At 41.5% G+C, this 144179-nt stretch overlaps 2 protein-coding genes across 3 annotated transcripts; both read left to right on the forward strand.

Moving 5' to 3' along the window:
• Positions 1–17461: 17461 nt before the first annotated feature.
• On the forward strand, positions 17462–31578 carry CHST10 (carbohydrate sulfotransferase 10). 2 transcript variants are annotated; one of them, XM_060187451.1, is made up of 7 exons: positions 17462–17775; positions 19849–19918; positions 23161–23292; positions 24214–24305; positions 24916–25156; positions 27210–27315; positions 29432–31578. In XM_060187451.1, exons 3-7 carry the CDS (start codon positions 23181–23183, stop codon positions 29859–29861), a joined length of 981 nt encoding a protein of 326 aa, XP_060043434.1. In that variant the 5' UTR covers positions 17462–17775; positions 19849–19918; positions 23161–23180; the 3' UTR covers positions 29862–31578. The 2 variants fall into 2 exon arrangements, with proteins under 2 accessions (XP_060043434.1, XP_060043433.1); XM_060187450.1 differs by having other exon boundaries at positions 17464–17775; positions 29324–31578.
• Positions 31579–44405: 12827 nt separating this feature from the next.
• Positions 44406–77748, forward strand: LONRF2 (LON peptidase N-terminal domain and ring finger 2). The gene is made up of 12 exons (XM_016187577.2): positions 44406–45397; positions 56431–56549; positions 59911–60033; positions 62126–62287; positions 63574–63775; positions 64120–64219; positions 64472–64586; positions 66012–66133; positions 67198–67356; positions 69113–69275; positions 70859–71008; positions 77142–77748. Exons 1-12 carry the CDS (start codon positions 44734–44736, stop codon positions 77334–77336), a joined length of 2274 nt encoding a protein of 757 aa, XP_016043063.2. The 5' UTR covers positions 44406–44733; the 3' UTR covers positions 77337–77748.
• Positions 77749–144179: the final 66431 nt, after the last annotated feature.

Raw genomic sequence — 144179 nt, forward strand, 5'->3', positions numbered from 1 at the left:
AACTAGGATTATGACAGTGTTCTTCTACTTGCTGAATGCCACTTTTTTTTTTTTTGCCTCCAGGGTTATCACTTGGGCTCGGTGCCAGTACTACAAATCTACTGCTCCTGGAGGCTATTTTTCCCATTTTGTTGCCCTTGTTGTGGTTGTTATTATTATTGTTGTTGTTTTAGTTGCTGTTGTTGGATAGGACAGAGGGAAACTGAGAGAGTAGGGGAAGACAGAGAGGAGGAGAGAAAGACAGACACCTGCAGACCTGCTTCACTGTCTGTGAAGTGACCCCCTGCAGGTAGGGAGCTGGGGGCTTGAACCAGGATCCTTATGCTGGTCTTTGCGCTTCACGCCATGTACCCTTACCCCACTGCGCTATACCACCCAGCTCCCCTAAATGCCACATTTCCATAGGTCTCTTCCTTGGATTAATTTCATCTTTTTAGAGAAAAATACATTTAAAAATACACTTACCTATCTTATTTATTGTTTATTTCCCCAACTAGAATATAAGTTCCATTAGAGCAAGTAGTTTTGTGCACGTTGATCATTATTGTCTGTCTAGCACCTGGCATGCTCTTAATTAATACACTTCTGAATAGATACCTAGTAGGGCTGTAACTAAGTACTCATTAGCCCCTTTTCTAGCTAATTCTGATTCTACATAGAGACCAGATACAAAGAAATTTGGAGTTTCAAAATACTCTGCCACTCAACAAAGACAGGTCCTGAAGTGAGTGCAGCCTGGAATTTTCATAGCTATGACCAAAGAATGTGAGCTCAGACCTACATGGAGGCAGAGGTTAGGCTCCTGTGCTGAATAGGACTTCAGATGAGATCGATGGGGTTTACAGTTAATGATATATATATTTCCCATATTTGGGAGCTACTCTCTGCCCTGATCCAGCTTGCTAGTCTCATTTCCAATTCTGACACCATCTCCCCTAAAAAGATTCTAATGGTGGGGGCAGGCTGGGCGGTGGAGCACCCTGTTAAGTGCACATAGTATGAAGCGCAAGAATCTGGGTTCAAGCCGCTGGCTCCCCTCTTGCAGGGGGGCCGCCTCAAAAACAGTTATGCAAAATCTGCAGGTGTCAACCTTTCTCCCCCCCCCCAGTTTCTCTATTCTATCCAAACAAAACAAAGCAAAACAACAACAACAACAAAAATCTAAGCAAAACAACAACAACAACAATAAAATCTGGCAGCCGGGAGCATTGAATTCATAGTGCAGGCACCTAGCCCCAGCAATAACTCTGGAGGGAGGGAGTGAGGGAGGGAGAGAGAGAGAGAGAGAGAGAGAGAGAGAGAGAGAGAAAGAGAGATTGATTTTCTAATGGGAAATTCTAAAATTTTGAAATGATCAGTGTTTCTGACCACAATTACTGTCACCACTTCCTTCCTTGCACCATATGGTGAGTTACCCAGAAATGGGTAACAGATAGTCACTACTGACTTTGCTCCCCACCTCTGATTCCTACAAACATCATAGATTCTCAGATGTTAGTGAAAGGATGCATGTGTTAGATAAGCACTTTGGACAGCGCCCTTAACACAAGATCACTGGCACCTCTGCTTCATTCTGTTCTTGTCTCCTGGGAGTCCACAGGAAAGGCTGTGAAAATATTTCTTTTTTAAGAAAAATTTTACTATCTTTATTTACCGGATAGAGACAGTCAGAAATCAAGAGGGAAGGGGGTGGGAGAGAGCGAGAGACAGAGAGACACCTGCAGCCCTTCTTCACCACTTACAAAGGTTTCCCCCCTGTAGGTGGGGATCGGGGGCTCGAACCTGGGTCCTTGTGCATTATAACATGTGCGCTCAATCTGGTGCGTCACCACCTGGCCCCATGAAAATATTTCTTTCTCTTATGTACTGTCGCTTCTCTCCGACTGTTCCTCAGTCCTTAGTCTTTAGGACTATGATTTCAGTTTTGCTTTCTTTCTTTTTGCCACCTCAGAATTTTGGGAGTCCAAGTGACCAAGGTATTGGAGTTGTCCCCAAACATATCTTTCAGTTTAGAGATACATTCTTGAAAAGTCTTGGGTCAGGCGCTGTCTACAGACAGTTTCACTGAGGGAATGTTATCTCCTTTAATAAAATACTAACATCTAGCTCAATTAACTAACTCTTTTAAAGGTCAGGGGGAAATGAAGGTTAATGAAGAAGGAGGAGAGGTAATAAAATGTGGCTCCTTTCAGAACCCCCTTAAAGATCAAGTTCTGTCTCAGTCTTCTTCAGAGTTCAGGATAGATGGGTCTGATGAAGAGAACCCCTTACCTGAGCTGGGAAGCTGTAGTCTGCAGAAGCTTTAGGTGGTCAAGATGAAAGGGAATTTTGGGGTAAGATATTTTATTCTAAGTCTGATTTCTCTTAACTGACTTCTGAGGTGTGCAGCTAGAACAGGGCTAGAGTGTTTCCCAAACTACTACAGGCAGAAGCAACCCTCTACCCTAAATCTTATTTGCCCAGTGGAAAAGATGACTATATTTACAGTGCCCTAGCCCACTGACTGAGCACCAATGAGCTTTGCTCAGGAAGGTATTTGCTTTCTCACAAATGTCATGCTGGGTCTTTATTTTTAGGATAATATCTCTCTGGAGTAGGCATTGTCAATAGTCATTTTTTTCAACCCAGAGATAAAAATAAAAAGTGAAGAATCATAACTGTTACTCTATAGTGGTTGGAAAAACATTTCTGATTGAAGAAAAGCTTATTCTCTTTTAAATCAAAGAACTGAATAAATGTATAAAATCTTGCATGATGAAATGTTGTTTCCTAAAAAGCTAATTATTTATTTATTTTTACCATTAACATAGGTTATTTTATAGTCTTGATACATCTGAGAAGAACAAAATTTGGAACCTTGTATATAATATTATGAGAAACTAAATGTCTAGTTAGAGATAAATTTTTATATATTTATTTTTAATTTTTTTAATTATCTTTATTTATTGGACAAAGTCAGAAATTGAGAGGGAAAGGGGTAATAGAGAGATAGAGAGACACCTGCAGCACTGCTTCACCACTTGAAAAGCTTTCCTTCGCAGGTGGGGGCTAGGGCCTCAAATCCAGGTCCTTGCACATTGTTACATGTGTTCAACCAGCTATGCTACCACCCAGCACCAGAGATAATTTTTTTTTAATTTATTTAAAAAAGGAGACATTAACAAAACTATAGAATAGGAGGGGTACAACTCCACACAATTCCCACCACCAGATCTCTGTATCCCATCCCCTCCCCTGATAGCTTTTCCATTCTCTATCCCTCTGGGAGTACAGACCAAGGTCATTGTGGGTTGCAGAAGTTGGAAGGTCTGGCTTCTGTAATTGCTTCCCCGCTGAACATGGGTGTTGACTGGTCAATCCACACTTTCAGCCTGCCTCTCTCTTTCTCTAGTAGGGTGGGTCTCTGGGGAAGCAGAGCTCCAGGACACATTGGTGGGGTCATCTGTCCAGGGAAATCTGGTTGGCATCATGTTGGCATCTGGAACCTGGTGGCTGAAAAGAGAGTTAACATACAAAGCCAAACAAATTGTTGGACCATTGTGGACCTGAAGGCTGGAATAGTGCAGATGAAGTGTTGGGGGGGGGGTACTCACTGCAGACTCTTGTGTGCTTCTGCTTTCAGGTATATATTTTGCCCTAGTTTATGGATACGTGTGAACATATGCTCTATCTTATGGGACCTGGTCTATATCTAGGTTTTGGGACTTTGTTAGGAAGGGAACCACCTGGAATGGAATTAGAGAATACTATGAAAGGAACGGTCTCACCCGAGTAATGATGCTGAAGGGTTGTCATTCCACACCTGAAGTCTCTGGACACAGTCTGAAGTGAAGCATTCTAGGGTGGCACTCGTTGCATTGATTAGGTTGCGATCAGTGGATGCAATATTATTTGATATGAATTGAGAGAAGCATGCAGGAAAGTGCGCCCTACCCTAAGGTTTCAGGACTGGGGGAAATATAGGCTCTATAGTGGAAATGTGAGGTTCCTGCTGTCTTAGGGTTCAAGAAGACAATGGATAGTTATTGTTATCATCACATTATTTGGTAATTGGGTTAACTTTGAAAGGTCCCTTTTTTAGGGTTTGTTGTATAATGCCCAGCATCTTGTATATAGCTATGCCACCAGTTGCTTCTGTTCTGCCTGGTCTAGGCTTTTGAGAGAGTCAACATATCAAAGGCTCAGCCTATGTACAAAAAAGACTCAGCTTTAAAAAGTTTGAGACATACAATCAATTTTTCCCCTCTCATATTCATTAAATAGTGATTTATATGACTACAAATTAATAGGAGTGTACATAAATATCAATGCAGTGAGTACCACCTCAGCATGCTTCATTTCAGACTGTGTCCAGAGACTTCAGGTGTGGAATGACAACCCTTCAGCTTCATTACTCAGGTGAGACCTTTCCTTTCATAATATTCTCTAATTCCATTCCAGGTGGTTCACTTCCTAACAAAGTCCCAAAACCTAGATATATACCAGGTCCTGTGAGATAGAGCATATGTTCACAAGTATGTAGGACTATGTAAAAGCTTAGTAGAGCTTAGGGGAGCTCTCCCATCCCTGGATGGAGGTCTGGAAAGACACCCCACTTGTTGGCCTCTCCCATATAGGGATGAGCTAAGAGGGAAAAGTCTTCCATGACTTTTTTTAGTTTCCTATTGTTAGTCTCTCAAGCCCACAGAAAGCCTACAAGCGTCTCACACTTAGTTTCTCCTGCTAGCAGGCCAAATGGCTGCCTGCTTGAGGGTTCACTCAAAGTTCGCTATAGTCATTCAAAGTTCACACGTTCACTATAAGTTCACCTTTTGATCATATAGGAGAACACACTCTATCATACACCCTTACCAGTACCTTGGCAGTAGACCCCCACATCTGTTTCCTTTCCTTTGATATCTATGACTTACATCAAGCCTTGCCTCTTTCTGTTTGATCTCATTCTACTGGTTTAGCCACTATGTTTTTCTTAATACCTTTGGATAATTAAGATGCCCGCATGGAAAACAATTGCCTTGACCTTTTGCTATCACATTAATTCTTGTCATTCCTACCCCTCCCCACTATAGGGGTAAGCTGACCTTTAAGAAACCTGCCGCTGAAAAGTAATAAAAACAAAACAAACAAACAAACAGTACCCATCCTCCTGAAGCTTAAAGGTAGTAGGGAATGCAGAAAGAGTACATAGCGGGTGGAAGAGATAGCTTACCCAGGAGGGTACCTACTTTGTGGATTGCATTCTAGTCCCTGAGCTCCATGGCGCCAGGGCAATCTTCAGAGTTGTGGTATCGTTCCCTCACCTTCAAAATCCTCTGTTCCATTCCACTGATCTTCTTTGCCTTCCAGTGGATCAAAAAATGACTACCACAATGTAACTACCACTGCTATTTTATTGTACATTTTTGACATTAGCAAAGCATTGCTGTCTTCCCCCCTCCAAAAATATAATGATTCTCAAATATTTTCTTTCCCAAATTAATTTTTTAAAGAATTTAATTATTTATTCATGAGAAAGATAGGAGGAGAGAAAGAACCAGCCATCACTCTGGTACATGTGCACTGGGGATCGAACTCAGACCTCATGCTTGAGAGTCTAGTGCCATAGCCACTATGCCACCTCCCAGACCACCCAAATTAATTCAAGAATCAGTTTTTAAACTCCATGGAAAGAATTTTGGACATTTAATAAAGACTGCATAAAAAATGTGAAGTTCAGTGTTTCCATAGTTGGTGAACAGATCCATTACTACAAACAGCTGCCCATCCTCAAGAAAGGGTTCCTCTGAATGTAGTCCCCATCTCACATACTTCAGAAACAAGTGGGGCTTGTGTGGAAAATGCAGGTTTGTGGGATCCATCCAGTCTCCCTGCGTCAGAAACACTGATTATGTGACCCAGGAATCTGTACTTTAAATTCCTTTCAGGGAATTCTTCTGCAATTTGAGTTTGAAAGCGTTATCTACAAAATCAGAGACCCCAGGCTTAGCATCTCAGTTCAAGCAGAAGTAATTTCTCTTGTTCTTCCTTCACAGCTCATGATCAGCCCATTTTGGACTCTTTCTGCCTTCTGCCTCTAACCAGCATTATCCTGAGCTCTCCATATGCCATCACTTTGGAGATGCACAGGACATGCAAAGGTATTTTTATATTGGTTCTGAGAAAACATGAAGATAAGCCTTATGCCATGAATAAATAAATAATAGTGATCTCCCTAGAAGCTATGTGGAAAATCTTGGGTGATCCAGGTCACAGCCAGGCTCCAAACACAGCAGCTGGCATGCATATGTGTACAGCCATCTGTATGTATAAAAATATCATGTGTGCACCTTGCTGAAGCAGCCCTGGGGATGGGAAGTTTCAGGAAGGCTTTGATGACTAGAATGTGTCATTTGGAGAAGCAGTATGCAAACAACATCTGAACATTGCTGGCTGCTCTGCTCTGAGGGCATCTGGCCTTTTCATTTTACAACCTGCTATTCTCACAACTTTTATCTCTCTATTAGTCAGATGTCACAAACTCGTTATTTTTCCATCCAAGGGGTATACTTTAAGAGCACTGTAGCAGTGCTCTTCACTGAGATTCTGCAGGGCTATTACTCATCATGACACCACAGGAACATGCTTTCCAGAAGGCACCAAAGCATATATCCCACTATCAAGGAACCAATCTGTTCATAGGAAATAAAGCCTAATTGTGACAGAGTATTTATTCTCCCACATCTTATGTTAGCAGTTTTCTAATTGGATAGCTTGCTGACCAATTCACCACTGGATCAGTTCCGTGCTGTGAAAAGACAACAAAATTCTTGAAAGTACAATTACCGAACTACTAATACCTGACACCAACATATTTATCAAGACACGTTTATCCACATCTTTAAGCCCATGTTAAATCTGTACTAAAAGATTTGGAGATGTGTGGTGAATATTTTTAGAAATTCAATGTGTTGGGGCCTAAGAAGTGATAGGCCTGGTTAAGCACACATTTTACCATGTACAAGGATCTGGGTTTGAGCCCTCATTCCCCACCTGCAGGTGGGAAACTTTACCAGCAGTAAAGCAAGTAGTGCAGGTGTCTGTCTTTCTCTCTCCCTCTCTGTCTCAACCTCTCATATTCTCTCTGTTCTACCAGTTAAAGAAATTTAAAATGGGAAAAAATGGGCACCAGGAGCTGTGGATTCATGATGCAGGCAATGAGCCCCAGTGATAATCCTGGTAGCAATTTTTTAAAAATTCAATGTGTTATTTGGAGGAAAATTGGAATTTTATATTTCTTTCACTTCAGCTTTGAAACATAAAGATTTTTCACAATTGGAATTCACAAATTAAAGTCAAGGTAACCAACATCTAGTGCCATCAGCTTTACATAGGTTATTCTATTGATTATTTTATTCATAAACTGAGTGTCTTTTAAGGGTCATTAGTGCTGAAGATGCTGCCAACTATCAAGAAATTTTACTTGAAAACTGGAGTTGGGACAGTGGTGTTGCCTCATGGTATTGAAACTTCAAGGACACCCAGTTAATAAAGGAATGGAAGATATGCATTATACCAAAGTCTTTTTGTAAGCTCACACAGTCATCCTTAAGTGTTATGATTCCCCAAGACCTCTCAACATTATAGTCATACTAAAAGTAAGCCGTCTTGATTCTGCAGCCTCTGGCACCTTTCTTTCCTCCCAGGGCTGCTGAGACCACAAAATATTCAAATACACGTCCATGAAAATGAAGGGAATGGGAGTTGGGCGGTAGCACAGCGGGTTAAGCGCAAGGACTGGCTTAAGGATCCCGGTTCCAGCCCCCGGTTCCCCACCTGCAGGGGAGTCGCCTCACAAGAGGTAAAGTAGGTCTGCAGGTGTTTATCTTTCTCTCCCCCTCTCTGTCTTCCCCTCCTTTCTCCATTTCTCTCTGTCCTATCCAACACCAACGACATCAATAACAACAATAGTAATTACAACAATAAAACAACAAGGGCAACAAAAGAGAATAAATAAATGAATATTTTAAAAGTTAAAAAAGTAAAGAAAATGAAGGGAATTTCAAAAGAGCTGTTGCCTGGCATGCATTCCCTTAATGTCCAATGAGCCTTTGTACTGGTTGCTGAAATACTCCCAAATAGATGACAGAAAAGTGACCTAAACTAAGTCTTCACCAGTCTTCATGCCTGTAGCCAGCTCTTGTGGTCTGGACTAGCTGAGCTTTCTATATGAAAAAAAAATAGGTGTTTGTTTCTTCACATCATATAAAAATAATTCCTGCTTAGTTAGATATCTAAATGTGAATTTCAATTAAAAAAACAATGAAGCATACAATAATATTTTATTATGTGTGTGTAGGAGAGAGAATGATTTTAACTCCAGCAGAAAAATGTTGATATTTATCACTGTAAAATATTAAATTAAAAAAAGAATTTGTTTATTTATTTCATAAGAGAGATCTTAGCACCCCTCTGACATAACAGTGCTGGAGGATGAGCCTAGGGTTATGTACATTTAATAAACCTTCTGTTCTATCACCAAGCCTTTTCCCTAGCCACTATAAGTTTCAACGTGGCAAAATATGCTGTAGTGTAAGTTTAAAGACATTATAGAACATTTATAACAGAACAAATAAGGATCTTCTATCAGATACAAATGAATGTATATGTTGTGAGTTAGTATTATATACTGTGCTGGGCAGATTTAAGCATACATGAGGGCTCTTGATGGCACTTTGTCTTGATAATCATCCTATAGTTATAAAGTAATCCTCCTAAAACTTTTTTTTGGAGGCCAGGTGGTGATGCACCTGGTTAAGTGCATGTATTGCTTGCTGTGCACAAGGATCCAGGTTTGAGTCCCTGGTCCCCACCTGTAGGGGGAAAACTTCATGAGTAGTGAAGCAGGATTTCGGGTGTCTGTCTCTCTCTTTTCCCCTTTCAGCTTCTCTCTGTTCTATCAAATAAAAATAAAGTTTAAACAATTTTTTTTGTTTTGTTTTATGGATGAGTAGACAAAGAAGTAATATAACTTGCTCAATGTTAGTTACATGGTTGTTATGTCTGGACCAGGATTCAGCCAGATAAGAGTAAGCAACTCAGAGAAAAAAGCCTAATGACCAACAGAGAAGTGCATATTAAAACAATCAGATACTATCTCACACATATCAGATAGAGGGGCCAGGGGAATACAACAATATTAAGTGTGGCAAAGAGGTGGTACAAGTAAAACAGTGAAATCCTTTTGGAAGAAATATGGAAATATCAAGGACAATGAAAAAGTTGGCTCTGCTATAACTCAACCTACCACATGCAGGAATAAAAGCTAGAGAAACACATATACAAAGATATTCATTGGCATTCACTTTTTTTTCTTGTTAATTGACTCTGTGTTTAAATAATTTTTAAAATAATTTTATTAGTGATTTAATGATGATTAACAAGATTGTAAGATGACAAGAATACAATTCCATACAGTTCCCACCACCGAAGTTCCATGTCCCTCCATTAGAAGCTTCCCTATTCTATATTCCTCTGGGAATGTGAACCAAAATTCTTTATGGGGTGCAGAAGGTGGAAGTTCTGACTTCTGTAATTGCTTCTCCAATGGATATGGATGGGCATTAGCAGGCTTATCCATACCTCCAGCTTGTTTCTATCTTTTCCTATTGGGGTAGGGTTCTGGAGAGGAGGTGTCCCAAGACACATTGGTGAGGTCAGGCTATATATAACAAGATGTCCCAACCTTAGTGTCATAGTGATGTCAGAACAAATCAGAAGAGAGAGCCTGGGCTTTAATCTCTATTGGGTGGTAACAAAGTCCCTCACTGGTATTGTAAATGTTCATACAAAGGGCATGAACTTCCACTCAGGCAAAAATGTGATATATTTGTGAGGTTTTGTAGATGTCAGTTATCAGGTTGATTAAGTTCTAGCCCACTCCTAGTTTGTATTTATTGTGAAGGGGAGTTGTATTTTGGTAATTTTTTTCTGTTTTTTTTTTTTAAATATGGTTCCACTTTCTATATATATATATATGTGTGTGTGTGTGTATATATATATATATATATATTCCCTTTTGTTGTCCTTGTTGCTTTATTGTTGTAGTTATTACTGATGTCATTCATTGTTGGATAGGACAGAGAGAAATGGAGAGAGGAGGGGAAGATAGAGTGGGGAAGAGAAAGATAGACACCTGCAGACCTGCTTCACCGCCTGTGAAGCAACTCCCCTGCAGGTGGGGAGCCGGGGGCTCAAACTGGGATTCTTACACAGGTCCTTGCGCTTTGCGCACTGCGCTTAAACCGGTGGGCTACCACCCAACTCCATTTTTTTCTGTGTTTAAGGAGTCAAATGGCTTGTCCTTTTTGTTGATAAGGTACATTATATTAGCTGACTTCTAGATGATGAAGAAACATTGCATTCCTGGGAGACATATCACCTAATAATGATGTATAATCATTTTTATGTTTCTAGATTTACTTCATTTGTATATTATTCAGGGTTTTTATATCTATCATCATATAAGATATTTATCTGTTGTTTTCTTGTGGTTTATTTATTTATTTTTCAGTGATACTATTGGCCTCATAGAATGGGCTGCAATGAATTCCTCCCTCTTCTGCTTTTCGGAATAGTTTGTGAAAGGTAGATCACCTGATTGAATTTTAACAGTGGGCTCAAATTGTTAATAGATTTCTAATAATGATTTTTTCTTTGAAATATTAAATCACCTATAATCTTAGACCTGGGAGGACAGAAACAACTGGTGGCGTCACTTTATAAGATACAGCTATATGTAGATAGTTTTAAAGGATGTAAATTATGGTACGGTCTTATATGATACAGCAAATCCTAAATTTGATTATAACAATAACTATCTGTTGCCTTCTTAAACTCTAAGACAACAGGAACCTTTCTCTTTTTCTATAAAACCCATATTTCTCCCAGTCCTGGAACCTTGAGGTGGGGCTCACTTTCCTGCATCCTTCTCTCAATTCATACCAATTGATACTGCATCTGCTGATCTCAACCTAAGCAGTGCAACCAGTACCACCTCGGTATGTTTCACCTACACCTATTACTAGTTCTGAGGCGGATCACTTTTGTCATTCTGAGAGAGGGAGAGAGAGAGGAAAGAGAGGGAGAGGGAGAGGGGGAGGAAGAGGAGAGAGAGCAACAAAGGATGCCATAGCATCTCTCCTGAAGTGTTAGAACTTGAACCTAGGCTGTGACACGACAAAGCAGACACTAAACCTGATAAGCTATCTCACCTCCTCCACATTTATTTTCTTTTTTTTTAAATATTTTTTTTGTAATTTTTATTTTATTTATCTTCCCTTTTTGTTGCCCTTGTTGTCTTTTTATTGTTGTTGTAGTTATTGTTGTTGTAGTTGATGTCATCGTTATTGGATGAGAGAGAAATGGAGAGAGGAGGGGAAGACAGAGAGGAGGAGAGAAAGACAGACACCTGCAGATCTGCTTCACCACCTGTGAAGCAACTCCCCTGCAGGTGGGGAGCTGGGGGCTCGAACCGGGATCCTCATGCCGGTCCTTGCGCTTAGCGCCACCTGCACTTAGGCTCCCCATTTATTTTCTTTTGAAAATTTTGTTCATTTGTTAGAGACAGAAATTGAAAGGAGGAGAGAGAGATCTGCAGCTCTGTTTAACTGCTTGAGAAGCTTCCTCCTTGCATGTGGGGACAATGGCCTTGAACTGGGGCTCTTACATATGGTAATATGTGCACTCAATCAGGTGCACCACCACCCAGCCCTCTCAAAATTCATTTTATACATAGATTTTAAAAGTGAATTCACTTGGGCTTGATCTTTACCTTATAGAATGTTTAGAATCATTAACTCTCATAGGTGTTGATATGCTCAGATTTTCTTTTTCTGTTTTTAGTTGATTTAAGTGGTTTGTATCTCACTAGAAGCTTGTCCATTACATTATCTAATTTACTGGTATATAATTTTCCATTATATTCACTTATAACATTTTTTACTCCTATGAGTTTAGTAAAAGCATCCATTCTTTCATTCCTGCTTTTTATAATTTGAGTCCTCCCTCTCTTTCTTCTTGGTCAGTCCAGAATAGGGTGTATTAACCTTAGTAATATTTGCAGGACTTAGAGGGAGCTCAGTGGTTGAGCCTAAGACAGTTTTCAAAGGGTCCATGTTTCACCCCTGGCATCATATGCCATAGTTAATTTAATCAGTGTCTCTCTCATAAAGGTAAACTCCTTTTTTTTTTTGGTCTTCTGAAGATGCTCCCAGGAGGTTCGTTTGACCTTCCCTAGATTCCTAGGGGCCAGGAAATATAAAGGTCAACTCTTTTAAAAATTAAAAGAAGATGATCTTTTCAGATAACTTTGGGTATCTCTTTTTTTAATTTCATTATTGGGGAATTAATGTTTTACATTGGACAGTGAATATAGTTTGTACATGCATAACATTCCCCAGTTTTCCACGTAACAGTACAACCCCCACTAGGTCATCTGTCATCCTTTTTGAACCTGTATTCTTCCTCCCACCCACCCCAGTCTTTTACTTTGGTGCAATACACCAATTCCAGTTCAGATTCTACATGTGTTTTCTCTTCTGATCTTCTTTTTCAACTTCTGCCTGAGAGTGAGATCATCCCATATTCATCCTTCTGTTTCTGACTTATTTCACTTAACATGAATTTTTCAAGGTCCATCCAAGATTGGCTGAAAATCGTGAAGTCACCATTTTTTACAGCTGAGTAGTATTCCATTGTGTATATAGACCACAACTTGCTCAGCCACTCATCTGTTGTTGGACACCTGGATTGCTTCCAGGTTTTGGCTATTACAAATTGTGTTGCTATGAACATGGGTATACGGAAATCTTTTTGGATGGGTGTGTTTGGTTCCTTAGAATATATTCCCAGGAGAGGAATTGCAGGATCATAGGTAGGTCCATTTCTAGCCTTCTGAGAGTTCTCCAGACTGTTCTCCACAGAGGTTAGGCCAATTTACATTCCCACCAGCAGTGTAGGAGGAGGGTTCCTTTGACCCCACAACCTCTCCAGCATTTTCTGTTGCTACCTTTTCTGATGTATGACATTCTCACAGGAGTGAAGTGGTATCTCACTGTTGTCTTTTGCCGGGCTAGCTTCACTGGTGAGAGACAGACAATGTGGAAGCGTTTTCTCCTGAGTTTCCTGGTCAATTTTCTGTTCCCAGGTATGAGCACAGGGCCTCCCCTCTGCTGCTCCAGCCTCTGAGGGCAGTAGCAGTGGAGACTCACAGTTGCATTTGGTGAGCCTTAGAGGAGTCCTTCCCTCCCTTCAGCTGTCTTTGTTGGTAAAACAGACTGGAGGTGGTGCCTCAACTGGTAAACTGCCAGACTGTTAGCAGCCACTTAATCTCTCCCTAGGCTCCTCTCTGTCCAGGAGCCACAAGTATTTGCACTCACAGGTGATTTGGTGGGTTCCTAAAGTCATTCTAGTCCTGCCTTGTTGTGGTCCCTGGTATTTCTCTTTTATATCCTGTGAGTACCCATTCATTGGGGAAACTGACGATCCTTCCTAGCTGACTGAATCCACATGGATCCCAGTCACTTTCAAAGCCAGCAACAAGCAGCTCCTGACAGCTTTCAACCTGACACTGTTGACTGGCTACGGAAGAAGGGCAAACGCTAGAAGAAGACCCAAACTCAGAAAGTGAAGATTCTTTAAAGATTAGTACAATGTGGCAGGGGAGATAGCATAATGGTTATGCAAAAAGACTTTCATGCCTGAAGCTCCAAATACCCAGGCTTAATCCCCACAGCACCATAAACCAGAGCTGAGCGGTGCTCTGGTCTTGGTCTCCCTCTCTCTTTCTCAAAACAACAACAACAAATAAATACATTTTTAAAAAGATTACTACAATGTGTTATCCAGACCTTATTGATGAACTTCTCACACTTTGTGACATGAAAATTCACCAGCCTGGGGTTTTTTCAATATTGCAAACATTTTTTGATTCTCCAAACCCTTACAGAATGTCTCACAATTACATTTTTTTCTAATGCTAACTACTTAGAATTAAAGGGTTCCCACTTCAGTTGCTAGTCACAAACACTGAGTTCCCAGATCACCCACATCTATCTGCTTTGGTTATAAATTGGGGGACCCCATGATCCTATGCTCCTAGATGATGATAGAAAAACTTATGAAAATTGTCTGCTGTTCCCAATTTATTTTTTTTAATATTTATTTTATTTATTTATTCCCTTTTGTTGCCCTTGTTGTTTTATTGTTGTAGTTATTATTGTTGTTGTCATTGTTGGATAGGACAGAGAGAAATGGAGAGAGGAGGGGAAGACAGAGAGGAGGAGAGAAAGATAGACACCTGCAGACCTGCTTCACCGCTTGTGAAGCGACTCCCCTGCAGGTGGGAATCCTGGGTTCGAACCGGGAGCCTTATGCCAGTCCTTGTGCTTTGCGCCACCTGCGCTTAACCCATTCCGCTACAGCCCGACTCCCCCCAATTAATTTTAAAGCAACTCAGGAGTAGCCAGATGGACGAGATACATATAGTAAATAAGTTAAGGAGGCGGCGCGGGTAAATGCAGGGCCTTCGTGCACCACTCTCTGAGTACCTCAGTGTGCTTAAAAAGAGAAAACTTTCTTTAAAAAAATTTTTTTTTAATTATCTTTATTTATTGGATAGAGACAGCCAGAAATGGAAACAGAAGGAGTGATAGAGAGGAGGAAAGACAGAGAGACACCTACAACACTGCTTCACCACTCACAAATATTATCAGTTGTTTTATGTGAAGGGACAGGCTCAGTTAATTTATTCTGAAAGTAATACCTGCCAAATTCCCAAGTCTATGAACCTACAGTTTTCCAAGTCTTCTTTCAAGTAAAAATGGTGTTTATAAAGAAAAAGCAGATGTTATGAATTTTAAACCGTCTCCCATAAGCTTTGTCTCCATACAGCCATCAGAGTTGATTATGTAGCAGGAGTACATATACTTGCAAACTGTCACTGACATTTGCTGTTTATGTGTTTGTTTTTATTGCAAGTGCTTATTGAAAAGAAGCATAATAGAGTTGACCCTTGAGTAACACAGATTTATTTTTTTGCCTCCAGGGTTATCACTGGGGCTCAATGCTCAGTGGAATCCACTGCTCTTGGAGGCCATTTTGTTTCCCTTGTTGTTATTGCTGTCGTTGTTGTTGGGTAGGGCAGAGAGAAATGGAAAGAGGAGGGGAAGACAGAGGGGAGAGAAAGATAGACACCTGCAGACTTGCTTCACCACTTGTAAAGTGACCGCCCTGCAGGTAGGGAGCCGGGGTTTGAACTGGGATTATTGGTACTGGAGCTTGTGCTTCGCAGCTTCCCGCTGAGCTACTGCCCAGGCCCCAAGTAACACAGTCTTAAAGTACTCCAGGAGTCCACTTATGTAGACTTCTCAAGAAATACAGTTAGCTCTCTGTATCTGTGGGGTCCTCTTACACAGATTTAATCCATTGCAGGTGTTAGATGGTTTAAATCCATGGAAGCTGAACCCTCAGATACAGAGAACTTTGGATAATGGATGTGAGTGTCTACAGCAAGAAGGTCCTGAAATCAAACCCCGTGGATACCCAGGAACAACTGTAATCAAATTTTGGTGGAAGCAGTGTTATTTGGGGGTTTTCAAATATACAGGATATCTGTGCCCACAGTCCACTGTGTTGTTTAAGGGTCAACTGGAATTTGGTTTTGTTACACTGCTTAGATTCATGCTAAGTGCCATAAATTTTATCCATCTTTTGCACTATCAAAGCAAATGTCTAAACAACGAAGATGACAAATAATGCCTATTGTCGTGAAAAGTTTTAAAAGTACCTTGGGATCCTCCAGAGATTCACAGAGCATACTTTAAGAACTGTTATAAACCTCATTAAAGATTAAATACTAATATTTTTGTGAAGATTATGTATTTAAATACAAAGAGGAGCTAAAATAATTTGATATAATAAAGGCTGGGAGATAGTGTAATGATCATACAAAAGACTTTCAGGTCCCAGGTTCAATTTTCAGCACCACCATAAACCAAAATAGCACTGCTCTGGTAAAAAACAAAGCAAAAACATTAAAATAAAGTGAGAAAGTTAGTGATGGCAACTTTTGGAATTAACTTTTTGAAAAAAAATTAAAAGTACTCATTTACCTTAACTGTCAATGTGTTAAGTCTCTGGAGAAAAAAAAAATCTCTTAATTTTTGAATAATATCCTAGGAATGCAATAGGTAATATATAATAATAATGAAAGTGGTTAATATTATTGCAGTATTTACTACTGGTCAAAGAGCTGTGATATATGCCTTAAATGTATTATCTCCATTACTCTTTATAATACCTAAATAATCTCACCAATTTATAAATGAAGAGGGGCACAAAGATATAAAAGAACTTGAAGAGTATATGTAGCATGCTATAACTGGTGAACCCACTAGGTATAATTCCCAGAGCTTGGGCCTTTATGCCCTGCATGCGACTCTATGTTATATGTAAGTTCCAAATTTCCTTGTACTTCTTATGTGGATATGCATATATGTATGCATGTTTCTGTGTGGGTGTATGTCCATTCAAATCGTCAGAAAGAAAGGAAATGTCTCAATTATAATTTCTTGTCAGAGGCTCAGTAAACATCTCAAAGAGACTAAAAGACTAAGCAAACTGTCTTGCCATCTTAAAACAATGTGTTAGTAATCCTGTTAAAAATTAAATTCAGAAAAGATGTGCTCTATTTGCATTATAGTTAACTTATCAAGGAGAAAAACCAAGAGTGAAAGAAAAAGAAAACCTAGTCCCTTAAAATCTTGGCAAAGGCAAGCATAGTGGTTATGCAAAGGTTCCAAAGCCTCAGGTTCAATCCAGGGCACCATCATACGCCGGAGCTGAGCAGTGCTCTGATACAACCAACAAACCTTGAAAAAAAAGAGAGAAAGAAAGAAAGAAAGAAAGAAAGAAAGAAAGAAAGAAAGAAAATCCATGCACAAGTGTAGTGTGTGTACATATCTATTTCACTGCGTTGCTAAACGTAGATCATAGTGAACAAATATTCAGGTTAGATCATAACTAAATGGTTTACATCTTTCAAGGCAATAAAACAGTTGGGGTTGACTTCTCTACTAGGCTTTAAAATCCTAAAGCCTAATCACTTCTGGAGATTAAGAAATTACAGCTCCAAAGGGATGGAGACTGCTCTGCCCCTTTTCAACTGTTACATTCCTGACAGCGGAGAGGGGAGAGGAGAGAGAGAGAGTGTGTGTTTCTGTAAAGAATAGAGTGTTGCTGCCATAGACTGGAAGGTATATAAAATGCAAGTGATTTTTGTCTTTCCTTCAGATTTCTTCTAGTTGTTTTCGCTTTTTTTAAAGTTTCGTTTGTTTTTTCGTTTTCAAACACCACACCTATTTTCTGGGTGGAGTTTGGTATGGACCACCTCTCTGCCTTTTTCTGGGGAGTAATTCATCTTCCAGGGGAGGAGGCTACGCGGACACGCGCGACCTACGGAAGAGTCGCGGCTGCGCCTCCCAGCCCCTCCCCTCGCCCGGCGGGGACGCGCCCGGCGGGGACGCGCGCGGGTCGGCCCGCGCCGCGCGTGGCGGCCTCGCTACCCCCCTCCCGGAGAAGGAGTCGCGCGGCCTCTTCCTTCCGGCTCCGGCGCGCCACCGCCGCCACATCCCGGGCCCGCGGGCCGCGGCGCCAAGCCCTGGGGCGGGGCCGGCCTCCGCGCGCGTGGTCCAGGGCTGGCGCGGCTGTAGGACCCAGCTGGCTCGCACTGCACGGAGGGTGAGCTCGGGGGCGGGCGGACGGGGAAAGTGGGCTTCTCCCACCTGGGACGCAGAGCCTGGCTGCACCCGCAGAGCACGGAGACACGGGCGAACACGCTGTTGTCCGCGAGCTGCTCGCCCCTGGCTAGGGCGGCTTGGGGACCTTTATCGCATTCATTATGCAATAAGGCGGCGTCCTCACTAAGGGATGCAGTGCAGGGTACCGGAGGATCTGTCATTTATGTCTTTTATCCATAACTCAGAATTTGCATTTGTGAGAAAGAAAATGAACCTCTTGGGTTTAAGGAGCATGGAGAGAGAGAGAAAGAGAGAACATGGATAAATGAAGGGGAGAGAGAGAGGGAGAGGGAGGGAGGGAGAGAGGGAGAGGGAGAGAGAGGAAGAAAGAGAGAAAGAGCACGCACAGGGAAGATAGAATATATGCAACCTCTGCTAAGTGCACCCTCCAGCCCATCTCCAGTGGGTGGGGTGCAAGCAGGAGTTGAAACACAGCCTTCCTGACAGATAAGCTGCCCACCCTGTTCACCCTGGGTTCAGCCTGCAATTTGGATAACCTGAGAGGACTGTCATAGTTGGACGTGGCAGAAGATTAGCCAGGTTTTCCAAAAAGCTGTTGGTTTTGTTTTCCAAGTCTGCCTAAGGTAGTGTAGTTAACCAAAGCCCCTGGCAGTATCAGTGGCAGGACTGTCATAAGGGTTGTTATTTTTCTGTCTGAAAGTCTCAAAGTCTGGGGCTTCAGGCCATAGAATGTTGGGTATTCGTCAGTTTTAACTGCCAGGGTGAGAAATCCTTTTCGGCTGCTTTAAAATTAGGTTGCTTAGTTTAAATATTGTCCAGCTCATTTCCAACACTTATTTATTCACTCTTTCTAGTGACAGGATTAAAAAGAAAAAACAAAGAGAGAAACGGTCTTCTCCCTTATTCCTATTCTATTTAGGACACAGTCTATCTTAGACAACAGTTAGAGTTTCAAGATGGAAAGAAAAAAAAAATCTGTTTGCTCTTGGCCCTGAAGAATAGAGTCTCAAACAAACACCTACCAGAAAAAAAATTTTTTTCTTGCTTGGAATGAAAATCAGAATGCATATGAAAAAATCATATGAAAATGAGAAAAGAATCAGTAAATATTTCGGACAATTTGTAATTTTTTTCAGATCAGATTTCAAGTGTTTGAAGAAAAGGTGTGGGAGTGCCAGAAATGCAAACAGGAGAGAAGTGAACAAAGGGCTTGGGAGAGTGCAGAAACTAGAGACTTTTTTTTAGGAGTAGAGGGAAACACAACTAGATTACAACATGCATCCTAGGCAACTTGGGCTATATTGTGTATTAAGTAAGTTGTATGTTTATTTGCTAACTATATCTATGTTCTCTCTAATCCCACAAGTCTGGGTTGTTTCCAATTATTCATTCATGATTTCACATCTGACTAAAAATTTTCAGGTTGATAAAACTAGGAGAAACACAAAATTCAGAAAACATCTTGCATTGGAAGATTTAATCATTTTATATGACGGAGTGCTATATCTTATAACAGGCATAGTAGGCTGGAACTCCAGTGGCAGTCAGCACGCGGTACTTAAGGCATAGTAGGATTTGATCACTTCTGCTACAAAAACATTTATTTTTCATGCTAAGTTACAGGGAAAGGTCTTTTAAACAGTTCTGTTTATTTACCTAGAAATCGAAATATGTGATTTGGGAGGTTGCATGGTGGTTAGAGTACCTGACTTGTAAATATGAGGTCCTGAGCTCTGTAGCCACCGTCACATATGCTAAAGTAATGCTCTGGTTCTTTCTTTCTTCCTCTCGTTTACAAATACATCTTTTAAAAGGAAAGAAATCCAAATATTATCTACCTATTACACCAAATATTATACCATACCTGTTGTATAAAATATAGTTGAATAGTTACAGTGGTTAACTGTTTCCCATATATAAACCAAGTTGTGCTCAAGAAGCTGATCTTACAATTGTTTTTAATTCCCCAAAGGGTACAGTGCTCCTGGAAATGTTCCAAATGGTCTTAATAGCTTTTAATATTGGTTGTTGCTTTTTTAATTTCCCTGTACAGTGACAAGAGAAACCAGGAACCTCAGCAAAGCAAAAAACTGGAAGGAAATGTGGGCCTCAGACCTCAGAAGGTATGGGAAGGGGAACGTAAGCTTACTAGTTATGAGGTACATTGTTTGGTACTCAGAACGCCTCATTTCTTGATTGTATGAAGATTTGGGGAACGTTAGAACTCCTAAGTAGGAGAATGTACATATGAACATTTTTTAAGTGGAATCGCAGCACGCTCTCAAGCTAGGGATTAGATGAGTCATTACTTGTCAAGAGCACTGCCTGGTAGGCATTAAGTTTCATATAGGTGTTTGCTATTTCGTATCATTCTTCTGAGAATATATCAGATAGTTTAACTAGACAGTTAGGACTGGTTTTCATTTTGATAACTGAAGGTGGTCATTCATTCTTAGATGGCAAATGATAACAGAAAAAAGGAAGTTAGATTGAGAGAAACTCTTTCTATGAATTTAAAAATCAGACTGTAATAGGACTATATAATTCATATGCAGTATTTTTTTTTTTTGCCTCCAGGGTTATCACTGGGGCTCAGTGCCTGCACTATGAATCCACTGCTCCTGAAGGCTGTTTTTTCCCTTTTGTTGCCCTGATTGTTTATCATTGTTGTTGTTATTGCTGTTGTTGTTGTTCCATAGGATAGAAATAAATTGAGAGAGAAGGGGAAGAGGGGGAGAGAAAGACACCTGAAGATCTGCTTCACTGTTTGTGAAGCGACCTCCCCTACAGGTGGGGAGCTGGGGGCTTGAACCAGGATCCTTACGCTGGTCTTTGCACTTCATGCCATGTGTGCTTAACCCACTGCTCTACTGCCAAGCCCTGATATGCAGTATTTTACTGGGGTTATAAACTAATAACTTGGTTGACTAGACAGTACATTTTAGTTAAAAAATACACCACAGTTAACTATAGAATGTTCCCCATTGTTCTAGCCTTCTGTCACCAATTTTCCCTTCTCCCTGGTCCTGCCCCCAGGATTACCAGTTCCTTGTGCATTACCAGATTTTAAAATGTTTCCTTTAGTGCTTGTGTAGATTTTGAAAGTATACTTTAAAATCTGACCATCAGGCACAGTTCCCTTTCTCTGGGGTGCATGAGTAATAGAGCCAGAGATCTGGTCATCTGGTCTGCTTCCTACCCACTTCAGAGATGGGGTCTCTTTACTGTGTTGGGGATATTGGAGATTCACGATGCATGTAATCTGAAAGAGAATCATGCTGCAGTTAGTTGGACACACTGCTCTAGAAAAGCCCAGCCTAGAGTATGTATGGATTGACCTGTCAACACCCATGTTCAGTAGGGAAGCAATTACAGAAGCCAGACCTTCCACCTTCTGCATCCCACAATGACCTTGGTCTGTACTCCCAGAGGGTTAAAGAATAGGAAAGCTATCAAGGGAGGGGATGGGATAGGGAGTTCTGGGAATTGTGTGGAGTTGTACCCCTCTTACCCTATGGTTTAGTCAATGTTTCCTTTTCCTTTTTATAAATAATAATAAAAAAAATCTTCTGTTCACCCTCAAAAAAAAAAAATGAAGAAGGAAAAGCCCAGCCTAGCAAATAATGTGTATCTCAGAGGTGTTTCTTCTGTTATTTTAGATACCTAGATGGCATTGTGGTGAAGTGCTTACTTGGGTTTGCTTGTGCCAGATGAGAATACTCTATGCTCTCCCTATGAAAATGAACTTCAAACTGGGGAATAGCCTATGAACTGTTGTGTTTTTTATCTTTGGTCATAATGCCTAAAATCCAGATACTATTACCCCTGTACTCATGTCAAACTCTCCCATTGCTTACAGGAGGAAAACCAGACTTCTGTTATAATTCTAAAAGGTTGTTGAACCACACCTGCTTTGACTTATCTTTCTCCATGGTGCCCTGAAAACTCCAGCTCTAGGGCTCTAGGGCTCTAGGCCTTTAGTTTCCCAAGGTCCCTGGCTTGCTCCTAGCTCCCAGTGGTTCTTGAACCGGAGCTCTGCTTATTCTTAGGTAATCATTCCACCCCTGACTTCTTATCCAGCTCATGCCTCCTTGTAATGAGCTTGTTCTCTTTAGGTGGTATGGTTTGGTCTGAAGAAGCGCAATGTTAAAGGTGAAATACACCTCTCTTATCTTTTTCTCCAAGAATTAACTGAATTGCCTTGTTCGCTATAACAGCTAGAGACCTTGTCATTTGTGGGCAGTGATGGCATGAAACACCCACTTCCAAGGCTCTTTAGAGGTCCATGTAGGAAGTGAATGGAGGTGGAGAGGCTTGACATTCATTTCTGTAATTTTATGCAAGTCTCTAGATGTGATTACCACTTCCCTCTGGGAATTTGCCTGCAACAAAGACTAGAACCTCCTTCTGCCCACTTGCTTCCAGGCCTGGCTGTTGCTGGAGATCAAGAACATTTTATTGTTGTGTTGTTCATTTGTTTGGCAGGGGGCATTGTTTTTGCAGTGCCAGGTCCTCACATATGCACTATTTCACTACTCCAGGCTACCTTCTTACTCAAATAAAGAAAGCAGAAGGAAGGGAGTCCGGCTGTAGCACAGTGGGTTAAGCATAGATGGCAAAAAGCTCAAGAACTGGCGGAAGGATCCTGGTTGGAGCCGGTGGCTCCCCACCTGCAGGGGGGTCGCTTCACAAGCGGTGAAGCAGGTCTGCAGGTATCTTTCTCTCCCCCTCTCTGTCTTCCCCCTCCTCTCTCTATTTCTCTCTGTACTAACAACGATGACATCAACAACTACAACAATAAAACAAGGGCAACAAAAGGAAATAAATATTAAAAAAAAAACAAGGACAACAAAATGGAAAAAAATGGCCTTCAGGAACAGTGGGTTCATAGTGCAGGCACTGAACCCCAGTGATAACCCTGGAGGCAAAAAAAAAACAAGAAAAAAAAAACAAGGAAGAGAGTCCACAGCCCCAGAGCTTCCTCCAGTGTGGTAACGCTCCTACATGCTGCTGGGATTCAAATGCATGGAGGCCCAGGGATATGCTTTGATATTATTCTGGCAAGGAAAAACAAAAAAGAGTCAAGGGACAGTCTGCAAAAGTAAAATCTTATAATGCATTTCAAAACCAGATAGAAATGGGCTGTTTTCACCTAGGAAAGTTGTTAACAAATGATCAGATCAACAATATCACTAATTGAAAATAAGATGTGCAGTTAAATAGTGATTCAAATATTTATTGTATTTTTTTAGAATAAAAAAATTGTATTGATCCTATGAACTGAAATCACCTGTGCTTTCTCTTGTCCCCATATTTTAATTAATTAATGTGTAAGCAACAGGAGCCTTTCACTTGTGTTTTCCAGCAGGAACCACTGAAAGATTGATGTTTGACAACATGCACCACCAGTGGCTTCTGCTGGCCGCATGCTTCTGGGTGATTTTCATGTTTATGGTGGCTAGCAAATTCATCACATTGACCTTCAAAGACCCTGACGGTAGGTAGTCTTCCTCATGGAAAGGGTCTTAGCTTATCCAAATCTTGGTGTGATATTGTTACTGGGCACTAACACAGATGACCTCAGTCACAGAATCAAAGCACTGTGTTGTCAGAAGTGCCCTTAGGGAGTCAGGTGGTAGCACAGCGGGTTAAGCGCACAAGGTGCAAAGTGCAAGGGCCCGTGTAAGGATCCCGCCCCGGCTCCCCACAGGCAGTGAAGCAGGTCTGCAGGTGTCTACCTTCCTCTCTCCCTCTCTGTCTTCCCCATCTCTCTCCATTTCTCTCTCCTATCCAACAATGACGACATCAGTAACAACAACAACAATAATAACTACAACAACAATAAAACAACAAGGGCAACAAAAGGAAAAAAAAAGTAGCCTCAGAAAGTTCATGTCACAATGGTCAATTGAGGAGGCAGATAGGATGGCAGAGTCTTCCCCAGAAACAGGAAGGACAGGCTTTCTTCATTTTTTTTTAAGTGACTTCTTTCTAGTAATGCCACAGGTCAAGACTTTCCTGGAGAGTCAGTCTCTCTCTCTTTCTTTCTCTCTTTCTCTCTCCCTCTCCCTATCCCCCCCTCTCTTCCTTCCTTCCTTTCCTTCTTTCCTTCCCTTCTCTCTCTCTCTCCCTCCCTCTCTCTTCCTCTCCCTTCCTTCCTTTCCTCTTTTCCTTCCTTCCTTCCCTCCCTCCCTCCCTCCTTTCTTTCTTTCTTTCTTTCTTTCTTTCTTTCTTTCTTTCTTTCTTTCTTTCTTTCCTCAAGCATTTGTTGAGGATTCTCCTCCAGCAAGTCTCTTTTATATTTTGTCAAATATCACATGGTATACTTGAGTGGGCCTGTTTCTCATGTCTTCATTTTGCCACATTGATCTTTGCACCTGCTGCCCCACAGAAGACATTCTAATCTCTCTGTCTCTAGTGTACAGCGCCAGACAGGATTTTCTGTTCATGACGGCCATGCCAGATGAAGAGAAACTGCCTGAGGAGAAGCGTTTTTCCGAGGAACTAAAGGTGGGCAAGTAAGATAGAGGGCACTGTCCTCTGAGGAGCAGGGCTGCCTCTTTCTCTTCTTGCCAGTATTGTCTTCTCTCTGGCTTAGTGGGTCCTCTGGGCAACTAGCCTCCTGTCTCTCTCTTTGCTTTCATCACCTAGTTTCCACTTACCATCAATTGTGCTTCAAGTGGCTACTTTTATTACTTCTGCTTATCTTTTTAATTTATAGTTGAGGGATACACTAGTACCACTTGTTTCATGTTCTTCTCTGTGCTGCACACATCATGGGTATTATGTAAAAGTTGATTGGGTTGAAATGCTGATCTTTTGAGAATGAACCTTGCTAGGGGAATTGAGGCTATTTGCAAGGTCAGAAGGAAACCAGAGTTAGCTGGTGTTTCTCTGAACTGTGGTCTAGCAAATTCTTGAGACCTGAATCCAAAGCCCCTGACTGTGAGTCAGAACTCTAGAGCACTGCTGTCTCTGTGAGAGCAGCCCTATGGTTCTGCTTTCTATGTTAATGTCAGGCATTAGGACAGGGAGCAGCAGGACCTCCTGAGTGATGCCTGTCAGGACTCTCTCTTGTGTTCTACTAATGAAATTCTTATGTCTGTTTTTGTCTCATTATTTACAGCCAACTGGGAAAATGCTTTCAGACAGCCAGCTTGTTCAACCTCTTGTCTATTTAGAGCGCCTGGAACTTATCAGAAATGTCTGCAGGGATGAAACCCTAAAGAATCTCTCTCACACTGCAGTCTCCAAGTTTGTCCTGGACCGAATATTTGTCTGTGACAAGCACAAGATTCTTTTTTGTCAGACTCCCAAAGTGGGCAACACCCAGTGGAAGAAAGTGCTGATTGTGTTAAATGGTATGTGTAACTCCCCCCAAGATGTTGGTCAGTGGACATCTCTGTGAATCTGGACAGGGAAGACAGATGAGGACACAGAGCAGGCTAAGAATGGCTGATGAGCCATCTATCAGTTCTCTGTTGTTTTTCCTGTTAGTATTTGCTTTGAAAATTGGTGAGGTTCAGGTGGATACTGATTGTTTCCAAAGGTGTTCAGCTAAGGTCAGGCTAGCTCTGCATGGGGGAATCCCTATCTCAGGAGACCCACCCACCCATGTTGATCCTGTTCTTTTCCTTCATATTCATTGTGTTGTTTCTTAGTAGTCACGAGCAGTGACCAGTTAAATCAGAATTCTGTGGGGGCCAGGTGGTGGCTCACCTGATTTAAGTACACACATTACAGTGCACAAGGACGCAAATTCAAGCCCCTGGTCCCCACCTGCAGGGGGAAAGCTTCATGAGTGGTGAAGCAGGGCTGCAGGTGTCTCTGTCTCTTTCCCTCTCTACCTCCCCGCCCCTCTAAATTTCTCTCTGTCTCTATGCAATAACAAATTTAAAAAAACCTCAGAACTCTGCACTCATTGAACCACCAGGAATCTGCCTTCAGAGCTGACCTCTCTGTAGTGAGAAGCATCCATACCCAGTGCTGAGAGGAAACTGTCAGGTGGACGTAGGGTTCTTCAAGCTTAGATGAAGTCACATGGGTAGACAGAGCATCCATATTGAAAGGATCAGTTTATTTTAGGTAATCTGATGTTTATTTGAGAATAAGTCACTGAAAAGTGACCTCATAGACTACATAATTTGATTACTCACTACTCTTCAGACATCATGTTTGTTTATTTAAATTCTAGCTAACCAAAATTTATTCCATTAAATCCAGCTTCAGAAGGAACAGATCCAGTTGAATGTAGTTGATTCCCTCATTCAGGGTGGTCTGACCAAATCCACAGAGCTGGTTCTTCTGTTTTCTCTATGAGACCCCATGTTCATCCTGCTCACTTTACAGTCCTCTGCAGCAGTCACCGTTAGTGCTACCGTGTTCAAGATAGGAATGAGTATAACAGATACGGCTGTCTCCACAGTTTAGATGACCCAAAAAGAGACAGTCTCTACCAGACTTTGAGTTTAATATAGTAATATTTAGCACAAAGATGGATGGAAAGATTTGTAATGTCTTAGCTGCAGCCTTCTCAGTTGATGATACTTTATTTCCTTTCACTAAAGAAGAGAAAAGAGTAAAAGCCCTGCTCAATTCACCATCCCTGTGATGGATCCCCAGGTTCCATATAGCCCTGCCTTCTCCTGAAATACTCTTTGCCCTCTTCTGCTCCATCTCTAATTCTGTCACGTTGCTCCCCCAAGATGAACGAGGTTTTTCTAGCACCAAGTGCCTTTGCCTCTTGCCAGCCTGGGGTTGCGGTAAGGTTACCGAGGGAGCACAGTAAGCCTAGGGAAGTGGTGCCAGAATGCTTGCCTAGCTTGTGAGAACAAAATAGTATTGTTGGCTTTAGGCTGCAGTGATTACCCCTTATATGTGTGTGTGTGTACAGATAGATAGGTAGATAGATAGATAGATAGATAGATAGATAGACAGACAGACAGACAGACAGGGAAATTGACAGAGAAGTGAGAGAGAGCAAGAGGAAAAAGACCTGCAGTATTGCTTCACCACTCGTGAAACTTCCCTCCTGTAAGTGAGGACCACAAGTTCAAACCCAGGTCCTTGTGCATAGGAATGTGTGCACTGTAGTGAGTATGTCACTGCCCAGACCCACAGTTGTCTTTGAAAATGTCAGATTTAGTCAGCATTGGTGCATTGCCAGGTTGATGTTGCCTGCACTTCTATTCCCCCCCCCCACCTGCCTGTTTCTTGTAGTTGTTCTGTGGATTGCCAGGAACTTTGCTTTACACTCTCTTCCTGCTAACAGAAGCAGATGAGATTTAAAGACCTAACTTGGCCTTTGGGAGTACCTCATAGAGAACATGGATTCCAAGTTAAGAGATGAAGCATGTTTCTTTTGTGGTAGCACTGAGGTGGCTGATATGGCTTTCTCCTTTCTTTACTTGCCAGGAGCTTTCTCTTCCGTTGAAGAAATCCCTGAAAATGTGGTCCATGACCATGAGAAGAATGGCCTCCCTCGACTCTCTTCCTTCAGCGATGCAGAAATTCAGAAGCGGTAGGAGCAGGTTCCTCAGAGGGAAAGGGCACTGTAATAAAATCTAGGCTCAGTTAGGCTCAGATCTAGACTAGGCTCAGATCTAGACTGCTTTGAAGCAGTCTTAAGTTGGAGTCTGTCAGTTTGCATTGTGAGAAGCGATTGAATATATTCCCAGCATTCAGTACATTTAAATTCACAAATTTTATGAAAATTTCAGAATGTTTTCACTATTCTTTAGCCTCACACAACTCATTAGAATGAAGGTTACTTAATTTTCTTAATAGGAATGATTAATTTTTGGTTTGCTTGAGTTTGATTAAGTTTCAGAAGATCTTTACTGAGTATGGCCTGTATTTCACCTCTGGCTATGGTAGTGTGGAGGATTGAACCTGAGACCTTAGAGCCTCAGGCATGAGAGTCTTTCTGCATAACCATTATGCTATCTGTCCTACCGTTATGGCCTGTATTTCATAAGAAAAGGGATTAGGCTGCAGGAAATTACACTTTTCATCTTTTCCCATAGTGTTATACCTCTTCTTTGGTTTCTGGCCCCTGGGGGTGATTGTGTGGCCTAGGAGAAACAGACTTTACAAGGGTAGAGACTGGCATTTTAAAATTTACTTAACTAGTCAGTTGAAAAGATCTCTTTATTAACTGTGACAAGGCTCTGCAAACAGTTTCCTTGGATAAAACACATAAGCATCAAATAAATGCCAAGGCACCAACTGAATGTCAAAATCAGCTTCTTGCCTTTCATTGCCCTGGTTATTCAGTTCTCACAAATTTTACAAAACCTTAGAATGTACATATTGAATGCCAGCTCATAAATCCTTCTCAATAAAGATTGGCTTCTTGCCTGCCTTCCCTTCCCTTCCCTCCCCACCCCTCCCCTCCCCCCATGCCCCTCCCCCTCCCCTCCCCCCATACCCCTCCCCCTCCCTTCCCTTTCTTCCCTTCCTTTTCTTCCCTTCCTTTTCTTCCCTTCCTTTTCTTCCCTTCCTTTTCTTCCCTTCCTTTTCTTCCCTTCCTTTTCTTCCCTTCCCTTCCCTTCCCTTCCCTTCCCTTCCCTTCCCTTCCCTTCCCTTCCCTTCCCTTCCCTTCCCTTCCCTTCCCTTCCTTCTTATAGAGAGGGAGATAGGTAGAGGGCTTGAAAGAAATCATGGTACTGAAGGTTCTCTCAGTGCTCAAATTCACACACATGACAAAGCAGCACACTATCCAAATGAGCTATTTTGCTGGTGCAAGACTGGCCTGTTAACTCTTTAAGCACTTCGCTCTTGGGGCTTTTCTGTGATAAATGAGTTAAGACAGAACGCTGAGAACAGCCTCCGACTTGGAGGAAGCACACACTATTACCACAGTGCCATCTTGTTTCGTCATCATCATTATTAACTACAGGCCCTTCACATAGGCACCACTCCTGGCCGCTCATTGAGGTGCTTTCCTGTCAGCTGCTGCCTCAAGCTTTGCTATCTCACTCTCTCTCTGTCTGTCTGTCTCTCTCCCTCCCTCCTCCCGTTTCTCTTATGACTCCACCCTTTTATTTTTTCCTTCCCCTAAAAATGTTGAATTGAATTTTAAAAGCTATTTTCCTAAAACAATTTTCTCTGACTTCAGCTTCTGCTAACTCATTCAGAGTTCCTACACTTATAATGTTCATAAGCAAAAATTTTAAGGTTCTTGGAGTTTTGAAATATCCAAGTAAAACAAAACAGAGATTAAGTAGTTGTCTTTCAGTGACTTCTTAGGTTTGTGATCCTTGGACAGTTATGGTTTCCAAGCCTCCATTTCCTTACCAGTAAAATGGTTTGTGACAGGATCACCTTTCAAAGGCCGTTGAATGGATTTAAATAAGAGCTGCATGTAGTGCACCCATCATAGGGCTCAGCCTGAGTGAGGAGTTAGGAAATGAATTCTTGAACTGCTACAGGCTGCTGCTCTAGATGCTATTCTTCCCAGCCTCACAATTGTTAATACCAACAACATCAGGTTAACCTCTTCTTTGTTTTTGTTTCCCCCCCCCCAGCCTGAAAACATACTTCAAGTTTTTTATTGTAAGAGATCCTTTTGAAAGACTGATCTCTGCCTTTAAGGATAAGTTTGTTCACAATCCACGCTTTGAACCTTGGTATAGGCATGAAATCGCCCCTGGAATCATCAGGAAATATAGGAGGAACCGGACAGAGACCAGGGGCATTCAGTTTGAAGATTTTGTGCGCTATCTGGGTGATCCAAACCGCAGATGGCTGGACCTTCAGTTTGGGGACCACATCATCCACTGGGTGACATATGTAGAACTGTGTGCACCCTGTGAGATAAAGTACAGTGTTATTGGGCACCATGAAACCCTGGAGGATGATGCCCCTTACATCTTAAAAGAAGCTGGTATAGACCACCTAGTGTCATACCCGATCATCCCCCCAGGTATTACAGTCTATAATAAAACCAAGGTAAAACACTACTTTCTGGGCATCAATAAACGAGACATCCGTCGACTCTATGCACGTTTTGAAGGGGACTTTAAGCTCTTTGGTTATCAGAGACCAGACTTTTTGCTAAATTAATGTGTAGGACTGTGGATTAGAAAAATCTTTGCTAGACTGGAGGCTGAACAGGTGGATCTGAGTACAGAAATAACAGTACATCACACTCCTTCTGAAGACTTTTTGCACTGTCCCATGACCTGTGCATGCTTCGACCATTGAAGCTGGACTCTGACCATCACAATGTATTTTGGACATCAGCTACAGTGAGGATCCTTGCCCCTACCAATGATAGAAGACCTTTGCCCACCTTATAAGGAGAAAAGACTAAACATAAGCAGTCTGACAGACTGATCAGAATAATTATATGACATTGTGAATCATTTATCTCAGTTTCAAAGAGGCAAACACACATACATCTCCTATGGATGTTGGGATGGCCCTGGCTGTCATCAGTGGACTGTAGGCATAGGACACAGCACTTGTGAGAGAGATGGTGAAGTCAATGGCCTGCAAAAGTCATGGGATAATGCAGGAGCATATCTGAGTAATAACACTTCCAACTTTCATCTTGGCGCTGCTATAATCACAGAGGCAAACCATTCCTTCCATGACTGTTTTGATGTGAAATTCAGGGATGACCCAAGGACACTTTTCAGTGGTTCATGTTTTCAGAATACACACTCATATACTGCTAGTCCTATTTCTGACTCTCTGCCTACCAAGTGGTATTCTCATTCAGCTAAAATACGATTTTGGAAAAAGGAGATGTAATCTGGGGAATTGAAGGCATTTTATATTCTTTCCACTTAAGGAATATGGTGGAGGAGGGGTTAAAAGAATATGGTATGGGGGAAAGCAGAGCTGGTTGAGTCCTGTAGTTGATTGAGTCCATCCTGATTATTGCCCACCTTGGTCTTTGTCACATCTGGATAGATACCAGGGTTTTTTCTGCCTTCCTGTTCCACGGCCTTCTTCTGAAGCTGAAGACAAACAGGGACTACATGCCAGCATTTCAGATTCAATGTGTTCTACATATTTCAACTTCTTTCATCTCAGCCAATTATTCATCACTAGATCCATTTCTGATAATGCAATCATCCTGGAATAAATGGCTATAAGACTGATAAGTTCACCAGCAATAAAATCCTGGGCTGAGGCAACCTCCAGTAACATCTTCCAGGGATTGAGGAACAAGCCACAGCTACTATTTCAGATGCCAATCACCAATGAGGGCCATTAAGATATGGGACAGCTTTCCCATGAAAAGTCCCAAGTGCCCAGATCTGCACAGTGCCCAAGAGCCTGCCTTCGCCAGGCAGTCATTACCTTCCCTTTCTCAAATAGCTTCCTGTAAATGTGAAAGTAAAATAAAATAAAACATGTGCCAAACCTGACTTATGCTACAATTACAGGGGAAACTGCTCATACACATGGTCCCTGACTCCTGGGGACAGTGATGAGAAGTATAGGCCTGTTGGGATGGCTGCTGGTGACAGAACTGTAGAAGGGAAAGCAAGACTCAAATGTTGCTGACAGTGATACTGATGCAGGCAGTTAATGTGATAGCCCTTTCACCCGTAGCTTACATGCAAAGAATGTAATGCTTGAACAGTTTTTCTATGAAACTTTAGCAAGGTGTTAATGACAATCATTTCATACCTATGAAGTTAATTTGTTTTCTCTTTACTATTTGAGGTATAACTGTGAATAATGTGTATGAATTTAAAGCTTTAATGTTTTTAATTTAAAATTTTTGTCTCATAAATTAAAGTTTAATCACTTAAGTATCCCCTGCCAGCAATGATATATGTTTTCCTCAGTTTTAGGGAAATCTTCAGCTATTATTCTTTCAAATAAGAAGTTTGTTTGTTGAATTTTTTTATTTTTTATTTTTATCCCATGGTGTAAATTAAGTTTGGAGAATTCATACTATTTATGAATTACTGCCAGTATCAACTCAACTTTCATTATTTGCTTTATTCCTTTATTTCTCCCTATAATGCTCCACCAATTCAGTTTATTCTATTCCATTTGCTCTTATTCTGTACTTTCTGTAAAGATGTTGCCTGAAATCCCCCTGTTGGGTAAGTTTCCAAAACTACCTTTGTTCTTACCTTCCTTACTCTTAGAATCCAAGATCTGAATATTACTCTTCATCTGCAACTGGAGGTAACTCAAAAGTTCTGACTACTTCAGGCTCTGTTTACAGACTCAAGGCATCATTGTGTCATCCCATATTGAGTAAGTCCAGAGCATGGTGATCAAGGATTGCCATCTTGGAAGGTAACTGCAAAACCTACAGATACAGACACTCTAGGAAATAAATACTTTGTGTAGTCCAGCAGAGGGAGGCAAAGATGGCCTCCTCCAAACTACCTCAGCAAACCCTTGCTCTACCCCTCAGTCTAACAGTTTACAAGTACCAAATGATAAGCAGGATTCAAGATGAGAATCTGTTTACCTGTTCTTGCATTCAGAGCAAAGCTGCACCAAAACATGCACAGAAAAATACCTTAATCAACCTAGAAGTATAAACTGCAATAAGGGACAAAAGAATAGTAATCTGTTGGTTGGGATACAGAGAAATGCCCTTGCCAATAAATAATCCAAGGAGGAACAAGAGGCTACAATCAGAAAGATGCCTAAAATATGGAACTTTGCTCTGGTGAACCGGGGAACAGGTTGTACCAAACCCTTGGCATGCCAATCTTTGTATAATTTTACTGCTAAAAGGAGACAAGAAGCCAGCCTATGGAGCAAGTAGAGAACCTGGACAATCATCTTCCAGATGACCTCTGCAACCTTGCTGAGAATAGCACTGATGGGAACTATATTCAGTGTACATCATGGTAGACTCTGAGGGGAAATTCCAATAAGAGAGCTCAACCAGACTAGCCAAAAGAAACTAAACTAGTTGTGTGCTGTCAGTAACAGGCCTGTTCTTCACCAATCCACATCTGATGCTAGTAAGCAAGTGAAACTCTTATAGTAAGAAAGCACCCTTCACCCCCCCCACACACACACCCATGCCCTCTGACTTTAAAAGCTAGCAAGAAGACCACTCTGCATGCTGTTTCCCTTAATGGTTTACAACCTACCCACCTACATCCTGCCAACCCTCTCTGTGTGCTCTGTCACCACCTGGAACTGAGAACCCAGGCTCCTTTTAGACTGGAACTCTTGCCCACTGCTGCTTATTCATTCCTAGGCATTCTTAACCTTGAACAGCCCTGATCATCACTCAGACTTGCTCTAGCAGAGACCTTCCAGACCAAGTCTTCACTGAGCACCAAACATAATGAATGATAAGACAGAGAAAATCACCCACACTGATGAATAATAAATAAAAACGAAAAACACCCAAACGCCACATGTACATGTAAATTTCCTAAAGACTTTAATATTCCTAAGGATGCTCACTGAAATAAGATCAGAAGAAAACTTCAACCATGCCAGAGAAAGTATGAGAAAAGTTCTAAAGGAAATCATAGGACAGAATGCAGTAGCTGGAAAAGAAAACTACAAAGAGGAGGCTTAACAGAAGAAAAAAAGTAAAAATATGGTAAGTTAGCTGGAGGATGAAGGGAAACATCAAAAATGACAAGCAAAGAGTAAAAAGGACTAAAAGAAGTAATATAATAATATAAAATAATAGGTGGCATTATGAGGAATAACATTCACATAGGTATTCTAGATAAGGAGAGAGGCACAGATTTGGTTGTTGTTAGTTTGAGGAGCTGTGACCTCATGCATATTTCACTGTTCCCATGACAGCTTCTTCATTCAGATAGAGAGGGAGAGTTGCTACAACACTGGAGATTCCTCAGGTACCGTGGTGTAAAGAGGTGGTCAAAGCTGGTTTGAAGAACCACAACAGCTCAGAAGGAATATGCCAGTAGCTGTGGCTTGGGTGATGAGCAGGAATTGGTCTGGTGACCGACCATCTTTTGACGTTGAAGGGCCAAGTCTCTCCATTGTCCAGGTTCAAAATGGAAACCCCAATTTGGTGCCACAGCCTAGTTTTTTCTTTCCTAGGAAGAGGCACTACTAGTCATCACCTAAGTTCACGTGCCACAGAGAAAAGAGTTAAGCCTCTGTCTCATTGTCTTGAGCCTTTAAAATAGTGTATATAAGTCTGCCACTTATAATTTGTAAGGAAAATTGTGTCTCTTGTCGGAGATCCACTATTTCTCACCCAAGAATTAGAGGGTTTTTTTTTCCCCTATCCTGCTTTACAGGTAGAAGAGTAATTCAATTTATATTGTTAATTCTGTTAATATTATAAATGGAGAGTTAGGCAGAATTATCTATTGAAGGAATTTCAGTTAGTCCAGATGGTTTCATCTCTCTCTAATGCTATCATTAATTAATTACAGTTGTTAACATGACAAAAGTTAATATTGACTACTCACTTTAATGTCTGTACTTGACATAACTCCAGAATATTTTCAGTCATTCCAATAATTCTGTAAGGTAAATATTACTACTATACCCATTTTCCTATGGATGTAAGGTAGGAAGAAATTCAGCAAATTGTGCAAGATCATAGTCAGAAATGACGGAACAAGAGAATTTGTGTCTATTAGCACAAGATTTATGGCTGCCTTTATACTTCAACTATCTGCCTCCAAGCCCTTCCAGTCATTATGTCCTGGTATTATTTCCTATGGTCTGCATTAACAGGAAGGAGCCACTTGGCCCATCCCTTCCTTTATAGCCTCACAGCAGATCTGTCTTGCTACATCCAGAAATTTTCAAGTTTCAAGCTTTTCATGAAGGATGTTCAGCATGACAGTATTGTATGCTCCTCACTTTATGAGCTATTTTTTACTAAATGTTTTGTGAATACACATATCAAAGCACTAGCCTCCTGCTCTGCCCTAAATAGCATTTAGGAAATGTCTTTAATAAGTAATTTTCACAAGACATCATAATCTGAAACTCACTTGATGGGATTAGTATCCTTATAAGAAGATGCTTATAAAACTCTACTCCTCTCCTTCCCACTCCGTGCTCTCATATAGCTAGAAAGCCAAACTTGCTGGCATAGTGATCTTGATCTAAGCTCCAGAACTGTGAGAAATAAATTCCTATAGGTTAATCCACCTACTATATAATGGTTTATGACAGTCTGAGCTGCTATAAGGGATAGTAGTGTCCTTTATCCTGACAAGAATGCACAAACCTAATTGCTAAATCAGGGAACTTGCAGTTTAAAGGTTCAGTACACATCTCAAGGTGGTCAGTTACTGTAATAGCAAAGTTCACTAAGGATAGCATGACCTGTAAATATCAGGTGGTACATTTCTTGTGAGCACACCAGCAAAAATGTATTAAAAATGAAAATCTAAAGAAATTAACATCGGGTAGGGGTAGATGGTTATGCAAAGAGACTTTCATGCCTGAGGCTCCGAAGTCCCAGGTTCTATCCCCCACATCACCAGAGCTGATCAGTGCTCTGGTAAAAAAAAAAAAAAAAAGAAATGAACGTGAACACTAAGTCATGCCAACCTTACTCTTCAATTTTAGACCTTGTTAGTTTGTTTCATCATCCTACTTAAGACAAGAATAATCAAACAAAATGTTCTCCTTCTGTGTTTACTATGAATATTGCATGCTATATTACAATATTTGTTCAAAATACATTTTTATGAACTTCCAGAGGTGTGATCATGATAGAGCAGCCACCTCATGCCTCACCTAACAACCAGAAAACACAACAAGAACACGTGAAACCTCATCAGATCACAGCTGGGATTTCTGGAAGAAATCTAGACTAAAGGCAAGTGCAAACCTCTGGCTAGTGAGTAGAAAAGCTAAGAGGGGGGTGCTGGGCGGTAGCACAGCAGGTTAAGCACACATGGCGCAAAGCTCAAGGACCGGCTTAAGGATCCTGGTTTGAGCCCCCAGCTCCCCACCTGCAGGGGGGGTCACTTCACAAGCGGTGAAGCAGGTCTGCAGGTGTCTTTCTCTCCCTCTCTCTGTCACCCCATCCTTTCTCTATTTCTCTCTCTCCTATCCAACAGTGGCATCAATGACAACAACAATAATAATAACAATAAACAACAGGAGCAATAAAAGGGAAAAAAATAACCTCTAGGAGCAGTGGATTTGTGCTGCAGGCACCGAGCTCCAGCAATAACCCTGAAGGCAAAAAAAAAAAAAAAAAAAAAAAGCTAAGAGGGACAGACAACACGGGGCTTCAGATTCAGTGTTTGCCTCCTGCCAGTGCTATCTTGACAGCTGTGCAGGAGGGTTTAGGGACATGTAGAGACTGAAGCTCTTAATCCCTAACCTCAAGGGAACATTCTCTGGGGACCCAGGTGCTGAACTAGTCACAAGGATTCATTTTTGTGACAGAAAAGAAAGCTAGTCAACAACTGGCGGTGGCTGCAGGAGTTAAGTATTAACAAAACAAAACAAAACAAAAAACATGACCACAAATATGCAGGCCAAGAAAGTGACTGCTCTGCTGAGCATGAGCAGCAAAAGGGCTCTTATACTGCAGGTCCTCCAAAGACAGGATGCTGGGTGGAACATTTCTAGTAGACCCTATAACTACCAAGTGTTACTACACAGCAACACCAGGTTTTATATTTGGTCAGCACCCCCCCACCACCACCACAGTGAATGAGCATACCTTTTAGTCAGCATCCTCCCTGCCATTTCTTAGCTCTCTTTTCTTTGATGATAATTAGAAAATTCTAGTAAATTTCAATATATCAGTGTGACTTAGGGGCCAGGCAGTAGCACAGTGGGTTAAGCGTATATGGCACAAAGCACACGGACCACAGTAAGGATCCCGGTTTGAGTCCTGGGCTCCCCACCTGCAGGGGTGTCTCTTCATGAGCAGTGAAGCAAAAAAAAAAAAAACATATATATGTATATATATACATATATATATTATCAGTGTGACTTTGATTTGCATTACCACTATGATTAGTGACCAAGTCCTTTGCCTAACTTAACCTTGGGGTTTTGTTTGTTTATTTGACTATTTATTATGTGTTGTTTTATGCTTTGTATATTGACCACTTACCAGAAGTGTGATGTACAGTATTGTCCCCTTTCCACAGGGTGACACTTTGTAATATCTGTTGAGCCTCTTTATGCATTTATTTCTATTTTCTTTCTGGCTTCTTGATGATTACATTATTGTGCATTTTCAGGCATTCTTTTTTTCTATCAATGATAAGTCAATGATAAATTTATCATATATGATGCTAATATGCAAAATCAAATTGGTGAAATTGATAATATAAGTAATTTTACCATTATCAGTTTGAGTTTTGTGGATTATTTAAAAAAGTAAGATTCAAGAGAGAGGCAGACTGGGAGTATGGACTGACCAGTCAACGGCCATGTTCAGTGGGGAAGCAATTACAGAAGCCAGACCTTCCACCTTCTGCAACCCACAATGACCCTGGGTCCATGCTCCTAGAGGGATAGAGAATGGGAAAGCTATCAGGGGAGGGGGTGGGATATGGAGATTTGGTGGTGGGAATTGTGTGGAGTTGTACCCCTCCTACCCTATGGTTTTGTTAATTTATCCTTTCTTAAATAAATAATAAAAAAAACCCAAAAAGTAAGATTCATTATGGATTCAAAATATCAGTGGGGTACATACATATGGTGGGGTCAAATCATTGATCTACAGAAATTCAGTTTTATCTATGATCATATCACCCTGAACACACCTGATCTCAGCAATTCAGTTTTGATTCAGGTTTTGGGGAACATGCATTTCCTTAAAAGGCTCTGTACCTTCATACCTAGTGGATTCCATTTATGAAGTACAGGGATTTATTCAGACTTGCTTGCAAGCTATAGGACATGGAAGTCACAGTGGTTCTGATAATTCTGCTGTTAGCAGACACCAAGACATCCACTAAACTCCTGCTTTTTGCAGGGAAGATGGTTGTTTTCTCTCTCAATGAATAACCAAATAGGAAAATAGAGACTGTGTTAGGTGAATAAGATCCAACTTGACTCCCAATTTCATTATCTCCCCCTCCTCTACTTTAAGGTCAACATAGAGAGATTTCCATTTTCCACTGTTTTTGTTCTCCCTAAAGATTAAGAACAGAAACAGCTTCCATTCAGGCTACAATTCAAAAACTAAAAGGTGAAGTTGCCAACCTCTCATTGCTAAGAGTGACCAGGTGAATTTCACGTCAATGACATATGCTGTGTGGCATTAGGGAGACTGCTCAGACATGTAAATGGCTGAGCTGGCAGTCTGGCAGTACTATCTGCCCTCCTATTATCCTATCTACTGTCTGGGGTGTAGACATGGTGGCTGGTCCAGGCTGGAGGTAGATAGCCATCCTGGACCATAGACAACCCAGATGACAGAAGCCTTATGCAAAGATGCTACAGCATACATATCTGTGAGCTGTAATATTGGTAATATCTGATTAATTTTTACTACCTGTGTCTAGGTTTCTTTACATGAAACAACTTTCTACTTTTTTCTCGCTAAAACTTGGGGTATGTAGATTTTGTGGAATAATCTTAACTGTAACTGAAGAAAGAGTTTGCTTCTGGTACCACTGTGTGACCTTAGAGAAACGGGCTCCTTCTCAAGATACAGTCTTTTATGCAATGTGACAGCAGCATGGGTAGGGATGGTTTAAGTGATCCTGGTATTCATGTTTTTGCCATGCTGATGGCCTTGAAATTTTCAGTGGGAATGGGGTAGATGGGATAGATGGGTAGATTCTGGATGAAGAGCAGTGAGTTATTCTTCATGAACAGACTCATGGAATGTTGTCCACATATGAACATATCTGGCATGTCAGACACATGCAAGCAGATTCACATCTCCACAGCTATCTTAGGACCCCACATGACCTCTTTTTTGTCTTTCAGGTCTTGAGATCTGATATGTGGTGGTGGTTCCTACCTCCATTTGCTGGGCAAACACTGGAGGTGGCACTTGCAGTGTGATTTTGGTACCCCCTGTCCTGCCAGCTGGAGCCTAGACCCTTCTCAGCTAGCTAGCCTGTCATGTCCCCAGAGAACTGCCAGCTTCAACCTGAGGGACAAATGACTATGCATTCATTTCATCTTTTCTTACAGAAGAATAGTATTTTGCTGTGTATATATATACCACACCTCCCCTAATCACTCATCTATCCTTGGATATTTAGGTTGTCTCCAGATCTTGGCTGTTACAAGTAGCACTACTATGAACATAAACATGTAGATCTCTTCAGATACTTGCTTTTTTGGTGAGGTATATCTTTAGTTCTTTAGAGATTATGTTTTAAATTTTTTTATATTTATTTATTTATTCCCTTTTGTTGTCCTTGTTGTTTTATTGTTGTAGTTATTATTGATGTCATTGTTGTTGGATAGGACAGAGAGAAATGAAGAGAGGAGGGGAAGACAGAGAGGGGGAATGAAAGACCGCCTGTGAAGCGACTCCCCTGCAGGTGGGGAGCCAGGGGCTCAAACCGGGAAGAGATTATGTTTTAATAGCATCCTCAGTTTCCATTTACATGACTCCTAGATTTCTGGAACTTAATTTGATGTTCTATTTTCTGCACTTCAGGGGGAAAAAAAGTTCTTATTTTCTTATTGGTGGGAATGTGAATTAATGCATTCACAGTAGAATTTTCCACAAGAGTAGGAAATGCTTTTCAAATTCTTTTGTTACCAAAAAGTAATGAAAAATTTCTCTCTCTAAAATCTGGCTTCTCCAACTCCTGTTTTTCAGTCATGTGCCCAGTATTTCCCTACTCAATTTGGATTTGCTACTGACAGTTGTAGCACTGTTTTTCTGAGGAGTTTTTTTTTTTGTTTGTTTGTTTTTTAACCAGAGCAGCTGTGGCTTATGGTGGTGTGAGGGATTGAACCTGGGACTTGAGAGCCTCAGGCATGAAAGTCTCTTTGCATAACTATTATGCTATACCCCCACCCTAAGGGAGGTTTTCTTAAAAGTATAAGTCATTATATGATTCTCCCACCCATATCACACCCATACAGGAATTTGTAGAGACCTCTCCCATTTTGCCAGTTCTCTATATAAAGCTTTCCATACAAGTTGGAGTCCATTGTTAGACTTGGGACTTGAGAGCCTCAGGCATGAAAGTCTCTTTGCATAACTATTATGCTATACCCCCACCCTAAGGGAGGTTTTCTTAAAAGTATAAGTCATTATATGATTCTCCCACCCATATCACACCCATACAGGAATTTGTAGAGACCTCTCCCATTTTGCCAGTTCTCTATATAAAGCTTTCCATACAAGTTGGAGTCCATTGTTAGACTTCTTTCTCCTGTACATATTGCATACTAAACAAGGAATCTGTAAGTATCTATTGTTGGCATGGGATTTGATCTACTTATTTATGTGTTGAACTGTGTCTTCTTGTATCTTGCCACTTAGTTTTATTGAAGATGTGGCTTATGAGTTTTTCTTTTGCTGTCCTGTTTTTTATTATTCATTCTTGGGTGAGAATTTAAAGGAAAGCTAGAAAATTATGATGCCATCATGATTTTTGCCCCAGTTAGAAATATTCCCTTACATCCCCCCTCCCACTTCAAATCATGTTACTCCTAAACTTCATCTTGAGTTGAAGTTCTTGACACTCAGATTCAAACTTTAAATTCTAGCTTTAGCCCTTCAGGCATGCTGTTTAGTCTTCCTAGAGTCTGAACATGTTCTGTCCAAGTGGATAGTCTTGATTTGCTCCACATGCTAAAGAATTCACTTACCTGTGGATACCTTCTGTGACAGTGGTTATGCTGTTTGAATCCAGCTACCCTTCCAACTTCTCTCCAAGTCATATGAACAATTAACCATTAGAGATGATGTTGTTTGTACTCCCCCTTATCTTATAGACACAAAAACAAATAATTAAACTATTGAAAATATTCATAGTTCAGAGATTTTTTTTTTCTGCTACAAAAATATTTACTAACTTACTTGTTACCTGTGACCTCTGGCAGGTATCACTTCTGTGCTATTTTTTACTGAGCCTACGCAGAGCTGCAGAATTACCATGAATACAGTGTGCATGGCAGTCACTTCTAGAGACTTCTAATTCTAGTCATTTTTCTTTCTTTTTAAAAAAATTTTATTTATTCATGAGATGTCATAGGAGAGAGAGAGAGATGAAGAATCAGACATCAGTCTGTTACACAGCTGCCGAGAATTGAACTCAGGACCTCATGCTTGAGAATCCAAAGCCTTATCCACTGCACCACTTCCTGGACCACCTAGTCCTTTTTTCTAAAACACACCAATACTGCTCTTAGCCTTCACAACAAATAAACTGACCTTTTATATGACTTCAGTTGTGGTTATCCACTGTGTTCCTTACATCCTGTCCTCTTGTCTTAAATAGAAGGCAATTCCAAATGCATTTTAGTTTCTCTCCTCCTGTTTGTATTGTCTGTCCTTTATTTGCTGCCCTGTATTTGTTATTTTTTCCTTTGCATATCTTCCCTAACCATCTTTTGACAATGAAATGAAAGACTGAGGTGAGGAAAACTAATGTAAAACCATAAACGAGAATTCAGAATTGCTCACCAACATCTGTGAGCGGATCAGCATGTTTTTCCCTGAGGCCTTGCATAAAATCTTTTCACAGTATCTTCAGCATGACTTATACGGATTTGAGTGCTTTTGCCACCCACTTGTTTAGTCATGGTATTTATTAAATTGCAAGTCTGTATGCTTCAGTACATCTTATATTGACTATCCAGTGAGAAGAGGCTTTTAATGTTTTATTAAAGCCTCTTTCATTTGTTGCCTACTCTCACGGTCTCCCACTGCTTCTGTACATGTACTGCATGGCTGAATGTTCATTTGGTTCAGCCCGTAGGTTTATTAAATCTGCTCCCATTTTGTAGTCAAAATTTCTCTTCATTATTTTATTTTCCTCTTTTTTTTTTTTTTTTGCTTCTTGCCAAGGTCTCATGCATATCTGATTTCACTATTTGTGGAAAATCTCAGTGGACATTTTTTCCCCCTTTCAACTTCAGATAAAGACAGGGAGAAAGAGAAGGAGAGACACCACCATTCACAGAACTTCCACTGGTGCTGTACATAGTGTTCCTATATGGTACTGAGTGCTCAAGCCTGGGTCTTGCCATGGTCAAGTGTGTGCTCTAGTGGGTGAGCTGCCTACCATCTAATCATGTGTAACCTCTTTTCTTCTATCTTATCCTCTCTCCATTCTGACTCACTTTAGGCTAAAAGTAATAAATGTACATTCCTTATCTATATACTTGATTTTTTCTGGTAGTTGTTATATATCAGCATATCCTGATATGATTTAATATGGTCATGCTAGCTGTAAGATAGAATTGAAAAGAGACGATCTCACCCTGGCCCTGGCTAGTCTAGGAGAAGGCTAGGTCTACATATTAAGCAGATTTACAGAAAACATGTAAATACATAGAGAAAACTAAGAAAGCTTCAAGTTTTTCAAAATAATCTAGGAGAAGCAATTTTCACTTTTGTCTTGGATCATTCTAGCATGCACAAGAGCTGGGATGGATCCCTAGTCTTGGGCCCAAGTAATAGAACTCCACTCAAAGACCTGATAATAGCTCCTTCTAAAGGCTTAATGAGTCCAAAGGTGAGTGGGGGCTCACCTACAGCCTGGTGAAGGGAATGGAGCCCTTTATTCGTAGGTGCAGCCAACACCAAGCCCTATGAAAACCAACATCATCTTGGGTTGAGGAATGAAGGAGTTAACAATAAGATGTACATTGACTCAGGTGCAGGATAGGGTAGATGCTCCCAGTCATGCCCACAATACTCCTTTGAGATACATATTTATGAGCCTTAATTTATTGGGAATGGCTAGTAACAAGTTTTGAGATAGTTAAATTTTTAAGGCAGAATCAGGATTCAAATTCAGGTCTTCTAATTCCTTAACCTCTTTTCTTAATTCCCTTTGTGATCACATCTTCTTGCCCATCCTCTGTGATAGTAAGGGGGTAAATAAGTAAACAGGATATAAATGCCATTTTTCTATTTTAGTTTTCACCACAGCATAGCTCAGCTAGTGGTACCAGGGACTGAGCCTGGGATCTAAAAGTCTCATTCATGAAAGCCTTTTGTGTAACTGTTTTGTGATCTCCCTTGTCCTAAGTGTTACTTATTTTAACTTGCTGTGTCTTCATTTTGGTTGGAAATTTATCCCCCTTTGGTATAAACTCTTGGTTATTTTAGTCTTGTTTATGTACAACCGAATGTATGTTTCTGTCCTGAAATTAGAAATTAGCAGGAAACCAGGTATGGTTCCTATTTAATATATCTTTAGATTTCACTTAGGTTAGTTATGTGGGTTGTCCCATGAACTATTATTGACTGCCCATCAGGGAGACAGAAGCTCAGGCTTCAAAAGCAAGTCAATACTGCCTCCTCCATCCAAGTGATAATTGTATTCTCTTTGACTCCTTTAATCTGGCTGTTGTTCATATAGTCTCCTTTTTATGCCTGACAAGATGCTGTCTCTGGATGCTCAGAGATGTCTCTAACAGCTCTCCACTGTTCTATGAAGAATCTGGCTTGTTTTGGAACTGTGCTTCATTTTGACATCAAACATGGGTCTGGTTAAAACTCATATTGCAATTCAACAGTTCTGAGGTAGGACTCTAGTTATCTCCTTTCTAATCTGCTCCTAGTGATGTTACTGCTGCTGGTTGGCAGACAGCCCTTTGAGAAGGTCTGAGAGTGGAGCCATGTTCTCCTGCCTGTTTACAGAACAGGCTACTCCCAATGATCAGGTGACCACATATAGATAGACACATGTTGAAAACAAGACCAAGGCAGCCGTTGGTTATCCATGAACAAATTAAAGATGGCAGCAGGAATCCAGATCTGAGGAGCCTATCTCCCCAGCAGGTTCCCTTAATTTGATTGAAAATTAGGGAGCAGTTAATTAGAATAGATTCCCTACTGTTACAGTCCAGAAGAAGAAAGGCCCAGGTTTGTCACTCTCTGCGGAAGATGAACAAAGAGCAATTGCCAGCTATGTCCTCTAGCCAAGAAGGACAGAATTTACCAGGACCTGCTGAACCTCTACAATAGTGAACCCACAACATGTGTCCCCCAAAGCACTCATCAAAGTGATCCTTGCAGGTGGACTTGTGAGGGTCCCCATCATGACAAAACAGGAGTTTCTACAATTTGACCCTAGGGTGCTCACCCACAGTTCTGACCAGACTCGACAGAGGGATCAGGTTAGCAGATGCTGCTGTAGGTGGTGAGTAATTTGACTGGCTTCTCTTAATTGGGAACATCTCTTTTTTGGTCTAAAATTAGAGCTTTGAAATGTCTGCCTAAAAATCGGCATTCTGTCAAGAGAAGGTTTTTGGTGAGATCAGTCAGTGCCTGCTTCGACCTTTCTGGTCATTTAAGACGATTTCCTAAATCAATGCCAGGGATGCGTGACGTGCTGGGTTACTTTTCCTCGGTTCCCTTTATAACCACAGTCACAAGCCACAGGGATGCAGGGAAAGGTTGGGTGCTGGAGCCTTCTGGATATCCTTCTGGCCGCTGACACCTGTTTCCAGGCCTGTTGGGGAGCGCGCGAGCGCGCGTGCACTGCGCGTGGCCGCCCCGGGGCGAGCAGGGAGGGTCTGCGGGGACGCGCCTCTGGAAGCCCGGTCTCTGCGCCCCACGGGCGGCGAGGGCTCCGCGCGCAACCGGGGCGAGGCGGGTGCGGCGCGTGGGCAGGTGCTGGGGCCGCGCTTGCTGGACCTGCGCCGCCTGCGTGCGGGTGCGGTCGTGGCCTTCCCGCCCTGCCGCCGGGAACACTGCCCGCGCCCGCGCCCTCCCCCTTCCCTCGCCGCCGCGGCTCCGTGCGCGCCGCCCCCAAACGCGCGTGGCTCCGGGCGAGCGAGGGCGGCGGCACCCGCCTCCAGGCCTCGCAGCGGCGCGGCTCCTTCGCTCTTCCAGCGCCCGTGGCGTCGCAGCCCCGCGATCATGAGCCCCGAGCCAGTCCCGCCGCCGCCGCCGCCTCAATGCCCGGGCGGCGAGTGCGGGGAGCCTCTGGCCCAGCGCTTGGAGACGGGGGACGAGGCCTTCCGCGCGGGCGACTACGAGGCGGCGGCCGAGCTCTTCCGCTCCGTGCTGGCCGGCCTGGCGCAGCCTGAGCGGGGATTGTGCCTGCGGCTGGGGGACGCACTGGCCCGCGCCGGCCGGCTCCCCGAGGCCCTGGGCGCGTTCCGCGGCGCCGCTCGCCTGGGGCCCCTGCGGCCCGAGGAGCTGGCGGAGCTGGCGGCCGGCCTGGCGCGCGCGCTGGGCCAAAGCGAGGGGCGCCTGGCGGCCGGGAAGCCTAGCCGCGCCCCCGAAGCTCCGGGCGAGGCCCGTGTGGCGCCCCGCGACCTGCTGGGCTGCCCGCGCTGCCGGCGGCTGCTGCACAAGCCGGTGACACTGCCTTGCGGGCTCACGGTGTGCAAACGCTGCGTGGAGCCGGGCCCCACCCGGCCCCAGTTGCGGCGCGTCAACGTGGTGCTGAGCGGCCTGCTGGAGAAGTGCTTCCCGGCCGAGTGCAGGGCGCGCAGGCTGGGCGGCCAGGCGCGGAGTCTGCAGCGCCAGCAGCAGCCCGAGGCCGCGCTGCTCAGGTGCGACCAGGCCCTGGACGAGGGTAAGTGGCTGTGGGGACGGTCCCAGCACACCTGTCGAGCGGCACGGTGAGGCTTGGGGAGCTTTGTTCAGGCGTGTGTCTGTGCATGTATGTGTGCGTATGTGTGCTGGAGGGGGGATGCTTTCTAACGGTTTTAAGATGAAGACGCGACATGGCTGGTATGGAGGCCAGGTGCCCCCCACTGCTGTCTGTTCCAGGGCCCCGTATGTAGCCTTCCTGCGCAGCTCTAAAAGGCCACTGCTGTTTTTCAGTCCCTCCCATCTCTTTAGGAGTGGGAGGATGATACACTATTCTACTGTCATGTAGGGCATTGCGAACATGTAACACTTTAAGATAGCAGAAAAGAGTGCTCTGTAATGCTTTAAGGTTTTTTTTTTTTTTTTGTAGCTGTAGAATCCAGGAAGCACCCTACCCCCATACACACAAACACACCCCTACACCATACCAATCTCCTTTTGCTGCACTATCAAATATGATTATGGTAATTAGCTTGTTAGATAGTTGTGCTAATTAGTAACATTTTTTTATTATTATTTAACTAAAGCCTGTGACCACCACCAAGGCCTCTCTTTTCTTTTTTGGGGGGTTCCCTCCTCAACCCCCACCTGATAATTTGTAATTTAAAGGAAGATCTGACTGAATGAGAATGCTCTGTTGTGGGTGGAGAAATGTTATGTGTGGAGGGTGACTTGTTTTCTGAACTGAATGGCTTTGAAAAGGGGACATAAATTATTTAAATCACTGATTAAGAACACTTGATCTTCTGTGAATAAAAATTCATCTTATATGCTCTAGTCGTCTTGTATTCCATTCTGAATTTAAGATTAAGGTTTTTTTTTTTTTTGAAGGCACACCTATATCTAAACTGGAGTATTCTTTAATAGAACAGTTAAATTGCCTTATGTAACAGATACTCTGTACCACGATTGCACTTAGGATATCCATATTTTAAATGGCTTTGTATTTTTGAGTTTCCAACTCATGTTTACATATCTGTGGTGCAGAAATGTTTATAATATATGTAGTTTAATTTTTCTTGTAGCCATTTTTTAAAACTGATAAAATTTAAACAATATTAACCCTGTATATCTTAAATAATATTATTTCAACATACCTTCAGTGAAAAAAATTAAGCTTTTAAAACTAGGTCTTTGTAATCTATCCTGTGAGGTTGTTTTTTTTTTTTTTTTTTTTTTGTCACCAGCATTATTCCTACGTGACCCCACTGCTTCTCTGCTTCTGGTGGCTTGTATGTGTGTGTATGTATATATATGTTATGAGACACTATTTCACATATATTATGAGAAATGGGGAGAAACAGATGGGGAGACACAAAGAGAAATGGAGACACACAGCACTGCTTCACCACTTGTGAAGCTTCCCCCCCCACCCCTCGCAGGTGGGGACTAGGGGCTTGAATCCAGGTCCTCCAGTGTAACAGCAGAGCATAACAGGTATACTCTGCTAGGTGAGCCACTCCCTGGCTTTAATTGGGATGTTAATGGTTTACAATACAAATGTTGGCATATGGTCCAGTTTCTCACCTCATCATGACAGGTGTCTGCAAAACACTCTCACTCCCAATTTAGGTCCTTTTCCATCATCTTGCAGTAGGACCTGAAAGCCTCCACGCCCCACACTCTAGCCCTCTCCCTGCCCTCCTTCCCCAGAGTCCTTTGCTTTTGTATAATACACAAAACCCATCCAAGTTTTACTTTGTGTTTCCCCTTTCTGCTCTTGTTTCTTAAATTGTGTGAGATCATACCATATACATTCTTCTCTTCTGGCTTATCTCACCATGATTCCTTCAAGTTCCATTCAAGATGGGGTGAAGAAGGTGAAATGGACCTACCCTATGGCCTCACAGTTCCTCTCCTGGGGATGTAGTCTAAGGAAGCAAACACCCATCCAAAGAGATCTGTGTATACCTATATTCATAGCAGCATAATTTGTAATAGTAGCCCAAATTTAAAAGCAACCTATGTGTCCAACAACAGACGAGTGGCTAAGAAACTTGTAGTACATATACATAATGGAATACTACTCCGCTATTAAAAATGATGGGTAAGACTTTTTTAAAAAATACCTTTTATTTATTTATTGGATAGAGAGAGCCAGAAATCACAAAGGAAGGGAGTTGGAGAGAGGGAGAAAAACACAGAGACACCTCCAACACTACTTCACCACCCGTGAAGCTTGCCCCCTGCAGGTGGGGAGTGGGAGTTCGAACCCAGTTCCTTGCACATTGTAACATGTGAGCTCAATCAGGTGTGCCACAACCTGGCCCCTAGATAAGAAATTTTTCAACTAATTTTTGCAATTCATTCAGTCCAGCCCTATTGGGAACTTAAATTTTCATCAGAATATTCCCTCTATACATAGATTTCATAATATTTAGAGTTGAACAAGTAGGTTTCCATAATAAAGTTGTTAAATATTAAAGTTTTCCAGTAGATGAAGAATATCAGTGTCTAAACTGAAACTTCTTTTCGTTGATGTTGTGTTCTGGGCTTCACTGCTTTAAGCCAACTTAAAAAAATTGATTAGTGATCTGCAAAATTACAAGACAACAGGGATATAATTCCACACCATTCCTGCTACTAGAGCCCTATACCCCATCCTCCTCAGTCAGAAACTACCATAGTTCTCCCAGATCATAGATAATCATTTTTATTCACTTCCATATCCCTACATTAACTTCCTTTCTAAGTCACACCTACACCTATTATTACTTCCAAGTGTCCTTCCTTTTTCCCCTCTTCCTTCTCAGATAAAAGCAACAGTGCCTGACTTCCTCTAGTGTTTTCCAGATTCTTTTTCTTCTCAGTGATGCTATAAAAACAAAAATTTCTGGTGACAAACGTTCTGGATCCCTGTGGAATTTGGGTTTGGAGTCTTTTGTTCATCATCCCCCTAATGTTTTCCCCCTTTGGAAGTATGGACCAAAATCCTTTTTGGCATGTAGAAGAAAGTGTTCTGCTTATATATTTGCTTCTTTGCTGCAATGGATGTTGGCAGGTTGAGCCATAACTCCTAGTCAGTCGAACTTTTTCAGATAGAAAGACAGACATCACAGCACCAAAGTCCACCGCAGTGCTGTGAGGACCAGAGTCCAAACTTGGATCACATGCATGGTATAGCAGGTGTGCTGCCAGGTGAGTTATCTTGCAGGCCCTGAAATTTCTATTAGTTAAAATTTAAAAAGGTCCCAGCAACTGGGAGAAGATATTTGCACATTATGTATCTGTATAAAGCTCATATAAGGAAATTATACATGTCGACAACAAAATCCAATACAATGTGGGCAGAAAAACCTGCATAGACAGTTTTCTAAAGAAGATAAAATCTGACCCACAGATGTTTGAAAAAAGAATGCTTCACTTAACATTAGAAAATGCAAATTAAGATCACATTGAGATCTCCCTCAAACCTGTGAGAATGGCCTACATCAGCAAAACAGAACATGGTAAATGTTGGAGGGGATGTGGAGAAAAAGGAACTGTTTGGCATGCAAACTGGAGCAGCCGCTATGGAAAACAGTATGGGATGCCATTAAATAAAGATGGAAATACCTTATGATCCAGTAGTAACACTCTTAGGCATATAGTCAAAGGATATGAGAACACTAATTCAAAGGAATATGTATTCCTATATGCATTCTTCACAATACCTAAGAAGTGGGAGTAACTTAAAGGCCAATCAGTGTACGTCTACATAAAGAAGCTATGGTATATTTACTCAATGGAATACTACTCTGGAATTTAAAAAGATGATATTGTATGTTTTGGGGAAAAATGGATGGAACTGTAGGTGATTGTGTTTAGTGATGTAAGTAAAGAGGAAGAAGACAATTACTGGATGGTTCCTCTCAGTAGAATATAGAGAACTGAGACTTTCAGAAGAAGTGAACTTTCAAAGAGGAGGAGAGGAGGAGTAACAAAAAATGTCTCTAGGACTGTCTGAGAGCTATGTTAGTTGAGTGGGCATAAGTCTGGTGGTGAGTGCAGTGTGAAAATATACCCCTGTAATCTTATCATCTTATAAACAACTACTAAATCAATAATAGAACAAAGTTAACAATTCAGTGTCCTTGTTATACTTGTCTCTTTCCATATGCCCACTAGCCACATGAAGCTGCTGCCTTACATAACAGTATAGAGAACTTAAAAAATAAATAATTACTGGAAATGTAGGCCATCATAACATCAGCTGTTGGAGAAGATGTAGAAACTGATTATATGCTGTTGATGGGACTACAAATTATACCCCCTGGGAAGCTGTTTATAAAAATGTGTATTGTGACCAAGCTGTGTTAAAGAAGTTTATACATATGTGCATTGAAGAGAATATATACAAGTATATGTTAGCATTAGAGAAACCCCTGAAGTAGAAACATCTCAAATGTACAATAAGCTCAGAATAAATGAATAAATATAATATGGTGTCTTTATGGATTATTGTGCATATGAATACTATTGCAGAACAACCAAATAGTTATACACTATAATGTGAATGGGTCATGAACATAATATTACATGGAAGGGGCCACTTAAAATATATGATTGTATTTATAAGTCCAACCAGGAAAAATTACCATAGCATATTAGAAATATGGGCTGTGCTTACTTGTGGAGAAGGAAAAAAATAGAATGCCTATGGTAAATATAAGAGAGGTCTATTAAAGGAATCCATTAACACTAAACTAGCCATCCGGGAAATATTAAAGGTGCTTATATAAGAGGCAAGTACAAATTGCTCTCTCCTGTGGAGTAAATAAACAAAGGAATGAGTCAAATAAAGATAAGGTTTTGTCCTGAGACTGCAAAACTGAGTTTCCCCAAGGGGATGAGGAAGAGTGAAGTGCAGGCATCTACCAGGTCCAGTTGACTTTGGTGGAGGGATATTGGTGATTGGTAGTAGGTGAGGTGTGGTAACTCATTTTGAAGAGTTGAAAGATTATACTTTTAAGACATTTATAGTCTTATAAATCAAGACTACCTCAAAAACAAAGTTAACACAAATCAAAGGCGGAATAAACCCTAGATTGAACATATATCATGATAAGAACACCAAGAACATAGAAAATGGCCAAGCCACAGAGAAAAAAAAAAAGTACAAAGCAGATAAGAGAAATGCAGATCACAGACAAAAGATAAAAAATCTATGAGATTTGAATCCCAGGAGAAGAAATAGAGAGAAGGGGCAAGAGTAATATTTTAAGAAAAAAAAAAGATAGACTTTTCCAAATTTGACAGACTTTTTTACTCACTGAATTGAGAAATGCAGTAAAGCCAATGTGTACAACTCAAGCTCTCAGACAACAAACAAAGCATATCTAAGTATATTGTAGTCACATTATTGTAAATCAAGGAGGCAAAGGAATATAAAAGTAGCTAACTCAGTAGAGCAGTCATCATACTATGAACAAATCCCAAGGTTGAAGTCCTATCACCACATGGGAACACCATGATACTGGTAGTGGTGTATGCTCTACAAGTAGTAGAGTGGTGGTGGAGTGTCTTATGCTTCTTCCCCCCCTCTCCTCCCCTCTCCCTTCTCTTTTTGAAATGTAGGAAAAGAATGAATTTTTATTAAAATGTTGGTCTGAGAGCAGTGGAATCCTACATGCATCAGGCCCTAGCAACCAAAAAAAAAAAAAAAAAAAAGGCTTCGAGGAGACTGAGACTGTGAGACTAGACATATTAGAAGCTGCCAGGTGGTGGTACACTGGGTAAAAGGTGCACTTGTTGCCATGTGCAAGGACTGGAGTTCAAGCCTCCAGTTTCATAAGCAATTTAAAATTCTGCAGACTTTGCTTTATAGCAATTTTAATAATCTATGAGAATTATTATTTTTTGTATTAACAGGGCATACAACCTAATTATCATTGCTTTCAAGTCATTCAACTCTTTTACAATAATATTTGTACTATTCTGCATTTCTTATTATTGCCCACTGATTTGACATGTATTAAAGTAGTAACTATAGTTTCCAGCTGAGCAGTGGCCCTGGGTCACAATTGGAGGACAGTATTTTACCAATCCTGAACATGACCATAGGGAGTAAATAACCTCTCTTCTTCACTAAGCCTTTATTAGGCTTTCTTCCCTTGATTCTTTCCCACACAAAGGGTAACTGGTAGACGAGATATATATATATATATATATATATATATATATATATAGCGACGGATTGGGTCCCAAGCTGGGCTTCTGTTTGTGGAAGAAGGGCACAGCACCAAGCGGGCGACCTGCTTCCTTCCCTCTTGGGGGCGGGGCTAAGGGAAGCCCCATACCTAGTTTAAATCCCTGTTTATATATATATATATCTGTTTATATATATATATATATATATATAAAAATATATATATATTTATATATATATATATTTATATATATATATAAAAAATCCCTGTTTATATATATATTTATATATATATATAAATATATATATATATTTATATATATATATATTTATATATATATAAATCCCTGTTTAGATATATATATATCTCGTCTACCAGTTGGATATATATCCAACAGATGAATGTTTTTAGCTAATTTTGGTGACAGGGAACAATAACTTTGAACTTTAAGGAAGAGATCCTTCTGAGAGACTTTCTGTTTAGTGAATCTGTATTATTAAATGAAATACTAAATTATTGATAGAATCTTAAGAATTTTTGTTTTCTTCTTCTTATGTAAGTATTAGAACCATAGTGTCAAATTTACTGCTTGGCATGCTAAGACTAAAATATTTACTGTTTGGCTGGGGGTATGAGTCGACCTGTCAACACCCATGTACAGTGGAGAAGCAATTACAGAAGCCAGACCTTCCACCTTCTGCACCCCATAAAGATCTTTGGTCCATACTTCTAGAGGGAAAAAGAATAGGAAAGCTTTCAATGGAGGGTAGGGGATACAGGACTCTGGTGTTGGGAATTGCACCCCTTTATACTGTAATCTTGTCAATCATTATTAAATTACAAATGAAAATAAAATATTTATGTTTGACTTTTTACAGAAAAAAGTTTCTGACTCTTGCTTTTTAAAAAAATGAGTCAGTTTCTACTGTTTGACTCATTTCTTTCCTGCTTCCTGACTTCTACCCTGGTCAGCTCTTTTCTGTATTACACACATACACACACATGTGTGCATTTATAGTCAGTGCTTTTTAATTATGTTTTTTGTATAAGCATGTGTCCTCATTTTCCTATGTATATAAACTTAGAGGTCATATAATAGCTTTCAAAAATACCAGGTTTGAGAAAGTTCAAGTATTTATTTGTTGTCTTTTTTTTTTGTCTACTTTAATAGTTTTAGTAGCTAAAGATGACCTGTTCTTTTTTAAAAATTTTATTTATTTTTTATTTATAAAAAATAAACATTGACTAAACCATAGGATAAGAAGGGTACAACTTCACACAATTCCCACCACCAGAACTGTGTTTCCCATTCCTTCCCTGGTAGCTTTATTCTTTAACGCTCTGGGAGTATGGACCCAAGGTCATTGTGGGATGCAGAAGGTTGAAGGTCTGCCTTCTGTAATCGCTTCCTGGTTGAACATGGGCGTTGACAGGTCGATCCATACTCCCAGCCTGTCTTTCTCTTTCCCTAGTGGGGAAGGACTCTGGGGAAGCGGAGATCCAGGACTCATTGGTGGGGTTGTCTGTCCAGGGAAGTCTGGTTGGCATCATGCTAGCATCTGGAACCTGGTGTTTGTAAAGAGAGTTAACATACAAAGCCAAACAAATTGTTGACCAATCATGGACCTAAAGGCTGGAATAGTGCAGATGAAGAGTTGGGGGGTGCTCCATTTTGTAGATAGCTAGTAGGCATATTTTAGTTATATTCCAAAGGGCCTGTGGCTATACTATTGTTTTTTTGTTTGTTTTGTTTTTTCTGAGCTTGAAATCTGATATGCAAGTGGATCTTAATTATTGTCTGGGGAGGTGGTGTCATGGCTGACAGAAGGACCAGAAAGCTGGATCAGGGAAGAGAGTGGCTCCCAAATATAGGAAAGGGGTATAAATATTGTTGACTGTAAACCCCATCAATTTGATGTGATCTGGGGCCCATATTCAGATAGGAGCCTGTGTGACCTCTGAATCCCTGTAGATCTGAGCTCACATTTTGTGGTCATAAGTAGGAACATTCCAAGCTGCCCCAATATTAGGACCCATCTTCCTCAGGTGTAGCATAGTGTATGTTGTCCAGCTTCCCTTTGGAGGATGGAACATTCTCTACCATTATTGATCCAAGTTGAGGGCAGGGTCCTGTGGGGGCCCACAAAGGGGTCTGTTGTGTTGTTCTTTCTAGGAATGACCGGTAACAATGGAGAGAGGGATTTATTCGAGGTCTAGGCCCATCATGTCTGTTTGGGAATCTCAGGACTCCCCGAATAGGGCCCCTGCTGATGGGGTGGCATCGTTAAAGTATGCCAGTCTCTTGCCCTTATTCAACTTTTGCAGTCCTTGTTTTGATGAGGTTAGCTGTGGAGTGAGTGAGAGAACTGTAATAGGAAGTAGGTGAGGAGGGTATCTAAGTCTAAGTAGACACTATTTCATTATGAACTTTATACTGACTCACTATAGATTATTGTGTGTTTTTGCTTTCAGGTATATATTTTGCCCTAATTTAAGGATACATGTGAACATATGGTCTATCTTATGGAACCTGGTCTATATCTAGGTTTTGGGACTTTGTTAGGAAGTAAACTTCCTGGAATGGAATTTGAGAATACTATGAAAGGAAAGGTTTTACCTGAGTAATGAGGGTGAAGGGCCTCATTACTCATTCCATGCCTGATGTCTCTGGACATAGTCTGAAGTGAAGCTTGCTGAGTGGGTGCTCATTGCGTTGATTAGGTTGGGATCGGTGGATGCGATTTCATTTGGTATGAATTGAAGGAAGCATGGAGGAAAGTGATTCCCACCCTAGAGGTTCCAGAACTGGGGGAAATATAGGCTCTAAAGAGAAAGTGGGAGGTTCCTGCTGTCTTAGCATTTAAGAAGACAATAAATAGTTATTGCTATAATCACATTATTTGGCAATTGGGTTAACTTTGAAATATCCCTTTGTTAGAATTTGCTGTATCATACACAACATCACTATAATTTATGTCCTCTGACATTATTTGTATATAGCTGTGCCACTGATTGCTTCTGTTCTCCCTGGTCTAAGCTTTTTTTTTTTTTTAAATAATTTATTTCTTTATTGGGGAATTAATGTTTTACATTCAACAGTAAATACAATAGTTTGTACATGCATAACATTCCCCAGATTCCCATTTAACAATACAGCCCCCACTATGTCATTCATCATCTTTCATGGACCTGTATTCTCCCCAGCCACCCACCCACCCCAGAGTCTTTTACTTTGGTGTAATACTCCAATTTCATTTCAGGTTCGACTTGTGTTTTCTTTTCTAATCTTGTTTTTCAACTTCGGGCTGAGAGTGAGATCATCCCATATTCATCCTTCTGTTTCTGACTTATTTCACTCAACATGATTTTTTCAAGGTCCATCCAAGATCGGCTGAAAACAGTGAAGTCACCATTTTTTACAGCTGAGTAGTATTCCATTGTGTATATATACCACAACTTGCTCAGCCACTCATCTGTTGTTGGACACCTGGGTTGCTTCCAGGTTTTGGCTATTACAAATTGTGCTGCCAAGAACATATGTGTACTGTTGTATGCTTTACATTGGGTAGTTCTCCCCCGCCAAGAGAATTGCATCAGTCCTGTTAATTTCGCGGGCCCGCTTGGCCCCGCCCCGGAGGAACCCCGCCAGAGTTCCTGAGTTCGAGAGTAAGGGAGAGGGTTCCTGAGTTCGAGAGTAAAAGAAAGAGTGCTTGCGCCGCCGCAAAGAGACAGCAGAGTTCTGTTTGGTGATTAGTTTGTCTTAGTTTATGAATCGTTGTTCCTGAATAAAGAAATACAGCTTCCCTGCCCAGCTGTTGTCTCCTCGTCTCTGTTACCCGCCCGAGAAGCTAGCCCGGCAAGAGCCTTCCGAAATTTTAACAACTGTACACAGATCTTTTTGGATGGATGTGTTGGGTTCCTTAGGATATATCCCCAGGAGAGGAATTGCAGGGTCATAGGGTAGGTCCATTTCTAGCCTTCTGAGAGTTCTCCAGACTGTTCTCCACAGAGGTTGGACCAATTTACATTCCCACCAGCAGTGCAGGAGGGTTCCTTTGACCCCACACCCTCTCCAGCATTTGCTGCTGTTCCCTTTTCTGATGTATGACATTCTCACAGGAGTGAAGTGATATCTCATTGTTGTCTTGATTTGCATTTCTCTGACAATCAGAGACTTGGAGCATTTTAAGAGAGTCAGCATACCAAAAGACTCAGCCTATGTATTAAAAAGACTCAGCCTGTGATATAAAAGGTTTGAGATATTCAATCAATTTCCCCCCCATATTAATTAAATAGTGATTTATATGACTAAAAATTGATAGGAGTGTACATAAACACCATTTCCACCACCAAAAGACTGTGTCCCATCCCACCCCTTCCTCCCCACTCCCACCCTATGAAGCTGAACATCCACCCTCATTCTCAACCCAGGGTTTTTACTTTGGTGCCCTACTCCAAATTCAGTCAAATCCTGCTTTGAGTTTACCTTTATGTTATTCTTTCTCAACTTCTGTTTATGAGTGAGATCATCCCATACTTATCTTTATCTTTCTGACTTAGCTCACTTAACATAATTCCTTCTAGCTCCATGCAAGATGGGTCAGAGAAGGTGGGTTCATTGTTCTTAATAGCTGCGTAGTATTCCATTGTGTATATATACCACAGCTTTCTCGCCACTCATCTGTTGTTGGGCTTATTTATTTATTGATGAGAAAGATAGGAGGAGAGAGAGAGAACCAGACGTCACTGGTGTGCTGCCGGGGATTGAACTCAGAACATCATGCTTGAGAGTCCAGTACTTTTATCTATTGCACCACCTCCTGGACCACAGATGACTTGTTCTTATATTCAGTATTTTCTGTGTTTCCCTGTCGCTCATGTCTTTCAGCTCCTGGTGATTATTCATTATTGCTGCTGCGAGCAGAATTATACTTAACCATGAAGAACTATGACCAAGCTCTACAGGATGTCACTATAGTTTGTCAGAACGAACCTCTCCTTACTAAGGTATTATACTGATTTATTTTAGCCATAATAAATGTAAGTTTATGGGATTTTCTTTTAGATTTAATAAAAGTATTTTATTTTAATGACAGAGAAAGGTCAGAGTACTGCTCAGCTCTGAATTACTGTGAGGCTGGGGGTTGAATGGGATTTTCTTTGTAAAAGTTAGATAACTGTGACTTGTTATTGTGCAGACCTTTAAAAGTATAGCAAATTATAGTAAAGGTACACTTTGTAATAAGCTATCTCTAAGTTTACAAACCAAGTCTACAACTGTATCTAGATAAGAAACAAAAATGTAGATGATTTTTAGTAGATATTTCACCAAATAGAATACCTTATACACCAGAAAAGCGCACATACACAAAGGGAACAAAACAGACCAAATAATACCTGACATGTAAAGAAACAGGAAGTTGTGACTTGTACTGTCCCATAAAAATTGTCTGAGTGGATGCAAAGGTTTCATTTGGGAGGGGAAAAAAACTATAAAGTAGTTATTACATAGAACTGAATTTATGTTTAAATAACTGTAAGAAAATTTAGAGTCTTTGAATTAACTGATAATCTCAACAGTGAAATTAAAAATATTAAAGGGGATTCTAAAAATAAAAAGAAACTCTAGATCTTAAAAATACAAATTTTGACATAGAAAACTTGTAGAGGGTACTGGGAAATAGTTCACCTGGTAGAATTCACACTTTGCCATTCTCAAGGACCTACATTTCAGCCCTCAGCCACTTCATAGGAGCACCTTCATGGGGAGGCTTTGTAAGCAATGTAGCAGTACTGTTTTGCCTCTTCTTTCTGTGTCTCTCCTCTCTATCTCCCCCTCTGTCTAAAAAAAGAGTCTGCTGGAAATGGTGTAGCCATGCAGGTATAGAGTCCCAATTATAATCTTGATGATAGAAATGTAAAAACAAAAAATAAATAGAATTTTTTCAATTGTTAGATGGGGCTAGGAGATAGTTGAGCACACAGTTACCATGTGAGAGGACCTAGGTTCAGGCCTCTGGCTACCACACAGGAGTACCTGCCCACAGGAAGCTTCACAAGCAGTAGAATAGTCCTGTGCTATTTCTTGTCCTCACCTTAAATAAGTGTCAGGAGTGGTAGAACTGTGTAGGAGCAGAATCTGGTGGAAAACAAAAATATCAAAAATGCTAACTAAGGTTAGTAAGTGTTGCATATGCTAGTGAAATTGAGGATAGATAAAAAGAGATTACTTGGGGTCAGGCAGTAGCACACCAGGATAAGCACAGATGGTGTGAAGTGTGAGGATCTGCCCAAGGATCCCGGTTTGAGCCCCTGGATCCCCACTTCGGGGGGGGGTCACTTCATAAGCAGTGAAGTAGGTCTGCAGGTACCTATCTTTCTCTCCCTATCTCTGTCTCACTTCCTCTCTATATTTCTGTCTGTCCTATCCAACAACAACAATAGCAAAATGGAAAAATAATGGCCACCAGGAGCAGTGGATTTATAGTGCAGGCACTGAGCCCCAGAAATAACCCTGGAGGCAAAAAAAAATTACTTAGTTCAAAAATAGATAAATAATAAGAAGAAAGATTAAAGTATAAAGATTCCTAACAACTGTGGCACAGTATAAAGTAGCATAATATATGTATATTTGGAGTCCCACAAGAAGTAGTTTGAAAAATGGTAGAAAAATTGATGTCATGGTCAAAAGCTTTCCAAACTTAATGGACACATGAATTACATATCTGAGAAGTTCAGCTTAATGCAAGCTTAGTATCTACAGAGAAGTGCAATCTAAACCCAACATAATGAGACTGCTTCTCTGTAAAATAAAGATAAGATATTCTTGGAAACAGGATAAAAATGACATAGAAACAATGCTATAAAAAGCAATAAAATTTATAAATGATTTTATAGTCATTCAGCATTGAACAACATATTCAAAATGCTGAAAGAAAAAAGTTTTCACCCAAGAATGCTTTATCCAGAGAAAATGTCCTTTAAAATGAAATTGAAGTAAAGGCATTCCCAGAAAATTAAAATGGAAATGGTTGCCAGAAGATATGCACTATAAAAAAAAAAAGACAGGAGTGGTGAGGAACTGTATTCCTAATGAAAAAGGAAGGAAGGAAGGCAGACAGGCAGGCAGACACAGCAAACTGGGAGATGTTATAGATGTATCAACAACTGTATTTATTGTAAACCATTAGTCCCTCTAGTAAAACAGAGGAGGAAAGGAAGAGGGAGAGAGAGAGAGAGAGAGAGAAAAAAAAAAAGAGAAGCTACTAAAAAAATGGATCCACATTGTATTTTGTTTATTTCTGCTTTGGTACTTCAAATATTGTTATGGGTTTTTTTTTTTTGTTTGTTTGTTTTGCCTCCAGGATTATCCCTGGGGTTTAGTGCCTGCACTATGCTATGAATCCACTGCTCCTATGGTCATTTTTAATTTTTTTTTGAATAGGACAGAGAGGAATTGAGAGGGGAGGGAAAGACAGAGAGGGAGAAAGATAGACAACTGCAGACCTGCTTCAAAGCCTGTGAATTACCGCCCCTCCCCCGGTGTGCAGGTAGGGAGCCAGGGGCTCAAACTGGGATCCTTGTGCAGATCCTTTTGCTTTGTACTATGTGCACTTAACCCAGTGCACCAAACCCAAACCCCTGTTGTGTTTTTTTTTTTTTTTTTTTATGTTTGGCCTTTAAACAATGAGTTTGAGTTACACAGACCTACTTACACCAGTGTATTTTTGTAAGCAGTCTTCATAAACATTAAAACATTGATAATAAAGTACGCATAGTATTTTCCTTATGATTCTAAGCATCATTTATTATGATAACGTACCCAATATATATGTAATGTGAAAAACATCAACAGATTGACTGCTTTTGTAAGCAGGGAGGCCTCTGGGCAGCAGTAGGCTATTAGTATACTTTGATGGAGCCCAAAGTTATATATGAATTACTGACAGTGTGTGGCATGTCAGCACCCCTAACCACTGTATTAAGTCAACTGGATTAATTCCTGGTCAAGTTTACATCTCTTAAAAGACTGTATACACATTGAAGAGAGGATTATGGTAGTAATCTGTGATTACTAAGTGAATTTAAAGTTTATAGTTAGCCAGTATTCTCTCAGTGTGTCCTTTGAGACTACTTTGAGCTTGAATTTTATCTGTGTTGACTCCTGTGTTCTGATGACATATTGTATTTTTAAGACATTGAAATTAGTTCAGTTTCCAGGGTAGCGCTAGAGACATCCTTACAGGCTTTTGTTTAGTATATGTACCGTGGACATACATGATTCTAATGATGTTTGAGTACTATTGTTTGCAAGTATATAATCATGCTTTTCAATTACTTAATAAAAAAAATCTCTTGATTAATCTAGGGGCACCATGTGAAAGCTCAGGCTCTTTCTGGTTTGGGAAGAAGTAAGGAGGTGTTGAAGGAATTTCTCTACTGCCTCGCTTTAAATCCTGAATGTAACTCAGTGAAGAAAGAAGCACAGAAGGTGTGATCTCCTTTAATTCAGGGACTTTTCTTTAAACCTTACTTACAAGCCTTGTGATTTTGCTGAGTAACTTCTACATATAAAAGAAACAAATAGAATTCTGAATATTTATAGCAGTGTGGTTAAAAACAATAGTAAGCCATCCAAAAATGGGCAGAGGATATGAACACAACACTCACTACAGAAGAGATCCAAAAGGCTAACAAACACATGAAAAATTGCTCTAGGTCAGTGATTGTCAGAGAAATGCAAATAAAGATAACATTGAGATACCACCTCCCCCCCGGTGAGAATGGCATACATCAAAAAGGAATAGCAGCAACAAATGCTGGTGAGGTTATGGGAACAAAGGAACCCCTTTGCACTGCTGGTGGGAATGTAAATTGGTCCAACCTCTGTGGAGAGCAGTCTGGAGAACTCTCACAAGGCTAGACATGGACCTTCCGTATGATCCAGTAATTCCTCTCCTAGGGATATACCCCAAGGACTCCATAACACCCAGCCAAAAAGATATGTGTACACCTATGTTAATAGCACACAATTCATAATAGCTAAAACCTGGAAGCAACCCAGGTGCCCAACACCAGATGAGTGGCTGAGAAAGCTGTGGTATATATACACAATGGAATACTACGCAGCTATTAAGAACAATGAACCCACCTTCTCTGACTCATCTTGGATGGAGCTAGAAGAAATTATGTTAAGTGAGCTAAGTCAGAAAGATAAAGATGAGTATGGGATGATCCCACTCATAAACAGACGTTGAGAAAGAAGAACAGAGGGAAACTCAAAGCAGGATTTGACTGAATTTGGAGTAGGGCATCAAGTAAAAACCCTGGGTTGAAGGTGAGGGTGGATGTTAAGCTGCACAGGGTGGGGGTGGGGGCAATGGGATGGGACACAGTCTTTTGGTGGTGGGAATGGTATTTATGTACACTAAAGAAAATAAAATTAAAACAGTAGTAGGGATAGTGATTTGGTTAATGATAAGATGCATACATTTGTTAGCTTTCATGTGTAGATGAAAGCTGAATGTTACCTGAGATAGCACAAACAGCTCAATTCTGTTGAAATGGTGATAGAATCAGGTGAAGCTAGACTCAGAGAAGGGGAAAGACAGCACAGCACCAAAACTCCCTCCCATTGTGGTGGGGGCCAGGCTTGAATCTGGGTCAAACTGTCCCTGTGAGCTACTTTACAGTCTCCTACTTTGCTATCTTATTCATAAGACTTTCAGGGGTTATTTATTTATTTTTTTAGCAAATGTGTAAGCATTAGACAGAAAAAAAAAGTCTAATGCAGGGCCGAGTGGGGCACACCTAGCAGATTGCACACATTACCATGCTCAAGGACCCAGATTCAAGCCCCAGCCCCATGAACAGTGAAGCAGTGCTGCAGATCTCTCTCTTCCTCCCTCTCTCCCCTTTCCCACTCAGTTTCTCTCTCTCCATAAAAATAAATTCACTGGGGGTCAGGCGGTAGGTAACGCAGTGGGTTAAATGCACATGGTGCGAAGCACAAGGACTGATTTAAGGATACCGGTTTAAACCCCTGAGCCCCCACCTGCAGGGGTTTGCTTCACAAGTGGTAAAGCAGATCTGCAGGTATCTATCTTTTTCTCCCCCATCTTCCCTCCTGTCTCAATTTCTCTCTATCCTATACAACAACAACAACATCAGTGTCAATAATAACAATAATGACAACAAGAGCAACAAAAGGGGAAAAATGGCCTCCAGCAGCAGTGGATTTGTAGTGTGGGCACAGAGCCCCAGAAATATTCCTGGACGCAAAATAAATAAATAAATAAATAAATAATAAAAATAACTAAATTCACTAAGTTAGAAAAGAAAGTATAATGTATATTTTGTAACTGGTAAGATGGAAAGGGACTGGAAGTTAAAAATGCTTAAAACATTGCTTATGGCTTCAGATGTTTGAATTTCAAAATACTGGCAATTGGAATTTGGTAACTATTCTGTTAAATAGTTTATTCCTGTCTGATTTCATGGTTTCTTCCGAATCTTTAAGGCACAATATGTATTTTTTTTCCCAAAAGTGCTCTAAAATATATTTTTTCTTGGCAATTTCATAGGTAATGTGTGAAGTGCTTTTTCTAGCTTCAGAAAATATGCATCAAAACTTAACATCTCCCATCCAAAGCAGTGTGCTGAAAACCAAATTACAGGCTCAGTGTCAAAGCCACGTAAACACCCAGCCTTCTTTGGAAGAAGACAGTGATGCAGGCTGTTCTAAGGTATGAAGTGCATGTGCTTATGAATATCATCTTGGTTTTTTTTCAGTAATATCTTGACTAAGCTTTATGCAACTCCTTCAAGTTGATTTATTTTATTTTATTTATTTATATTTTTACCAGAGCACTGATCAGTTCTGGCTTATGGTCGTGCTAGGGATTGAACCTGGGACTTTGGAGACTCAGGCATGAGAGTCTCTTTGCATAACCAGTATATTTCCCTGTCCGGCAGCGATACTTTTAAAAGAAGTTGGTGAAAGTAATGATGATGGTTGAGGGCTGTAAGAAACATATAGCACATCTTCAAATAACCCCTGCACACCAGGAGACTTGAAATTACTTTTATTTGTAGAAAAGAAAGCAGAGAGGAATGATTTGAGTATATGAAGATTGGTGTTCCATGCCAGTGAGATAGCTCACCTAGGAGGGTGCCTACCCTGACATGGTGTAAGACCTAGGTTTGAGCCCTATGTATACCAAACAGGAAGGCGGTGACACTGGGGATACTTGAGTAGGATCCCTCTCTTTCTCTCCCTCTCTTGTTTTTTATCTGAAAAAGTTGGCCCATAGTGGTGATCCCTGGTAACACTCTCTCACTCACTCTCTCTCTCTCTCTCTGTCTCTGTGTGTGTGTGTGTGTGTGTGTGTGTGTGTATGTATGTATGTATGTGTATGTATGTATGTATCTGGCCCAGGACCCATAGCACAGGAGCCTGTATAACCTCCAAGTCTCTGTCAATCTGAGCTCTCAGTCCATGGTCACTGCTGGGAACATTCTAGGCTGTGTTCATTTCAGAACCAGTCTTTCTCGAGTGGCAGGGTAGAATGATCCAGCCTCCCTTCAGAGAGTGGGGCAGTCCCTACCGTTGGTAGTTCATGGTGAGTCCTGAAGAAGCCCATAAGAAGGCTTATGATGATGTTCCTGTTGGAAGTGACTAGTGATGGTGGAGAGAGGGGTCTATCAAAGGGTTAGGCCCATTGAGTCTATGGGAGAATCCAAGGATTCCCTGACTAGGGTAGCCTTGCAGTGACCAGGAGGGCCATCATTGAGTGAGCCAGTCTCTTGCCCTTTTCCAGCTTTTGTGTTCCCTTTTTTGCCTGCCAAGCTTTCTCCCAGTTGTTAAATCATTGAGTGTCACTTGTTGTATCTAAACCAGTATTAGGTTTATTCTCCGCAAGGATTTTACTGCACGACTTTATAAGCCAACTATTTTGCTTTCTTCTGCCATGATTTCTTGTAATTCTTATAATTTCTAATATTCAGAATTTTTTTTCCCCTTTACTACCAGACTCCACCTGAGAAATCTGATATGTGTAGAAATACCAATGCTTCAATTTTGTATTTTATACTGGGCCTACACTGTGAAGAGGACAAAAAGGTGTTAGATAGCATCCTTCCAACAGTATCCAGCAATGGTTTGAAGAGACAGTTTCCAAATGATTTGGAGGATGTGCATGACTCTGACATGCCTGAAAAAATCCCGAAGAAAGGTCGGTGTGTATTTTATCATACAGTTGTGTAACTCTGGAGTGAAAGAATATTAGCTAGTGGTCAGTGTATTTGAAAGTAATTTTCATAGGTTTAAAATTAATTTAAATTATTAGATGCAAAAATGTACAATAGCTTAGATAATAATATTAATTTTGCAAGGACTTCATAGTCAAAAATAGAAAAATTGTGTAGAATTGTTGCATGCTATTAGTTCGACAGGAATTATTCCTGCCTGGCATTATCTTATATTGTATAACTTTTTTTTTTTACCCAGAGGACATACAGTTTTGCCATGCCAATATGCATGTAAAAGTTAATTGTAACATTTAAAACCTTTTTTCAGAGGCAGATTCCTCACCTCAAAGGAACATGAACTCTAATACAGGAGAAATTCCAGAACTCTTAATAGATGTAACTGACTTTGAGTGTGCCCTTTGCATGAGGTAGGAGTTTATGCACCTCTGTAAAAGATTTAATTTTCCTGAATTTTTTTCTTAAAAATAACAAAGATTTTTTATTAGAGGAATTAAGTATATTTCATAAGTAATTTAAACATTTGTAAATGAAAATAATGTATTAATTATTTTTCTAGAGCAGCTAGAGAATTTGCTTGTGGAATTTATATAAAATAAATAGATTATTTGAAAACCTCCTATAGATATTTCTTGATAAAAACTCAGAAGTTGCTTTTCTAGGTTACTCTTTGAGCCTGTCACCACACCATGTGGACATACATTTTGCCTGAAATGCCTTGAGCGCTGCCTGGACCATGCCCCACATTGTCCATTATGCAAAGAGAAACTTTCTGAAGTAAGTATATGGCATGAAGTGACAAGATGACTCAGCCCCTCTGCTCATCGGTAGATGCTCACTTCACAGTTGGCTTTCCTTCTCCCACCCATCTGTTAAAGAAGTCGAATTTCTCTAATCAAACATAATCTTTTCCCCATCCTTCTGATGTCTCAAAAATATGTAAAGGAAGTCAGATACTGAAACATCTAAATTTTATGTAAATATTTAGGCTTAAAGTCCAGTTGAGACATATTGAAAAGAACTGATATTATTTAGTGTTTCCTATGTGTTAATCACAAATAGGTGAGGTAACACTACTGAATCCTTAATGTATGGTTAATACAGAGTTCAGACTACATTATGACCTACTTTGTGTGCCAAAGATTCACTCCTTTATCTCATCTTGAAATGGATGTGTGTGGTGTGTGTGTGTGTGTGTGTGTGTGTGTGTGTGTGTACACACTCATTTTGGCTAGTGCTAAGGACTTGATTCTTTCTAACTTCTGAAAGTCCCTTGTTATGGATGCCAGTAAAGAAAAAACTTGTTAACAAAATGCTTGAAATAAGGCAGTTTAGAGAGAGTGTGTGCATGTGCACAGGTTAATATTCCTTCAGTCATGTATGTCCTTTTATTCCATGGATGCTAGTATATTTTAATTTTTATTCAGCCTCCACATTTCTTCCTTCACATTTCTATTATTATTATTATCATTTATTTATTTATTGTATATAGACAGCCAGAAGTTGAGAGGAGGTGGGAGATAGGGAGATAGATACCTGCAACCCGGTTTCACCACTTGTGCAGCTTTGCCCCTGCAGGTGGGGATCAGGGGTTTGAACTTGGGTCCTTACACACTGTAATGTGTGCTCAGCCAGGTTGCCTGCCCCCGCCCCCCACCTTTCCTTCATATTTCTCATCTAGCTTTCACACCTTGGTCCCTTACTTCCTATGTCAACCCAAATAAAATCAACTATATCTTTTGTTTGTTTGTTTCTGTCTAAGTAAAATTAAGCTAGAGAAAAGCCACATAGTTGGACAGTTTGATTTCAGTTTAAATTCACAATCTTAAATCTTAGACCCCAAACATTATAGTCATCCTTCTTACTGTTTTTCTCTAGTGCCCTCTAGTTCTTACTCTAGTATTATTACTTCATGTTTCTTTCCTCTTCCACTTTCATTCTCTTAACTAACATTGTAACACCTAAGGAAGGTTGGAATTGCCCGGCCCTTCCACCAGGAGGTGACCTTCACTTCACAGTGGATGAATTGTCCCGTCCTTTCTCTTGCTTTTCCCATCTCCCAGCCCTCAGCCCCCATTTCTTTTGTTTTCTCAGACACTCCACTTCTTGGCCTCTTTGTTGGTTCTTCAGATTTTAGAGTACTTTGTCCTTTAGAATCACCACATATTAATTAGAATTAATTAACATCTCATTCTGTTGCAGTTGCTGGCAAGCAGAAATTTTAACATAACCATTCTGGCTGAAGAACTAATATTTCGCTATTTATCTGATGACCTATCTGACAGGAAGAGAATTTATGATGAAGAAATGACAGAACTGTCCAAGTAGGTCTTCATGCTCTGTATATTTGATCTTGACTTTGGTTTAAACAAGCAAATGAAAAACAGTATTTGTTAATCTCAGCTTTAACTTTATCTCAGGTATTTTTCCTTCACAGAGATATTTAAAAACTTTCAATTAAACTCAGTATTAGTTGCAGAGAGTTTATAGGAAAGTGGAAAGAAGTTATAAAACATATTTCCAAAAGTGCATTTTAGCAAAATTATGTTTTTGCTTTTTGTATTTTAATCAGATATTGAAATTTTTAGAATTGAAAAGACACACTTTCTTCTCTCTTCTAGAACTAGAAGCAAATATAGTACTGAGAATTGCTATTCATAACAGACTCAACAATTGTTTTTTGCCTAGTAATTTTCTGTTGTAATTACCTTGAACTATTGAGGTGTCATATTAATAGTTCTTACAGTCCTTTTTATTTTGAACTCATTACCTCTACACTACAGTGTATTTTCTTATACTCAAAAGCTGTAATGTTTTTTCTATAATGTTTTTTAATAATTGTTAAATTATTCAGCTCATTCTCTATCACCTAATAATATGGGCTTAGCAAAAAAAAAAAAAAAAAGGGAGTTGGGCGGTAGCACAGTGGTTAAGCGCAGGTGACGCAAAGCACAAGGACCGGCATAAGGATCCCGGTTCAAGCCCCCGGCTCCCCACCTGCAGGGAAATTGCTTCACTGGCGGTGAAGCAAGGTTTGCAGGTGTCTTATCTTTCTCTCCCATTCTCTGTATCCCCCTCCTCTCTCCATTTCTCTCTGTCCTATCCAACAACGAAGACATCAATAACAACAACAATAAAATAACAAGGGCAACAAAAAGAGAAAATGAATAAATATTTTTTTAAAAAATGTAGGTAAGCTGATAACTTCTCCTGCCATGATAATTGACTTGCTCTGACCTGACAGAACTGAAGCAGGCCTGAGGGCTTTTCTTTTGTACATGTGGAAACTAAAGTGTGGCTAGCTTTTGTTGCCTTACAGTGACTAGTACTTTCTTCTGATTCAAAGAATTCCTACATATGAATTAACATTTTTCCCCTCTTTCTATAGTCTGACCAGAGATGTCCCCATCTTTGTGTGTGCCATGGCCTTCCCCACTGTCCCATGTCCACTTCATGTTTTTGAGCCCCGCTACCGGCTTATGATAAGAAGATGCATGGAAACAGGCACCAGACGGTTTGGCATGTGCTTATCTGCTGAACATGCAGGGTAAGAGTTTAAGCATACAACGATCCTCATTCGATGCATAATTTCTTATTTTTCTTCAAGAACAATTTAGGATAATATTATAAATCTCCAGTGACTATATATACTATAAACCATTAACCCCCCCCCCTCCATAATGAAGGAGAAGGAGGAGAAAAAGAAGAAGAAGAGAAGAAGAAGAAGGGGAGCAGGAAAATGTTACACTACAGATCTAAGTAGAAGTGTCCAGTGGGCAGGTGGCTTTGTAGACATTTAACTTGGGAATCATCACTCATCGTTGGTTTGTAGGTATATGGTAGAGATCCTTTTCCTTAGCGTCACGCAGCCTTGGCTTTAAGTCTTATTGTGACCTTAGAGAAGTTGTTGAGTTTATCAGAGTCTTCACGTTTTTGTGAGCCTGGGAATGAGTACAGATAGTTCACCTGGTAGAGTGCACACTTTATCATGTGCAGACACCTGGGTTCAAGCCTCCAGCACCACATGCAAATGCCTGCACTTACTTCATGAACAGTGGAGTGGTACTGTGATGTCTCTCTTCCTCTCTGACTCTGCTTTTTTTGCCCATCTCTGTCTCTGTTTTCCATCAGAGACATCTGTCTGAAATTGAAAGGAAACCAGGGCGTGGGGTTGGGAGGAGAGGAGTCTGCCAGGAATAGTGGATCAAAAAGATCCCAGATTGGTTGGCAAAATTGTTCACTTAGTATTCTTCTTTGATATGTGCACTACCCAGTTTGATGCCCCTGGCTCCTACTATGTTGAAGAAGCTTCAGTGCTATAGTCTGTTTCATTCTCTCTCTCTCTCTCTCTCTCTAGCTATTTATCTGCATATATATCCATGAGTGGGGATAAAAGAAATGAGTTATTATCATAAACATCTCTATGTGGTGATTGACATAGAGTAGATGTAATCAGAATCATCAGGGTGCAGATAACCGGTAACAGAGAATGGGGATGTTCACCTGGGAGTGAGATACTGTTAACCCAGGATGTGATTCAGGGTTCCTGTGTAGAAGAGGTGTTCTATGGAAAGAGATTTAAGGGATGGCCTGGCTTGAGAGAGTAAAATATTGCTGCAAAAGGACAAAGGGTACGAGGACAGCAGTAGATCAGCAGGATCATATCCTCAAAGACCAAATAAGTATATACCTCCTGACTTTTTGCCAGAAGTCATTTGTGTCTTCTAATGGAATTGTTTCAATGGAAAGGTGGGAGTATCTGCAAGTGAAGGAAAGACAAGAAAATGAAGACAGTAATTTTAGACCACATCCTGTAGAGTTATTTGGGGAGGATGGATCTGCAGAAGGGAAAATCGGGAGGAAGGAATAGAGCCTGAGACTTGGGCCCCTGGGGAGGCAGGCTTTGTACTCTCTGGATATACCAGCTGATAGTGCTCTGGCCAATTTTCTGAGGGGCCACCTTTAAAATTCTGTTTCTTTCCATCTCTTGAGTCTTTTTAAAGCACCAGCTCATTTCAGCACTAAGGCACATGTTAATTCTCTCCTCTAACCTTAACTCTGTTGCCCTGACACACTAGTATGATTCACATTAACAGAAGGATGATCCATAGGTGTCTACAGACCTATGGATATACAGGTATCTATAGTCTTGCAGTTCCAATGTAGAAATACTATGCATTTTGTTTATTTGTTTTTCATTGTTAACTTCTAGAATTTCATCCAGAAAAAAAAAAAAAAAAGAAGAAGAAGACTTAATTGCATTTTAAGAACCTCCATCATCTCCCCCCTACTGTCTTGTTTAGGATTTCTGAGTATGGCTGCATGCTGGAGATCAAGGATGTTAGAACGTTTCCTGATGGGAGTTCAGTGGTGGATGCAATTGGAGTTAGTCGGTTCAGAGTTTTAAGCCACCGTCACAGAGATGGTTATAACACTGCAGATATTGAGTATCTTGAAGATGAAAAGGTAAGGTTTCTTTTGCCAGCATGTGTTTAGAGGTCAGCTATCTTGTTTCTCTTGCATTATGAAAAAAAAAAAAAACTTGGTCACATTTGGTTGACATTACTTATTTCCTCCTTAATTTATTATATTATGATTATATTATGATTTTTTTAACCTGAGTTAGAACTGGTAGATAAACCCTCTCTTAAAAAAGAGATCTTACTCTTACACATTGCAAACTGGACTTGTGCGCTGATCATTACTGTGGTTTTCTAGCCTAGGCGTTGGCAAACTTCCTGTCGTGGGCCTTAAAGTAAAATTTTCAGGTTATTTGGTTTCTTTCACACTTTGCCATTGTAGCTCAGAAGCAGCTAAAGAACATATAGAGGAATGGGCATGACTGGTTTCCCATAAAGTGTCTTTTACAAAGACATGTGATGGACAGGATTTGATTTATGAGCAAAGTAGTCAATTCTTAGTCTAGATACTTATATTCAAAGTGAGATACAATATTAAGCAGTATTTAACAATATTAAACAGCAGTGCTTTAAATGCTTCCTAGAGTATAGAAGTCATGGATCACTTACCTCTTAAGAATTGTTTATCTGGGGAGTCGGGCTGTAGCGCAGCGGGTTAAGCGCAGGTGGCGCAAAGCATAAGGACCGGCATAAGGATCCCGGTTCGAACCTCGGCTCCCCACCTGCAGGGGAGTCGCTTCACAGGCGGTGAAGCAGGTCTGCAGGTGTCTATCTTTCTCTCCTCCTCTCTGTCTTCCCCTCCTCTCTCCATTTCTCTCTGTCCTATCCAACAATGACAACAACAATAATAACTACAACACTAAAACAACAAGGGCAACAACGGAATAAATAAATAAAATAAATATTTTAAAAAATTAAAAGAATTGTTTATCTGATGAAAATATCAGATTGTCTAATTTGACAGATTATAAAATGTTTTAAAGGGATTCTCATAAAGACTTGTCCATATGGTCTTGTCCATTGATTGCCAGAAGATGAAAAACATCTCAGATGTTCATCAGTAAGTGAATAGATAAACTATAGTATATTTATACACTGAGATCAACTTAGGGTAATACAAATGAACAGAATACTGATGCACAAAAAAAAAAAGCAAATGAATCTCATCAATATTGTGCTAAGTGAGAGAAACCAGACACAAAAAATGCATACTCATTCTAAAGCAGGCAAAACTAGTCTTATGTAATGGAGGTTAGAAAAGTGGTGGAAAGGGGGTCGGGCGGTAGCTCAGCGGGTTAAGCGCACATGGTGTGAAGCACGAGAACTGCTGCAAGGACCCATGCATGGACCAGCACATCTGCAGGTGTCTGTCTTTCTCTCCCCCTCTCTGTCTTCCCCTCATCTCTCCACTTCTCTGTCCTGTCCAGCAACAACGACAACAGTAATAATAACCACAATGATAAAACAACAAGGACATCAAAAGGAGGGGGGAGAAAGTGGTGGGAAGTTTTAATTGATTGGAAGGAATGGAAATGTTCTGTATTTTTTTTTTTTTTGGTGCTGGTTATATTTAATTCACGTGTAATCAGGAAATGATAGAGTGCTTCTCTTTTTATCCCCATTGTCTAGGTGGAAGGCCCAGAGTATGAAGAACTTACCACTCTTCATGATTCAGTTTATCAACAGTCTGTTTCCTGGTTCGGTGCACTTCAGGAGCACATGAAAGAACAAATCTTAAGTCATTTTGGCGTAATGCCAGACAGGGAAGCTGAGCCTCAGGTATCTTCTTCTTGTTCTTTTATAATGCTGTATCACTTTCTGCACTGTGTATTAGTGGTGCAAGATACACTCATTATGATTGTTTATGGATCAGTTCAATCAAGTTATTTATTTGTGCATTTTATTGTTTCCTAATGTGTGTTTGTAAGACTATGAACTTCCCTCTCAATACTGCCTTAGCTGTGTCCCAAATATTTTGATAGCTTGCGTCTTCATTTTCATTGAACTCTTGAAACATTTTGATTTCTTCCTTTATTTCCTCTTTGACCCAGTAGTTGTTAAGTAGTGTACTGTTGAGCTTCCACATTTTGGGACTATTCCTACTCTTTTGGACTCAGGGTCATTATGGGGTGCAGAAGGTCTTGCTTCTGTAATTGCTTCCCTGCTGATCATGGGCATCGACAGGTTGATCCATACTCCCAGCCTTTCTCTCTCTTTCCCTAGTGAGGCAGGGCTCTGGGGAGGTGGGGTTCCAGGAAACACTGGTGAGGTCGGCTGCCCAAGAAAGTCAGGTTGGTATCATGGTAGCATCTACAACTTGGTGGTTGAAAAATCATTAAGATATAAAGCAGAACAAAATGTTAAATAATTGGGAATCTAAAGGCAAGAATATATAGCAGATGAAAGTTGGGGTCTCCATTTTGGAAAAAAGCTAGTAGGTATATTTTAGCTATATTCCCAAGGGACCCATAACTTTACTAGTTTTTGCCTGAGCCTGACAGCTAGAAGTGCAAATTTGCACTTAGACATACAAATAACTTCTCTCCTTCATCTGTGGGTGATAGAGCCCAATGGTGGCATGGTTTAGGATTGTGACTGAGAGTATAGTGTTCCTCCCAGTATACAGGCAGACAGACAGGCCTACTATGGAGAAAAGGGTAGGGCAGGCCCACCAGTTTTCAGCATGTTTAGGATAATACAAAATAAAATGTCTCTGGCACCTTTTCCATCCATTTTTATTTTCTTTACCTCTCTGCTAAGGGTTTCTGTATTTTATCTCTACCTGGGTTATGTCTTTTGCAAATACAGGATAGTTCTTCCAGCCAAAACCTGCTTCTTAAGTCTTTGTTCATCTTTCACTCTCATAATTTCTCTTCCCACTTTGTTGTAGCTCAGAATCAGAAAGCAGGTTGATTAGACTAACTCATATTAAAGTAAAAAATGATTTTTCTGGGAATTTTTGCTTAAGGGTTCCAATTCATCTTTAATTGTATGATATGTTAACTCTGAACTTATAACAGATTATATAGATGTAGTGGCTGAAATAATAGAAAGTTATTATCTTACATTTATGGAGGTCAGAGGCTCAAAAGGGGTTTAAAAATGAAACAAATGGAAAAATCTAAGTGGGTGCTCCGAGGGCAGACAGTAGAGAAGATTTGTAGATGTCAAGGTTGAAGTGTCTTCAGTGTCTCCTAAGCTGTAGCACCTTTAGTGTCTCTAGATACTTAAAAAAAAAAAAGATGTCAGTCACGAGGTTTGTCCAGCCAAGGTCATTGTGGCAGTCTTTGAAGTCAGCATAAAACTTTCCATCTCCAGAGTGTGTGGTTTCAGGAAAAAGGATATTTAAAAAAAAAATTCTTTATTGGGGGCTTAATGGTTCACAATAAATAGTAAAGTACAGTAGTTTGTACATGTGTAATATTTCTCAATTTTCCACATAACAATTCAACCCCCACTAGGTCCTCCTCTGGCATCATGTTCCAGGACTAAACCCTCCCCCACCCCCGTCCTAACCCCAGAGTCTTTTACTTTGGTGCAGTACACCAACTCCAGTCCAAATTCTGCTCAGTGTTTTCCCTTCTGTTCTTAATTTTCAACTTCTGCCTATGAGTGAGATCATTCCATATTTACCCTTTTGTTTCTGACTTAGCTCATTTAACATGATTCCTTTAAGCTCCATCCAAGATGGGGTGAAGAAGGTGAATTCACAATTTTTAATAGCTGAGTAGTATTCCATCGTGCATTGTATATAGACCACAACTTGCTCAGCCACTCATCTGTTGTTGGACACCTGGGTTGCTTCCAGGTTTTGGCTATTACAAATTGTGATACTAAGAACATATATGTACACAGATCTTTTTGGGTGGGTGTGTTGGGTTCCTTAGGATATATTCCCAGGAGAGGAATTGCAGGGTCGTAGGTCCATTTCTAACCTTCTGAGAGTTCTCCAGGCTGCTTCCCACAAGGGTTGGACCAATTGACATTCCCACCAGCAGTGAAGGAAGGTTAAAAGGATACTTTTGGGTCCAGGTGGTGGTGCACCCAATGCAGTGCACACTTCACCCTGCCCCTGTAGAAGGGAAGCTTCATGAGCAGTGAAACAGTGCTGTAGGTGTCTCTCTTTACCCCACCTTTTTCTCCCTCCCCCTCTCAATTTCTATCAAATAAAATAAATATTTTAAAAGTTATTTTAAAAAGAAAAAGAATAGTCTCCATTCTTAATATAAATAAAAAAGGAAAACTGGAAATGGTAGTTTGGAAAATTATAGCCAGATATTAGAAAAATCTGGACCTACTCTCACTCATAGATTAAAAAAATAACCATTTTAAGAAAGCTAGAGTCTAATTATAGAATATTGTATGTAGCTAAAACACATTTTTTTCTTTCCACTTTCACCCCTCTTCTACCAAACAGTTATGATAAATTTATCAGTCTGCAAATTAAGCCTGACTTTAATAAACTTGATCAGTTATTATTGCTTAAGTATAGTAATGCAGATAATCATATCAATTCTTCTAGTTTTCCTGAGGAATCTTAGATTGAACTCTTAGTGAACTCAAGAGCCATGCCAGCTCTCACCATCAGATTCTATCCATGACTCCTGTATTTTGGGCAGTTCTTCTCTTCTCAGTGTTTAAAGACTATTCTCAGTAGTTTCTTTTTTAATTTCGGAGAGGGTAAGAAACCAAGATGGAGAGAGAGAGACAGAGAAAAGGAGAGACACTATAGAATTGCTCCCTCATTTAGGGAGCGCCCCTTCTGTATGGTGCTCCTCGGTGTCGGTGTCTCTAAGGGCTTGAACTCAGGTCCTTCTGTATTCTGTTCGGTGAGCTCTCTCTCAGCTCTCCAACAACCACAGATGTTTTTAGATTGCTTTTGAAATCTTTGTCACTGGTTAAGTAGATAATTAGTAGTAGTTGGTGGTGAAGTATCAGGACTTATTTTTCTTCCTGTCCCTTTTACTAGTCTTAACTCCTGAAGCAGCATGATCTTTAGCCAAAGCTTCTGTAATATAAGCAGTTTGTGTCTGTTACAGAGAAAGATGTCTTCCTTGATTTATGCAAACACATTGCCTTGAGAAATAAAAGACATCCTCATTCTGATGATGTGAAGAAAAAAAAATAAATGGTTCAGTTCTACTCACAAAAAGATGAAAACCGTAAAGTTGGAAAAGGTTTCAGTCAGCTCAAAACTTCTTTTCTTAACCTAGAAAGGGCAAAACATCATTTGAAACAAAAAAGTTCTTAAAATTACATTTGTCACAGTGTCCAATCTCATGTAGATAACCATCATCTCTTGTGTAAGTCTAGTTTTCCCCATATGTTTTGCAGCTTTTTACCTTCAATTTTATGATAAATCTATATTCTGAAGTATAGATATCCTCTCCTTGAATTTTTCCAAGCATAGAATTAACCATAATTTCTATAAATGATGGCAATATTTAAAATGATTATGAAGGGGGGTCAGGCTAGGTAGCGCAATGGGTTAAGCGCACGTGGCGCAAAGCCAAGGACTGGCGTAAGGATCCCGGTTTGAGTCCCCAGCTCCCCACCTGCGGGGGAATAGCTTCACAGGCGGTGAAGCAGGTCTGCAGGTGTCTGTCCTTCTCTCCCCCTCTCTGTCTTCCCCTCCTCTCTCCATTTCTCTTTGTCCTGTACAACAATGAATGACATCAACAACAATAATAATAGCTACAACAAGGCTACAACAACAAGGGCAACAAAGGGGGAAAAATGGCCTCCAGGAGCAGTGGATTCTTGGTGCAGGCACTGAGCTCCAGCAATAACCCTGGAGGCAAAAAAAAAAAAAAAAAAAGAAAGAAAAGAAAAAGAAAAAATGATTATGAAGGTCTCAGTAAAATTAAAAAAAAGCAATTGATAAGGAAATCAGGATTTTAGAATAATAACCTGAATTCATAGAACATATTAGAGTCTCAAGAAGTTTCTGATTATTTTATTTTATTTTATTTTATTTTATTTTATTTTATTTTATTTTATTTTATTTTATTTTATTACCAGAGCACTATTCAGCTCTGGCTTGGTAGTACTATTCAGTTCTGGGACCTTGGTGTTTTTTTGTTTGTGATTCAGTAGTGATTTACAAAAATGTAAGATAATATGGGTATAATTCCATACCATTCCCACTACCAGAGTTCTGTACCCACTTTACCCTCCAGCAGAAACTGCTATAGTTCTCCTAAGGTCATAGATTTATTTATTTTGCCCATTTTTATTCACTTCTACAGCCCTGCCTTCACTTCCTTTCTAAGTCACACCTAACCTATTACTACTTCTGAGTGTCTCGATTTTTTTCCTTTTTCCTCTCAGATAAAAGAAACAGTGGCCAACACCCTCTGATGTTTTCCAGATTCTCTTTCTTCTCAGTGATGGTATAAAAAACAAAGATTCCTGGTGACAAATGTTCTGGGGCCCTGTGGAACTGTGGTTCAGAGCCCTTGTGTCTTCCCCTAACACCACCACCCCCCCACCTTTGAGAATATGGACTAAAAAATTATTTTGAGGTGCAGAGGGAAGGAGTTCTGGCTTCTGTAATTGCTTCTCCTCTGCATGTTGGCAGGTCAATCCACACACCCCTTACCCTGTCTTTATTTTTCCTTAGTGGCATAGGGCTCTGGAGAGGTGAGGTTCCAGGACATATTAGTGAGGCCATCTGTTTAGGGAGGTAAGGGTGGAATGATAGTAGCATCTGCAACTTTGTGTTTGAAAGGTAGTAAGGTATAAAGCAATACAGAATGTTTAATAGACAGGAACCAAAGAGTAGGAATAGAGCCAATAAGAATAGGGACTCTAGGGTGGATGTCTTTCTTAGATATGTTCCTAGGAGCCCAGGACTTTAGTAATCTTTGCTTGACCAAAGTATTATCTAAATATATAATAAGGTCAAACATTTCTCCTTATGTGACAGCTTTTCCCATGAAGTTTCAGCATACCAAACAGACCCAATTTATATGTGTATCTCTTTCCATAAAGACAGAAAACAGTTACTGTGTGTTGTTAAAATTTCGGAGGCTCTTGCCGGCCGGGCTAGCTTCAAGGCGGGTAACAGAGACGCGGAGACAACGGCTGGGCAGGGAAGCTGTATTTCTTTATTCAGGAACAACGATTCATAAACTAAGACAAACTAATCACCAAACAGAACTCTGCTATCTCCTTTTGGCGGCGCAAGCACTCTTTCTTTTACTCTCGAACTCAGGAACCCTCTCCCTTACTCTCGAACTCAGGAACTCAGGAACTCTGTCACTCTCGAACTCAGGAACCCTCTCCCGGGGTTCCTTGGGGCGGGGCCAAGCAGGCCGGTGAAATTAATAGGACTGATCCAATTCTCTTGGCGGGGGGAGGGCTAGAACAAACCAATGTAAAGCATACGACACTATGAAGCCCCTTGGGAGTGCTTCTAAGACTTGCCATATTTTTTCTTTCAGTCATTAAAGATTTTACTTTTTTTTTTTTTTTTTTTTTTAGAATTTTGATTTCTAGCAAGTTCGTAATAAATATTAAGAGGTCCCAAACATACCGACTGCTGTGAATCAGTAGCTAATTATCTACTTAGCCAAAGTGACAAAGATTTTAAAAGCAATGTAAAAATATCTGTGGTTGTTGGAGAGCTGAGAGAGAGCTCACCCAGCAGAATATAGGAGGGCCTGGGTTCAAGCCCTTAGAGCCATCGAGGATCACCATACAGAAGGGGAGCCCCCCTTATGAGGGGGCATTTCTGTAGTGTCTTCTTTTATCTGTGTCTGTCTCTCCACCTTGGTTTCTTACCCTCTCGGAAATTAGAAAAAATTAAAAGTGTCTATCAGGAACAGTGGAATTATGTAGGTATGAAAACCCTGTGGGAAAAACCAAAATCATTTATTTGTTTTTGTGTTTTCTTTTCTTCCTTTTTCAGAGCAATCCTAGTGGTCCTGCTTGGTCCTGGTGGATCCTGGCAGTGCTGCCACTGGAACGCAAGGCTCAGCTGGCTATACTCGGTATGACGTCACTTAAAGAGCGTCTGCTAGCCATTCGGCGAATACTAGTCATCATCACACGTAAGATGAATAGTCGGCAAGAGATGATTAATAGCAGGGAGAGGAATAATTGATTGTGTCTTTTTCTCAAGGCTTCTGGGAGTTCTTGTGCTTTTATGAAAAGTTCCAGGCATGGATGTGTAGCAACCCATTTGTCATGCTTTGTAAAATGCTTGTTGATAAGGCTACAAAGTGGAACACTGCCAAACATTAACCCCCTACTCAAAGGCTAAAAAGTCTGTGCCTGGTGGAATCTGACTGTAAGAGCTGACTCCAGGTTAGCCTGAAGTTTGAACAGAGCTCATGGTTGGAAAACAAACTGTAAAAATCTCTTGGAAGCTGATGCTTCTTACATACTGTTCACAGAAAAAAGGACATGACAGACAAAAGTTTTGTGTTTAGATTCTATAGGAAAGAAGAACTCCCTTTCCCATAAAGTTATCTTGTATATTAGATATGAGCAGCATATTCCAGTGGCTAGACAGATAGTAAGGGGGAAAGTGCATTTTCATATGGAAGCAGATTTCTCAGAGCACAGGCTAATTGAAAACTTTGTTATGCTTTTGTGTCACTGTGAGGTTGTCTGTAAAGTTGAGGAATCAAACCATTGTCCAGTGCAGGAGCTAAAATTAACCCTTACTCCAGAAGTAGTCACTACCGGATAGAACTGTGTTTTGTGTCCTGCGTTTAGTTCAGATGTTGTAAACTGCATGTTGTAATGAAGTGAATATCAAATACAAAAGGCACATCCTGGATGTAGAAACATCTGAGTACATCATAGTTGATTTGAGGATATATATATGTGTGTGTGTGTGTATATATATATATATATATATATATATATATATATATACACAAAAAAAAAAAAAAAAAACCCAGTAGAGCAAACAAAAGTGAGTTAACACTATATGTGTATTGGGAAATGAAAAAAAAAACTGGTACAAAGAAACCTATCAGTGTATAACTGTTTCATTGATCCAGTGATGATTAAACATTTAGGAAATGGTCATCCTTCTACTAGGATTTGCATTAAAAGTTAGACCCATCAGGAAACTTGAGTTACGTATCTGCTAATATAAGAAGACATTTCAAAAACTACTATGATATGGATACCTGTCTCTAAGGGAAATGTAGCAAGAGAGTATTCAAGGAGAGACATGGGACGAGATGTAAATACTCAGCAAAATTGTCTCCACCCTAACCTAAAATTTTACCGTTGTTTGTTTCATTGAGCTTTCTAATGATCAGATCAGGTGTTGGTTATCTATCAAAGAGAAATATGTGAAGCTTCCACCTTCTCATGCAAATTGCAACATTGATTGAAATAGTCATAACTCAACACTGAACGTTATCATTGGCTTAACCACCTGGTGCATTTAGTTGGCTTCTTCCTTGGTAAAGTGCATGTTCTTAGTAAAAGATGACAAGAACAAACTAAAGAGCAGACTAAAGAGCGAATCACAGATCTAATTTTTACATTATTTATTCAAAGAATCTGGCAGTTGAGCATTAAATGGTAAGTTATGTAGTTCTAAAGGGTGGTGGTCTGCTGATCTACCAGAGGGAGCTAACTCTGGTCCTGCACTTGGCACCATCACACTCACATGTAACACAAGTAGAATGATCCTTTCTAAGCACCTACAGTCCATAATCTATTAAGAATTCAAACAGAGGAAGGGATAGCTCAAGTCACACTATGAAGGGAGAATTGAGTCTATTTCCTTCTGCTCTTGTCCTCTACACCACTTCGTTTCTATCATGCAGATGTCATTTTTAGGATTTCTCAGGAGATAATGTGATCTCTTGTTCAGAGTCTGGATGTTCCAGCTTAAATTTACTGACAATGTTCTGATATTCTACTAGTGTTCCAATATTAGTGCTCTAGTAACTTAAGAATAAAAACAAGATCTACTTAAGAATTACCACAATGTGGGGGAGTAACTTTTCTTCTTTTAATGTGAAACTTGAAATACTTTTCCATTCATTCTCCTAAGTAGATTAACTCAATTTTATCCAGTCCATGTTCTGCTTTTCTGCTTTGTGTTTTCCCTTCTGTTCTTGTTTTTCAACTTCTGTCTGTGAGTGAGATCACTCCATATTCTTCCTTCTCTTTCTGATTTGTCTCACTTAACATGATTCCTTCAAGGTCCATCCAAGATGAGGTGAAGAAAGTGAATTCATCATTTTTAATAGCTGAGTAGTATTCCATTGTGTATATATATTGTTACGGGGAACGTGTCAGAAACTACCCAAGACCAGTTTAGCCAAATTGAGAGTCTTACTTAGCTGGCCAGTGACTGTACCCATAGCAAACTACTGTTCAGAGTGCAGCCCCAACTTCACTGTAGCATAAGCCTTTATAGGAAAAAAACACATCCTTGTTTGTGAAAAACAGGATACAGGAATGGGAATCAAGCAAAGCAACATTATTACAAAAGCCACAGAATGCCATTAATTGTAGAACAGAAAACAACCTCATCCTGTTTTGCAAGTCTGGGGTACATGTGATTAATTTAAATTTTTTCCACAGCTCCAGGACTTTCTAGAGACTGGGTACCCTGTCACAATACCACAGCTTTCTCAGTCACTCATCTGTTGTTGGACACCTGGGTTGCTTCCAGGTTTGGGCTATTACAAACTGTGCTGCTACATAGGTCTTTTTGGATGGCTTTATTTGGTTCCTCAGGATATATCCCCAGGGAGGAATTGCAAGGTCATAGGGTAGGTCTATTCCTACCCTTCTGAGAGTTCTCCAGACTGCTCTCCACAGGGGTTGAACCTATTTACATTCCCACCAGCAGTGCAGGAGGGTTCCTTTGTTCTCGCAAAGTCACCAGCATTTGTTGTTACTATCCTTTCTGTTGTGTGATGTTCTCACAAGAGTGAAATGGTATCTCATTGTTGTCTTTCTTTGAATTTCTCTGATAATTAGTGACCTTGAGCATTTTTTTTCATGATGATGGACCTAGTTTAGGGGTGAGAGTGTTTTGCAGACACTTTGGTGAGCTGATAAACTGTACCCGTGTACCAACAACTGTGCCACAAACCATTAACCTCCAAAAATATATGTAAGAGAAAAATTCCCCCAAATTTTCCCCCCCCCAAATACTATCACCAATAGTTCCTGGAAGTCCATGTGACAATCAGTAGGTACACACTAACAACAAAACATAAGTTAAAGGACACATTCTTCAGCCAAGGGAGAAGGGGAACTGATGCTTCGAACCTATCTTCTTTCCCTAATGACTGAAGAATGACAAATTTATCATCTCATTTTCTGCTAAGCATTAACAGAGAAAGACTATGGCGTGTGAAATAAAGCCATTGTGCTGTCTGTATTTTGAGGTCAGTGGTGAAGAGAGATAACTGCCTCTAGGTTTCTCCTGCTTCAGGATAGTGGGGCATTCTCCATTTAGAGTGTTTCAGATATTCCAGAAAGACTCAGAAATTGGGGACCAGAACTGTGGGTCTGAGGACATGGGTGGCAATATCTTGGTGACGTATAGTAACACTTAATAACACACGTCATCTTGGTGACATATGTATGTTTGGAACCTCAGGATAAAGGTCTTAGTAGAAATCTGGTGGTAGTGAGGAGGAGATAATAGGAGAATACAAGAATTTGGATTAAGCAGATACTAAACCCGGAAACAAATTAAAGTCCCTACTATCTAAGAAAGATGTCCTTGGTTCAGCTAGTCATCTGGGAGAGATCAACCATGGACAGAAGTTTCAGTGTTGGGGATAAAGTTGTCTCTAATAGTGAACTCACAACTGGGGATAGCTCATCTGAGTGAATTTCTGGGCCTACACAATGCTGTCTGAGATCATTTTATATTGAACCCCAGGCCTCTTGTGCTTAAAGCAGTTATTCTTCCGCTGAGCTGCCTCTCCATGGGTATCTATTTTAAGTCAATACTTTAGTTGGGTTGCTGCACATCTATCTGCATTTCTGTTGTCTGGTTAAAACAATGATAATCTGGGAAGTTGGTAATTTTGAACCATAAATGTGAAAAGACCAGAACAGTAGTAATATGACCGGCAATCAACAGAAAGGTGTACAGCAGTGCCTGGAAGAGCTCTGGCTTGTTTTGGTTTTGTTTGTTTCTTTAATTAGAGTTTGGGTTCCTTTATGTTCCTTATCAGATGAGTAGCTGTGGAAGGGTCTGTGCCCATCATATAACCATCCCCTCAACCCTTATGGGATAGGAATAGAATTGAACATTTATAAAGAGAAAATTATTGAATTGCATAATGATTATTGAAGACAAAACACATCTTTTATTTTTGAAAAAGGGTTATAGATAAGGTTTAATCCCCCAAGACTTTACTAGATAAATATTTAACAAATATACTTGTATATATTTAAAGTGTATAATGTGTGATTTGATATACATATACCTTGCATCAAGGAGCTTTTCCCCTGTGTGTCTTCTTCTGGGAGTTTTTTAGTTTCAGGTTTATTTCTTTGTTTATTAATTTTTGCTACCAGGGTTATTGCAGGGGTTTGGTTACCTGCACAACTACCATTCCTGGTGGCCACTTTTTTTTTGTTTAAAGATCATGAGAAACAGAGAGAGAAAGAGAATGAGAGAATGAGAATGAGAGACACCTTCAGCACTATTTCACCACTTGTGAAGCTTCTTCCCTATAGGTAGGGACTGGGGGCTTGAACCCAGAGACTCACAGTGGTAAAAAGTATACTCTACTGGATGAACCATCACCTGATTTCCAGTTTAAGGTTTAATATTTAAGTCTTTAATATATCTAGAGTTAACCTTTTTTTTTTTTTTTTTGGCAAGGGATATAAGATAGGGTCTGCTTTCATTAATTTCCAGGTGGATACTCATTTTTCTCAGTTCCATTTACTGAAGGGACTCTTCTGTCCCTTTTGTGTTTTTTTAAATTTTTTAACATTTATTTATTTTCCCTTTTGTTGCCCTTATTTTTCATTATTGTTGTTGTAGTTATTATTGTTGTTGTTATTGTACAGGACAGAGAGAAATGTAGAGAGGGGGAGAGAAAGATAAGACACCTGCAGACCTGCTTCACCGCTTGTGAAGGGACTACCTTACAGGTAGGGAGCCGGGGGCTTGCACAGAGATCCTTACACTGGTCCTTGCACCATTTTGTGTGTTTTTGACACTCTTGTTGAAGATAATTTGACCACATACAGCTTAGTTGATGTCTGGGATCTCAAAGACACAGCTGTTTTTTTATTTTCTAAGCTCACTGAGTTTAAGAAACCTCGTTGTTTCTATTACATTCCAAATACTTCTATGCTACCTGCATACATACTGTTTTTTCCTTGGCTGACTGGCATGTCTGTGTTGGTGTGGTTAGTTCAGCCTGTTGAGCAGAAGTGGTGGAGAGAAGGCAGCCACTTTTGCTAACTTGGAGAGGCTACTGTACAATCTGTGTCCAAGTTTAGAGGAAATCACTCTGTTCCCCTTTGTACACTAACAACCACACAAGGAACAGACAGATAAGAGGAAACACAGAAAGAAAATTTTAATGATAGGCATACTTCCTGTGCTCCAGAGCCCATCTTTAGATGAACTAGATACAGCAGAAGAAAGTGAAAGTCGGGGAGGTTATCTGGGAAGGCACAGTAAACAAAGCATATAGATTTCCATTGAGAAAGCCTTCCAGGGAGATGACCGGGAGACCTTGTCCTTTGTATATGTAAATTTCTTTTTCTTTTTTCTTATATTCAGTTTCAGGAGTGAACCAAGGACTTCATGCATGTGCAGTACAGTCGAGCTGCTGAATTTTCTTTTTGAGTCTGTATCTTTAGAGAGAGAGAGGCAGAGACAGAGAGAGAGAGGAGAAAGAAAAAGAGGAGAAACACCAAATCACCACTCCACCACTCATGTGGTCCCCCATGGACTTACCCATTGTGCTCTCATATGTTGTCAGGGATTGAACCCAGGGCCCCAAGCATACTACAGCATACTCTATGTGCTTAGCTATCTCCCAGACCCTGTCAGTGTGCTGCTCAATGGCTACGCCCATAGAACCTTCAGCTGCCTTCACATGAAGTCAGCTCTCTGCCAATGACAAAGTTTTGGCCTGTAGATTTTGTCTCTCTGCACCTCCACAATATGCACTTGAAACATTTTTCAAGTGGGACCCATAAGTTTACCAAATTACTACAGCACGACTAGGGCGATTTCCTGCAAGTTCTGTCAAGACAAGTAGTTGGGCAGTCAGTGTGATGTAGACATGAGGCAGATGAAGGACCTCATTAATAGGTAAGTGACTGGTGGAAAAAAGGTTGTGTGTTGTTGATATTTTAAGGAGGACTTATACAGGTGGAGTACATAACTGGTTAGGGGGGCTCCATAGATGAGAGAGACAGACAGACAGACAGACAGAGACATAGAAAGAGAGAGAGTTTTGTAGTAAAAGCAGAGCTCCTTGTGGGGGTCTTGGAGTGTCAGCCTTCTCAATGTGGAAGTATGTTGGTTTAAACTAGTGAGCTTATTGGTGCTATTAATGCACAATATGAAAATTCTTTCAGTTATTTTTAAAAATCACTTTGAGGAAATGTTGATTAATACAGTTGTTATTGTCACAGGGGTACAGTTCCACATCTTCTTAAGATAGATGTTAGCATATATTTCTCACCACCAAATTGTCATCTTCCTCCATCCACCATAGGACACAGGACTCTCAACCCCCAGTCAGCCACCTCTCCCCTCCCCCCTGCAAAGGACTTTAAAAGGAAGTACTTGAACTTAAGCACCTAAATGAGAATCTGGAATAAGAAGGAGCTGTAGTGGGTAGCCTATGATGTCTCTCCAGAAACTGCTTAGCGTTTGGTTATTAGAATAATGATGGTGGACTCTTGTTGCTGGTACCTCGCCATGGGCTACCGGGCAAAGGAATTACTTGCTGGAATTTAACAGCCAAATAGAGGAAGTAGATCAGACTGGGCACCCTGAATTGGTTAGTTTTCATCTGAAGGTAAACCATTTGTTGCTAAGAATTGGTTTGTCTTCGAAAAGGCAGTCTCTCCTTAGTCAGAGAAGCCCCCAAGATGTCAAAATTTACAGAAGCATTTTTAGAAAACATAATTAAATAAGCTCATTGTAGCATTTACGGCTATAGCCTCAGATAAAAGGTTTATACTCTCCAAATAAGTGGACAAACACTCAGGAAGAAAGATCAGACTTACATAGTAACATAACACAGTGAGGAAGTTGAAGTTTGCTGGAGTCATGAGGCTGGATTAGCATATGCAACCCTTCAGGACAAAAATGGAATTTGCAACAGAAATTATCTGTAACATTTTTCTTTTCAGGGACCATCCTAAAACAGTACATTTGGGACCTTTGATATTTCCTGTACTCTTTCAGTTTCGGTGTTTGGATTAGGTTTTGCACTGCGAGCAATTTGATCAATGGCTAGTTTATCTTACAGACTGCTTTAGACCCCAACCTAACCCACCTACCCACGACCATTCATATACAGTTTTCTGTTGAACTCTGGAAATAAAATTTCTTAGAGAGATTGGCTAGGTCTTATTTCCTTTCCTTCTTTCTTTCTTTCCTCCTTTTTTAGCAAGCAAAAATTTATTTCAGAGTCAAAACTGTATTTAAATCCTTGAGTTTGGATAACTATGAAATTTTCATACAGATTACTGTAAATCTGGTGGTTTATAAGAATAAAAAAATTATTCTCTCAGAGTTCTGGCAATCAAGTCCAAACTCAGATTCTCTAAGACTAAAACCAAGATGTGATGTGTCGGGTGTTTTCTGGAGGCTGACGTATGTTCTCTCTTCCTTTGAGCTTTGTGTGCCATACATACCTTGAAGCTCCACACCTCTGACTTGCCTGCATGGTCATATTGCCTCCTTCTCTTCTACCTTTCCCAGTTTCCCCTGTCTGGTTCACGTGGATAACTCTATTTGTATATTGTTCTTCTCATGCTGTAGAGGATGGTGTCATATTAGCATCTTCATTCTGTAACTGTGAACTTACTTTATCGCTTATGAATTTGATGTGTATTTTTTATATTTAATTATAATAGCGGGTTTGAACAAATTAGTAGCTGTCCATAAATTTAAAAATCATGCTTTTACGTGTGTAGAGATGTTATCATATTCATACAGTATAGATGATTATTTAGTCTTCCTTTTATTTCCCAAGTTCAAATAATAGTTATAAAGATGTAATAGCTATATTTTTCATTTCTTATCCTTTATGTGATTCCTATCTTAAATGTTGCAACGTTTACTTTATTCCTGTACTATTCATTTTCACTAATTGGAATTGTATATCTATCATGTAACATTCTAAGTAAATAAAACGTACTGTGTTGTAATCTTCTTTAATAAATAGTTACATCCACATAATGGGGCAAAATTACTGGGCTGTAAATCAGATCAAAGCATAGTACATTAAATTAGTTTCCTGGGACTCTTCCAGACAATTACCACAAACTTGGTGTGGTTTAAAGCAACATAAATTAATTTTGTCACAGTGGTAGAGATTAGAAGTTCAAAATCAAGGAGCATCTTTCCTTCAAAGGCTCTAAGGAGGAATCCTTCTAGATCTGGTCATTTCTAGATCTGGTGGGGGTGGCAATCCTTGGTTTGTGGTAGCACAAGTCCTTTTTGTCTCTACCATCACATGACCTTCTTTTCTTTGTGTATCTGTGTGTCCAGATGTCCCTCTTCTAACACAAGAGCATCAGTGAGCTTAGTGGATTTAGAATCTACTGTAATCCATTGGTCATATCTACGAAGACCCTATTTCACCAAAATGGCACATTCACAGATTCAGGTTGGACAGGCATGTGGGAGAAGCACTATTCAACTTAGTATAGGTGTAGGACTTAATTCCTAGTACACGGTGAAGGAGAGAGGCTATCAGTATCTTTCTTACAAAAAATTACTTTGTCTGGTTAGTTCTGTGTACAACAGATAAGACTTCACAGTAGAGAGTCGGGTGGTAGCACAGCAGGTTAAGCGAATGTGGTGCAAAGTGCAAGGACCAGCATAAGGCATAAGCCCCCGGCTCCCTACCTGTAGGGGAGTCGCTTCACAAGTGGTGGAGCAGGTCTGTCGGTGTCTATCTTTCTCTCCTCTTCTCTGTCTTCCCCTCCTCTCTCCATTTTTCCCTGTCCTATCCAACGATGACATCAATAATAACTACAACAATAAAACAACAAGGGCAACAAAAGGGAATAACTAAATAAAAAAAAAAAGACTTCACAGTGACAGGAGCTAGCGAGTTTCTCTGGGGAGGACAGGTCACAGAGGAAGGATGAGAGGGCACTTGCTTTTCTGTGTATGCAACCAAGGTTTGAGCATCTGTCCCCACAACACCAGAGGAAGCTTTTCTCTGTCTCTCTATGTGAAAAAAGTCATCTTGGAGTAGTGAGGCCCCAGTGAGAACAAAGTGAGAAAAGCAAATAAGTACGAAACCATAAACACAAAGCTGGGTATGAAAGTCCATATTTGTTTATAATTTTAAAAGAGGATAAATTACTATCTTTAGAGCAAGTATGCACAATCATCACACAGTAGTAAAAACTATATTAATTGTTTGATGCATTTATAGTTTTTTCTGTCCAGCTCGTTAGCTATCAAACTCAAGCAAAAACTACCATAGTCGTGGGCCTCTAGAAACATGCCTAAAATGAACTTCTAGCTTCCCTCCACCGTAAGATCCCTATTCTTACCTGCTCTATTCATACGTTTTGGTTCCTGTTCATTACTCATTTTGTTCTACCTTTATTTTGCCACCTTTCAGTCACCAAATTGCAGATGCTACTGATTCCATCTTGATCTTCTTGGGCAGACAACCTCACCAATATGTCCTGGAACCTCACCTCTCCAGAGCCTTACCCCACTAGGGGTAGAAACAATCTGGGGGTAGAAAAAAAGATAGAAACAGGCTGGGGATATGGATCGACCTGCCAATGCCCAAGTCCAGCAGAAAAGCAATTACAGGACTCCCACCTTTTGCACCCCCAAAATAATTTTGATCCGTACTCACAGGGGGGAGAAATGATAATGGGAAGATAATGAGAGGGCTCGGAACTCCAACTTCATCTGTGTCCTGAGGCACAGAGAGAGGAGGAAAAAGGGAGTGGTATTTGGATGTAGTAACAGATGTATTGCGTGACATGGAAACAGAGATGGGCTCATAGGAAAAAAGAAGAGCAAATATATGCAAATAGTTGTAGAAATAATAGTTCACCCATATCTGCATCCCTAGAAGAACTGCGGTAGCTTTGATGGAGGGATTGGGGATTCAGAACTCTGGTGGTGGGAACAATGTGGAGTTGTACCCCTGTTACAATTTTTTAAATCACTAGTAAAAAATAAAAATTGAAAAAAATAAATTGATAGAAATATTGTCTGAGCAACCCCACCAAAGTGTCCTGGACCCCCCTTCCCCAGAGCCCGACCCCACTAGGGAAAGAGAGAGACCGGCTGGGGGTGTGGATCGACCTATCAACACCCATATTCAGCGGGGAAGTAATTACCTTCCACCTTCTGTACCCCATAATGATTCTGGGTCCATCCTCCCAGAGGGTTAAAGAATAGGAAAGCTATAGGGGGATGGGATGGGATACAGAGTTCTGGTGGTGGGAATTGTGTGGAGTTGTACCCCTAAAAGTCAGTCAAATCTGGTAAGGGTATTGTTGGACTTACTCAACATTTCACTTCTCTCTCCCCACACCTGCCATTCTTTCTTTTCCTCCTGTAAGAGTTGATTTCAAAGGCAGTCCTTACTGCACACGAAACTATTTCTAAATTTGTTTTTCACCTGAATGCTATACCACCACCTGGAATGGCCTATAGAACCAGAGATAACTGGATGCTCCCTCAATGTGACTGCAGTGGCCCAGCCCCTCCCTTCTGGGACTCACCCACCTGCATTTCCATCTTATCAACACCTGGAACCAGGTAAGCAAATGAGAAATAGTGTTTGTGAGAGGATGGATTGAATATCCCATTTTGGAGGAGAGTTCCCATCAATGTCCTTAGTTGCAGTGACCCTAGTAGCAGACTTGTGCTTGCTTGCTTGCTTGAATCCATGCTTCCTTCCTTCTTCTCTCCCCCCACCCCCGCCTCTCCTCTTTTGCCACTAGGGTTAGTACTGGGGCTTGGTGTACACATGACTCCACCATTACTGTGGGCCTTCCTGCTCCCCTTTTCCTTTTTGATAGAGATTGAGAGAAAGAGATAGAAAGGGGCAGGGAGAGACACCTGCAACACTCATCCGTTACTATAGGTGGAGGTCAGGGGCTTGAACCTGTGCCCTTACAACTGGGCACAATGTACACATTCTACTTAGTGAACCACCACCCAGCCCCTTGTGGCTAGATTTATTAAAAGATTTCTGACAATTACCTGGTAATTCCAAGAGAATCAGAACACCAGGCCCAGGTGATCAGCTGACAGGAGCAGTGAGCAGCCTTCCTGCTGGGTCAGAGACTGTCGTGAAAACAGTTACCAGGCCACTTGCCAGCTGCAGACCCAACAGCATCCATGATGCCCACAGCTCAGGAGCACTCAGGGGGTACATCCTAGGAGTCTTACATTTTCTCCACCACGTTTGCCAAATCTGGACCTTTGGAAATTCCTCCCCTTGTTCCCTTCCCCACTGAGGTTGCATTTTGAGGAGGAATAGACTGCAAAAGTCATTTGTCAGCTTAAAGCTTTGATGGGCTGTAACCCACAGGCACACCCTGTGATCTGGCAAAATATGACCCAGTGTTGGATTTAGAGGGCATTGGTAGAGCCATGGGCTTGCTGCTCCACTGGGAAGCCCAGCAGCCTCTTGTAAGGTCCAGGTTCCTGCCAAGGCTCTGAGTCTGCCTGCAAGAAGAAGCCTATGAGAGACATTGCTCTCGCAGCACCTGTGTCAGACTCCTTCAGTTGTACTTTTTTTTTCTTACTATATGCTGGGCTTCTCAAGAGTGGGTACCATGTCTAATTCACCACCCTAGTAGCCAGCTCCACCTGAAGACTTTCATAGATACTTTTCCTCCTATTGTATTAGTGATTTTAACAGTTTTACAAAATGAAGAGATTTCAGAGGTATCATTTCACAGCTATATGTGGTCAGTGTAAGTCACCATACCCTCCACCAACATTCTGTGTTTCATTGATGATGAATCAGCTAATAACAGAAGAGAGAGAAGGGGCAGAGAAAGGAGGGAAAGAACAGCAGGGAAGGAAGAAGAGAGGGAGCAGCCATCTTGATGAAATTCCTCTTTAAAGGACAAGAGATATTTTGTGGCATCTACTGGGCATACTGAAAAGAACAGGCATAAGGCATTTGACCCGTCTGATGGGTTTTCTAAAGAACTCCACCAAAATGGTGAAAGTCTTAGCTGAGATCCCATGACAAATGGTTTCAAGAGAACAAAGGACAACTGATTGTGGAGGAGGGGCTTCTGCAGATTCTGTCATCATTTCTCATGGTCCGAAACCCCAGGCAAAGCTAAACCCCCTTTAAGGGGTGAGGTAAGGTGGACACTTCTGGTTGTAAGTGAAACTGCTTTTTCACTGAGGCTGGCTTTATACCAAAGCAACAGTCTCTTGTGCCTCTTTTCTGAGAAGCAGTAGTAACCTGGTCTGAATGTGGGAGGGGTCAGGCAGGGGAAGGGAAGAAGCAGATTTCCTTAGCTATTCAGATCACCACAAAGCTGTCCCCCCAAGTACTGTGGTCAGGGGAGAGGGGCACTGGCCACAGGGGTCAGCCTGGCAATTTGCCAAAAGTGAGAGTTGTTTTTGTAGCCTCTTCCCCATGGAATGAAATGAACTTGTCAGCAGCTGGCTATGCTGGGAAATGGCCACTTGGGGTCACTGCTCTCTCAGGAATGAAAGGATATCACAGGGCCTGTTTCAAAAGCATTTGGTTTTAGAAACAGCTGCCTGTGGGGAGGAATGGAAGACACTCTTTCTGTCAAGTTAAGCTTCCTACACATGACAGAAGGAGAGAGTTGAGTGTGGTCTTCCACCCAGCAAACAGCCTGATTTGAGTATTACTGTGATTATTGGTCATCATAGAATTTTGGACTCCTACATCATTTTTTTAGTTCACAGATGATGAAAGGCTACATATTGATCCCCTCTCCAAATGCCATATACCCCATACAGTAAATCAAGGCCAAAGCCTGTGACACAAAGAGTTGCTGAGTGTCTCAGGCATCTGCAGGTGGACAGTGGATGGTGTACAGTGACAGAACGGCCTGCTGTGCAGAATCCCATGCAGGCTGGGCGAGCTCTTCACTCCCTAGAGCCTTGATGAGCTTATTCATAAAGTGAGGATTCTGGTCTCTTATCTGATCTGGATGTAAGGTGTACAGAGCACAACGAACATTTAAGCATACCACTCTCAAGTTAGGGAAGAAAAGGCTTGGGGAGTCTGAACTTGGACAGGAAACTGGGCTTGCTTGCAGTATCCTGGAGGAGGCAGGGGAAGAGCAGCCTGCAGGTGGCGCAGGAGAGCTGCGGCTGTTTTCCAGGATGGTACAGATGAGGGTCATGGGGCATAAATCAGGCCAGCACAAGCTGGATGATCAATCTAGATGCCATGTCAGAGCTACAATGACAAGCTTGAGAAAGCTAAGAAGCATTGCTGGACCCTTAACATTATGCAATTCTAACTGTGTGGTCTCTCAAAGTTCCTAACACAAATCCTGGATTTGGTGCCATCAGGTAGCTGACATAAAGCCAAGGGTGAACTTCAGAATGTCTGGTCAGTTTGGAAGTGTGTCTTTGGAAATGTCCAACAAGGCACTCCTAGCCCCACACCATCACATCGTTCACTACTTTATTTTTACCTACAAAAGATTTCATTTGGTTCAAAAGGCCTCCTGACTTTAAAACATTGAAGATCATTGATCTCAAGCAACAGAGCTCAAAGAGCATCCCTGAGCCAGCAATTTCAGCATCACCTGGGGACTGTCTGGGCAGGCAGAAGTCTTGGTCCCCAGCCAGATCTGCCATATCAGAAAGCTGGTAAAAAGCTCAGAATATGATGTTGATGTATTTCAAAGTAAGGAAATGCTGATGGAGGGGGCCAGGCAGTAGCGCAGTAGGTTAAGCGCAAGGACTGGCATAGGGATCCTGGTTCAAGCCCCCGGCTCCCCACCTGCAGGGGGGTTGCTTCACAGGCAATGAAGCGGGTCTTCAGATACCTATCTTTCTCTCCCTCCTCTGTCTTCCCCTCCTCTCTCAATTTCTCTCTGTCTTATCCAGTAACAATGACACCAATGACAACAATAATAATAACCAATAACGAGGATAACAAAAAGGGGGGGAAATGGCCTCCAGGAGCAGTGGATTCATAGTGTAGGCACCGAGCCCCAGCAATTACCCTGGAGGCAAAAAAAAACAAGAAGTGCTGATGCTGATGGAAGAGAAGCATAAAGATAGAAATTGGGGGTAGGGAGAGTTAGATAGGAAAAGAGACAGAGAGACACTTGTAGTCCTGTTTCATCACTTGTGAGGCTTTCCTCCTGCAGGTGGAGACCAAGGGTTTGAACCTGGGTCATTGCAAACTATAATATGAGCGATTAGGTGTGCCACCACCTGCTACCTCCCTCCCCACCCAGATTCTCTACCTGCCACACACATGCTTCCTGAAAGAGAAAATCAGAACCACAGGGAGGGGAAGCACAGGACTTTGGTGATAGGTATGAGCTATAACATACCCCTGAATTTATATGGTTTTGTAAATCATTGTTCAATCACTGATAACAGTTATTAAAAATAAGTAGCTCAGGGCCAGGTACGAGTGCTGGGGTATGGTGTGGACATCGGACTCCCCTCAGTGGCTAATATGAATTTATGGCCATGATGGTTTAAGAAGCACAGTAGCAGTGGTAACAGTGATAGCAACAACAGATATGCTGCTACAGGTGTGGGCACACAGCTCTTCATTAAGTCCCCCTCACAGCACACCCTGGGTTCATACCATTCACCTGGTGAGGCTACAGGAGAGCTTCTGAGGAGGCAGAGCTGGGAGAACAGCTTATTTAGACTGATCAGGTCCACAAATGTTAAATGGTGCAGGCACTGCTAGCAAACATTTGTCCCCTCATTCTCAGGTTGAGGAGGGTAGCACCCATTTCTAGGGTTACTAAGAGGATCTGATGAAGTCATTTACCTGAAACCCCAGAACAGAACCAAGTGTTCCACTGATCTCAGGGAAAACAAGAAGTCAGAGAGTCTGTCCCACCTTTGGGGTGCCACCATGCAAGACTGTGGCAGATCTTGTGTCATGCTATAGTAATATGAGGTGCCAACGGTCAGGACATCCAGAGAAAAACCATGCAGGTAGCAAGAAAGATATTAATTTTAAAGTGTGTTATGGCCATCCCGTATTCCTGCCCTGTTACCAGGGCCACACAGCCACCCAGGTGAAAGGAGAAATGTTTGCTAAGAAATTCGTCTATTCTAAGCAGGGATACAGAGTGGACAAGGTGAAAGAAGCTTCAAGGTACTGAGACATGGCTTATTCAAGTAGGGATGCAGCCCCCCCACCCCCCCACGTGGTTTTTCACTGCCCTTTTTATACATGGGAGAACACACCTAGCCACAAGCCAGCATTAGACGGTGCAATCACGGTTACCCAACAAGACACATCTGAGCCCAGACCTTTCTATAACATTTGCAATCACGGTTACCCAACAAGACACATCTGAGCCCAGACCTTTCTATAACATTACTCACTACTATATAACAAGATACATCTGATCTTCAGTAGGAAGACCTGTCCAACAGCATTTGCCTTACAACAACTGAGAAAGGACAGCCTTTCTTTTTCTGTGGTGAAAACAAGCCTGCACCCCTGAAAGCATCCACAACACAGATGTAGGAGCAGAAGTGGAGCACAGTGCACAGTCATGGATGGGACCCAGCAAATGTCTAGTCCAACCAATCCAAGGAGACAGGTACATTTCAAATGATCATTCAATCAAACTATCATATAGGATGTGCTCCTCTGTGTCTGGCCTCTCTCATTCACTACAGGGTCTATGAAAAGTATTCTTATAGTCCTATGTTCCAAGGATTAATTTCATTTTTTTCTTTAATATTTTATTTATTTATTAATGAGAGGGATAGGAAGCAAGAGAGAGAGAACCAGCTATCACTCTGGCACATGTGCTGCTTGAGATTGAACTCAGGACCTTATGCTTGAGAGTCCAGTGTTTCATCCACTGTGCCATCTCCCAGACCACAGATCCATTCTTTTTCAGTTGCTGCATAGTATTCTTATGAATGAGTGTATATAGTTATTATATATATAGTATAACTTAAAAATTATTTATTCCCTTTGTTGTTTTTTATCATTGTAATTATTGTTGTTGTTATTGATGTCGTCATTGTTGGATAGGACAGAGAGAAATGGAGAGAGGAGGGGAAGACAGAGAGGGGGAGAGAAAGACAGACACCTGCAGACCTACTTCACCGCTTATGAAGAGACTCCCCTGCAGGTGGCGAGCCAGGGGCTCGAACCGGGATCCTTACGCCAGTCCTTGCGCTTTGCACCAAGTGGGCTTAACCCACTGGGCTACCGCCCAACTCCCAGATGTATAACTTTTAGTTGCAGTGGATCACATATGTGGCAGTAGTCCCTCTACTGAGCCTAAGAGTATAGTAGGTTGTGCTGTCTAAGTTTGTGTGACTCTAGTTAGAGCATATCTTATGGTTCAGTGAGATATGACTGTACATGGCAGAATACACTGAAGGTCAACTAACTTTATGTATTTTCCCTCCTTTTAAAAAGTGTTTCAGGGGCTGAGGAGACAGCTTTATGGTTATGTAAAAGGCTCTTAGGACCGAGGCTCTGAAGTCCCAGGTTCAATCCCCAGTACTACCACAAGCCAGCGCTGAGCAGTGCTCTGGTCTTTCTCTTTCTATCTCTCTCATTAAAATAAAAAAATTTTTTTTAAAAAAAGAGTTTCAAAAGGCATATAGGAACTATGTGCCACTAGAAGCAGATCCTGACAGCTGTGTGCTCATTTGAATTCTAGCAGCAATCTATGTGTTACTGTCTGGTTTCACCTCATGTTAGAGTGCTTTGTGTGTATGTGTACATTCTGAGCTAGTCTAGAGGGCTGGAAGGTCGGAGGGGGTAGTGCCATCGGTTCACTGATGAATTCCTGATTATAATCTCTCCAAAATATGTACCCTTCATATCACCATGTACATATCATATATATGTACACATGTGCATGTGTTTATCTTATGCAAAAGATTATACTATAGAATTGGCAGATAGTTCTACTACTTTTTACTGTAAATTCCACATAAGCAATTGAGTCTCACAAGTTTTTAGAAGACTTTTTTTCTTGGGGGCCGGGCAGTAGCGCAGCAGGTTAAGTGCACATGCTATGAAGCACACAGACCAGCCTAAGGATCCCGGTTCTAGCCCCCGACTCCCCACCTGCAGGGGGAGTTACTTCATAAGCAGTGAAGCCGGTCTGCAGGTTTCTGTCTTTCTCTCCCCCCCTCTCCGTCTTGCTCTCGTCTCTTGATTTCTCTCTGTCCTACAACAACAATAATAACAACAACAACAATAAACAACAAGGGCAACAAAAGGGAAAACTTAGCCTCCAGGAGCAGTGGATTGGAGGTGCAGGCACTGAGCCCCAGCAATAACCCTGGAGGCAAAAAAAAAAAAAACTTTTTTCTTGACCTCTTGAACCTCTAGTGATCCTGTGATTTCACTGTGATTTGATAAGCTGTCTCAGTGTTTCACTTGAGTGTTGGTGTGTGTGTCTTTTTTAACTTACATATAAAAATCTTAACAGATTACTCTTTTATTCTGATGTTTTAGGAATTAGAATAATTCTAATTGTTAGTAAAATTCCTGATACTACTTCAGGAGTAGGATTTTAAAAAATTATTTACAAAATGGAAATATTGACAAGACTATAGGTAGGAGGGTACAATTCCACACAATTATCACTCCCAGAACTCCATATCCAATCCCACAATGCCAACCTGACTTCCCTTGATAGCTTCCCTATTCTTGTTCCCTCTGGAAATATGGACCCAAGATCATTATGGGGTGCAGAAGATGGAAGGTCTGGCTTCTATAATTGCTTCCCTGCTGAACATGGACATTGGCAGGTCGATCAATACTCCCAGCCTGTCTCTCTCTTTCCCTAGTGGGGCAGGGATCTGGGGAAGTGGAGACTCGAGGACACATGGTGGGGTCGTCTGCCAAGGGAAGTCAGGTTGGCATTATGGAAGCATCTGGAACCTGGTGACTGAAAAAGAGTTAACATATAAAACAGAACAAATTGTTGACTAATCATGAAGTTAAAGGCAAGAATATTGCAGATGAAGATTTGGGATCTCTGTTTTAGAAAAAGCTAGTAAGTCTATGTTAGGTATATTCCAAGGGGCCCATGACTTTACTAGTTTTTGCCTGTGCCTGATAACCAGTATGTAGGTGGACCTAACTTATTGTCTGGGGATATGGTGTTATACTTGGAAAAAGAACTAGAAAGCTGGATCAGGGAAGAGAGTAGCTCCCAAGTATGGGGAAAGTGTATTAATATTATTAACTGTAAACTCCATTGATTTGATCTGAGGCCTATATTCAGCACAGGAGCCTATGTAACCTCTGCATCCCTGTAGGTCTGAGCTCGCATTCTGTGGTCATGGCTAAGAACATACCAGGCTGCATTAATTTCAGGACCCATCTTCTTCTGGTAGTAGGTAGAGTATGTTGTCCAATCTCCAGCCCCTTCATCCTTCAGAGAATGGAGCATTCCCTACCATTGTTGATCCACATTGAGGGCAGGGTCCTATAGGGACTATTAGTGATCTTGTTGTTTAAGTTTCAACGTGACAGTGATGGGTGCAATGTGGGACTATACCCTGTAACTTTATAATCTTGTAACTCACTATTAATCACAAGTAAAAAAAATGGTTTGAAAAAAGTTTAGATGTGATGTAAGTTTTAAAATAAATAGCGTGTTTCACCTTCTCCTATAAATGACTTTATATGTTGTGCAAAATCTGCTTCTAGTCCTTTATACTCCATCACCAATAGTAGTGTCACAAAACAGACGACAAATGCTTGATACTTTGTGAATTGGCAAAGCAATTACTCCCATCATTGTAAGTGATTAGTTTCAATATAAATATTTGATAATTTAGCTTATGTTATGTAAGTGCAAAGAAAAGGATGTATGTTGGAACTTCACTCATCTGTCAATGACCTACGCAAAATCAGAGAACAGTTTTCAAATATTGCAGGGACATCTTGTCAGTGTTTGTGTAGTTTTGCAATGCAATCACTACAGGCACAGCACATTTAAAAATGCTTTTAATTTTAATTATTTACGTAGCTTTCATCACTGTCTCAAGTGTAGACCAGCACACTAATAAATCAAGCTTGTTTGTCGTATTTACCATTTCTGTTGGTGTATATACTCTCATCATGCCGCTGACATGGTGTCACAGAGAAGTTCATCTTAAAAGCTAAATGTTGGTGGAGTGGATCATGGATGGGCTGCTTTGCAGGCATAGAGAAGTGTGCAGAGATGCCTGCAGCACCAGTTGAGCACAAGGGCCCATGCTCAGTACATGGAAGACTTGATGTACCCAGCAGAGTTGGTGGTAATGAGAGCTAACAGTCACTGAATGTAGACAGATGCCGGTCATTGAGGTAAGCATAATCTCATTTGTCCTCACTAGAATCCAACGAGACAGGAAACTATGATTCCTTTATTTATCATTTTTAAGCCTGTGAAGGACTCCCCTGCAGGTGGGGAGCCTGGGGCTGGAACCGGGATCCTTAGTCTGTCCTTGCGCTTAGCGCCACCTGCAGGTGGGGACTAAGGGCTTGAACCTGGGCCCTTATCTGCTGAAACATGTTGCCTCAATCAGGTGCTCCACTACCCAGCCCCTAAAATACATTCCTTTTTGTTTTTCATAAATAATGTTTTGTTTCATTTTATTTATTTACTTTGATGATAGAGAGTGAGAAAGATAGAGCTTGATACCAGAGTACTGTTCAGCTCTGGCTTATGGGGATTGAACTTGGAACCTCAGAGCCTCAGGCATGAAAGTCTTTTGTATAACCACTATACTGTCTTCCCAGGCCATTCATGTGTAATAATGTATCACAGAACTATTTTATTTAGGCCAAGGCTGACTTTTTCAGATGGAGACAGACAGAGGCAAAGAGAGAAAGACCCCAAAGCACCAAAGCCCCGTTCCCAGTGCCATGGGGGGTGGGGTTTAAACATTGATGTCACACAGGGCAAAGCAGCCCTATTCCTCCATTCCCAGGGAGTTATACACTGTATTATTGATAAAGAGGTTTATTATCAGGAATGTAATTGCTGCTCACATGGATATGGAGAAGATCCACAGCCTGCCATCTGCAAGTTAGAAAGCCAAGAAAGCTGGAGCTGGGGCACTAGGCGGTAGCACAGTGGGTTAAGTGCACATGGTATGAAGCACAAGGACCGGCTCAGGGATCCTGGTTCAAGCCCCTGGCCCCCCACCTGCGGGGGGATGTCTCTTCAAAGGCAGTGAAGTAGGTCAGCAGTTGTTTATCTTTCTCTCCCCTTCTCTATCTTTCCCTCTTCTCTCGATTTCTCTCTGTCCTATCCAAAAACAATGATAGCAACAACAATAATAATAACAACAACAATGACTATAAACAACAAGGCCAACAAAGGGAAAAAATAGCCTCCAGGAGCAATGAATTTGCAGGCACTGAGCCCCAGAAATAACCCTGGAGGAAGAGAGAGAGAGAGAAAAAGAGAGAGAGAGAGAGAGAGAGAGAGAGGAAGGGAAGAAAGCTGGAGCTGAATTTTAGTGCAAGATCAAAGATCTGAGTACCAGCAGAGCCCATGCTACAAGCTAAGTGCAAGGGCAGGAGAAGATTGGTGTCTTAATGACCAGAAAGAGAAGGGACAGATTCTCTCTGCCTTTCATTCTATTATCACTGAGGAACAGCCTCAAAGACAAAACATATGACCAAATGTCTACACTCCATGGCCCAGTCCATTGACATAAAATCCATCACAGTTCCCAGATGGACCAGAGGCTAATCTGTCAGTGTGGACTGTGCTGGGGGTCGGGGGGAGAGAAGCTGGGCAGGAGATTATGGAAGGGCCAATGAGCTTCTGAGTAGGCAGCATCTGCAACACCTCTGGGGGTTCCCCCAAGAGGAACTGTGTGTTCACAACTTTCAGTTGTGTCAGAAAACTCAGGCATGGCAAGATGGTTGGTGGGATCTTGCCTTCAGAACATTACAGGAAGGTACAGGGCAGAGCAACCTTCCTGGAGGAGAGGGGAAAGCAGATGGTGTTGGCCTGAGCCTGTTTGGGAGGTGACAGCTGGGCCAGCAGGAAAGGTTACTTCTGTAGGCTGCCCTGAAATGCAGGAGAGAAAGGCAGTAGCAGTCTGAGAGGTGCTCTGGTGCTATTATGATTCCATCCTGACTTTCCTGGGCAGACAACCTTACAAATGTGTCCTAAAACCTCAACTCTCCAGAGCCCTACCCCACTAGGGAAAGAAAGAAACAGGCTGGGGGTATGGATCCACCTGCCATGTCCACCCATGTCCAGCAGAGAAGCAATTACAATAGCCAGACCTTCCACCTTTTGCAATCCCAAAATAATCTTGATCTATACTCCCAGTGGGGGAGGAATGATAGGGGAAAGATGACCAGAGGGCTCTGAACTCCAACTCCATCAGAAACTGGAGAGAGAAGAAGAGAAAAAAGGAGTAGTATAGTAATAGGTGTGTGTGTGTGTGTGTGTGTGTGTGTGTATGTCTTAGAAAGGAAGAAAAGAGGGGCTGGGCAGTAGCATAGTAGGTTAAGTGCACGTGGCGCCAACGTGGCCAGTGTAAGGATCCCACTTCAAGCCCCCAGCTCCCCATCTGCAGGGGGGGTTGCTTCACAAGTGGTGAAGCAGGTCTGCAGGTGTCTATCTTTCTCTCCTCCTCTCTGTCTTTCCCTCCTCTCTCGATTTCTCTCTGTCCTATTCAACAACAACAACAGCTATAACAACTACAACAAGGGCAACAAAATGGGAAAATGTTCTCCAGGACCAATGGATTTGTAGTGCAGGCAACTGAGCCCCGGTGATAATCCTGGAGAAAAAAAAAAGAGAGAAAGAAAGAAAGAAGGAAAGAAAGAAAGGAAGGAAGGAAGGAAGGAAGGAAGGAAGAAAAGATAGGGTCAAAAGGGGAGAGGGGCAAATATATACAAATATAGACAAATAGTTGTAGAAATAATAGTTAACCCATATCTGCAACCTTTTGCTGTAGTTTACAATGGAGGGACTGGGGATTGAGAGCTATGTTGGTGGGAATGGTGTGGAGTTGTACTCCTGTTATTTTGTAATTTTGTAAATAAATATTAAATCACTAATAAAAATTTTAAAAAGTGCTCTGGTGCACCCCCAGGGTTTATTTCAAATGTAGCCTTGTTCCCTGCTGTAGATGTGAGCCTGAGTTTCTTTCCCTCTTTCTCTCATTACTGGTCTAGAAAGTCTGTTTTCCTCCTCATCTCTGAGAGCCATCTTCTCCAAGACTGACTCCAGTGTGGGATACAGCTCTCATGTACTATAACCTTTCTTCTGACCCCTAAAGCTTATATGTAGGACTCTTCCACTTCCAAAATAGTTTTCAATTTCATGTGAGATGAGACAGGTTACAGAAAGCCCCAGTGGTCAATTTACGAAGTTCCCTAATTTTTGCATGGGTTGGGGGAGACAGCATAATGGTTATGCAAACAGACTCACATCTGAGGTTCCAAATTCCCAGGTTCAATCCCCCAATCACCAGCAATCATCAGCAACCAGGGTAGTGCTCCGGTTAAAAAAAAAACAAAAAAAAAACCTAACTAAATTTTGCAAATTCTTGTATTTTTATGACTTTTATGTTGGTGGTAAAATGTAGAGTTCACAGGACCTAGGGACAGATTTTTTAATGATATTAAATAATACAGGTACCAAGAATATATTCTATACCATTGGCCCATTATCAACTTAATCAAATCCTCACCTGCTTCTACATTTGAATCATATATATATATATTTTATTGTTACCAGAGCACTGCTCAGCTCTGGTTTATGTCAATTTGGGAGATTGAACCTGAACTTTGGAGCCTCAGGCATGTGATTCTTTTTGTATAACCATTATGCTATCTCCTCCACCCTTATATTTTATTTTGATAGAAACAATAAGACAGAAAGAAATGGAGAAAGGAAGGTGAGATAGGGAGGGAGGGAGAGAGAGAGAGAGAGAAAAGAAACTACCATTTGTTAAATTTCTTCCAGCAAGTGGGGACTGGGAACTTGAACATGGATCATTGAACATGGTAACATGTGCACTCAACCAGTTGAACCACAATCCAGCCCCAATTCATATATATATATATATATATATATATATATATATATATATATATATATAAATTACCACCATGCACAATGAATCCACCACTGCTATCAGGCTCCTCTGACTTTCTTCCCTCAATAGAGGGAAGGAAAAGATAGGAAGAGAGAGAGAGAGAGAGAGAGGAGAGAAGAGAGAGAGAAGCCAACCTGTAGCACTGCTTCACTGCGCGTGAAGCTTTATGGATGGAAAATTTTCTTTCTTCTTAATATATTTATGTATTGGATAGAGTCAGAGAGAAATTGATAGGGAAGGGGGAGGTAAAGAGGGAGAGAGAAAGAGAGACACCTGCAGTACTGCCTCACCAACCATGAAGCTTGCCCCCTGCAGGGGCTTGAACCCAGGTCTTTGCACGTGGTAATATGCACTCTACCAGGTACACCACTGCCCAACCCAATATTCATATGTATTTTTAAGAAGTGAAAAATGATAATAGAAGCAGGTCTGCAGGTGTCTGTCTTTCTCTCTCCTTCTCTGTCTCTCCCTTCCCTCTCAATGTCTGTCTGTCCTATGGAATAAAATAGAAAAAAAAAAAAAAAGGAAAAAATGGCCACCGGGAGTGTTGGATTTGTAGTGCCAACACTGAACACCAGTAATCACCGTGGAGGTAAAATAAATAAACAAATAAACATAAAAAACTAAATCTCTCACACGCACTTTATCCTTAAACTTGGATGCAGCATTTGCACTATTTATCTGCTGTTTCTCAGTAAGACCAAAAAAGTAAACTTATTAGAGAGTTAGCTTTCAGACTGGCACCAACCTTTAGCAATGTTCTGTCTGCACCTACTATAATTTACTTTGATGCTCAACTTCAACGATAAATATAGATGATGTGTAACTATGCCTCCACTTGCACATCATTCTCCCATCCATTTCCAGCACTGTGCATTGTGAGATGATTTTAATTTTAGGTAGTCTTATGTGATTGAAAGGGTACTTCACTGTGGTCTTAATTTATATTTCTGTGTCTAGTAAGGTTGAGCATCATTTCATATTCCATTAATCATTCTTCTTTCTCCTTTAAGAACTGTCATGGCCTTGGTGTGTGGACAGTTTTTCATGTAAGAATGTCTGTGAAACATGTTTCTATCCCAGAGGAAGGAGCTATTGAGTGGGGAAGACTAAAGCTACAGGATGAGAGTGAAACATGGGGCTTGGGGAGACAGGAGGAGAGGGGACTCAGAACATAGGAGGAATATTAGGTTGAGAGAAGAGACCATACCTCAGGAAAGAAAGATGAAATAACAGTTCAACAGGTAGAGGAACCTGATGGGAGGTGAAGGAGTTTCACACACAGTGACCTCAGTCTTTTCCATTGGAATGGTGGCCAGGATTTGAGGCAGTTGTAGGACTGGAGAGAGGCCCTGTGGAATGCAATGGAAAGAGCTAGACAGACCATAGAGGGATCAGATAGTTTTAAGAACCTCCAGAAGGTTGCATCATCTGTCCTGGGTGGAAACCATTGTTTTAAGAGAGCTACTTGGTAATTCACAGAGCCATGAACTGTGATCATTAACTGGGAAAGGTTGCTCTTAGGACCCATTTTCCCAAGATGTGGCAAAGAAGGTATCTAGGAATCTTTAAGTGGAAATGTCTTACAAGCAGAATGAACCCAACGAGGAAAATATTCAGTAAAGGTAGGAGCTATCCTGAGAGTCTGAGGGTTTTTTGTTGGTCACTTTCTCAGGCATCGCCTCCATTTACTCAAAATAATCTTCAGGTGTTCTAACAGACTGGGGCTAGTCTTGATTTCAGTCATAGCCATTCCACTGAACAGCTCTGTTTAGAAGCCTCTGCAGATGAGGCCCACTGTGTTCTCAAAGAGAATGTGTGTTTTGCAAGCAGTGTTCGCACAAACTATTAATATTTGTGTTAATTATTTGAATGGCTACCCTAACAAAGGATGACAAAAGGAGTGACTTCAAACAACACAAATGTATTCAGTCACAATTCTAGAAATGAGAAGCCCAAAACCGAGCTGTTGTAGAGCTGGAATTCTCTTGGAGGTAGAAGGTAGGAGAGAGAATCTGTTCCCTGCCTCTTCCATTGTCAGCATTTCTTGACTTGCGACCACCTCACTGCAGTCTCTGCCTCCATCCTCACATGGTTTCTCTTCTGCATGTTTGTCTCTCTTCTTTGGTTCTGTTAAGATATTTATTGTTGGATTTAGGCCCACTCAGATAATCCATGATGACCTCTCTCATGTTAACATCCTTCATGTCTAATTCCCAAATGAGTTTACATTCACAAATTCTGGGAATTGGAATATCTTTAGGAGGGATACCATGTGGCATATTATATTGGTTGTTCAGGCAAATGTCTTGGAAAGCAAATGTAACTTGAAGCATCTAAGGTACTCTACTTAGAGACCTCTGCAAAGCAAGAGGTAGGGGTTCTGTAGAAATCTCATCTAGTCTGTTACAAAGAGGAGAAAGCTAAGAGCCAAAGAAGGGAAATGGCAAAGCTTATTACAGACCAGTGTAGTTCTTCTCAGAAACCAGTGTCATATGTGGAAACAATGTCCACTTATACAACTAACCTCCTTTGAACATTTTATCTTCAATCCAAAATTGAAGGCCATGCACAGACTCAATGGCATATATATTTAAGTCAGAACACAGGGACCATGACTTACTGATTTTGGATGAAATTCAACACTTCCTGGCTTCTGTAAATGACTGTCCTATTCTTAAATTGATGCTTGGCTCCACTTGATTTTCCTTGAAGAGAAAAGCTGATTTAAATGTCATTTGTTGTACCCCTATATGGCTATGGCTGACTTGCAATACATTTCAGTATATTTGTCATCCTTAAGTGTTTGTTTGTAGAGGGAGATGGGGGTATGTATAACAAGCTGGATGAAGGGCCTGTGTTTGGAATCATCCCTGATCTCTTACCTACTTTTCTTTTCCAATTATCATTTAATAATGATCAACAAGATTTTAGGATAAGAGGGGTACATACAATTCCTACCACCAGAGTTCCATATCCCATCCCCTCCATTAGAAAATTCTCTATTCTTTATCTCTCTGGGAGCATGGACCCAGGATCATTATGGGGTGCAGAAGAAGGAAGGTCTGGCTCCTGTAACTGCTTCTTTACTGGACATGGGCATTGACGGGTCGATCCATAAGCCCAAGTCTGTTCCTGTCTTTTCCAGGTTGGGTAGAGCTCTGGGGAGGTAAGGTTCCAGGACATATTGGGGAGGTCCTCTGCCCAGGGAAGTCAGATTGGTGTCATGTTAGCATCTGCAACTTGGTGGCTGAGTATAGGTTACTAAGCTGTATCCCCAAATCAATTAGCTAACTTCTCTGAACCCCCTCTCTCCACCTCTAAAATTGGGCTAAAGGTCCCTAGCTCTCAGCTTTGACTCAAAGGTGGTTAAGGCATTAGTTATGAAAGTGTCTGACACTTAGTGTTACCCATCAAAGAGTTTGACTTCTGGTGGCTTTTAAAGGGAAAGTGCTTTCAGTCTATAAAGAAAGATAGGATGCGACACTTAACAATAGCTAACATAAGTTGAATCTCATCCCCTCCTATCATTCTCATTTTTCAGATAAGGAAACTGAAGTTTAACATGGTGACATGAGCCCAAGCTCACTCAATTGCTGCATGGTAGAGCTGTACCTTGAACTGAGACTCAAGTATTCCTGAGTCTCACGCTACACTGCCTGCCAGCATTTCACAGGGGGTTATAAGGGAAGTGAAAGAAGCTCAGGGTGGATTTGCAGGTTCAGAGAGAACACTTCTGGCTGGAGAAATACAGAACGGTTCTAGGATGCTGGTGCCATCCGAAGGGTTAGACTGGGTTCGAGTAGACATGGTAGATAACACAAGCTTAATCAGCAGGTTAGGGTGGGTTCTCCCCCAACCTCCCCCAGTCACAATCACCACTCCCAACACCCTCCAGAGCTTTGGGAAAATGAGCCAACTACTCCAGTAAATGGGGAGGAGCTATTTCAGACAGGTCCATTTTCAGAGGTCTTCTGGGATTGTGCTGGCAAACTAGAGCCTCCAGTGTCACTGGCACTGGGAACAGTTGCCTGGGCCAGTAGACCACAGTCCTCATGCCCCGATGGCAAACACAGCTTAGGCGGGGTTTCAGGAGGCAGACTCTTCGGTAAAAGTGTCTCCATCAAGCACAATATGGGTGATGATGGACTCTTTGGAAGTATCTTGCTTGGGTAGCCAGAGGGAGGCCAAGGAAGGCCCCTCATTTGCCTGGTCACACAGAGACAACACACTATACCCCCTCCTGTGTTTTGGGAATTGAGAGGAAGCCCCAGGTAAAAGATCTTAACCCTAAACTTTCCACTTAGATGGGACTTTCTTACTTATGAAAGGAAGACCCCAGTGGGCTCACAATTTGAGTAACACAAACAAGAAAGCCTAGTGTCTGCTTCAGTTACTAGAATAATCCAGGTAAAAATAACCTTGTGGGTTGTTTTTCTTCTCACCAAAGAAGAAACCCTCGCCTTGGGAAGATTTGTGGTGTTTCCCATGCAAGCATATGTCCCCAGTACTCTCAGTTCCCCTTTGCCCCTCTCACCAGGGAGCAGAACTACCTTGAAAGAGGTGATAGCCATGTGCAAGGAGGCACAGCTGTTTCCAGGCCTTTCTCAACTGGTCCCTCTTTGGTGGCATCCAGTGGGGCTCTGCTTGAGGAGGGGAACAGGCAGCCTGGTCAGCAAGGCTGTGTTCTCAGGGGGAGAGCAGCATACAGTTGAGGCTTTAAGGATTTGGGGGTGAAGATAGGCTAGTTTTGTAGAGTCACAGAGAGGGTAGAGTACCACTGAGGAATCTGAGCAACCGAGGGCAGTGGAGATACCAAGTGTCTCTTGATCACACCACATCACATCAAGGCTCCAGGTGTGCCTTCTGGGTCATAGCGTCTTGAGGGACCAGAGAAGAGAAGGCTCTGGAATCTGAGTGGGAGGAGGAACAAGGCCAGTGGGCATCACCGTGATGACCGAGGCCTTAGTGAGTGGCCTCATTGACAATCTACTCTGGGCCATCAGACTCCTCCTGGTGTCACATGGGGAGTGGGGTGGGGGCACAGCAAGCACTTGTCTTCTCTTGGAGCAGGATTTATCCTCTAATCAGAGGCATCCCACAAATTTGCTTTGTCTCCCAGGGAATAATTAGAGTGTGTTAGTATGATATCAGAAAATTGCTAATTATGGCGAGGAGCGAGCACAACAATCTGGGAACTTGTGGAGCTATGGTTAGTGATGACAGGAAAGGAACATATTTGACTGTTTGATACTACACCCAGGTCTTCAGGGGGAGGTGAGAGACGAAGCTGGCACTATGCCCTTAGTCCCAGAGACTGTCTTCCTCCTGAGAGCATGGCTCAGAGACTGCCTGTTAGGGGCTGCAAGATACGTGAGGAGTTGACACACACAGCCCCTCTCTCTGGTTTTCTTGCTCTCTTCCTCACTCTCTCATACACACTTTCATCTGGCCTCCTGCACATGCCCACACACCACACATTCAGACTTGCTCTCACATGCTCACACAAGTTCTCAGCCAAATCAGAACGCTCCTTTGGACCCAGAAAGATCAGGTGGTCACATCAGTGTTCTGACTCAGTGCCTTTAGTTAGATCAGATTCTCTGGCATAAAGAGGATTGGGGGGGGCAGGGTAGTGGTGCACCCAATGGAACATGCACATTACTATGTGCAAGGAAGTGGATTCAAGTCCTCCCTGTTCCCTACCTGCAGGAAAGAAACTTCATGAACAGTGAAGCAGTGCTGCAGGAAACTCTTTCTCTCTCCTGTTCTTTCTTTCTTTCTTTCTGCCTTTCTTTCTTTCTTTCTCTCTTTCTTTCTCACTGTCTTCTTCTCTCAGTTTAACTCTGTCCTATCAAAAGAAAGAAAGAGAGAGAGAGAAAGATAGAAAGAAAGAAAGAGAAGAAGGAAGGATGGAAGGAAGAAAAAGAAATAAAGAGAGAAAGGAAAAAAGAAGGAAAGGAAGGGAGGAAGGAGAGATAGAAGGAAGAAAAAGAAAGAAAGAAAGAAAGAAAGAGAGAAAGAGAGAGAAAGGAAGAAAGAAAGAAAGGAAGGGAGGAAGGAAGGATGAAAGGAAGAAAAAGAAAGAAAGAAAGAGAAAGGAAAGAAGGAAGAAAGAAAGAAAGAAAGAAAGAGAAGGAAAATGGCTCCCTGAGTTATGTATTATGTATTTACACTGCAGGCACAAAGCCCTAGGAATAATCCCGAGGCAAAGACAATAAAAACAAACAAACAAGAAGAGAGAGACTGAGATACAGGGGACTCCAAGACACTAAAACCCCAGTAAATGCTGGTGTAAATAATGCTAGCAAATCTTTGCATAGAAAGGCATTACAGTGGTGAATAGGTCCTGGGGCTGAGTGCTGTATAGTGTGAAGCCTTAAGAGCCCATGAGAGACCAGCAGCAGTCTGTGTCTTTGGTGCTGAGAGACAGGGAGAGTCAGGGCTGAGAATCTGAGTGAGGCTAACTAGTGGCTTTCAAACACCACCACACACCAGAACCTCACAACCTGATGTTCAACCAAGCAGCCAGATCTTGGTGTCTAACATCACCCTCCAGGGCTCATTGAAGGAAGAACTGACTTTTGGGTGATAAGGGGAAATACCCAACATGAGTCTAGATTATCTTGTAGTGCCAGAGAATGTGGAAGGTACAAGGAACACAAGCCAGGAACATGTCTCAGGGATATAAAATCTTTTGCCCAGGAAATTGAAGCTAAGATCCCAACAGCCAAAGATGGGCAGTCTGAGCAATAGAAACATCCATGAGTCAGAACAGCTGTAAATAAATGATTAATTAAATGAAAAATTGGGAAAGTAGACAAATCTCCCATACACATGAGCAAATGCTCCTCTCCTGAGGATAGAAAGCATCGTTCCTGCCCCCTATGCATGATAACTTCTAAGGAGTATGGCACAAGAAGGGAACAGAGGAGAATGTAACAAACCCAACCTCAGCCAGGTGATCTGGTCAACACCTTCATAAGTGCTGAAAACACAGTGGTCAAGTCTTGATTTTTTTTTTTTGCTTCCAGGGTTATCACTGCAGTTCAGTGCCAGCACTATGAACCCACTGCTCCTGGTGGCCATTTTTTTTTTTCAATTTTATTGGATGGGACAGAGAGAAATTGAGAGAGGATGGGAGATAGTGAGAGAGGTAGAGAGAAAGATAGGCAGTTGCACGTCTACTTCACCACTCATGAAGCTTTCCCTCTGCAGGTAGGGAGCAGGGGCCTCAAACCCAGGCCTTTGTAAGGGTTCTTGCATTTCGTACTATGTATGCTTAACTAGGTATGCCACCACCCAGCTCTTCAAATCTTGATTTGTGACCACCTCTGGGTGAGGGTCTTCATCCCTAGCCCATTATCCCAGACAAACCAAAACATCATTAATCCCAAATCATCTACAAAACCTGGTCGGCATTCCTCAAATATTAGGGGGATAAAAAATAAGAAAAACCTGAGATATTGCCACAGCCCGGAGGAGCATATGGAGACATGGTTTCCTAGGTGGAATCTGTGACATCAAAGAACATTATGCAAAAATTAAGGCTCTCTGAACAAAAAAAGAAAGAGTCTCAGTAACTAGAAGGTTCATCAGTTGTGACAAAGGGACCAAAGTAATGTAAGCTGTTAACAGAGGAAGCTTGGTGAGAACATGGAAACTCTATACCACATCATAACTTCCCTGTCACTCTAAAGCAAAATCTTCATTTATTTTATCTTATGAGAGAGAGAGAGAGAGAGAGAGAGAGAGAACAGAGTAGTACTACTCTATCAAACAGTGCTGGGAATTGAATCAGGGCCTTACACATACAAGCTACCTCCCCAGCCATAAAATTCTCCTCCTCCTCCTCTTCCTCCACCTCCTTCTTCTTCTCCTTCTCCTTCTTTTTTTGCTTGCTTGCTTGCTTATTTTTTTAATTCTTTAAAAAATTATTACCTTTATTTATTTATTAGATAGAGACAGAGAGAAATTGAGAGAAATGGGGAGAGAGGGAGAGAGACAGAGAGACGTCTGCAGCACTGCTTCAACACTTGCAAAGCTTTCCCCTTGCAGGTGGAGACCAGGGCTTTGAACCTGGGTCCTTGCACACTGTAGTATGTGTGCTCAGCCAGGTGTGCCACCACCTGGCCCTGCTTGCTTATTTTTCTAAATTCTCATTCTATTCCTACCAGTGAAATCAGTATTTGGACTTGAAGCTGGGCATCAGGCCTTATTTTTTTTTACTTGATTTAATTATAATCTCTAAGTCCATTGGATAAGAAAAGTACAATTCCAAACAATGCCCACACCAGAGTTCTCCATCCCAACCCCTCCAATGGAAGCTTTCCTATGCTTTATCCCTTTATGAGTATGGACCCAGAATCTTTATGGGGTGAAGAAGGTGGAAGGTTTGGCTTCTGTAATTGCTTTCCCATACTCCCAGTCTGTTCCTATCTTTCCCTAGTGGGATAGGGCTCCAGAGAAGTGGAGTTCCAGGACACATTGGTGAGGTTGTCTTCCCAGGGAAGTCAGATTATTCATCTGCAGCTTTGTTACTGGACAACATTAAGATATAAAACAGAACAAATTGTTTAATAATCAGGAACCTAAAGGTAAGAATATAGCAAATGATGGTGTATTGCACCAAAGTAAGAGTCTCTGGAGTGGGTGGGGGAGGGTCCAGGTCCTGGAACATGATGGCAGAGGAGGACCTAGTGGGGGGTGTATTGTTATGTGGAAATGTCATGCATGTACAAACTATTGTATTTACTGGTAACTATAAAATATTAATCCCCAATAAATTACAAAAATAAAATAATATAAAACTTCTATTTTACTGTCAACTGCAAACCACTAATCCCCCAATACAGAAATTAAAATAAAAAAAAGAATATCACAGATGAGATGTGGGGTCTCCATTTTGGAAAAAAGAGAAAGTCCATTTTAGGTATATCCCAAGGGGCCTATGACTTTACCAGTTTTTGTCTGAGCCCGACAGCTAACATGCAGGTGGGCTAAAGGTATTGTCTGGGGAGATGGTGTCAGAGTTGGACATAGGACTAGAAAGCTGAGTCAGGACAGAGAGTAGCTTCCAAATATGGGAAAAGTATATAAATACCATTTACTATAAACACCATCCATCTGATATGGGGCCATATTCAGCACAGGAGTCTGTGTAACCTCTGCATCCCTGTAGGTCTGAGCTCATATTCCATGGTCATAGCTAGGAATATTCTAGGCTGCACTCATTTCTGGACTAGTCTTCCTCAAGTAGCAGAGTATGTTGACCCAGCCTCCCTTCAGAGAGCAGGGTAGTCCCTACCATTGTTTCACGTTGATGGCAAGGTCCTGTACAGATTCTCAAGAGGGTTTATGATGTTCCTGATAGAGATGATCAGTGATGGTTGAGAGAGGGATCTGTTAGAGGTCTAGGCCAGCAGGGCCTTTTTTTTTTTTTTTTTTTTTTTAACTCCAGGGTTATTGCTGGGGCTCAGTGCCTGCACTACAAATCCACTATTCCTGGAGGCCATTTTTTCTGTTTCTGTTGCCTTTTTTGCCGTCATTATTGTTATTGTTGCCATTGATGTTGTTGGATAGGACAGAGAGAAATCAAGAGAGGAGGGGAAGACAGAGAGCAGGAGAGAAAGATAGACAACTGTAGACCTGCTTCACTGCTTGTGAAGTGACCTCCCCACACAGGTGGGGAGCCCAGGGCTTGAACCCAGATCCTCACACCGGTCCTTGAGCTTTGCGCCACATGTGCTTAATCCACTGCACTACTACCACCCGACCCCACATCAGGGCCTTTTTAAAGCTGCTGGATGATTTTGATGTTATAGAGCCCTCGGGACTGGTGGCCTCTCCTCATGTCAAGATTTTTTTCTTTTTCCGGGGATTCATGTTTTACAGTTGATAGTTAATACAATAGTTTGTATATGCATAACATTTCTCAGTTTTCCACATAGCAATACAACCCCCACTAGGTCTTCCTCTGCCATCATTTTCCAGGACCTGAACTTTCCCCCACCCCACCCCATACCAACCCAGAGTCTTTTACTTTGGTGCAATACACCACAGATTGTTTGTATAGTCTTGAGCCTGAGCCTGTCTGGAGCTTGGGCTATGTGTTGGGACCTTCTAGGTCTCCCCAAAGCAATTGAATGGAGATGGGGATGTGTCCTTGTGCGTATTTAACCATCTGTTCCACCAGGTGGCGCGCTGTAACCACCGTCCTGCAGCCTGGTGCTTTCCCTTTGAGGTCCTCAGGGTCTCTCAGCTAAGCCTGTTCAAAGCCATTTCAAAACTCATCCGTTGCTTTCTACAAAGTGTATGTGTGTGTGTGGGGGGGAGCAGAGTGTCACCCTGCCTTCCCCAGGTGGTCCTCGTGACTGAAGATTTGCCTTGGACCTTTTTCCTTTCGAAATAACATCTTATATTCTTCCCGGCTAATGAAACCGGGCCATTTATAAAAGGCTGAGTTTGGTCCAGCATTTGCTTTCCTCCTTCCGTTTTATAACACACCTGGGCAAATGGCTCTCCTCCAGAGCCAAGGGAGAATGTCTGACTGCTGGGAGAGAGATTCCCCTGGCTCCCTTCTGTCACCACCTAAGGTTCTTTCCAACAGATTCACATTCATTGGCCCGGGTCCAAGCACACAGTCACACACAGCCTCTGGCTCACTGCAGCTCATGATAGCTCACACTCCTTCAAGAAGGAAGCCACCAGCCAGTGAGTCCTCGCCACCACCTGGAGGCGGGTTAAGAAGAGATTAGATGACCTGTTTTTGTTTAGTGGGGAAAGGGGGGAGTCCCTTCTCAGCCCAGGCCCCAGACAGGAAGCCTCTCTTCTCTGCCAGGAGGATGAATCTGCCAGAAGATGAATCTCTTGAATCTTGACAACAGGTCAGCTGTAAGGAAATCAGAGCTAGATCCAGGATGAGCTCGGGGCCCTGCGGGCTGCAGGGGGCGCCTCCCAGCCTCTCCAGACAAAGGAAGGTTCTCTGTAGAAACTGGGAGGGAATGAGACCTCTGCAGTCCTGCCAATAAAAACCTCTGGAGCCAGAAATGTCATCTCAGCACAGACTTTGTGCGACAACGTCCAGAGATGAGAAAATGAAGGAGTCAGGTAATTCAGACCACCAGCTCAGAGGAGATGCCATCTGTCTCTCCTCCACACCCAGTTAGAGGTGTTGTCATGTTTGGTTGTTTGAGGAATTGAAAATGAATGTCAGCATCTTTTAATACTACCTAGAGACAGTTTTGTGTAGTTATGTCGAGCTTACCTGTAACACAAAAACCATCTTTTTTCCTCGTTTGTGGAAAGAGGGCCTATACCTTTAACCGTATTTGTTGAAAACCATGTTAACTGGAGCTCTTCTGAGGCTTGTCACAAATACATTTCTGGTTCAGCTGTCCAGAGGAGCAGTGGAGTCAGTAGCTGCATGCATAGACTATTCTTCTAAGAAACCATTCTTGTCTGGCTCTCCAGGTAGTCCAGGACTGTAGGAGGGAACATCAAGAAACTGCTTCTCTCTTTCTGGTTTCCCTCTGCAAGGAAAGCGATGACTGGTTTATCCAGAGGTGCAATCTCAATGACCAGGAGTGAGGGACAGTGGGGCAGACAAGGAAGAGAAAACAATTAATGGTTACTCCATGGGGGTTTGGCACATTTGGTTAAGCACAAATGTTACCATATGCAAGGACTTGGGTTCAAGCCTTCACTCCCCACCTGTGTGTGGGGGGGATGGTCTTCATAAATAGTTCTGCAAGTACTGCAGGTATCCATCTTCCTCTTTAAGAAATTATTTATTTATTTATACCAGAGCACTGCTTAGCTCTGGCTTATGGTAGTGGTAGTGCAAGGAATTGAACCTGGGACTTAGGAGCTTCCGGCATGAGAGTCTCTTGGCATAACCATTATGCCATCTACCCCCACCTTTTTAAAATTTATTTAATAGAGAGAAAGATGAATCAAGAAGGAAGGGGGGAGATAGAGAGAGAGAGATAGAGAGACAGAGAGATACCAGCAGCACTGCTTCACCACTGATGAAGATTTCCATCTGCAGGTGGGAAGGGGGGGGCTTGAATCTGGGTCCTTGTGCATTGCAATATATGCACTTAACCAGGTGTGCCACCACCTGGGCCCTCTATCTCCCTCTCTGTCCCCTCCTTTTGATTTTTCTCTGTCCTATTAAATAAGGGGAGGGGGGAAGAGAACCACCAGGAGCAATGGATTCATCATGCAGGCACCAATCCCCAGTGATAACAATGGTAGCAATTTAAATAAATAAATATGTAAAGGTCACTCACTGAAACTCCGAAGACTCTTCAACAGTAAGAGTCAGACCTTTTGTTCATTAGGGGCAGTGAAAGGAGGAGTTGTGTCCTTCTTATCTCACAGACCCAGGGGGGTATTAATACCCTGTACTTCCAGGTGATGTGTAGGAGACAATTCCCACCAGTCCCTCAATACTTTGGAAAGAAGGCCTGAGTGAATGTGGCCAGGCAGACACTGCAGCTCTCTGCACTCTGCAGGGAACTGGTTCCCAGGGCAGTGCCTGGGCTAAGAGGGGAGGCTGATAGGAGCTGAAGTGATGAACAAAGGTGTCCCCCTCACAGGCACAGGTCTAAACATAGAGTAACTGGCAGATGCTCAGACCACAGCTCTGTTAAATGAGTGAGGCTCAGCTTATTCCTGTGGACCCATCCACAGTCTACTTAAGCTCCAATCTTAATGAACTTGCTGCACAGGGAAAATAACATCAGCATCAGCGTTTTGTTGTTGTTGTTGTTCCCTCTATGGAAGACACAGGAAAGAAATCCCATTGAGTATATGTAGAGTTTATTTTGAATGCCAGAGATTGGGGGAGGCAGGTGTCTATGGAGAAATTAGGGTTAAAGGCTCATGGAGCTCCAGAGTCTCTGGCACTTTCCAGAGATACAGATACCAGGGAGTAACCAGAATTTTGGCATTTATCTCCACAGAAGAGCAGGTATGCCCATTCTTGGATCACAAGTACCACTTTTACATCATTCATTACCCAGTTTTGACTAATGTTTGGCTCCAGATAGAAAGGGAGAGAATGTTAGAAAGTGGGTAGAATTTCTCCTGGAGAAACTCCACTGAGATGCAAAAGGAGGAGAGTGAGGAAAAGTAGAGAGAGTGAGGATGTGTATGTGAGAGGGAGGCTGTTCCTCATGGAATTGGTAGTTCTATGTATGTACCGTAGTTATCCCTTATCTGTTGTTCTGTTCCCTTCCCTTCAGTTAGCCCCCCCCCCACTTATGACTTAGTTGCATACAGGGTGGAGGTGTGAACCTGTGAACTAGTGTCCAAAAGTATCATGTAGAATGAGAGTTATTTTGAAAGGAAGAGAGACTACATTCACTCCAGATCCACTGCAGCACAGTTGAACAACATAGTAAGGGTCCACTTACATGTACTTTTATTATGGTTCCTTGTCCATAGACACAATCAACTTCAGCTATCAGCTTTCTGCTGTTGCTGTTAAAAAATGATTTACAAGGCAGTTGTCATATGAGTACGATTTCCCGTCTTTCTGTGACAGGTATGTGCACTCCACTCCCACACCCACTCAGGCTCCTCAGCACCCTCTCCCACCTCATCCCTCATGTTCTTGGCCTGGTTGCAACTAGGTGAATCTGTAGATGCAGTTGAATGCACACACAGCTGATTATGATACACTTGGTCCTCCATGGGTTTCTGATTTCCCCAGAATTCCTGAATTTGTAGATACCCAAGGGGCAATAGTAACTACGTTTGGGGGATTCAAAAGTTATATGCAAATTTACAATTTTGAGAGCTAATGTCCCAACCCCTACGTTGTTCAAGTGTCAACTCAGTATCTTATATGTATTTCATTAAACTATTGCTGTTGCCCATCTCTGCCTAGCTTATAAATTAAACTTCATATAGATGTGTACTTGGTGAGTCTTAAACACACATGACACTACAAAGCTGGGCTGAATTTCTATAGTGCTGTAAACGAATGGCAAATCAATATCAAAAAAAGAAAGAAAAAAAAGGAGAAAAAATGTAGCCTATGTAAAGTTTGGCATTGTCTTTGTTTCAGACACCCACAGAGGGTCTTCGACCAGATTATCCTTTGTGGATAAGTGATGCCTGCATTCTCAAAGAAAGGAGGTTGTGATCAGAAGCAACCTGTGCTGTGAAGGGTGCAGGGAGAGGGAATTCTCATACACTGTTCATGGGGTGGGAACCAGTGCTGCCCCTATAGAAAATGACATGGAGGCTCTTCAAAATATTAAAATTAAAGATTTAATTTCAAAAGAAGTGCCACTCGTAGCTATCTATTCAAAGAATATAAAATCACAAATTGGGAGGGGGCCAAGAGGTGGCATACTGGTTAAGCGCACACTTTATAGCGCACAAGGACTTAGGTTCAAGCACCCGGCCCCCACCTGCAGGGAAGAAGCTTCACAAGTGGTAAAGCAGGGCTGCAGGTGTCTCTCTGTCTCTCTCTCCCTCTCTAACCCCCCATCTCCCCTCTCAATTTCTCCCTGTCTCTATCCAATAATAAATAAATAAAAAAGAAACAAAACCACAAATTGGAAAAGGCATATGTACTCCTCTGTTAATAGCGATCTTGTTTGCAATAGTCAAGATCTGGAAGCAATCTGCATACCAGTGTGGCATATAAACCCAATGACACCCTACTCAGCTATAAGAAAAGGTGAAGCCCCATCATTTAATGATGATATTGGTGGGACTGGAGGGGCTCACGCTGAGTGAGATGTCAGAAGGGGAAAGACAAATCATTGGTGAAATTCCCCATCTGTGCAATATAAGAAAACAAAGCAAGGGAACAAAATCAAACCACACCCTTGAACTCTGTCTAGCTGCAGAACTGGGATGACGAGAAGGAGAAGGGAGAGGGGAGCTTGGGGGTGGGATAGGCTCAGTGTATTCCGGCAGAGGGGTCTGTGCTCTTCAGTGGCGGGTGTGATGAGACACTTTGCAGAGGTGTGACCCTGTACTCCTAAAGCATGTTTAGTGTTGTACACCAACATTACCTTGATTTTAATAAAGATGTAGAAGACTGGGACACGAGGCACGTGGCATATGTTCCAGAAGGAAGGAAGGAAGTGGCAGGAAACAGTGGGACCCGGAAGTCTTGGCCACTGTAGGACTGATAGCACAGAGTAGGAGGGAAAACAAGTGGAGTCATTGATTATGTGGGTGGAAGCGTGTTTTCTAGGGTGTCAATGCAGGTGTGTGCTTCCCAAAGGTCAAATGGCATTTTAGTTGAGTTGTTATCATTATCAATCATCTTTATTATTATTATTATTTGGCACTGGGGCTTTGTGCCTTCCTGATTCTACCATTCTCAGTGACTTTGATTTTCCCCTTTTAATTTCAGATAGAGACAGAGAGAGGGAGAGAAAGAGGGATAGAGAAGGAGAGACACTACAGCACCAGTCCGTTGCTTGTGAAACTGCCATACATGGTGCTCCAATGTGGTGTCAGGGGCTCTAACCTGTATCATTTAAAATATATATATATAATTTATTTATTCCCTTTTGTTGCCCTTGTTTTTTTTATTGTTGCAGTTATTATTGTTGTTGTTAATGATGTCGTCGTTGTTGGATAGGACAGAGAGAAATGGAGAGAGGAGGGGAAGACAGAGAGGGGGAGAGAAAGACAGACACCTGCAGACCTGCTTCACCACCTGTGAAGCGACTCCCCTGAGGGAGGGAGCCGAGGGATCCTTACGCTGGTCCTTGTGCTTCGCGCCACATGCGCTTAACCCGCTGCACTATTGCCTGACTCCCTAAAATCTATTTTTAAAATTTATTTGTTATTGGATAGAAACAGAGAGAAATTGAGAGGGGAGGAGGTAATAGAGAGGAAGAGAGACAGAGTGATACCTGCAGCCTTGCTTCACCATTCATGAAGATTTCTCCCCAAAGGTGGGGACCAGGAGCCTGGACCTAGTGTGTGTGCCCTTAATCAGGTGCATCACCTCCTGGCCCCTCAAACCTGCATTTTCATGCATGGTAAGAGTGTGTGAGATACCTCTCAACCCATCAAATGGCATATTTTTAAATAAATTGCTAGTATCTTATTGCAGTGGAAGAAAAGAAAAGCTTTGGGCATCCCCACAGTGTCTAGATTCTATTCCTGGAATGTTCTCACAGGTAGAGATTTATATAAAATACACAGCAGAGATGGTAATAGATTTTGATGCATATTTCATAGTTGTAAGCTTATCACTGATCTCATGGTTTTATGAAAACCGCATTTATCATACAATACCCATGTTTTGCTATGTGTGATTACAATGCGAGGAAGAGACAGTTATCACAGAGCTGAACTGGCAGGAGGGACCCAGATCCTTGCCTTCCTTTACTCACCATCACTTCCCTCCTTGGGTTTATCGCTTTTGGGGTCATCCTGCCCTGGGGCAGTCTCTACCTCCTGTTCAGTCTGCTAAAAAAATAAATAAAAATAAAATGTATTTTATTACTTTCCCACCAGGGAAGTCAGTGGATGAAGCAGAGTATAATAACATCATCGGAGAGACGAGCCCTGAATCTTATCTGAGAGAGAAAGGAGTCTAGCTTCTTATTTAGTCGGCCACACTCAAGTTATCTAGGAAACCACAGGCTGAATTCATCCTGGGACTGTAGTGCTCCCAGCTCCCAGCTCCCCAGCAAGCCTTCCCTCTTCAGAAACCTGAGAAGGTTCCCTTCAAAAGGCCCTCTGGGCCAGGACTCAAATTGGCCTGGCTCCCCTCTGATCTCCTGAGCCTGTGAGCAGGGGGTCCTGCAGCTGTAGTAACTCAACCTCCGTGCACAAGCTCACATCTTTTCTTTTCCTGGACGAGATTTATAATATATGGCAGGGTTTAGTCTTACCGTAGACATTCCCAGGAGAGGCCCTGAACTCCCGTGTCACACAGCGCCTTCAGTCGGTCCTGCAAGCTAACTTTCAGATGGGTTTGCAGATAAAGTTGGGTTGGTACTTAAGGGAAATTGAATTTGTGTGTGATTGAGAAACCACTTTACACAACATGCTGGCCTGGGCTGGCCCTTATCCCCCCTGGAGCAGGCTGGGAAACCTGACATGCAATCTGCAGTTTAAGAGTCTTTGTCTATCCTGCTGAGGTCTGCAGCAGCAGAACATTCGGGCCTGCTTACAATCAGAAACAAGCCAGAGCTGAGTATTTACTTATGTATTTATTTATTTATTGACACTGGGGATATTGCTGGGACTATCAGTTCCTATGCAATGAATACTGTCTGCTCCTGATAGCTTTTTTTCTTTGTTTTTCCTTTTCTCTCTCTCTCCCTTTCTCTCTCTTTCTCTCTCTCTTTCCTTCTGTTTTCTTTTTCTTTTCTTTGATAGAACAGAAATAAGTTGAGAGGAGAGGGGAAGGCAGAGAAAAAGAATGAGAGAGAGAGAGACCAAGAGAGAGACCAGCAATACTGCTACACTGCCCATGAAGCTTCCCCTCTGCAGGTGGGGGGATTGGAGCTTGAACCCAGGTCCTTGCACATGTAATGTGGGTAAACCACTGCCTGACTGCAGGAACTGGGCAAGGTTCCTCAAACTCTCTGTGCTCAAGTTTTCTTACTTGTAGACAAAGCTAACAACCTCACAGCCTTGCAGTAGAATATGAGTTTTAAAGGAAGGGAAGGGGCAGGTCAGTCACCCTGAGAAGTGAATGCTGTCCCCATCCAGAGGGGCCAACACCCAGGAAATCAGTGCTGGAGCCAAGTAACAGACATGGCTTGGCTGTGGTGAATCTCAGCCCAGGGCTGGACCCAAATAAGCCTGGTACTTGAACTTGATGGCTAGGGATGTTGGGAAGGGCAGGGGTACTCTATGATAGACACCAGTGAATTACATGGTGCGCCAAGTGGATCCCCCCAAGCACAGGCGTGTCTGTTGGGGATGGGGGGACTGTAAGGTGGTCCTGTGTGCCCTGGTGCAATCCTTGCAGGACACAGATGTGCTCAGCCTGTAGTGAATGCCCTTTTATTTACGTGGCCAGGTCGGTTCCCAGACAGCCAGGGGTGGGGGATGGGGGGGTTTGCTGCTGATCTGAATAGCAATCAGCTCCTTGCAGCTCCCTGTCTTTACAAGAACTGGGGACACTAATAACATCCCTGGGGAGGGGCCGCAGCCTTGCAGAGTGTCTGCCTCCCTATATACAGCTGGCCTCTTTCGTCCTTGGAGGCAGCAGCAGGGGATGAAAAGGATTTTTTTTAAGTTGGTTGACAGTTTCATTAAAAAAAAAAAAAACTGATTTCAGTTGGTCACAGTGGAACGACATTTGTATTTTTAAACAACTACTCGAAATTCTTTGTTAAGAAGCCTCCATTTAATTTTTTACATTAAAACTGGCACAGAAAAATAACTGAAGTCGGGGGTAGTGTAGTGGGTTAAGTGTATATGATGCAAAGCACAAGGACTGGTGTAAGGATCCCGGTTCGAGCCCCCAGCTCCCACCTGCTGAGGGGTTGCTTCACAAATGGTGAAGCAGGTCTGCAGGTGTATATCTTTCTCTCCCGCTCTCTGTCTTACCCTCCTTTCTCAATTTCTCTCTGTCCTATCCAACAACAACAAGAAGAAGAACAACAAGGGCAACAAAAATGGGGGGGGAATGGTCCCCAGGAGTAGTGGATTTGTAGTGCAGGAACCGAGCCCCAGCGATAGCCCTGGAAGCAAAAAAAAAGAGAGAGAAAAATAACTGAAGGCTGTTGATTTATAACTCAGTACATCCAAGCAACTATGATAACAAACCTATAGGTCTCTCTAGGTCTTGGATATATAGAGTGGGTTGCATGGGTGGAATCCACATATGTGTGTAAATGCCCCAAGAAAGGACCCAAGTTGTTGTCAGGATGGTTCCAGTTCAATATCCCTGAAGTTGAAGTCAGTCATTTATTCAAATGGATGGACCAAGATGCTGCCCCCCAGAACCTCTATGAAAGGCAAAATTCTGGAAGCTTCAGTCTGATGATTGTTTGTGCTTTTCCTGCTGTCCAGCCCTCCCTGTTGAGCCCACCCACAACTAAACAAGCTTGGGAGTGCTGTCCAGACAAGGAGGTGAAATGCCCAGCAAACAGCTTAGGGCACCAAAAATTTTGGCTCAGTGAGTCAGGAGCCTCCCTGCGGACTCCCAGCCTTCACTGTGCCTGTCACCCAGGCCCAGGGAGAACACAGATAATTACTGCAAGGACTTCTGGAGTGGCTTCCATTCCCCCAACTAAATTTATTCCATCAGAGCATTTCCTTTGCTTAAGTCTAATTGGTGTAGTCATTATGTCAGAGTGAATGTTATTGTTTTGGTCAAAAGCAGTAAACTAGAAAAGACATTCTGCATTACATCTCTCCTCTCTATCCTGGAATTGGGACCCTCAGGAAAGAGCCAACAGGACCCACTGATGACTGCAGTCAACAAACCAGGCTTTCTAGGGTCCTCAGAGAGCAAACAGAAAACTGACTGTTGGGTTTGCCCTAAATTATCTTCAGTGAGCTGATGAAAAAAAGAAAGCTCCATACTGCTATTTCTTGGATTCATTTATTCCATCCTGCAGGATTCCTTGCCAATGGGGTGTCGAGTACAGTGGTGTGTGTGTGTGTGTGTGTGTGTGTGTTGTTATGCTCACATTGCACAAAGCAAATGCAGCACCAGCCTCACCTCAGGCAAGCTTGTGCCCTGCCTGCCTATTGGGTGTTGGATGACATGCACCAGCGAAGGGGGAAAATACAGACAGGAATTCATGTTTATCTTTCCATCTGGCAGCATGCAGATCAGATTACAGGAAAAAAAAAAAAACAACAACAACCAGAATGTCTGTAGGTAAAATTACACTGCAAAGTTTTACAAAGTCATCAAGGTAAATCTTATTTTGTGAAATTGTGAATGTTCTCATGGACCTAATTCAGAATACATTTGTTAAACAAAGAACATCTTGATGTGATTCCATTTGTTTTGGAGCCTATATTCTGCAGATTTTTTTTTCTCAGTATGGTATAAGAATGTGAAAATTATGGAGAAGCAAAACAATTATATCCTTCTGTCAGTTATGTAGATTTTACATGGAGAGCTAAAACATGGCTACATATAAACGATACATATTTAGTCTAATTGCCATCTGATATTTGGAACTTTCTGTCCCTTCCCTGCTCCTTCCCAGGCCTTTCCCCACGGTGTCTGAATTAACCTTAGAGACTTATTCCTTTGCATCTTGTAGATCACTTGGTCTCCTCCGGGGATCTCAGCCAGATTATAGTCATGCTCTGGGGAGGTAGCAGTACACTGTGTTGTTAACTCTTTCAGTACAGGGTCTTTCAACCTTCATGCCACAAACCTTATCTGTCTAAATAGGATCAAACAGTGAATTTTTATGAAGCTGTATCTCATCCTGTCATGCTAGTATCTCTAAGTTAGATTGTTGAATTGTTGGGGGCCGTAAGATGTGGAAAGATAGTGTCATGGCCCAGACTTCCCTGGACAGATAACCCCACCAATGTGTCCTGGAGCTCTGCTTCCCCAGAGCCCCAACCTACTGGGGAAAGAGAGAGGCAGGCTGGGAGTATGGTTCGACCTGTCAACGCCCATGTTCAGCGGGGAAGCCATTACAGAAGCCAGACCTTCCACCTTCTGCATCCCACAATGACCTTGGGTCCATACTCACAGAGGGTTAAAGAATAGGAAAGCTATGTCTGAGGCTCCAAAGTCCCAGGTTCAATCCCCTGCACCACCATAAGCCAGAGCTGAACAGTGCTCTGGTAAAAAAAAAAAAAAAAAAGAATAGGAAAGCTATCAGGGGAGGGGATAGCATACGGAGATCTGGTGGTAAGAATTGTGTGGAGTTGTACCCCTCTTATCTTAAGGTTTTGTTAATGTCTCCTTTTTTAAATAAATGAAAAAAATTTAAAAATGATAGTGTCATGGCAGGGAGTAAGAGCTTTGAGGGCTGAGGGAAGGTCAAGATGGTATAAGTGCCCCTCTCTACCTCTGTACCGAAACAGAAGACTGGGACATAGAAGGTCCCACTCACACAGGACTTGGAGCTGAGACCTGAATCACTGCAGGTGCCCTTTCAGGCACTGGGAAGTGACATGGCATTGGAGGAGTGATTGTTTTGCAATTGTCTCTTAAGTTAATACTTTTTTTTTTATACCTATTAAGATGAACTGTCTGGTATATTAAAAAAGCCATCATACAGAAGGAGATGGAGTCTGTTTTTCCAGGTCTGCCTTGCTGACTAGATAGCTCATGAGAGTGCAAGAACACTGTGGGTCGAGGCAGGGATGGGAGGCACGAATGCAGACAGAGCCAAGAATCAAAGGCAGCAGCATCACGGGGAGAGGACCAGGCATTGCCAGGTCTGTATTGGACTGTTCTCCTTCTGGTGAGGTGACTTTCCTGACCACTCCTGACCTCCCCATCCACTAAAGCTTGCTGGAGCCCTGCCATATAGCATTGTTGTGAGGGTCAGGCTGGCATAAAATACATCATTATGACTCTGCTAGTGTTGACTACTTTACTATTCTCACTAGCCCCGTCCTGGCTGGCAGGGGAGACACAAGTTCTGCAGGACTGTTCCAAGTCTCAGCTTTCTGAGCAGCAGGGAGGCTGCAGACCACAAGGAGCTGAAGGGGGTGGTGAACACCCGGGGTTGGATCAATGGATGTGTTGTGGGGCAGTCTCCCTCCCCCAACATTGGGGTGGCCAGGAACTCAGGCTCTGAGGCTGCCTGCCAGTTATCACCTCACAGGCCTTGGCTTGTTAGTCTAACTTTTGTCCATGTGATTTTCACCTCCAGCCACTCATCTTGAACTGTCTTCTCTCCTGACTGACACACTTACCTTCACAATTTATGCTCTTTTCTTTCCAGGCTCCCCCTTCTTTCTCTCTCTCTCTCATACTTGGGGAGGGGGCCAGGCAGTGTCACACCTGGTTGGGCACACACATTACAGTGTGCAAGGATGCAGGTTCAAGCCCCTGATCTCCACCTGCAGAAGTAAAGTTTCACAAGTGGTGAAACAGTACTGTAGGTATCTCTCTGTCTCTCCCTTTCTACCTCTGCCTCTCCTCTGAATTTCTCTCTATCTGTAGCCAATAATTAATAAACAAAAATATTAAAAATAAACAAATTGTTCAAGTATGCCTGGGGAAACAGATGACCAGGATGACTAAGAAGTACTGGAGAGACATGAATTACAAAAGAAAGACGTGGCAGAGCAGGCTACAGTTCTGAAGCTCTGTCTGTCCCTCAGGCGTGATCTGATATGGGACATCACTCTTGTGGGGGAAGAAGAAGCTTTGCCTGAAACAGCCATCTTAAGTCACCCCTTGCCCCTCTTTTTAAAAAATACGTATTTGTTTATTCCCTTTTGTTGCCTTTGTTGTTAATGTTGGATAGGACAGAGAGAAATGGAGAGAGGAGGGGAAGACAGAAAGGGGGAGAGAAAGACAGACACCTGCAGACCTGCTTCACCGCCTGTGAAGCGACTGCCCTGCAGGTGGGGAGCCAGGGGCTCCAACCGGGATCCTTATGCCAGTCCTTGCGCTTTGTGCCACGTGCGTTTAACCACTGCGCTACCACCTGACTCCCACCCCTTCCCCTTTTATTGCTATTACTACATGCTAAGAAAAGCAGACCTGCTGCAACTTCCTGTCCTTTGAATCTGTCTCCACTCCTATCTTGTGGCTCGACTTCTCAGCATAGCCACATGCAGGTTGATTGTCTCCTTCTCCTTCCACAGCTCTGGGTTTTACCTTTCTAACACAACTGCAAAATCATCCAGGAAAAAAACCAGATCTTATCCACATTTGGTAGCCAACCAACCCAAACAAACCTCATGGGGGGGGGGGGGAGGGGTGCTATTGGTGACAAGTAGAATGTAGTAGGGCAGATGTGTTCTGACTCCCCTCTGACGCTGAAAGACTCTGTTATGCCTGGGGTCGACTCTGGCCAGATTCCCCAGACAGTTTGACCTCTTTCTCACTGGCTCGAATTTAACCTCCTCTAACAAGGCCTGGAAATGAGCCAGTTCTACTTCTGCCAAGAAACCCGACTTGTCCAGGTGGCCACAAGACCACCCCCAAAGCCAGCTTGGACCTCTGCCCCTGAGTAAAACTTGTCATAAAACATGTTCTATGTTTCTCTTCTCAGACACATGCTCCTGAAATTAACATGTCACCGCCCTTGCCAGGGTCACTGCCTAATGGGAGGCACAACTATATAAACGTCTGCATCCTTCAGCTATATCTGACTTTCTTTCTTTCTTTCTTTCTTTCTTTCTTTCTTTCTTTCTTTCTTTCTTTCTCCCTAAGGAACATATTTGCTTTTGTAGCACTACATATATTTCTTTCATTTCTGAAAATTAGGTTTTGATCACTGTGCTGTGTTCACAGTGCATGCAAGCATAATTAAGTCTATTCTAGCTAAGATTCATACTTAGAAAGTGTGAAAAGCATAACTCGATCAACAACCCCATGTATAAAAAGAGGTAGCATGCAAAGTTCGTTAGCATTAATCAGGCATTCTTTCAGGAATTATTCAGTAATTGCCAGAATTAATACCCCCATTAGAACTAAAAATGCCTTTTTGGACACTTTTGAATGACACCCTCTGGAAGAATATCCTGGTGTACAATATAGATGAAAACTTGTCCAAGGTTGCAGTAGTGAGGAGCTGTGTTGCAAATGACTAAAAGTATGGGGAGAGGGGGTGATCAGGAAATGGTTCAGTCTGACATATTGAAATAATTCAGCCTGGGGAAGAAAGACCCGAGTGAATGATTGTCTGAAAGTGAAGTTCACTTAAGTTTTGCTCGTTATGAAATTCATCTCGCTATTTTTAAGAAGAAATTTTAGAAGAAAACTAACCATAAGCCCACTATCTAATGATAACATTGATTTTTTAAAAAAAAATTTAATTAGCGAGTCAATATTGATTTACAAAATTACAAGTCAACAGGGGTCTAATTCCACACCATTCCCACCACCAGAGTTCTGAAACCCAAGTCCCTCCATTGCAAACCAAGGCATTGTTCATATTTAAAATTCCTTTATTCAGTCTATTTGTACACCCATTATTCCTACATTGTTGTGCTCAGATTGTATATATGTGTGATAGCCATGTCAAGGTACTCTGATGCAGATACCCCAAATAGCTCATTTTGTGATTGTGACCATAGTTGCTCTCTTCAAACCTTTTTCATTTATTTATTCATTCAATAGATATCTATGGATTCCCCCACCTAGGACCAGACCTTGGAAAAAATGGTCTGTCATAAAAATGCATATTCTAATTGGACAAGATCCAATAAATGGGTAAATATCTACTAAGTATGATGGGAAACCACTGGAAATTTGTTAACAAAGGACAGGTGAAACAGAGTTTATTGATTGGTTTAAAGGGCATTGGAGAGAAGAGTGGCTGGACACTCTTGGAGTCATGACTGTGGAGTTTGCTACTGGGTGTCATGGATGCATCATGTTTGTAAGAAAAAAATAAGAGAACACATCAGATCTGCAGTTATTCAGGCAGGCATGACTTGGTGCATGAGAACACTAGCTTCGTAGGTGAGAAGACTTGGGGTAAAATCAAGAGTACTGTTGTGGATGGGGAAGTTGAGCATTAATCCTTAAACTTCTCCTAGAAGCAGTGGAATCACACATACCATGGGAATGAAAAAAGGAGCTAAGAACAGTTAGTGGAAGTCTTTCTCTCCCAAATATTACTAATTCCAGTACTAAACACACACACACACACACACACACACACACACACTCAATTTTCAGTATAGATCTGACAAGGAGAGGGCTTGTGGGACTTGTATTAGGTGAAGTTTTCTCATAAACAATGATTTTCTGCTCTTCTTGTTTGCTTTCTTTAATGAGAAAAACTGGATGCATTGTAGGAAATAATTAAGCAGCTACCTATTTTAATTACTACAGATTTCTTATCTAATTTTCTTTTTTCAATTTTTTAAATTTTTTATTAGTGATTTAATAATTATTGACAAGATTGTGGTATAAGATTGGTACAATTCCATACAATCCCCACCACTAGAGTTCTGTATCCCATCCCCTCCATTAAAAGCCTCCTTATTCTTTATCCCTCTGGGAGTATGGACCCACAATCATTATGGGGTGAAGAAGGTAAGAGGCCTGGTTTTTGTAATTCCTTCTCTACTGGACATGGCCATTGGCAGGTCCATCCATAACCCCAGCCTGTTTCTATCTTTTCCTAGTGGGGCAGGGCTCTGGGGAGGTGGGGTTCCAGGGTACATTGATGAGGTTGTCTACCTAGGGAAGTCAGGTTGGCATCATGGTAGCATCTACAACTTGGTAGCTTAAAAGCATTAAGATATAAAGCAGAACAAACTGTTTAATCATCAGGGACCTAAAGGTAAGAGTATAGCAGATGTGATTTGGGGTCTCCATGTTGGAAGAAGCTAGGAAGTCTATTTTAGGTATATTCTAAGGATCCTGCAACTACTAATTTTTGCCTAGGCCAGAAAGCTAACATGCAGGTGAGATAAAAGTATTGTCTGGCTTCCCTGGACAGACAACCCCACCAATGTGTCTTGGAGCTCTGCTTCCCCAGAGCCCTTCCCCACTAGAAAAAGAGAAAGACAAGCTGGGAGTATGGATCGACCTGTCAAAGCTCATGTTCAGTGGGGAAGCAATTGCAGAAGCCAGACCTTCCACCTTCTGCATCCCACAATGACCTTGGGTCCATACTCCCAGAGGGTTAAAGAATAGGAGAGCTGACAGTCAGGTGGTAGTGCCCCGGGTTAAGCGCACGTGGCGCCAAGCACAAGGATCAGTGTAAAGATTCTGGTTCGAGCCCTGGCTCCCCACCTGCAGGGAAGTCACTTCACAAGTGGTGAAGCAGGTCTGCGGGTGTCTGTCTCCCCATCTCTGTCTTCCCCTCCTCTCTCCATTTCTCTCTGTCCTATCCAACAATAAGGACATCAATAACAACAGCAATAATAACTACAACAATTAAACAACAAGAGCAACAAAAAGGGAATAAATAAATACAAAAAAAAGCATAGGAGAGCTATCGGGGAGGGGATAGGATACAGAGTTCTGGTAGTGGGAATTGTGTGAAGTTGTACCCCTCTTATCCTATGGTTTAGTCAGTGTTTCCTTTTTATAAATAAAAAATTATATAAAGATAATATTTTAACATAGTCCAATAAAATAAAAATTAGAAAGTGAAAAAAAAAGTATTGTCTGGGAGGATTGTGTTAGAGCTGGGAATACCACCAGAAGGCTGGATCAGGGAAGAGAGTAGCTCCCGATATGGGAAAAGTATATAAATACTGTTAACTGCAAACCCCATCGATCTGACCTAGGGCCCAAGTCTATTCATATTTAGCACAGGAGACTGTGTCACCTCTGCATCCCTGTTGGTCTAAGAACATATTCATGGTCATAGCTAGGAATATTCTAAGCTGTACTCATTCCAGGACCAGTCTTCTTCAAGTGGTAGAGTGTATTGACCCAGCTTTTCCTCAGAGAGTGGGGCAATTTCTCTCTGTTACTCTACATTGAGGGCAAGGTTTTGTAGAGGCCCACAAGAGGGTGTTGCTCCTGAGGGAGATGACCAGTGATGGTGTAGAGAGGGTAATCTTAGATTAGGGAGACCAGAAACAATTTGTCAGTATATACAATATAGTTATTTGTAAATTGCACTAAATGACATAAATCATGGTAAGGTCTTATATGGAACTTCTGGGGCTTTGCTTGTTTCCCTTCTTGCTTCTTTTGATCCATACCATATGATACTGCGTCTGCTGACCTCAACCAAGTCCATGTAACCAGTGCTACCTCAATATGTTTTACTTCAGACGGTGTCCAGAGATACCAGAGTTCAGATGTCAACCATTCAGCTCCAATACTCGGGTGAAACCTTTCCTAGCTCATAAGACTTCTAAGCTCCATTTCGGGTGGCACACCTCCTGGCAGAGTTATAGAACCTAGATATAAACCAGGGCACATGAGATAGGGCACATATCCACATGTATCCATAAGTTAGAGGGAAGTATACACCTTAAAGTAAAAATGCATAATAGTCTACAGTGACTCAATAAATGCAACAAGCAAGTAGAAAGACCTAAAAAGGACACCAAAAAGTACTTAAGCAAAACAATGATAAAAAACAACAACACAGGGGTAGATAGCATAATGGTTATACAAACAGACTCTCATGCCTGAGGCTTCGTCAAAAAAAACAAGGGCAACAAAAGGGGAAAAAAATAGCCTCCAGGAGCAGTGGATTCATGCAATAACCCTGGAGGCAAAAAAAAAAAAGTACTGAAGCAAACATTCTCTACTTAAACCTAGATACCCTCTTCACCTATTTCCTATTTCACTTCCCTCAATCACTCTAAGCCTAGTCCTGTCAAATAAAGTAAGGACTACAAAAGCTGGATAAAGGCGAGAGTTTGGCACACTCTAATGTTGGCCACTTTGGTCACTACCAGGCCACCCCATCAGCTGGTGCCGTACTCAGAGAATCCCAGGATTCCCACATAAATATGATGGGCCTAGACCTCTAAGCAGTTCATATTTTTATAGTAATTAGCAATTGGAAAGTATTACTACTTGTTAAGATACTAATAATTCTTTATAGTTTAAAAATTACACCAAGTCTTCCAGGGTGGAGCTATGGTGACCTAATCACAGAAAGTTGACTTTCTTCCAGAAGAGAAATGTTACAACAAAATAACTCAACAAAATTCATCACAGAACAATGAGAATTTCTGGTAAAGAAAAGAACTTCCTATCTGAAGGTTGGTGATTGTGTGTGGACAGCAGGAGCAGGAGAGGAGGGAGAAACACAGCTCTGCTTTGCTGGCAGGCATCATATCTGCCACAGGGTGGACTTAAAGGGCCTGCTGGGAAATAGCCAATGAGTAGCTTCTGAAAAAGAGTTCAAATTCCCACCTCCTGCACCCCAAAAAAGAATTTTGGTCCAGACTCTTATGTTGCTGAGGAGTTATTCTGATGCAGTCTCCGCCCCCAGGTTTTTCTACGCCCTGCAAAATCCTAGAGTGCCCCCTTCAACCAATCCTGGCCCTACACGTCACCCCTGGTTGTCGCCCAATAAAAAGCCCCCTCACCACCCCCCCTCTGGGCTCTCAGCTCTCCCTCTCTGAGGTCTCGCTCTCGCCCCCCGTCAGGTAGTGGGGACGGCCATTGCCAGCTGGCTCCACGTGGTCTGAACCAAACCCCCCCCCATCCTATAATAAAGATTTGTGTACCCCTTTGCTCTGGACATCCTCTCTCTTCTCCATGGTGCAGCCCGACACCAGACCACCACAACAACACTCTTAGAGGGAAAAGTGAACTCTGAATGGGGTTCCAAACCTCCATTCCACCAGGACCTGAAGTGTTTGTCATGAGGAATCTTGTTTTTATACCATCACTGAAAGGGAAGCATATCTGGAAAACACCAGAGGAAGCCAGGCACTGTTTCTCTTATCCGAGAGAGAAAAGGAAAAAAGGAAAAACACTTAGAAATAGTATTAGGTGTAAAAGTGACTTAGAAAAGAAGTGAGAGCATTGCAAAAAGGGGCAAAAAATGTAGAGATATAGGTGTGAATAGATAGTTATAGATACAAAGTCAACCCATATCTGTGACCTTGGGAGAGCTACTATAGTTTCCAGTGGAGGGGGAAAGGGACACAGAACTCTGGTGGTGGGGACGATGTGGAATTATACCCCTACTATATTACAGTTTTTAAATCAATAGTAAATCACTAAAAAGAAAGAAAGAAAAGAAGGAAGGAATGAAGGAAGGAAGAAAAGGAATCCAGGACTGCTATTTAGAGCCGTAGAAGCCATGGGCTCTTGAGTAAGCCCGAGGGAGTCATCCAGGGGCACCAGCAAACTGAATTCTCTACCAGGAAGCCTACTAAACTCTAAGGTGTCACAACTGCCATAAAGACCCTGGTAAATTGGGTCAGACCACACATAAGGAAGGAAAGTGACTTTGACTTCAGAGTATTTTCCACTTTTAGGAATCAGTCTGGGAAGAGAAAGAAGTCTGATATCCTCCTCCCCCAAGCCCCCACCCCAGACTAGGGCTCTGTTTAAAGGATGGAGGTCAGGCACCATAAGACTACATCACTTCTTCAAAACTCCTCCCCTCCATGTCCCAACTCCCATACAAAACAAACCCAGCACCATCTGCTGACCAACAACAAAAATTAAAACATATGGGCAAAATAAGGGAAATGCTGGTTCCGCAAAACCAAGGTGACAGCCAGATGCTTAATGATACAGATGCAGAACTATCATCAGAGAAAGAATTCAGGGAGTGTATTGTCAGGAGATTTGAAAAAAAAATGCAATTCAATCAACTTTAATGTGGAGAAATGGATTAAGAAAGAAGTTCATGACATCAAAGAGTTACTTGATAGGAAGATGGAAAACTTGAAAACAGAATTACAGGTTGTGAAGGAAACTGAATGCATTCCTGTCTCAAATAGCAAGTCAAGGAAGTAGATTTACTCATGTAGAAGAGAGAACCTCAGAAATAGAAGACAAACTGGCCACTCTTCTTGACTTCAAAGCAGAAGAAGAAAGATTTAGGCAAAATGAAGCAACTCTTCAAGAGATTGGCTCCATTAGAAAAGCAAATAAGAATAAGAAGGAGGAGGGCACAAAAAAAACATAGTCAAAGAAATATGGAAATAATTTCAAAACTACACTCTGCTTCCCCAGAACCCCAACCTACTAGGGAAAGAGAGAGGCAGGCTGGGAGTATGGATCAACCTGTTAGCGCTCATGTTTAGTGGGGAAGCAATTACAGAAGCCAGACCTTCCACCTTCTGCACCCTATAATGACCCTGGATCCATATTCCCGGAGGGTTAAAGAATAGGAAAGCTATCAGGGGAGGGGAGGGGATATGGAGATCTGGTGGTGGGAATTGTGTGGAGTTGTACCCCTCTTATCCTACGGTTTTGTTAATGTTTTTTAAATAAATTTAAAAAATTCCAAAACTACAATATGGTCAAAATGCAGATGTGCTGGAAGTAGAGAACTCCCTTGTAAACCTATGATCTTGTAAACCATTATTAAATTGCTAATGAAAAATTAAAAAAATAAAATTACACACACACACACACACACACACACACACACAATCCTCTAGCATGGTCAAGTTACATTCTAGTGTGCTGTCCTAGTTGATAAGGATGGTGATGGGAAACGCAGAGTGAAAATTGTTCTCACTACTTGTAACTAAAATGAGTTCAGATAATGCGTTATCGAAGCACTACCACCCAGCCTCTCCGAAACTTAATTCAGCCTTTGGGAACATAAGTAGAAAACATCCATTCTATTGTTTTGTAAAAGAATTTTTAAAATTTCAGATTCCTAAAAAAAGCGTTACATATTTTTCATACCTTATGTGGTTAAATGCCCAGAGCTGATTGTTACTCTTCAGTATCATATTATGTTATAAGCTAACATTTCTCTGAATCAATAGAACCCTTAAGAAATATAAGTTCTTCATCTCTAGGATATTAAGTGGAGATGATACATCATGATTTTTTAATCACGAGACAGCTTGACTCTCTGCACCGTAAGTATATATACATATCTCCAAGGTATTTATTTATTTATAAATTTTTTTGAACCTGGGTCCTTGTGCATTGTAACATGTGCACTAACCAGGTGCACCACCACTTGGCCCCTATACCATAATTCTTTTGAATTACTTTCTCTTGGCTGCTAGGTGGGTAATGCATTTTCTCCATGTGTATGTTAACAATTTGAAGTCCTTTTTGAAAATTGGTCATGTCCTTTGAGTAATACCTCTGAATGACTCCATCAGTTTCATCAACTATATAAAATTACATTAGGGGGCCAGGCAATGATGCACCTGGTTAAGCACTACTATAGTGTACAAGGACCCAGGTTCAAGCCTCTGCTCCCCATCTGCAGGGGGAAAGCTTCGTTACTGATGAAGTAGAGGTGCAGGTGTCACTCTGTCTCTGTCTCTCTCTCCCCCTCCCCATCCCTCTCAATTTCTCTCTGTCTCTATCCTATAATAAATAAATAAATAAAAATTAAAAAAATAAGTAAACTAAAAAATAAAATTACATTATAAGAGAAACTAATTTACTTATCACTTAAGTTCTTGGTACAAGATGTTGATAAATCATTCTATGGTTATTTATTTTCTTCATACAAAAGGCACTAAAAGGGTAGCTTCTATATGTTAGTTATTGTATAGATAATAATGAACCAATAAGATAATGATATTGTTTTCACTTATTTATTTATTCATTATAATTATTATTATTATTATTATTTTTACCTGTCTGCTATTTTAAATTCTTAAGAATCTCACCAAGTCCTTCATAGGTTAATAGATATGGCATAGAGGCTGGGAGAGATAGCGAACTTGCTAGGGTGTGTGCTTTCCCATGAGATTAACCCAGACTCTGGCAATAGCACCACATGTTATACTACCAAAAGAAGCTCTAGTGGTGTGGTGTTTCTTTCTTTTTCTATTTTTTATTTAAGAAAGAATTAATTAACAAAACCATAGGGTAGGAGGGGTACAATTCCACACAATTCCCACCACCCAATCTCCATTTCCCACCCCCTCCCCTGATAGCTTTCCCACTCTCTCTATCCCTCTGGGAGCATGGACCCAGGGTCATTGTGGATTGCAGAAGGTAGAAGGTCTGGCTTCTGTAATTGCTTCCCCACTGAACATGGCATTGACTGGTCAGTCCATACTCCCAGTCTGCCTCTCTCTTTCCCTAGTAGGGTGGGTCTCTGGGGAAGCAGAGCTCCAGGACACATTGGTGGGGTCTTCAGTCTAGGGAAGCCTGGCCGGCATCCTGATGACATCTGGAACCTGGTGACTGAAAAGAGAGTTAACATGCAAAGCCAAACAAATTGTTGAGCAATCATGGACCCAAAGCTTGGAATAGTGGAGAGGAAGTGTTAGGGGGGTACTCACTGCAAACTCTAGTGTACTTCTGCTTTCAGGTATATATTTTGCAGTAGTTTACGGATACATGTGAACATATGCTCTCTCTCACAGAAACAGGTGTATATTTAGGTTTTGGGACGTTGTTAGAAAGTGAACCACCTGAGATGAAATTAGAGTATACTATGAAAGGAAAGGTCTCACCCAAGTAATGAAGCTGAAGGGTTGTCATTCCACACGTGAAGTCTCTGGACACAGTCTGAAGTGAAGCATGTTGAGGTGGCAATCGTTCTGTTGGTTAGGTTGTGATCGGCAGATGCAACATTATTTGATATGGATTGGGAGAGGCATATGGGAAAGTGGGCCCTATCCAATGGTTCCAGGACTGGGGGAAATAGAGGCTCTATAGTGGAGATGTGAGGTTCCTGCTATAATTTGGTCAGGTCCTGCTTTTAGTTTCCCTTTCAGATCTTCTTACTCAATTTCTGTTGATGAGTGGGATCATCCCATACTCATCTTTATCTTTCTGACTTAGCTCACTTAACATAATTCCTTCTAGCTCTGTCCAAGATAGGTCAGAGAAGGTGGGTTCATTGTTCTTGATAGCTGCATAGTATTCCATTGTGTATATATACCACAGCTTTCTCAGCCACTCATCTGTTGTTGGGCACCTGGGTTGCTTCCAGGTTTTAGCTATTATGAATTGTGCTGCTATGAACATAGGAGTACACACCTCTTTTTGGTTGGGTGTTATGGAGTCCTTGGGGTATAACCCCAGGAGAGGAATTACTGGATCATATGGAAGGTCCATGTCTAGCCTTGTGAGAGTTTTCCAGACTGCTCTCCACATAGGCTGAACCAATTTATATTCCCACCATCAATGTAAAAGGGTTACTCTGTCCCCACAACCTCTCCAGCATTTGTTGCTGCTGTCCTTTTTGATGTATGCCATTCTTACAAGAGTGAGGTGGTATCTTAGTGTTGTCTTAATTTGCATTTCTCTGACAATCAGTGACCTAGAGCAGTTTTTCATATGTTTGTTAGCCTTTAGGATCTCCTCTGTAGTGAATTTTTTGTTCATATCCTCTGCCCATTTTTGGATGGGGTCATTTTCTTTTTTGGTGTTAAGTTTGCTGAGCTCTTTATATATTTTTGTGATTAGTTTCTTGTCTGATGTATGGCATGTGAAGATCTTCTCCCATTCTGTGAGGGGTCTCTTTGTTTGTGCAATAGTTTCTTTGGATGTGCAGAAGCTTTTCAATTTGATGTAGTCCCATTGGTTTGTTTCTGCTTTAGTCTTCCTTGCAATTGGGTTTGATTCATCAAAGATGTCCTTGAGGTGTAGGTGGGAAACTGTTTTACCAATGTTTTCCTCTAAGTATTTGATTGTTTCTGGTCTGACATCTAGGTCTTTGATCCATTTGGAGTTGATTTTTGTTTCTGGTGAGATAAAGTGGTTCAATTTCATTCTTCTGCATGTTACAACCCAGTTTTCCCTGCACCATTTATTGAAGAGAGCCTCCTTTTTCCATTTAATCCTTTGGGCCCCCTTATCAAAGATTAGATGTCCATAGGTGTGGGGATTTATTTCTGGGCTTTCAATTCTGTTCCACTGGTCTGTGTGCCTATTTTTGTTCTAGTACCATGCTGTTTTGATGATGATGGCTTTATAATATAGTTTGAAATCTGGGAGTGTGATGCCTCCATTTCTGTTTCTTTTCCTGAAGATGGTTTTGGCAATTCTAGGTGTTTTCATGTTCCAGATAAATGATTGTAGTGTTTGTTCTATTCTCTTAAAGAAGCTTGGTGGAACTTTGATGGGTATTGCATTAAATTTGTTTATGGCTCTGGGGAGAATATTCATTTTGATAATATTTATTCTTCCAATCCATGAGCATGGGATATCTTTCCATTTCTTGGTATCAGTTTCTATTTCCTTGAGTAGCGACTCGTAGTTTCCAGTATATAAGTCTTTCACTTCTTTGGTCAACTTTATTCCTAGGTAGTTGATTGATTTTGCTGAAACAGTAAATGGGAGTGATTTCTGGATGTCTTCTTCTTCAGATTTAGTGTTTGCATAAAGAAATGCCACTGATTTTGTACATTGATTTTGTAGTCTGATACCTTGCTATATTGCCTAATAACTTCCAGTAGTTTTCTGCTGGATTCTTTAGGTTTTTCTATGTATACTATCATATCATCTGCAAATAGTGAGAGCTTGACTTCTTCCCTTCCAATCTGTATTCCTCTGATTACTTTCTCTTGCCTGATTGCTATGGCAAGAACTTCCAATACTATGTTGAAGAGTAACAGTGACAGTGGACAGCTCTGTCTAGTCCCCAATCTGAGGGGGAATGCTTTCAGCTTCTGTCCATTGAGTATGATGTTGGCTGTAGGTTTGCTTTATATAGACTCCACTATCTTGAGGAATTTCCCATCTATTCCCATTTTTTGTAGAGTTTTGAGCATGAATAGGTGTTGGATTTTGTCAAAGGCTTTCTCTGCATCTATTGAGATAATCATGTGGTTTTTGGCTTTGCTTTTATTGATGTGGTGAATGACATTGATTGACTTACAGATGTTGAACCAGCCTTGCATTCCTGGGTTCCCCGACCAGCGGGGTGGTGAACAGGGGCTAGGAACCTAAAGACCTGGAATGACAGGGACAAGAGATATGAAAGAACGACAGCAAGACAAGTTTCTGATCAAGCTGCAAAATTTTATTGTGTTCACAGGCATTATAAGGCTTTGGGAAGGGGGGGGGAGATGCTGGAGGAGGAGGAGGAGGAGGGGGAACAAACTTCAAAGTGGAATGTTCCTTGCAACAAACAATGGCCGAAACCATGTTTATTACCACAACTGTGTGTTGTCTCACTTGATTACTGATAAATGGTTTACCTGAGGGGAAATGGCCTGCCCAGAGGGGAAATAAAACTGTCTTGAGGGCTTCCATTGTTTCAAAGCTTATCATCTATCAAGCAGAGAAATGGTTCCTGGAACCTGGGATGAATCCCACTTGGTCGTGATGAACAATCTTTTTGATGTGTTGCTGTATCCAGTTGGCCAAGATCTTGTTTAATATTTTGGCATCTATGTTCATCAGAGATATTGGTCTGTAGTTTTCCTTTTTTGTTCTGTCCCTATCAGCTTTTGGTATCAGGGTGATGTTGGCTTCATAGAAGGTGGAAGGGAGTATTCCTGTTTCTTCCATCTTATGGAAAAGCTTCAGAAGTATGGGTACTAACTGTTTCCTGAAAGTTTTGTAGAATTCCTTTGTGAAGCCACCTGGTCCAGGACTTTTGTTGTTGGGGAGGTTCTTAATAATGGTTTCAATTTCTTTGTCTGTGATTGGTGCATTTAGATTTTGTAGTTCTTCTTGGTTCAGTTTTCGAAGGGCATATGCTTCTAGGAATTGTTCCATTTCTTCCAGATTCTCTAGCTTGGTGGCGTATAGTTCTTTATAGAAGTTTCGCAGGATTCTCTGGATTTCTGTGGTTTCAGTTGTGATATCTCCTCCATCGTTTACAATTCTATTAATTTGAGTCTTCTCTCTTTTTTGTTTGGTGAGTCTGGCTAGGGGTTTGTCAATTTTGTTTAATCTTTCAAAGAACCAACATTTGGCTTCATTGATCTTTTGTATGGTTCTTTTATTTTCGATGTTGTTTATTTCTGCTCTAACTTTAGTGATTTCTGTCCTTCTAGTTGCTTTAGGGTTCCTTTGTTCCTCTTCCTCTAAGTCCTTGAGGTGTGCAGTAAGGTCGTTCATTTGAGCTTCTTCTTGGTGTTTAATATGTGATTGTATGGCTATAAGTTTCCCTCTCAGTACTGCTTTAGCTGTGTCCCAAATATTTTGATAGGTTGTGTCTTCATTTTCATTTGTTTCCAGGAACATTTGAATTTCCTGCTTGAGTGAATCTCTGACCCAGTGGTTCTTAAGGAGTATGTTGTTTAGTTGCCAAATTCTGTGACTTTTAATAATTTTCTGTTTGTTGTTAAATGTTAGTTTTACTCCACTGTGGTCTGAGAAGATACTTGGGATGATTTCAATGTTCTTGAATTTACTGATGCTGTCTTTGTGGCCTAACATGTGGTCTATCCTTGAGTATGTGTTATGTGGATTTGAAAAGAAGGTATATTCCAGTTTTTTGGGTGCAGGACTCTGAAAATGTCCAAGAGGTCTAGTCTGTCAATCTCTTCATTCAATTCTCTTATATCTTTGTTGGTTCTCTGCTTTGTTGATCTGACTAAGTGTGAGAGTGGGTTATTGAAGTTTCCCACTATTATTGTATTACTATTGATGTATTTTTGAAATTCTCTCAGTAAGTGCTTGACGTATTTAGATGGTCCCTCATTGGGTGCATAGATGTTAATAATCGTTAAGTCTTCTTGGCTGATTGATCCTCTAATCATTATGTAATGTCCTTGCCTATCTTTTATTACTTTATTTAATTTGAAATCTATTGTGTCTGAGATGAGAATGGCTGTTCCTGCCCTTTTTTGTGGTCCGTTAGCCTGTATGATAGTTTTCCATCCTTTCACTTTAAGTCTGTGTTTATCTTGTTGTGACAGATGGGATTCTTGCAAGCAGCATATGGTTGGATTATGTTTTCTGATCCATCCCCCCACTCTGTGCCTTTTGATGGGTGAGTTTAAGCCATTGAAATTTATTGATATTATGGATTTAATGTATTGTAGTGCCATTGTTCAAAAAAAATTTTTGTTTGCTCTGATATATTGCAAGTATTATAGTGATGTTCTTGTTTATAAGAGGTCTTTTAGAACCTCTTTCAGGGCCAGTTTGGTGATGGTTGCCTCCTTTAACTGTTGTTTGTCTAAGAAGGTTTTGATCCCTCCATCTAGTTTGAATGAAAGTCTAGCAGGATATATTATCCTTGGTTGAAACCCTTTTTCATTCAGGGCTCGATAGATATCTTGCCATTCTCTTCTGGCTTTTAGAGTTTGAGTGGAGAAGTCTGCAGATAATCTTATGGGTTTTCCCTTGTATGTGACTTTTTGTTTCTCTCTTGCAGCCTTTAGGATCCTTTCTTTATCCTTACTTCTTCTCATTGTGACTATGATGTGTCTTGGTGTCTTCAGGTCTGGGTTGATTCTGTTTGGTACTCTCTGGGCCTCTTGAATCTTGATGTCCTTTCTGTTATTCAGGTCTGGGAAATTTTCTTCTATTATTTCCTCTAGAGTGTCTGCTTCCCCTTCCTCTGGCAGGCCAATTATATGAATGTTACTTCTTTTGAGATCATCCCATATGTCTCTGTTGTTGTTTTCAGTGTCTCTCAATCTCTTTTTAAGCTCTTTCACCTCTTTCTTAGCTTTCTTTAACTCATCCTCTGTCTGACTAATTCTGTTTTCTGCTTCTGTTAGTCTGCTTTCCCTTGCCTCAGCTTCTTTTTTCATTACAGCTATTTCAGCTTTCAGTTCTCTAATTGCCTCAAGATAATCAGTATTTTCCTTGGGGGTCCCAACTGTTGTTTCCCTAATACTGCCATTCCTTTCCTCCAATGTTGTTTTCATTTCTGTGATTAATAAGTTTATTATTGCTTGCATACTTTTCTTATCTATGGTTACTTCTGGCTGATTTGTAGTTTCTTCTGGGCTCTTGTCTTCATTCATTGGAGTAGCAGTTTTATTTGTTTTTGATCTACCCATTTTTTTGATTTATGTGTTTCTTTTTTTATGCTCTGTTGTTCCTCAGTTGTTGTGTCTTGAGCACAAGCAACACTGTACTAAATACCTTTATGACAATTGCACTCACCAACCTCAGGAATTACAGTAGCAACTGAAGCAAGTATTGAAGCAGTTTAATCACTATCAGCCAAACAATTTCTCCAGTCGTTTCCAGAAGATGTGGTCAGAGCTCAAGCCACTAGCAGCTTGTCAGTCCGCCATCTTCCCTCATTATTTTTTAAAAATATTTATTTATTTATTCCCTTTTTTGCACTTGTTGTTTTATTGTTGTAGTTATTATTGCTGTTGATGTCATTATTGTTGGATAGGACAGAGAGAAATGGAGAAAGGAGCAGAAGACAGAGAGGGGGAGAGAAAGACACATGCATTCCTGCTTCACTGCCTGTGAAGCGACCCCCCCTGCAGGTGAGGAGCCGGGGGCTCGAACCGGGATTCTTATGCCAGTCCTTGCGCTTTGCGCCACCTATGCTTAACCTGCTGTGCTACTGCCAGACTCCCTTTATTTCTTTATTATTAGATGGATAAATTGAGAGGGGGAGGGAAAGATAGAGAGGGAGAGAGACAGAAAGACACCTGCATCCCTGCTTTACCACTTGTGAGCTTTCCCACCGCAGGTAGGGACTAAGGGCTTGAACTTGGGTTCTTGTGCACCGTAATGTGTGTGCTTAACCAGGTGTGCCACTGCCTGATGCCTGCTTTCTTTTTAAAAATATTTTATTTACCTATTTATTGTAATGTGTACGCTCAACCAAGTGCACCACCACCCGTCCCCTTATTTACCTATTTTTTTACTGGATAGAGATAGAGAGAAATCAAGAGAAAAGGGGAAAATAGAGGAGAGAGAAAGAGTGACACCTGCAGCACTGCTTTATCACTTGTGCACTCAACTGGGTGTACCACCACCTTGGCCCCAAGGATACAGTTCTCCAGACTGCTCTCCACTGGGGTTGGACTAATTTACATTCTCACCAGCAGTGCAGGAGGGTTCATTTGTCCTCACAACCAGAGAGTACATTTTAAGCAGAGATGAATAACAGCCTTACTCTGAGTGTGATAATATTTTTCATAAATGCCTGAAGGCAGAAAAAGGATGGATCCACAAATATCTGGGTAGGTTGTTCCAGGCAGGGGAACAGCAAGTTCACAAGTGTGTTTGATGAATCTGAATCAAGTATAGAGTGGAAAGAGGTAAAGGGATGAATACAAGTGGAAAGACACCACAGAGTAGGGCAGGGGAAGTCTATAGGTCATAGCAAAGACTGACTTATTCTGAGCTAAACAGGATGCTTTGGATTAATTTTAGCAGAGGAGTGACATCATCAGACTTATGTTATAACAAGAGTATTCTAGCTGTTGTGGTGAGGATGGATTGTGAGAGGCAAAGATGGAAGCAGGAAAGGCAGCAAGGAGAGTCCTGGAGTCATCCAGACAAGAAATGGTGGTGACTTGTGGCAGGAAGGAAGCCATGATGGCTATTGATTCCATATCTGCAGTTTTTATTCTACCTTTGCCAGCCCCATGGAGGAAGAAATTGATGTATTTTAGAGACTAGGAGAGTCTAAGGAATTGGGACATTTTGAAAAGTTCTAACAGGAATAAACTTGAAAAATAAGTATGAAAAATAATTAGGATCCCTGGGTTCCATGCAGGAAGGAAGACAAATAACTGTAGTCCAGGAATGATGGAGAACCTGATGAGGGTTCTCCACTCTTACAATTTCTCCATGCTTACTAACTTACTTACTCCATTTCTATATCATGATTGGCAGTCACTATGACTATGCTTCTGAGAGATGAAAAAGATAGAAATTATAACTTCTTTGTACCCAGAATAGAGGAGAATGACAAGAAATGTGGTTTATGGTATCAGTTCTGAAAGTCTCTGATAATATGAGTATAAAGGTGTTTATTGATATTGATAAGTGTTCAGAGACCTCTGTGTTTCCCAAGAGGGAGGAATGACAGCAAGATCACATTTTTTCCTGAGGGATAGACAGCTTGGTTATGTTGTAGTGTCACCACCTGAGCATCTCCAGCTTTAGAGGAAAAACTATGGCCACCTCAGTGAACATCTGCTGCATTTTGTTTTGGACAGCAAACTAATGGACACTTAATTTCATCTTTTTTTTTTCCTGCACACTCACAAGTCAAGTTTTGGAATTCAGTGAGTTAAACTTGTCCAAGGGGAGGGGCAGGTGTTGACGCACTGGGTTAAGTGCATACAGTACAGAGGGCAAGGATCCATGCAAAGATCCCCATTAGAGCCCCAACTCCCCACCTGTAGGGGTCACTTCACAAGCAGTGAAGAAGGTCTTCAGGTGTCTATCTTTCTTCTACTCTCTATCTCCCCCCCCCCCGATTTCCCTCTGTTCTAGCCTATAAAATGGAAAAAATGGGCACCAGGAGCAGTGGATTCACACAGTGCAGGCATTGAACCCCAGGGATAAGCCTGGAGAAAAAAAAAAACTTATCCAAGAAAAGTTATCTAGATGCGACTTCCGAGAGGTGTGGCCATGGAATAACTGGGACCAAATCACCTCTCCTCCTTAAACAACAAATAAATACAAGAGACCCAAATGACGTCATAATCTACAGCTGAAAGTTCTGCAGCCTCAGGTGGGTGCTCGTGTGCTTTTGGAGCAAAAAGGGGCGTGGTTGTGGGCTGAAGAACAGCAAAGTCAAGGGAGTCGGTGGTAGTGCAATCGATTAAGTGCAGGTGGCACAAAGCGCAAGGACCTGCAGAAGGATTCAGTTTGAGCCCCCAGCTTCCCATCTGCAGGGGAGTCGCATCACAAGTGGTGAAGCAGGTCTGCAGGTGTCTATCTTTCTCTCCCCTTCTGCCTTCCTCTCCTCTCTCCATTTCTCTCTGTCTTATTCAACAATGACGACAACAATAATAACTACAACAATAAAAGAACAAGGGCAACAAAAAGGGAATAAATAAATAAATTTTTTAAAAAACAGCAAAGTCAAATCAGAGCTCTGGGCACTGAGCTGTTGGCGATTTCACTTTAAGCACAGCAAGCAAGTAACATTGTTCCTAGTGCCAGAAGAAAGAGACAGGGGCTTAAAGCCTCTCAGTCTTTGACTCAGGGGGGCTTTAGCTTTCTGAATTCAAGACAAAAACACAACATAAAACAGGACATTTGTGACCACAAGAAAGCCCAAAGCAATCATCCCCCTGCCCCACCCAATCCAAGGAATTACAGATTTAGAGAGACTCTCAGAGACAGACTACAGAGAGCTCATGATGAGGACTTTCCAAGAATTTAAGCAAGAATTAAAAGAGCATGTTACTATGGAATCAAAACACATGAGAGAGGAACTTATAATAGAGATCACTAAGAATCGTCAAATCTTGAAAGAAGAACTTCAGTCAGAACTCTAGGGAGTAAAAGACACTCTGACAGCAATCCATGCCCAGGTAGAAGATTTAGCAAGTAGATCTACATATTCAGAAGAAATAATCTCCAATACAGAAGATACGGCCAACCCACTCTTTCAATTCAAAGATGAGGGAGAGAAATGGTTTAGAAAGACTGAAGCAACTCTCTGTGAAATTTCAGGCTCCATCAAAAGATCTAATATAAGAATGATTGGTATATTGGAAGAGGAGGACAAAGTCAAAGACCCAGAGTACATTCTCAGAGCAATTTTAGCTGAGAACTTCCCTCACTTAGGAAACCATGATGACATTCTCATCCAAGAGGCAGAACGATCACCCAGATTTATAAATACACCATAATGACCCTGGGTCCATGCGCCCAGAGAGATAAAGCATAGGGAAGCTTTCAATAGAGGGGATGGGATATGGAACTCTGGTGGTGGGAAATGTGTGGAATTTCACCCCTCTTATTTTATGGTTTTGTTGATATTTTCTACTTTACAAAATTAAAGAAAGAAAGAAAGGAAGAAAGAGAGAAAGAAGGAAAGGAAAGGAAAGGAAAGGAAAGGAAAGATAAGAAAAGAAAAGCTATCTAGATGCTATAGTCACAATCCATTTGATTGGAAGGAGAAGTACTCATGGTAAGTGTTAACTCAGTGGAGACTTGGAAGTTCTTTTTTTTTTAATTTAAGAAAGGAGACATTAACAAAACTGTAGGATAAGAGGGGTACAGCTACACAGTTCCCACCACTCGATCTCCATATCCCATCCCATCCCCCGATAGCTTTCCCATTCTCTATCTGGGAGTATAGACCCAAGGGTTGTTGTGGGTTGCAGAAGGTGGAAGGTCTGACCTCTGTAGTTGCTTCCCTGCTGAACATGGGCGTTGACTGGTCGATCCATACTCCCAGTCTGTCTCTCTCTGGAAGTTCTTTTAAGAAATATACAAATGAGAAAAATGGAAGAAGTTCTGAATATATCTATGATAAGCAGTGAAAGCAATAGGCTTCACTGGTGAATTCTATCAATAATATGAAGAATTAATTCCAATATTTTACACACGCTTCCAAACAGAAAAGGAGGAAATATTTCTCAACATCTTTCTTTTTCTTTTCTTTCTTTTATTTATTTTTTTTATTGCCACCAAGGTTATTGCTGGGGCTCGGTGCTAGCACTATGAATACACCATTCCTTGTGTATTCATTATTTTGCTTTCTAATTTTTACTATATAAGACAGAGAGAAAATTGAGAGAGGATGAGTAACTAGAGAGAGTGAGAAAAAGGTAGATACCTGAAGATATGCTTCACCACTCATGAAGCAGACCCCTGCAGGTGGGAAGTGACGACTGGAACCAGAACTCTTGCGGTTGGTGTGCTTAACTGGGTGCAACACCATTGGGCCTCCTTTCTTGATACCTTCTATCAGTAGAACCATAATACTTAAAGATATTGCAAGACAAAAAGGTACTGACCAGTATTATCTTACGAAAACAGAAACAAAAACTCTCAACAAAATTGTAGCAAATCAAATCCAGCAATGTAAAAATAAATTACATACCCACCATGCTCATGGAGGGCTTCTTCTAGAGCTGCAAGCTTTATTTGTCATAAGATATTGATCAACAAAAAAATTGATCAATATTATATATATTCTATTAATAGAATAAAAGACAAAAATTACATGAACATGTCAACAGATGAAGAATACATTTGACAAAATGTCCCATCTCTTTAGGATATAAACATTCAGCAACTCTAATTAGAAGGGAACTCTCTAACTCAACATAGGGCATCTATGAGAAAGTCTCAGCTAACGTCACAATTAATGGTGAAAGACTAAATGCTCTTCTCCCTAATAATATGACCTAGATGAGGATGTCTACTCTGATTACTTCTGTTCAGTGTTGTACTAGAAATTCTGGCCAGACCAAATAGACAAAAGAAAGAAGCATCTGACTATAAAAGAAGAAGCAAGACAAATCTATTCACAGATGACATGGCTCTGTACATGGAAAAACGTAAGGAATCTACTGCATACTGGAGCTAATAAATGAGTTCAGCAAGGCTGTAAATTATTATTATTCAGGGCCAGGCAGTGACACACCTGGTTAAGCACACATATTACCATGTGCAAGAACCTGGGTTCGAGCCCCATTTCTCCACCTGCAGAGGGGAAATTTCATGAGTGGTGAAGCAAGTACTGTAGGTATCTCTCTCTGTATCTCTCCCTCTCAGTTATCCCCTCCTCTCTACATTTCTCTCTGTCCTATTAAATAAGAGAGGGGGGGGAAGCCCACTGGGAGCAGTAGATTGGTGACAAAAATAAATAAGCAAATAAATAAATAAATATTATCATCTAAAAATCAGTTGTCATTTTTACACAATTAGAATTAGCCATGAGAAGAAGAAGAAAAAAAAAACCTTTGTAAAACTATCCC

The sequence above is a fragment of the Erinaceus europaeus genome, chromosome 3 (assembly GCF_950295315.1).
Source record: "Erinaceus europaeus chromosome 3, mEriEur2.1, whole genome shotgun sequence".
NCBI lineage: Eukaryota > Metazoa > Chordata > Mammalia > Eulipotyphla > Erinaceidae > Erinaceus > Erinaceus europaeus.

Excerpts from the sequence above, each read along its gene's own strand:
- CHST10 (XM_060187450.1), top strand. The coding sequence starts at position 23,181 with ATGTTTGACAACATGCACCACCAGTGGCTTCTGCTGGCCGCATGCTTC. Across the intron at positions 24,306-24,915 it reads GTTTTTCCGAGGAACTAAAG|TTACAGCCAACTGGGAAAAT; the intron begins GTGGGCAAGTAA and ends TTGTCTCATTAT. Across the intron at positions 27,316-29,323 it reads GATGCAGAAATTCAGAAGCG|CCTGAAAACATACTTCAAGT; the intron begins GTAGGAGCAGGT and ends CCCCCCCCCCAG.
- LONRF2 (XM_016187577.2), top strand. The coding sequence starts at position 44,734 with ATGAGCCCCGAGCCAGTCCCGCCGCCGCCGCCGCCTCAATGCCCGGGC. Across the intron at positions 60,034-62,125 it reads TGAAGAAAGAAGCACAGAAG|GTAATGTGTGAAGTGCTTTT; the intron begins GTGTGATCTCCT and ends GCAATTTCATAG. Across the intron at positions 67,357-69,112 it reads TTATCTGCTGAACATGCAGG|GATTTCTGAGTATGGCTGCA; the intron begins GTAAGAGTTTAA and ends TGTCTTGTTTAG.